The 144,179-nt window shown below is 37.6% G+C and overlaps 2 protein-coding genes across 2 annotated transcripts in view; one reads left to right on the top strand and one right to left on the bottom strand.

Annotated features, from left to right (window-relative positions):
* Positions 1-57,072, top strand: part of ICA1L (islet cell autoantigen 1 like) — a 72,577-nt gene extending 15,505 nt beyond the window's left edge. Inside the window, exons 2-13 of the mRNA XM_007190548.2 lie at positions 13,267-13,435; positions 15,816-15,888; positions 21,412-21,535; positions 22,698-22,896; positions 24,656-24,781; positions 26,556-26,654; positions 27,909-27,994; positions 31,608-31,651; positions 42,928-43,002; positions 45,916-46,170; positions 49,097-49,186; positions 53,817-57,072. Of these exons, the coding sequence (XP_007190610.2) occupies positions 13,274-13,435; positions 15,816-15,888; positions 21,412-21,535; positions 22,698-22,896; positions 24,656-24,781; positions 26,556-26,654; positions 27,909-27,994; positions 31,608-31,651; positions 42,928-43,002; positions 45,916-46,170; positions 49,097-49,186; positions 53,817-53,932 (1,449 nt within the window). The 5' untranslated portion in view covers positions 13,267-13,273 and the 3' untranslated portion in view covers positions 53,933-57,072. The remainder of the gene's footprint in view (positions 1-13,266; positions 13,436-15,815; positions 15,889-21,411; positions 21,536-22,697; positions 22,897-24,655; positions 24,782-26,555; positions 26,655-27,908; positions 27,995-31,607; positions 31,652-42,927; positions 43,003-45,915; positions 46,171-49,096; positions 49,187-53,816) is intronic.
* Positions 57,073-60,711: 3,639 nt separating this feature from the next.
* FAM117B (family with sequence similarity 117 member B) lies at positions 60,712-143,757 on the bottom strand. The gene is made up of 8 exons (XM_057551901.1): positions 143,036-143,757; positions 99,929-100,080; positions 91,014-91,106; positions 89,794-89,907; positions 74,678-74,821; positions 72,833-73,058; positions 70,534-70,654; positions 60,712-64,662 (listed from the first exon to the last, which is right to left on the bottom strand). Exons 1-8 carry the CDS (start codon positions 143,631-143,633, stop codon positions 64,344-64,346), a joined length of 1,767 nt encoding a protein of 588 aa, XP_057407884.1. The 5' UTR covers positions 143,634-143,757; the 3' UTR covers positions 60,712-64,343.
* Positions 143,758-144,179: the final 422 nt, after the last annotated feature.

Here is a 144,179-nt window from a genome sequence, read left to right as displayed (position 1 = left end):
ATTCTTTCAAAAAGATAAAATATTTTCTTCTCTAGTTGACTTCCTCTTCTCTAATATATTGTTTATATTTTGAATGGTGTTATTGATTTTCATCAACATTTTTCAAGTCTTATTTTCTTTTTTTTTTTAACATCTTTATTGGAGTATAATTGCTTTACAATGGTGTGTTAGTTTCTGCTTGATTTATTTATTTAAGTATAGTCCCTTTACAATATTGTGTTAACTTCAGATTAGTTTCAGCATAGTGATTCGGTATTTTTGTAGCTTATATTCCATTATAGGTTATTACAAGATTAATAGGTTTAATTCCTTGTGCTATACAGTAAATCCTTGTTGCTTATCTATTTTCTATATAGTAGTTTGTATCCATGAATCCCATACCCCTAATTTGTCCCTCTCCCCCTTCCCTCTCCCCTTTGGTAACGAGAAGTTTGTTTTCTATGTTTGTAAGTCTATTTCTGTTTTTTTTTTTTTTTTTTTTTTAAATGTAAAGTCTGCAGGGCGTATATAGGTGTTCAACTTTTTTCCAGATTTTATGTTTTTGGTGTTTTGTAAAAAATTTTTATTTATTATTTATTTATTATGTTTATTTTTGGCTGTGTTGGGTCTTCGTTTTTGTGTGAGGGCTTTCTCCAGTTGCGGCGAGTGGGGGCCACTCTTCATCGCGGTGCGCGGGCCTGTCACTATCGCGGCCTCTCTTGTTGCGGAGCAGAGGCTCCAGACGCTCAGGCTCAGCAGTTGTGGCTCACGGGCCCAGTTGCTCCGCGGCACGCGGGATCTTCCCAGACCAGGGCTCGAACCCGTGTCCCCTGCATTGGCAGGCAGATTCTCAACCACTGCGCCACCAGGGAAGCCCTCTATTTCTGTTTTGTATATACTATCATTTGTATTTTTTTTTAGATTCCACATATAAATGATATTGTATAGTATTTGTCTTTGTCTGACTTATTTCATTAAGCATAATATTCTCTAGGTCTATCCACGTTGTTGCAAATGGCAATAAATGGCAGTATTTCATTTTTCTTTATGGCTGAGTAATATTCCATTGTGTATATGTGTGTGTGTGTATCACATCTTCTTAACTCAGTCATCTGTTGATGAGCACTTGGGTTGCATCCATGTCTTGGCTATTGTAAATAGTGCTGCTGTGAACATTGGGGTGCATGTATCTTTTTGAATTAGTGTTTTTGCTTTTTCTGGACATATACCCAAGAGTGGAATTGCTGGATCATATGGTAGTTCAGTTTTTAGCTTTCTAAGGAACCTCCATACTGTTTTCTGTAATGACTGCACTGATTTGCATTCCCACCAAAAGTGTACGAGGGTTCCCTATTCTCCACATCCTCTCCAAAATTTATTTGTAGTTTTTTGATGGTAACCATTCTGACTGGTGTGAGGTGACACATCATTGTGGTTTTGATTTCCATTTCTATAATAATTAGCAATGTTGAGCATCTTTTCATGTGCCTGTTACCTATCTGTATGTCTTCTTTGGAAAAATGTCTATTCAGGTATTCTGCCCATTTTTTGATTGGATTGTTTAGTTTTTTTGATATTGAGTTGTATGAGCCGTTTGTATATTTTGGATGTTAACCCCTTGTTGGTCGCATCATTTGCAAATATTTTCTCTCATTCCACAGGTGGTCTTTTTGTTTTGTTGATGGTTTCCTTTGCTGTGCAAAAGCTTTTAATTATCTAATAATCTATTTTTTTTAATTAAAAAATTTTTTTTAACATCTTTGTTGGAGTATAAGTGCTTTACAATCATGTGTTAGTTGCTGCTGTATAACAAAGTGAATCAGCTATATGTATACATATATCCCCTTATCTCCTCCCTCTTGTGTCTCCCTCCCACCCTCCCTATCCCACCCCTCTAGGTGGTCACAAAGCACCGAGCTGATCTCCCTGTGCTATGTGGCTGCTTCCCATTAGCTATCAATTTTACATTTGGTAGTGTATATATGTCCATGCCACTCTCCCACTTCATCCCAGCTTACCCTTCCCCCTCTGCGTGTCCTCAAGTCCATTCTCTACGTCTGCATCTTTATTCCTGTCCTGCCCCGAGGTTCTTCAGAAACTTTTTTTTTTTTTTAAGATTCCACATATATGTGTTAGCATACGGTATTTGTTTTTCTCTTTCTGACTTACTTCACTCTGTATGACAGACTCTAGGTCCATCCACCTCACTACAAATAACTCAATTTAATAATCTATTTTAAATGTTACTCATATGTCCTTTATGAAATGATATGACTAAAGTGGTATACGTAAATTAATTATATCTCTAGAGTAAATTCATAATATGTCAGTCTAAAAAGTAAATAACAATCCTGAAGCATATCATTTTTTGAAAAAAATAACATCTAATTTGTTTTTTTATGTAACCTCTTCTTTATAGACTAAAATTATGCAGATTAATAAAAGTATATACTACTTATAAAAAATAAATTTTATTGTAACTAGAAATTCAAACACAGTTTGCAGTATCGACTTTCTGTTTTGTTAATGACCTTTTTCTGTTTTCATTCTTATAAGCAACATTCTTTTTTATGTACCTAACTAGTTCTTGGAAACCTTTAGGTTTTTGGAAGCAGGTTACCTGAAAATTAGGAAACTAATATTGTATGTTTCAGTTAACTCACTATGAGACAGTGGATAACTTTAATCATAGTTTCCTCACCTTCAAAATGCAAAAGAACACTGCTTTTGGAGTCAAAGTCTTGGATGTGTGCTAAGTATCAATATGTTCTTAATGTATGTGTATCCTTGAGAAAGTTCTCTTAATTTCACAATGCCTCAGTGATCTCCTTTACAAAACTGGAATAATAAAATCTGCCATTTCTAGTTGTCAGGGTTGTCATGAAGATTGAAGGAGATAAAATGTATGAAAATGTTTTTAAAATTGTCAACAGTTCTACAAGTACAATGATTACTATTTTAGTCAGTAGTAATACCAAGATTATCGGGAACTTTTAAATATCTTAAGCCCCCTCTAAGACTTTATCTTTTACATAATTTTGAAGTATTTTTGAAAAACAGTTAAGCTCTAGTCATGTTATAAGAATATTAGGTGGACATTGTATCCTCTCTGTGGGCAACTTACTTTCTTAGTATGGGATTTTGGGGTGTATGATTGAATGGCTGTAAGTAATTGCCATATTCTTTCTGTTTTAGATAAAGACAGGTCTGCATTTAATTTTCTCATTCAGTGTCTTATGGATGTTATGATTGCAGTGTCAAGTGTAGCACCCAGAACAAAGCTGGCATTTAATATGTGTATGAAACTGACTTCCTTATTGGGACTCTTTGGAAATTTCAGCTAATTATAGTTCTGCCTACTTCTATTGTCTCAGAGTATTTGTAAATTTCAACTGCCCTAGTCCTGTTCTAGTCTCTCAGTAACCAAACCCACATTTGGCTAAACAACAGTTAAGCTCACCTATCTGAAAGGATTTGTATTTATAACCTGATGCAATTCTAGTCTAATATTACATCTGGTACTTTATAAAATATATCCTTTAGGAAAGTTCGAGGGGCAGATTCTCAATCTGTGACTTAAAAGTTTGTCTTTCATATCAGTAGCCCCTAATAATTCCAGTAGGCTTCAGTTTGTCTGCATCTGTACAAGGGGACATACAAATGACCCTGTAACATAAACTACTCATTGATTTGCCAGAGCCAAAAACTATTCCTGAATTAATGGACAATTGATGAAAGATTAGTCAGGCAGTACCTTTAAAAATTACATATATGGGGCTTCCCTGGTGGCGCAGTGGTTAAGAATCCGCCTGCCAATTCAGGGGACACGGGTTCGAGCCCTGGTCGGGGAAGATCCCACGTGCCGTGGAGCAACTAGGCCCGTGCGCCACAACTACTGAGCCTGCACTCTAGAGCCTGTGTGCTGCAACTACTGAGCCTGTGTGCCACAACTAATGAAGCCCGTGCGCCTAGAGCCCGTGCTCCGCAACAAGAGAAGCCACCGCAATGAGAAGCCCGCACACCGCAACAAAGAGTAGCCCCCGCTCGCCGCAACTAGAGAAAGCCTGCGCGCAGCAACAAAAACCCAACACAGCCAAAAATAGATAGATTAAATAAATAAATTTATTTTTTAAAAATTACATATATGATAATATAGTATATATATGTGTATACATATGAACAAAGAATAAACATTAGCTTAAAGAGACTTATGACTCTTCAGACTAGGCTTTGAGAACCATGATCTAGATCAGAGGTCTGTAAACTTTTTCTGTAAAAGACCATGATAGTCAATAATTTTGGCTGTGTAGGCCATGCAGTCTGCTGGATCTACTCAACTCCGCTGCTGTAGCAAGAAGGCAGCTAAGGACTAATTTGCCGGAGGACCACAGTGTTTGCCCATCAGCCTAGATCCCTGAAATACAGTGGAGATGGGATCTTGCTTAGGCACATCATTTGCCCACAAAGCACTTTCTTCTGAGGTGAGTTGTTTGAGTTCCTTTTTTTAGGTTGAACCATATGAAATTGCTGATTTTGTAGGTCAAAAATGATCTAATGTTGGCAGTTTCATATTGGTCAATCAAAGACAAAAAGCTATTTTACTTATAAAAACTGTTTAATCAGCACACAGTCTTTATTGCTATTGCTCTGGTGAATGATTTTATGGCAAATGAGGATAAATGACACTTTAATCCCTTTATAGCAGTCTTGTTGGGTGATGGAGTTAATATAAGCTTTTCACTCTAACTCTATATCGAATAAATTTTCTCCGTGTAATTGCTTTATATTCTCTCAGTTATGATTAAGATTTTTGAAATTCTGTTATTGGTCTCTCATTTTATGGAAGTCTCCATCCCTTTTGAACTAGATAAAAGAAATAGAAAGTTGAACTAGGTAACCTCTAAGGTTCTTTTCAGTTTCTTTCAACTATGGGATTTAAGTATCTATTATATATAGAACATATCTCTCATTAACCTATTATTCTTTTTAATTTTTTTAATAAATTTATTTATTTATTTATTTATTTTTGGCTGCGTTGGGTCTTCATTGCTGTGCGCGGGCCCTCTATGGTTGCTGCGAGCGGGGGCTACTCTTCATTGCGGTGCGCGGGCTTCTCCTTGGCGGTGGCTTCTTGTTGCGGAGCACAGGCTCTAGGCACGTGGGCTTCAGTAGTTGTGGCATGCGGGCTCAGTAGTTGTGGCTCGCGGGCTCTAGAGCGCAGGCTCAGCAGTTGTGGCGAACGGGCCCAGTTGCTCTGCGGCATGTGTGATCTTCCCAGACCAGGGCTCGAACCCGCATCCACTGCATTGGCAGGCAGATTCTTAACCACTGCGCCACCAGGGAAGCCCTAACCTATTATTCTTATTATGGTTAATCCATAGCACAATACTAAGAACCTAGTGCAAATTTGATTCACCTTACTCAAACCTCCAAATTTTACCACCTTTCTGCTTTCTTTCTTGAAGTTCTCCTGTGTTCTCACTGCCTAACTATCTTAATATAGTTAGCTCCCAAATCACCATTTCCAATCTAAAAATTAAAATGAAAAAGTATAAAATAATATGCTTCTTAACTGCCAACAATTTCTGTTCTAAGTGCTCTACATGTATTTTCTCTTTTGATTCTTATAGCAGTCTATTTACTTCATTATTCCTATTTTTACCGATGAGAAAACTAAGGGTCAGAAAGATTAATGTAACTTGCACAATGTCCCACGGCTAGTAAATAGTGGAGTTGTTGACGTCAAACCTAGGCAGTATGACTGGAGATCCACGCTTGAAACAACCTTTGCCACTACAGTTTTAATTGGTTGTTAGATATTTCTGTAAAGTCAGATGTCCCTTATCATTTCAAATTCAAAATTTCACACATCAAATGCATAGTGTTCCCACTTAGATAGCTTCTTCTAATTGCCCTGATTTTTCAGGGGCAAAACTTGAATCATTATTAACAAGTTCTATAGATTCTTCCTTCAAATATATTCTTATGCTAATGTCCTTGGTCCAGACTCCTATTAGATTGTATCTGGAATATGGAAAGATTTTCTAAACTCTCTGTTTAGTCTTTCTGCTGCTCAAAAACCTTCACTGGCTCCACGTTACCTATTAGGCTGTAGAGATAAGAATCCGCCTGCCAACACAGGGGACACGGGTTTGATCCCTGGTCCAGGAAGATCCCACATGCTGCGGAGCAGCTAAGCCCGTACACCACAGCTACTGAGCCAGCGCTCTAGAGCCCGCAAGCCACAACTACTGGAGCCCGCAAGCCACAACTACTGAAGCCCGCGCGCCTAGAGCCAGTGCTCCACAACAAGAGAAGCCACCACAATGAGAAGCCCGCACACCGCAGCAAAGAGTAGCCCCCGCTCGCTGCAACTAGAGAAAGCCCACGCGCAGCAACGAAAACCCAACGCAGCCAATAAATAAATAAATAAATGTTCCTTTAAAAAAAAAAAAGAAAGAAAATTCATAGCTTGGGAGCCAGAGTAATCAGGAATACTACATTAATATTAAACAGCAACCTTGTCTAGTGTATTTTCTTAATTACATCAAACGGTGATGTATTTAGTCAAAAGTCTTCACAGATTATTTTTCTCAAGGGGATTTCAGTGCTTCAGTTTGCACATTACCGTCAGTCTGTTTTGCTTGTTTCTCAGTGATGTCATAGTAACGAGATGTTATAAGTAAAGTGAGTATAGAACTACCTCTAAAGAGAATATTGATTTGTTATATTTTAATATTTGTATTCCATATCCAAGAGATAGCTACAAATACAAATTTAAATATTATATAATGCAAAAATGAGTAAAGTGTTCCATGTGGTGACAGTGTTCAAGTAAAAAAAATATTGTACTCTTTCTAGAAATAAAGGAGATTATGGACTTCCCTGGCAGTCCAGTGGTTAAGACTCTGTGCTCCCACTACAGGGGGCACAGTTTCAATCCCTGGTCGGGGAACTAAGATCCTGCATGCCGTGCGACACGGCAAAAAAAAAAAAAAGAAGAAAGGAGATTTCTAGTTAAGATGGCATGGTAAGTTCTGCTCCAAATTCATAGTAATCATAAAAAAAACAAACCCCAGAAAGTTTATCTTGGCTAGATAATAAGATAAACATGGACTAGAAACAAAATAGAAAGACAAAGAGGTGAGTGGACTGAAACAGACATCTTGAGCTCTCAGTATAGAAGTAGGTCCTGGCTTCTGGGAGTTCAGGTTCTGCAGGTTGGTAGAAATTAAAAGTGTTTCACATGCAATGCTCCTTCAACACCCTGAATAGATCAGTAGTATTTCAGATACCACTATATCAGGGTCCCTAAAATATCAGTATATGACACTGTGAAAGTAGCAACCCTGAAGGTGAAGTGGAGGCAACTAGATTATAGATCTAGTGATCTATAATCACTAGATAAGGAGGAATAACCAGAGAGAGGAAGAAGGAAAAGTAAAGATTTTATACTCAAAATAAGCTTACAGAATTCAACCAACAAAATCAATATTTGGAAAATGAATTTACTCCAGTTAAAAAGTCTAAGAATTCTATATATTTAGGGTGCCAAAGAGAAAAATTATGGAATGATGTCATTAAAAAGGATAAGAAATTAGGAGAATATTAAGAAGAACCAATTAGAAAACTTGGAAATTAAAAAAGAAAGAAAGAAAGAGTCACTGGATTAAAAAAAAAAGAAACCTCAATAGGTATGATGAACTCTAGACTGAACAGAGTTGAAAAGAGAGTTCATAAATTGGAAGATTGTACTGAAGAACTTACCCAAAATATAGGACAGACAAACAGATATAAAAATGAGCCATTAAGGCATACAAAGAATAATACCCAATAGAAGATTCAGATAAAAAGAAGAAATTATGGCTGAAAAGGAATATTTGAAGGGATTACAGCTTGGAATTTTCTAGAACTGAAGGAAGACATGAACCTCCATAATGAAAATACACTCTACTTAAATACATCTTAGAGAACCTCAGGACATCACAGATAAAAACTCTTTTCTAAAAGATTCAAAGAGAAAAAAGAGGGACAGTAGGAGCCCAGACTTCTCATTGACTGCAATAGACAACCTAAAGTATTAGGGCTTCTATCCTCAAAGAGTTAAGGAACACTAAGGAATGTTATATAATGGAAACAACAAAACAGACACATACATAGCAACATACATAGAACTTAAAAACAAAGGACTGGGGACTTCCCTGATGGCCCAGTGGTTAAGACTCTGAGCTCCCAATGCAGGGGGCCCAGGTTCGATCCCTGGTCGGGAACTAGAGCCCACATGCTCCAACGAAGATCCTGCATGCTGCAACTAAGACCCGGCACAGCCAGATAAATAAATAAGTAAATAAATACTGAGTGAAAAAAAACAACAAAAAATCAGAAATGAAATCTACAGCACAGTATCATTTGTGTAGATTAGCATATGTACATAACAACACATTTTACAAGAACACATTCAAATAAAAAGGTACACATCAAACACATTAGAATGATTGTGATGAGAGATGGATATGAGGAAGAGGTTAAAAAGGAATGAATGTACAAGTAAATGAACAAACAAAAGAATGAGTTTTTACATGGACCAATAATGATAGCTTTAAAAAAAGGAAAATTGTTGCCAATCTATACTTTTATATACAATTAAACTATCATTTATGAGTGAAGGCAAAATAGAGTGTCATAGATAACAAAACTGAGAGAATTTCTACCCACTGGATTATTTAGGATTGACAGGATTTATTTAGGGTAAGACCTAAATAAATGGAGATACATACTATGTTCATGAAGTGGAAGACAATATTATTAAGATGCCAGTCCTTCACAGATTGATCTGTAGATTCAGTGCCATCCCAATCTAAATTCCAGAACTCTACAGCTCAATACTAAAAAAAAAGACAACCCAATTTAAAAGTGGGCAAAAGACTTACACAACAATGGAGGATATACAAAAGGCCAGTTGGCACGTGAAAAAGTGTTCATTATCAGTTGTCAGGAAAATACACATTAAAGCTGTAAGGAAATACCACTGCACAACTAGAATGGATAAAACTAAAAAGTCTGCCAACATTAAGTGTTATTGAGGTTGTGGAACAATTATAACTCTCATACATTGCTAATGGGAATGTAAAACAGCAATTTTTTATAAAGTGTACACCAATCCTTTGATAGAGAAGAATCCATTTCTAGGTTTTATCGAAGAGAAGTGAAGACATTTGTCCACAAAAGACTTGTATAGGCATATTCATAGCAGATTTATTTACAGTAGTTAAAGCATACTGTTAACACTCATACAATGGATTACTGTTCGGCGATAAAAAAGAACAAACTAGGAAAGGAAAAACTAAGGTGAAAAAAAATCAAAACATTTATTATTTATGGTAGGCTAGGCATTGGCTGGAAAGGGATACAAGAGAACTTTCTGGGGAGTTGGAAATGTTCTATACCATAATACCTATTTGTCAAAAGTATACAGCTCAAAATTGTACATTTCAATGTATATAAATATTATCAAAAAGAACCATATAATAACGATGATGATGATAATGATTATGGAGTAAGGTGGTAGGGAGTAGGTGAAGGTATAAATGACACAGAAATGAGAGAATATTGGGATGATTGAGCTATCATTTTATTGTTGTCTGCATATGTTAAACTATATATAACTTTTGAAGAAATTAAGGAAGAAAAATGTCTTATGTTTACCCAGACATTTACCAGTTCCAGTCATCTTCATTCTTTCCTATAGATAAATTACTGTTGTAATTTCCCTTCAGCCTATACAATTTGTTAGCATTTCTAAAAGTCCCCTGGCCATGAATTTTCTCAGTTTTTTATCTGAAAATGGCTTTATTTTGATTTCAGTTTTAAAGGACAGTTTCTGTAGAGAATTATGAGTTGATAGTTTTTCTTTCTTTCAATCAACACCTTAAATATGTCTTTCCATTGTAGTCTGGCTTTTGTTGTTTTTGTTGAGAGCTTGCATCTTATTTATATTTTTGTTCCCATTTGTGTAATATACCATTTTTCTCTGCTTTCAAGATAGATTTTCTCTTTATCTTTGAACTGAAGCAGTTGGTCTATGATGTGCCTATTTGTGGTTTTCCTTGTGTTTATCAGTCTGTAAGTTAATGTCATTTACAAAATTTAGGATGTTTTATTCAGATATTTTTCATTCCCCTTCTATTCCTCCTCTCCTTCGGGGTCTTTTTTCTTCTCTGTTCTTCAGATTAGGTAATTTTTATTTGATTCATCTTCAACTTCACTTCTTATATCTCCCATCTTCAGTTTATTCTTAAGAGTATCTAGTCAGTTTTTAATTGCATTTATTGAACTTTGCAACTTGAAACTTTCACTTGTTTTCTTTTGATATTTTCTGTCTATTCATTTATTGTGCACATATCCTACTTTAAGTCTTTTACATGTTTATAATAGCTGGTCTAAAGTGCTTGTCTGATAATTGTAATATCTGAGAAATTTTTGGAATCTATTTTATTGACTTTTTTTCATGGAGTATGGGTCACATTTTCCTATTTCTTTGCATGTCTAGTGTTTTTTGGTTGGATACTTGACTTTTTAAATGATGGATTTTAGAGACTCTGAAATCTGTTTTGCTTCTCTGAAAAATAATTTTTATTCTAGAAGGCAGTTAACTTGACTGAATTCAAATTCCAGACTCTGCCTCTGCTGTAGTGGTAGCAGTTGAAACCTTTACTTCAGTTTCTAGCTGCTGATTTTCTGCAAGGACCCCTAGGGTCCCCTCCTTCACCTCATGATTAGTTTAGTGAACAGCACAGGTCTTGGGAGCTGTTTGTGTACAGATTTCAGAGATCATCTCCTCTTTGGCTCCCTCCCTTCCATGATATTCTTCCTAAATTTCTGGTAGTTCTCCAGCCTTGAGCTCTGTCATCTGATGTCAAGCCAATAAGACTTGGCCTTCTACTCAACCTACCCCCAGTGGCAAGCAGATTTAGCAGTGCCAGCCACCAAAAAATGCAAATGTGCTAATCTCACCTTTTGCAGATTTACCCAGCCAGTCACTGTCCTCCCCCTTGCCAGGGAATGTGTGCTCTCTGCAGGCAGGATCGATTTCAGAGAGGGAAGGGAGGGCTAAGTTTATTGCTCTCAAATCCAATCAGATAAGTTACTCTTCCTTGCCTATGAAGGAGCTAGTGAGGGAGTGGAGAGAGGCCAGGAATATACTGTTCAAGCTACGTCAGCAAGTGAGTTGAGGTAGGGAAGAGATGTTCTCTTCTGATACTCCTAAGAAGTTTGTTCTCTTAACTGATTGGGCCTAAGCCTACGTCAGCTTAGTAGAAGAGAGCAGCAGTTTGTCATACAGTTGGACTGACCCTCATACTGATAACAGTCTGGAGGGGAAAACTAATTGAAAACCATCAAAAGCAACCAAAAGCAGACAGAAATTGGAGGGGAAAGATAAACTGCAAGTTTTCCAGCAAGACTTTGTGTCAGACGGTATAATGCTTACATCAAATCCATTACCCCCCTGTACTATCTTCTATCCCAAATTATGTCCAACCAAGTTACCAGCATAGCACATGAGAGGTTCTGCAGTTAAATGATGATTAATCTATACTGTCCAGGAATCCAGGAGGATATCCAAAGGAGAATATCCAGCAAATATCTGGAAGAGTGGCCACCTGGGGACTTTACATTTTGTCTTTGTTCTGTATAATGCTTTTTATTTAAACCTACTTTGTTTGATATTAATGTGGCTATCCCTGCTTTCATTTTCTTTCTACTATATTTACCTGGTATATCTCTTTTTATATAAATTTATTTTATTTATTTATTTTTGGCTGCACTGGGTCTTTGTTGCTGCATGCGGCCTTTCTCTAGTTGCAGCGAGCTAGGGCTACTCTTCGTTGCAGTGCGCAGGCTTCTCATTGCAGTGGCTTCTCTTGTTGCAGAGCACGGGTTCTAGGTGCGCGGGCTTCAGTAGTTGTGGCTTGCGGGTTCTAGAGCACAGGCTCAGTAGTTGTGGCACACGGGCTTAGTTGCTCCATGGCATGTGGGATCTTCCTGGACCAGGGATCGAACCCATGTCCCCTGCATTGGCAGGCATATTCTTAACCACTGAGCCACCAGGGAAGTCCCTACCTGGTATATCCTAACCCATAATTCTTTATCGTTTTGTTTTAAGTGGATCCCAAATAGCATATAATTGGATATACTATTTTATTTTTTATGATTTGAGATTCTTTGTATTTAAGAGGAAGTTTGCATTTATTATACTAATATAACTGTTCTTATTCCGTCATCTTAGTTTACACTATTTGTTATGTTGCCTTACTCCTGTTTTTCCAGTCTTCTTTTGCTTTTGCTAGTTTTTCTCGTTCTCTTGTTTTGCTCCTAATAACTTAGAAATTAGACATCCTATTTTTATTTGATTAGTAATTTCAAAATAAAAAGAAAGTGAACTTCTATTTCTTTACCAACATTAAGAATACATTGGTTATCTATTGATTCCCCTGGAAATGAGTCACAGATTTTAGAACCTCTCTTTGTTCCTACCTCCCACCATTTATTGGAATAGTCTGGGCTTTTAAAACTATTATTATTATTTCTTTTTTTTACATTTCATTAATCAACACTTTTCACATTTGCATTTCCTTAATGTAGCCATGTTAACCATGTTAAGAACAATTACTTAGACATTAATTTTTAAGTTTGCAAAAGATTACAATTTTCATCTCTATTTTATAACATATCTCCCTTATACTTAAGATCTTTATTTTTGTTAATTTATTGAATACTAAAGTATTTCTTTAAGTGATTTTTAAAGAGGAGTATATATCTGAATCTTTGCATATCTGAGGGTGTATATTAAATGTGTATTCTTCTGACATAGCAGTTAATCCGTAGGAAATTTTCCTAAGGAAATGATAGCAGGATGCAAAGATGTGTGTACAAGTTCATTTTTCAGTATTATTACAAAAGCAAAAATCAGAAACTAATAAGTGTCTACAAATAGAGATTGGTCAAACAAAATAAAATTATTTCCAGCCATTACTGCAAAATCATAACAGTTTTATCACTTTGTCACCTAATTAATGTATCATTAATCTTTTTGCCTGTTACTTGTGCAAGTTATAATTAAAACATAAATTTAGACCATACAAAGTAAACATTAGCATGTTTAGCTGTCAACATTAATATTCTATTTAGTATCTTTTTCGGTTTTTCAATTAGATTAAATATTGGCTAAATTGATATTTATTATTGAAAATATTTTTTAAGAAATTTAATTTTAGTTATTTCTTGTAGTCACTTCATGGATTTTTTTGGGCAACCCAGACCAGAAGATAACCAGTCAGTAGTCAGCAGAATGCAAAAGAAATACTGGAAAACCAAACAGGTCTTTATCAAAGCAACCGGGAAAAAGGAGGATGAGCACGTAGTGGCATCTGATGCTGAACTGGATGCTAAACTTGAGGTAAATTTTAGGATTCTGTGTACTGCATATAACTTGTTATTATCTAGGACGACTAGGAGGACTATGACAAGCTTTCATACTGAAGAACTTATCGGGATAAATGCAAAATTTGATAATAGAATAATTGTATCCTTTTGTCAGTCAGATCTTCTGGATAGGAGATCATAATTCTCACAGATTGAGGATTGGCAGAACTGGTGTTCATAAGTTAGATAAATCATGAACTAAGTAATTTCTCTGGCACAAGTATTATAATTTTTATGCTGTGTTAATGAATTAATTATATTTCTAATTGGGACCATATACTCATTATGTATCATGTCATAATATTTTGTACTATTTTATCTGAAGTCTATACCTCACCGAAATACATTAACTGAAATCAAATAGTGAGTGAGGATTTTACAAATTGGAGTTTTTGTTTCTATTATTAAGGGGTGGAGTTAATTGAAGTATGTCATAATGCATTTTTGGTTCTGTTTTTCATTTTAAATAAAAGGACTAATTACCAGGAAACAACTTTAAACATATATGTGTCTTACGCTTTTAAGTAATTAAGCTAATTAGAAGGAAGGTCTCATGTACATTAATGAAAAAGTCTAGATTTTTAAATGCAGATTTGCTAATTCCATGTACATATACTAATGTAACTTTTACAAACATTTCCAGGCAGGAGTTCTGTTATGCTTGGAATATAGTAAGCTGTTGGGATTCGTAAATATTCTTAAATATTTTTAAATAGAGGTCTAATTAAATAGGTCTTAATCTACTAAGTAATTTTATTCTACAGAAAATAAACTTTCGTAATTGCCCTAACAAATATGGAAATAGAAATTACTTCTATTTAACAGACTTTTACCTTTTGTGTTGAAAAGTATTCTTCTTAGGATTCAGTGACAAATGTGGAAAAAAAATGAAGGGACTTTATTATAAGTAATATGTTTTAGCACCAGGGGAACTCTTCACTGTTGCTACATATATTACCACAGATGTATATTTTTTTGTATTGTTTCACATCATTAGGTAATGTGTGGGTGACATTTTATATTCAGTGTAATTCTTGTCCATTAGACAAATATTTGGAATCAACCAAGAACTTTCTCCCACAATTGTACTAATTTTTTTAAGAATGAGAAATAGTTTCATTTCAAGTATACATACAAGTATGCATACTTAAATTATCATGTTGTACACTTTAAATATATTACAGTTTTGTTTGTCAAATTATACCTCACTAAAACTGAAAAAGATATTTTTATTATAACAGTAAAAAGCAATAGTATATAAATCTTTCAAGGACCCATGGGAAAAAAAATCATAATCACTTCATCATAACAGAACTATCATTTTTGTATTCTTTTCTAATCCCCTTCCATATGGATTTAAAACAGCTTTTTAAATTGCCAAATCCATATACCAAGTGTAATCCAAACATACTTAAACTTACGTGGAAAATTGATGGTTGCTCCTCCATTTAGATTTTAGTGTCTACTATCAATCTTCCTTTGGTCTGATCAAATGTCAAAGTAACAGCAAAACTACGTCAGAGATAGATCATTCAGGCTTAATGGTGATATTGGAAGTTCATTTGATAATCAAAGGATTAGGGCCTAATATACCACAGTGCCAAGGTCTTTTTGAACTAAAGTCTCATAGCAACTCTTCAGCGAAGGACTTTGTGAGTCTTCTTTAGGCTGCACCCTAAAACCCATGCTGGCTGGTTTCTCTGGGAAAACCCAAATGTATAGATATGTGTGAAGAGTTACCTCACGTGTATGTGTCCTGATCTCAAATTTTCACTTGCTTGCTTTGAAATGGAAGCCTACTGGATATTTTATTTTTTTGTCAGCTATTAGCAGCAGTGATAATGAAGGGATTAATATTCATGGAAAATTCTAAACAAAAATAATCCAAAAGTAATTTATTTTTGATGTTGTAACACATTATTTAATTTTTATGGTAAACTCACTGACCTGTTTTGCTTAGACCAATATTGGAGAAAAGTGAGACTCCGAGTTAGTTAATGTTTTCTAAGGCTATCTATACTCTTTTCATCTGTGGTAAGCAATGTTTGATGTAGTTTATATTAGATTTACCTTTTTGCTATTTAGATAGTTTGGAGCTGAGGGGAGGACAAATTCCACAGTTATAAATTTTTATTAGCTCCCATGTATTTATCACCATTTTTTCCAACCCTCATGGGGGAAATCTAAATGTGCTTTTTCTACACCTGAAATAAAACCAAAACTGAAGTATATCACAGTCAAAGAAAATAGACAACATACTTATAAGAAAATGTTTTGCCTTTGAAGTGCTTTTTAAGTATTTTATATTTGTTTATGGTTCTTTACATTGTCCTAATAAAATTTATATTTCAAAGGTTTTTCACTCCATTCAAGAGACATGCACTGAACTTCTGAAGATAGTTGAGAAATATCAGCTGAGACTCAATGGTATGAAATCATAGATATCTGATAATTCCCGTTTAAAATAAATATTCATTTGCATTTTTTTAAATGAAAGATTTAATGTAAAAATAGTAGTTTATTGAATTATTTTGTGGACAGTTTCTAATGACAAAAATGAGTATTTACAGTGACCTGTTCTCAAATCCCCCAGTGTCCTCAGTTCATCAAATCCTCTGACAGATTCATTTTGCCGAGTTTAGTTTTCCTTCCCAGAGTCTTTTTTTTTCTTTTAATTTTATTTATTTATTTTATTTATGGATGTGTTGGGTCTTCGTTTCTGTGCCAGGGCTTTCTCCAGCTGTGGCAAGCGGGGGCCACTCTTCATCACGGTGCGCGGGCCTCTGACTATCGCGGCCTCGTTGCGGAGCACAGGCTCCAGACGCGCAGGCTCAGTAATTGTGGCTCACGGGCCCAGTTGCTCCGCGGCATGTGGGATCTTCCCAGACCAGGGTTCGAACCCGTGTCCCCTGCATTGGCAGGCAGATTCTCAACCACTGCGCCACCAGGGAAGCCCCCTTCCCAGAGTCTTAAGTGGATTTGCTTCCATCATTTAAAAGCTCTCTTTCTCAGCCCCTACTTGCTCTAGCAGTTGCCATCCCATTCCTCTGCGCCTTTCACAGGGAATTTCGACATAATTATCTGTAGGCACAGTGTCCATTCCTTTCCTTCCACTTTCTCTCGTACTCACCCCAGTCAGGTTTTCACCTCCGCCACTCCACCAGACTGCTCTTGTCATAGTCATGAAGCAATAAATCCAGGGACCAATTCTCGGTCCGTGTCACATTATTTAACACAGTTGATTATCCGCCCCCTCCTTGAGACACTCTCTTCGCTTGGCTTCCAGGTACCACACGTCCCTGGATTTCTTTTTAAGGGTCATTCCTTCTCGGTATCCTGCCACTGCTGGAATCTCCTCTCTTCTATTTTTTATTTATTTATTTATTTATTTATTTTGGCTGTGTTGGGTCTTCGTTTCTGTGCGAGGGCTTTCTCCAGTTGCGGCGAGCGGGGGCCACTCTTCATCGCGGTGCGCGGGCCTCTCACTGTCGCGGCCTCTCCCGTTGCGGAGCACAGGCTCCAGACGCGTAGGCTCAGCAGTTGTGGCTCACGGGCTTAGTTGCTCCGTGGCATGTGGGATCTTCCCAGACTAGGGCTCGAACCCGCGTCCCCTGTATTGGCAGGCAGATTCTCAACCACTGCGCCACCCGGGAAGCCCTATTTTATTTTTAAATAAATTATTTTATTTTATTTATTGCTGTGTTGGGTCTTCGTTGCTGCCCGCGGGCTTTCTCTAGTTGCGGCGAGCAGGGGCTACTCTTCATTGCGGTGCCTGGGCTTCTCATTGAGGTGGCTTCTCTTGTTGCGGAGCACGGGCTCTAGGTGCGTGGGCTTCAGTAGTTGTGGCACACAGGCTCAGTAGTTGTGGTGCACGGGCTTAGTTGCTCCGCGGCATGTGGGATCTTCCTGGACCAGGGCTCGAACCCGTGTCCCCTGCATTGGCAGGTGGATTCTTAACCACTGTGCCACCAGGGAAGCCCTCTCCTCTCTTGACCTCTTCTGGTTGGAATTCAATCTTTGGATCTCTTCTCCTGCCTTAATTACGGTTCCCTACTGGACATGGCCACCTCTCTGATTCTGTTACTTCTCTAATCTCATCTCCTCTTGAGCCATGTTAATCTCCTTCACAGTAGGCATATCTGCATAGTAGGCTCCCAATCTTCTTTAGGTATATGGTCAAATGTCATCTTTTTAGTGAGTCCTTCCCTGACCCCCATATCTAAAATGAAATACCCCTCTTTCTCATAAGTCTGTCTACTTAACAATAGAACTTAACAGTATTCAACATTCTGTATATTTTATCTGTTGTTTTTCTTACCACCACTAGAATATGCTGTCCTTAAGGACAGGAATTTGTCTGTTTATTTCTGTGTCTCCTAGCCTAGAAACAATGTCTAGCATACAGTCCATACTTAATACATATTTGCTCAATGAATGGTTTTCTTGTGTAGCTGTGTAAATTGGTCTCAAAATTTTACAATCAAAGTTCATATATTGACCCATTAAAGCAAGAAATCCATTATAGCATGATAATTTTTGAGTGCCTGCCATGTGTAAAACTATGTCCTTTTCCCAAGGCAATAGTTGGAGAAACAACTTTTTGTAACAAAATAAGAGACAAGAATAGTGTGTAATTGAATTCAAGATAGTGATACAGACATACCTCTGAATTCTCTTGGAGTGAAAAATAACTGTGTATTAGAGTGATTGGTAAAGGCAACTCCATAGATGGGAATTAAGGTAAAACGTAAAAGGTTTATAGATGTTGAATATGTGGGAAGAAAGGGAATTGGAGTCAAGGAATAAGGTTAAAGAGTGGGAACAGTCTGCATGACAGAAGAGTTTGTAATTGGGACTAGTAGGGTGATACAAGAGCAAAGGAAGATTCGAGTCAGATTGCTAAGGACCTTAAATATTTTACCAAGTGGTAAAAAGCCATTGCAATCATTGGAGCAGGGGAGTCCTGTGACAGAAATGGAAAGGTAAAGAAACATTGGCAAGTTTGTGCATACTGCATTTTGTCCTGGAATCACCAGATCTTTTAGCATGCTGGTGGAGCATTTCAGGGTAAGGAAGAGATATACATATATAGATTTCATCATGTACTTTCTCTTCAAGATTGTGTATGACTGTGTGATTTCTTGAATACTGTTTTATTAATAGATCTTCTGTTGAGACTAACATCGGACAATTGCAGTAGATTCCTCCGGCACTATAAAGCTTTACGAGAATAACTTGGCTGGGGAAGAACACATAGGAGTAGGGCCTCTGTAGTTTCTGGCAGCAGGTCCCAACACAGAATTAGCACAGATTCAGCTTCATCTCCTCCCCTTTCTGCATTGATAAGGATGAGGCTCAATGATGGTTCATGTTCAATTGATATTTGTTAATGAGGTAGTCCAAGTTCTCAGAGAGCTTTCTGGATCATCTACAAGTTAATATTTTTTTTCTAGTAGTTTTCATTGAGGTATATTTTATGAAGTTCTGATTCAAAGGAAATGTGTAATCTGTACATCTTTGAAGTAATGAGAATATTAAATTAACCAGATTCCTCAAATCCAATCCACTCTTAATCAGGTTAGTTGTTCATAAAACAGCACACGGTTTTGTTAAAGATGATACTACAGAATGTGTAGACGCCCTCTCCCAAACACCATCGTGCTCTCCTAGGGCCTCCCTTGTAGGCACTACAGGGAGGACCAGGCGGGGGGGCAGCTAGCAAGTGAGAAGGCCTGAGTTCCCCTGCTGCCTCAGAGGTATTAAAAGGGACTTCCCTTTCAGTTTTTTTTTTTTTTAAAGGCATTTTATTTATTTATTTATGGCTGTGTTGGGTCTTCGTTTCTGTGCGAGAGCTTTCTCCAGTTGCGGCAAGCGGGGGCCACTCTTCATCGCGGTGCGCGGGCCTCTCACTATCACGGCCTCTCTTGTTGCGGAGCACAGGCTCCAGACGCGCAGGCTCAGTAGTTGTGGCTCACGGGCCTAGTTGCTCCGCGGCATGTGGGATCTTCCTAGACCAGGGCTCGAACCCGTGTCCCCTGCATTGGCAGGCAGACTCTCAACCACTGCGCCACCAGGGAAGCCCCCCTTTCAGTTTTTAACTTCAGTTTTTCCATCAGTAAACTAGGGTGAAATTAAGCATGACATTTGTCATGTTTTTCACTTTTTTTTATAGAATTCTTTTTTAATTTATTAATTAGTTGTTTTTGGCTGCATTGGCTCTTTGTTGCTGCGCACGGGCTTCCTCTAGTTGCGGCAAGTGGGAGGTACTCTTCGTTGCGGTGCACGGGCTTCTCATTGCAGTGACTTCTCTTGTTGTGGAGCACAGGCTCTAGGAACGCGGACTTCAGTAGTTGTGGCATGCAGGCTTCAGTAGTTGTGGCACATGGGCTCAGTAGTTGTGGCTCGCAGGCTCTAGAATGCAGGCTCAGTAGTTGTGGCTCGCAGGCTCTAGAACGCAGGCTCAGTAGTTGTGGTGCACAGGTTTAGTTGCTCTGCAGCATGTGGGATCTTCCCGGACCAGGGCTCGAACCCGTGTCCCCTGCATTGGCAGGTGGATTCTTAACCACTGCGCCACCAGGGAAGTCCTTGTTTTTCACTTTAAGCTCACAATTTGAACAACTTTATGGGCTTCCTCACCTGTTTGTCTTATTGTGATTAAAGGGTCATCTTCCGCTAGATCAGTGCTTCTAAAACTGTGGTGAAGGGCCATTTTCTGTCTTGTGTTTTACTTTCAATCTGTTATAAACTGACACTTTTGAAAATACAATAAAAATGAATTTTCAGAAAAATGAAATTAAAGAAGACATGCAAAATATAGGCACACTTTTTTATTATTAGACTCAATAGATATAAAACAGTCAAATTGGTAAAAGTTTCTAGATAGTTTCTTAGTTTTGATATTTGTCACAAGCTGGTAGCAAATGGTTCTGGACTGGTCTTGGACCATGGACCACACTTTGAGTAGTATTGTACTACATGACAACTTTAAGGGTTTTAGGAGCGAAATCGTGGACAGTTGTGGGTCTGAGATCCTGAGCATAGGAAAATGAAGCCAGGATGGGAGACAAGAATAAGTTAAGTTTAAATAGAAAGCCAGGGGCTTCCCTGGTGGTGCAGTGGTTAAGAATCTGACTGCCAGTGCAGGGGACACAGGTTTGAGCCCTGGTCCAGGAAGATCCCACATGCCGTGGAACAGCTAAGCCCATGCACCACAACTACTGAGCCTGTGCTCTCGAGCCCCCAAGCCACAACTACTGAAGCCCGTGTGCCTAGAGCCTGTGCTCCGCAACAAGAGAAGCCACTGCAATGAGAAGCCCGTGCACCACAACTACTGAGCCTGCGTTCTCGAGCCCGCGAGCCACAACTACTGAAGCCCATGTGCCTAGAGCCTGTGCTCCGCAACAAGAGAAGCCACTGCAATGAGAAGCCCGCACACTGCAATGAAGAGTAGCCCCCGCTTGACGCAACTAGAGAAAGCCTGCGCACAGCAACGAAGACCCAATGCAGCCAAAAATAAATAAATAAAATAAATAAATAAATAGAAAACCCCAAATACTTTGTAAGAGGCAATGATCCTAAAATGCATCTCTGCACGTTTGAAAATGCGTCATCTGTGGTTTTGTTTTATTTTATTATTTTGGATTTTTTTTTTTCACTAAAGATCAGTCTTCCCCGAAGTGAGGTCCATGGAGTCAGTGCATCAAAATCATCTGGAGTGCTTGTTTAAAAAAAAAAACAAAAACAGATCCTCAGACCTGTAAAATCAGAATCTCTGGAGATGAAGCCCAGGAATTTGCATTTTAAAAATAAGTGTCTCTCCTTCCACCCCCAAGTAATTCTTATGTATAGAGAATTATTGCTGTGAGAATTTTAGTCGTGTGTGTGTGTGTGTGTGTGTTTTAAACCAATGATGAAATGAAACAATGAACTATACTGTCATTTTTTCCCTAGTTATATCGGAGGAAGAAAACGAACTAGGGCTCTTTTTAAAGTTCCAAGCAGAACGGGATACAACACAGGCTGGCAAAATGATGGATGCCACTGGCAAGGCACTCTGTTCTTCAGCCAAGCAAAGGTTTATCATGGTTTTGCATCATCCTTAAATTTGTAGTCAGTATGACAGTTTTGATGTGTGTAGTTAAATTTGCATATTTGTAAAGGTTTCTCTTCATTCCAGTTGAGGGTTAAAAGAGAAGTATATTGCAGTATATAGTTGTTTTGATGCCTAACTCTTATTTATTTTGAACTTAAAATAATTATTTAAAAATTGACATTCACAGGCTGCTTAATTCCTAGAAATAGACTTTAGGCCTGTACTTAAATTTCTTAAGTGGTTTAATGTAACAGAGGCACAGAATGGCTAAAATTTAAATATATATATATTTCTTTTCACTTTTTGGATATTATACTATCTATGAGGACATTGGAACTTTTCCTCTTTTTAGGCAGAGGAAATTTTGTCTTCTTAATTATATACTTTGCATTCATTATTTTACAACTTTTTAACATAAAGATACCTGCTGCAAAGAATCTCCTACAATTACTAAATAAAGCCAAAATCTTTGCATTTTCTAGAGAAAAATAAAAATAGATTTTATTGGACCTGTAATGACGATATATAACTTAAGTGGCTTTATTCTGAAACACCATATTAGTGCAAAAGTCCACCTTTAAGGAGCTGACAAAGAGAAAGCCAATAAAAGCCCCTCTATTGCCACTAAGTCAAAAGCAGACCAGAGGAGCTGGGTTTGACTTGTGTTTCTTAAATCTTTTTTTCTCTTGTTCTTATCCTCAGCTGCTAAGAATTTTATCCTCATTCCTTCATCTAGCATTTTATCTGCTTTTCTATACCCAAGTTTTCTCTAAATTTGTCAAAAGAAAGGCTTTCTGCTTATAGGATTATGCTTTATAAATATAGGATCTCTTTACTCAAGGAATTCTTTTCTAAATGGCAGATTTACTTGGCAGATTGTTTATACATGGATAAACATCTAAAATGTTGCAAAAATCATATATTGATATTTCCTAAAACAAGAAAAGGGAGAGAGATAAACACATCTTTATTAACAGTTCAAAGTTAACTGTATGATCCTTATTTGCTTTCTGATTTTCTTAGGCATCTTAATAATTTCCTGTGTATAGACTCATCTTGATAGCAAGTTATGCTTTATGGTTGTTTTTGTTTTATTTTGCTTATGGGATGTACATGCCTCTTATTTTTACCTCTCTGCCATTAGATTGGCTCTGTATACTCCGCTGTCTCGTCTTAAGCAAGAAGTAGCAACATTCAGTGAAAGGGCAGTGTCTGATACCTTGATGACAGTTAATCGGATGGAGCAAGCGCGCACAGAATATAGGGGAGCTCTGCTGTGGATGAAAGACGTATCCCAGGAACTGGACCCAGACACCTTAAAGCAAATGGAAAAGTTCCGAAAAGTATGAAAATACATCCCTTTTTTATGTTTTCTTGAAGCTCTACAGAGTAATTTAATCAAGAGTATAAAACGTCGGACTATTTTTGGAAAATGTGTTATCTTATAAATTCTTGGTTGCTTGGAAATCTTCAGTTAACGTACAGAAGGTTGTCACACTTTTTTTTTTTTTTTACTCTTTGAGTGGCATAATAGATCTACCTTTTAAATGTTGCCTACCTGGACTTTTAGGAGTTGTTTGCAGGAGGAAAACAGTTCATTAGTCAGGAAAAAAACCTTTAGTAAAAACTCATGTAAAATGATTATTAATTATAAGTGAAGGTTATCAAATTTTTCATTCTGCCACAATACATAGTTTGACCACAAACTGTTAAAGCAATGACATGTGTGAACATATATTTTGCTAAGTAAACTCCTTATTATAAATTGTATTCCCTGAATTTTCCATACATGAATAGTAAAATTCACTCACTCCTTCATAAAGTGCCTATAATAAAAATCCATATTTATATTTAGTATTGATGGAGTCTTTTTACTAGCTGTTACAAGTTCTTTGCCTCAATGATTACTCCAACAGACCTGGGCAGTAGCTGGACACATGGCCTCAGGCAACCTGTTATTCTGTCCCCTTTATAATCCTTGACAATTAGAATACACTCCAAGGGAGTGGTTGCACAACATTGTCAATGCACTAGTGTCACTGAATTGTACAGTTTTAAAACGGTTAAGTATATGTTATGTGAATTTCACCTCAATTAAAAAAAAAAAGAATACAATCCACACCTCTCGTCTAGACCCAGCTAGCCCTGCACAGTCTGATCCCTGGTCCCTCTGCTGCCACATCTTGTACAGTACTTACTTTCTGTGCTCCAGCCCTTTATATGCTTGAGGAAGGAATTGGCTCTACCCTATTCCTTCCTGCTCTGAAAACACCTCCCACACCCAGGACTTTTGTCCTTCCTTTTCCCTGGGTCTAGAAGGCTCTCCTCAGGGTCTTAGCAGGGCCCGCTCATCATCTTCCTATCCCAGTTCACACATCACGCATGAACTCACCAAGGACTTCCCTGACCATCTAATCAAAAGTTGTCACCCATTTCTGTTGCATTTATATATTATCTTTGTGACTTGAGATTATGTTATATATTTATTTTCTTTTTTTCCTGGGCCTCCTCACTCAGGGATGGTGTGGAACATTGTTTGTTCACCACAGCATCCCAGTGCCTGGAACAGTGCCTGGCACATAATAGATACCTCATAAGTATTTGTCGAATGAATGAATGAGTATATTTAAAGTTGAGTATTCACACTACTTGGTGATAAATGACTCATTTGTAAGAAATATAATAAGCCTGTATTTAAGTTTATAAATATATCTATGATTCAGAATTATTATTAATGTTTCTCAACACTTTTACTATGTCCTCTTTCCATTTATTCTTCTACTCTTTCTTAGCTAAATATTATCCATCAGTAGTTTTGGATGTTTGTTTTTATTTGGAATCTGTTTGGTTTTTTTTTCTTAACTATGTACTTTCTATCTTTCATCACATAGTTTCTCAGCATAAAGATATCTGCTGGAAAAAATCTCCTACAGTTACTAAAAATAACCAAAATCTTTTCCATTAATTTTGAAATAATACAGGGAAAGGGAATTAGTCTTCTTTATTACAATTTCATGTGTCTGAAAACATGTATCATAAACCTGTGTGGTATATTTATTTCTGTATTATAAGCAATAATAATTAACACTTTTGTGGTTGCAGGTACAGATCCAAGTGAGAAATAGCAAAGCTTCTTTTGACAAGTTAAAGATGGATGTTTGTCAGAAAGTGGATTTACTTGGAGCTAGTCGCTGCAATATGTTGTCTCATTCACTCGCTACCTACCAGGTACCCACCTCCATGGTCAGCATGTCCTTGCAGTAAAGATGAGTGGTGAGATTCCTTTTTAAAAGTTGTCTAAAGGGTGCAAAAAAAACTGTATAATTGATCAGATTCCTTTGACCTTGCTGAAATTGACTTACTGAGTTATGACATTCAGAATCATGAATGGAAAAGACTTTTCCAGTCTTTTCAGACTGGAAAAGACCTTAGGGTCTTTCTTTGCCTACTCCCATAGCTTCACATTATTCCCCTTGGTATCCTAGGAGAGACAGACAGACACTTTACGGACTGTCTAGGGTTGAGGAGGGGAACGTGGAGAGGAGGCAGGATTCAAGGCCTATTAGCCTTGGTTCATTCAGAGCTACTCTATGTTAAACTAGTTCTACATACAGTTTCATTTGAAGCAAATATGCTGTGGCCCTGAACTGCGGAGCCTGCTCTCTGGAGCCCGTGAGCCACAAGTACTGAGCCCGAATGCCAGAGCTACTGAAGCCTGCATGCCTAGAGCCCATGCTCTGCAACACTTCTCTATCATTTTATGGATGAGGAAAGTGAGAATTAAATGGCAATGTTGGGCTTAAAAACTTAAGTTTTCTAATTCTAGGTCTTGTGTTCTTTTCATTCTGCCAAACTGCCATTCCACGCCACTTTAATCTCAGAAGTCTCATTTGTGCTTACTTTATTCCAAATCATACATAAATAGCATACAATGAGTAAGTTAGATATTAACAGGTAGCAGTTACTGATTTTATCAGGTATTTGTAAATGGCAGAATAGGAGAATACGTTTTTTTACATGAGAAAACAATAACAAACTAAAGGAAATGGATATTCGCTGCTGCTTTTAGGGAATCTGCCTCATTCAGTTCAGCACTGTGGAATTCAAGAAATCAAGAGAGGATGCGCTTGAAAATAAAAGCATGTGACAGGACTTCCCCGGTGGCCCAGTGGTTAAGACTCCGTGCTTCCACTGCAGGGAGAATTACTTGAGTTAGCTTGGTAACACATTTTTTTTTTTTAATTATTATTTATTTATTTTTGGCTGTGTTGGGTCTTCGTTTCTGTACGAGGGCTTTCTCTAGGTGCAGCAAGTGGGGGCCACTCTTCATCGCGGTGCGCGGGCCTCTCACTATCACGGCCTCTCCCGTTGCAGAGCACAGGCTCCAGACGCGCAGGCTCAGTAGTTGTGGCTCACGGGCCTAGTTGCTCCGCGGCATGTGGGATCTTCCCAGACCAGGGCTCGAACCCATGTCCCCTGCATTGACAGGCGGATTCTCAACCACTGCGCCACCAGGGAAGCCGATAACACATTTTTTTGAGAAGTCTTTCTTGAACTCTAAATGAAAGTCCAAATTTAGTGGTACAAATTATTTTACTGCAATTAATAAAGGTTTGTATTATATGCTTACCAACATAAAGATTTATACATATACTTCTAATGCAAATACGATATTTTGGTGCTTTTACCATTTTTCTTTTGGATTCCTCAGACGGTGTTCTAATCTGCCAGTTTCATTCTCTCGGCTGCAATTACTCTCTAGCTGGCTCCAGTGTACATTTCAGTGCTGTATACAGATAGGCACACATACATGCAGATACAATGCCAATTCTTATGGAGAATTACTGTTTACAGTGCTTGCTGGTTCCCCAAACTTGGAAATTGATTTTAGTTCCTACTTCTTATTATCTGACAACTATTCATCTACTATAGTGAGGAAAAATAGCACTGAAAAAAGAGGAGACGAAGGAGAACTGTAGTGTCACCTTTTCTTTTTCTGCAGAGGACACTGCTTGGATTCTGGGAGAAAACAGCTCGAATGATGTCCCAAATCCATGGGACCTGTATTGGCTTTCATCCATATGATTTTGTAGCTCTCAAGGTACATTTCTTTCAATGGTCTTTTCTTAGATTTATTACACTTCATTTGGATAATAATTTTGAAACTACTTTTTGCTAAGCCTAATTTCAACTTTACAAAACACTGGGAAACGTTTTTCTACACTCTTTCAGCCATTTTTCTGAAGTTCCCTGATTCCAGATTCTACCAGCAGCACTAAACAAATACATGGAAATACTGCTGGTGGGCTCAAGATATTATTAGTAGGGTGGGGGGAAGGGGGACTAAAAGAGAAAGTGAAAAGAAAATTAAAATACAAAAGAGAGAAAAGGTTATGGAAAGGAAAAACTTGAGAGGAACAAGTGATGGAAAGTGGTAATGTGTTTTCAAAAATGACCACATTACCCTCCTGACAATTTTAGGAGTTAAAGAAAAATCTCCTTGCTTTACTTTTACACTCATGTCATAGATGTGATTCATGATACAAAAATTATGCCAGTTTTGGTCATTATGTATGTGTGGTTGCCTCTGAAGAGACTACTGTATTAGGTCAGCTCTTTCTGTAACACCTACATGAAAATGTACCCTTCCTGTCAACCTTCTGTGCATATGGCTTATCCAGCAGAGATGCACTGTGTTAATCATTTCTTCCGTTCTGGTAAGCTAGGTTTCAGTACCTTTGAACTTATCATTCTGCTTTATTTTCAGTAGAGCTTGAAAATGTTGAGTGTGCCTAAGTTGAATGTGATATCTGTGATGGGTTCATATCCTGCAACTGTATATTACAGGGGCTTAGTATGGATTTTTAAGTCAGGTTCTGACATAGCATCTTCTGTTTTTGGTAGATGCCCTTGAATTCGTTTTATGTTGTTGTGTATGTGTTTTGTTTTTTACTTTTTCTATGTTAATGCTTTACTGTATAGCATACTGTGTATTTAGGGAAATTTAATATCCAATTTCTGCTCAGACTTGAAGTTGAAAATCTTTAGTTGTATTTAGAACGTTGCAGTACCGGCTGGCGACACAGTGTAAGTCTTCTTTTTCTTTGGCATATCACAGAGTGGTGAACCCTGTGGCTGGCCCATGGTGTGCGTAGTGGCTACAGGCTGCCAGGAGACAAAGGACACAGGGCTCGGGTCAAATTACATCAGCATACATCTCCCATATCTCACACTTTCTACTTCATAACTCTTCCTATTTTATATTGTTCTTTAGAATTTTTGTTCTCATTTTCGTTTGTGCAAAGAGAGCAACAGATTCTTTGCATCTACTTAACATTGAATTTCTTACCCTTAGCAACTACAAGACACTCCAATCAAGCTTACTGAAGACCACAAGGAAGAACGAATAGAAGACAGTTCTCTCCCGGAAAACCTCAATAAGTAAGCAGACAAAAGTTATAAATCATGTTATGGAAGTCCTGGATACCATTACCATTGTACCATATATTTGGAAAGAGTTGCTTCTTCTTTGGTTTACCGAATACTTATTTCTCTGTCATTTTTCCTGTTAACGTTAAACGTTTGTTTTGAAACCTACCACCCACCCTCCCCCATTTTTAACATGGCAGGCAAAGTTGATGATAGGAATACAGAACAGTTTGGGTGATAAACCCAAATTCTATAGTGTGGGAGACTGAGCCTTGTATTAAGAGCCTCTACCTAGTGAATCCCAGAAGGGGCAGCTTGCAAAAGAAAGGGACAGGTGCCAGCAGCTATGAGACAGAAGCTATGGAAAATCTGTCTCCAAAACAACACAGATGGGACTGGGATTGGTTACCTGAAAATGGAGGCTCTTGCTGTGCACATCTTTCACGTTGCCTCTTTCCTTCCCTTTAATTACATTTTACCTTTGTTTTCCTTTCAGAACTGCCACTTGTCATTTTAACCAGACTGCACTGAGTTTAATAGCGAACCCAGAAATAGGCCCAAACAATGACAACCATATATTGTTGAGTGGAAGGGGATCTGAAATATAAGTATTTCACCCTTTTCTCTAGGGGGAAATACAAATGTTTTTACTAACTTAGATATATAAATGTTTTAGTATATAGATTACACAATCAAATGTATAGATATGAATTAAATGTATTAACTTCGTTATACATTGACATTTAAAATTGTACATTAAGTATATTAAATTGGTAAATATTTCCGTTACCACATTTTATGAAAGTTTTATTCAGAATCTTCTCATACATCTTCAGCATTATGAAAGCTACCTTATTTTAAAACAATTTTATTTATTTATTTTATTTTTGGCTGCATTGGGTCTTCGTTGCTGCGCGCAGGCTTTCTCTAGCTGCATCGAGTGGGGGCTACGCTTTGTTGTGGTGTGCGAGCTTCTCATTGTGGTGGCTTCTCTTGTTGTGGAGCACAGGCTTTAGGCACGCGGGCTTCAGTAGTTGTGGCTTGGAGGCTCTAGAGCACAGGCTCAGTAGTTGTGGTGCACGGGCTTAGTTGCTCCTCGGCATGTGGGATCTTCCTAGACCAGGGATCGAACCCATTTCCCCTGCATTGGCAGGCGAATTCTTAACCACTGCGCCACCAGGGAAGTCCGAAAGCTACCTTTTGAGTTAACTAACAGATTCCAAAACACTTCATCTTCTCTTCCATTCAGAGTGTTTAAAACACCATCTATCTATTCTGTCGTTGGAAATTTCATCCCAAATCAAGGTATCTGCTCTGTAGGCTTATTTTTGTAGTATTTGCAAATAAATACTATATTGCTTTTTAAGTGTCTTTAAAGACTTTATTTTTTTTATTTTTTTTTATTTATGGCTGCGTTGAGTCTTTGTTGCTGTGCACAGGCTTTCTCTAGTTGTGGTGAATGGGGGCTACTCTTCACTGCAGTGCGTGGGCTTCTCATTGCGGTGGCTTCTCTTGCTGAGGAGCACAGGCTCTAGGCACACGGGCTTCAGTAGTTGTGGCACACAGGCTTAGTTGCTCTGCGGCATGTGGGATCTTCCCAGACCAGGGCTCGAGCCCGTGTCCCCTGCATTGGCAGGCGGATTCTTAACCACTGTGCCACCAGGGAAGTCCCAAAAGACTTATTTTAGGGGCTTCCCTGGTGGCGCAGTGGTTGAGAATCTGCCTGCCAATGCAGGGGACACGGGTTCGAGCCCTGGTCTGGGAAGATCCCACATGCCGCAGAGCAACTAGGCCCGTGAGCCACAATTACTGAGCCTGCGCGTCTGGAGCCTGTGCTCCGCAACAAGAGAGGCCGCGATAATGAGAGGCCCGCGCACCGCGATGAAGAGTGGCCCCCACTTGCCACAACTAGAGAAAGCCCTCGCACAGAAACGAAGACCCAACACAGCCATAAATAAATAAGTAAATAAATAAAAATTAAACTTAAAAAAAAAAAAAAGACTTATTTTAAAAAACCCTCCAATACTAGAGTTGTGAGGTTATACCCCAGGAATAATAACTAAATCTGGTTCAATTTCTTTATCTCATTTTTTTATTATTATACCAGATGGATGATATAAATTTCCAAAATTAGTATTGGTTTGGAATGTTTTAGGCCAATGTGCCTTCTTTTGTAAACATCACTTTGTTGTTCAAAATACAGTATTCCATTTTTTCTACAATTCTTCACTCCCTCTAGTTCCCAAGTATTCTTGAGCAAAATTTTTTTTTATACATCTTTATTGGAGTATAATTGCTTCACAATGCTGTGTTAGTTTCTGTTGTACAACAAAGTAAATCAGCCTTATGCATACATATATCCCCATATCCCCTCCCTCTTGAGCCTCCCTCCCACCCTCCCTATCCCACCCCTCTAGGTCTTTGCAAAGCACGGAGCTGATCTCCCTGTGCTATGCTGCTGCTTCCCACTAGCTATCTATTTTACATTTGGTAGGGTATATATGTCAATGCTATTCTCACTTTGCCCCAGCTTCCCTCCCCACCCCCGTGTCCTCAAGTCCATTCTCTATGTCTGCGTCTTTATTCCTGCCCTGCTGCTAGGTTCATCAGTACCATTTTTTTTAGATTCCATACATATGCATTAGCATATGGTATGTGTTTTTCTCTTTCTGACTTACTTCACTCTGTATGACAGACTCTAGGTCCATCCACCTCACTACAAATAACTCAATTTCATTTCTTTTTATGGCTGAGTAATATTCCATTGTATATATGTGCCACATCTTCTTTATCCATTCATCTGTCGATGGACACTTAGGTTGCTTCCATGTCCTGGCTATTGTAAATAGTGCTGCAGTGAACATTGTGGTACATGTCTCTTTTTGAATTATGGTTTTCTCAGGGTATATGCCCAGTAGTGGGATGAACAAAAAACCTTTTAATGCTTGAAAACTAAACTTCATACTTGATGGCGTTGGTGACAGATGTTCTCTGTGGTATAGTATTTAGCACAGCGTTTACCATGCTGAACGTGGTGCTTGGTGCTTCATCAATACTCAGTAAATATACATTGAAAGGATAAGAGGTGAAGGATTATTTTTACAGTCTGTGTAGCTCTAGAGAAGAAGATTTGTCTCAGACAGATTTTAGGAGATCTACCAGACAACTTTTTTTTTTTTTTTAAAGTGTTCTTTTTTTTAATTAATTAATTAATTTATTTATTTATTATTTTATTTATGGCTGTGTTGGTCTTTGTTTCTGTGCGAGGGCTTTCTCTAGTTGTGGTAAGCGGGGGCCACTCTTCATCGCGGTGCGCGGGCCTCTCACTATCGCGGCCTCTCGTTGCGGAGCACAGGCTCCAGACGCGCAGGCTCAGTAGTTGTGGCTCACGGGCTTAGTTGCTTCACGGCATGTGGGATCTTCCCAGACCAGGGCTCGAACCCATGTCCCCTGCATTGGCAGGCAGATTGTCAACCACTATGCCACCAGGGAAGCCCCAGACAACTATTTTATATGTCTCCTCAGTTAAAAAAAATTTTTTTTAAGCCACATAAAACTGTTTGTAGAGTATGAGTCCCAAATGTATTTTAACCAAAATCTTTGGATTTTTTTGTCTTTACTTTAGGTTAGTTTTGTCAGATGAGGCAGTGAGCTTGGGAAGTGAACCAGGTAAGATGGTAAATTCATTAAAATGTGAAATGATCACATTTAAATGTCAAAACAGTTTGTTACAGCCTTTGGGGGTTGTGTTAATATCCATTCAATTAAAAAATGTTAAGTCCCTTTATAAGTCTCTTCTGTACAAACTTGAGTTCGCCTTTTTTCCCAGCTTTATTGAGGAGCTGTAATTGACATGTAACACTGTAAGTTTAAGGTGCACAGTGTGATGATTTGGTATATGTTAGTATTGCAAAATGATTTTCACCATAAGATTAGTTAACACATCTATCATCTCACATAGTTACCATATTTATTTTGGGCATAAGAACATTTAAGATTTACTCTCTTAGCAATTGTTTTTAACTATAGTTACATGCTATATGTTAGATCCCCAGAACTTACTCATCTTATAACTGGAAGGTTGTACCCTTTGGCCAATCTCCCCATTTCCCGCATCCCCCAGGCCCTAGCAACCACCAGTCTACTCTCTGTCTCTAGGAGTTCGGCTTTTTTAGATCTCACATTTAAGTGAGATCATAGTGTCTTCCTCTGTCTGACTTATTTCACTTAACGTAATGCCCTCTTGAACAGCAATGAACCAGCGCGGCAATGAACATGAGGGTGCAGATACCACTTTGAGATAGTGATTTCATTTCCTTTGTATATAAACCCTGAAGTGGAATTGCTGGATCATATAGTAGTTCTATTTTTAATTTTTTGAGGAACCTCCATACTGTTTTTCATAATGGCTATACCAATTTAGACATTCCCACCAACAGTACACAAGGCTTCCTTTTTCTCCACATCACCACCAGCATTTATCTCCTGTCTTTTTTATAACAGCCATTCTAACAGGCATAGGTGATATTTCATTGTGGTTTTGATTTGTATTTGATTTCATTAGTACTGTTGAGCACCATTTCGTGTCCCTATTGGCCATTTATATGTCTTTGGTTGGAAAAATGTCTACTTTACCCATTTTAAAAATCAGATTATTGTTGGTTTTTTAAATATTGAGTTGTATGAGTGCATTATATATTTTAATATGAACGCCTTATCACATCTATGGTGTGCAGATATTTTACCTATTCTGCCAATTGCCTTTTCATTTTCTTGATCTTTTTTTTTTCCCCAGAGATTTTTAGTTTGATGTAGTCCCACTTGTTTATTTTTGCTTTTGTGTCTTGAGCTTTTTGTGTCATATACCAAAAATCATTGCCAATACCAGCGTCAAGGAGTTTTTTCTCTGTTTTTTATTCTAGGAGTTTTACAGATTCAGATTATTACATTTAAGTCTTTAATCCATTTTGAGTTAATTTTTGTGAGTGGTGTAAGATAAGAGTTTAATTTCATTCTTTTGCATGTGAATATCCAGTAAGTATAGCTACCCCTGCTCTCTTTTGCATTCCATTTGCATGGAATATGTTTTTCTATCCCTCCACTCTCAATCTTTGTGTATGTATCCTTAAAGCTAAAGTGAGTCTCTTGTAGGCAGCATGGATCTTGTTTTTTTTAATCCGTTCAGTGGGTAAAATGTCTTTTGATTGGAGAATTTAATCCATTTACATTTAATTATTGATAAGTAAGGATTTACTAATGCCATTTTGTTCATTGTTTTCTGACTGTTTTGTAGTTCCTTTGTTCCCTTATTCCTTTCTTGCTATCTTCCTTTGTGACTTGATGACTTTTTGTGGTGGTATGCTTTGATTCTTTTATCTTAACTTTTTATGTACCTATTACAGGGTTTTTTTGGTGATTACCATGAGGCTTATAATAAAATGTCTTATACTTATAACATTATTTTAGGCTGATAACAATTTAATTTGATAGCATACAGAAACTCTATACTTCTACTTCTCCTCCCCTCACATTTTAGGTTATTGATGTTACAGTTTACATGTCTTTTACATTGTGTGTCCAATAACAAATTATTATAGTTATTTTTAATATGTTTGTTTTTTAAATTTTAAACTGGAATTGAAAGTGATTTATGCACCACTGTTACAATATTACAGAATCTGACTATGACTATATATTTACCTTTACTGATGAGTTGTACACATTCATGCATTTTTACAAGGTTAATTGGCATCCTTTTATTTCAGCTTGTAAAGTGACATTTAGCATTTCTTATAAGGCAGGTCTAGTGGTAATGAACTTTCTCAACTTTTGTTTGTTTGAGAAAGTCTTTATCAGGTCTTCATTTCTGAAGGACAGCTCTGCTGATACAGTATTCTTCATTGATATTTTTTCTTTCCAATATTTTGGATATATCGTCCCACTCTCTCCTGGCCTGCAAAGTTTCTCCAGAGAAATCTGCTTATGGTTTTATAGGGTTTCCCTTGAATGTGACAAGTCACTTTTCTCTTGCTGCTTTCAAAATTCTGTCATTGACTTTAGACAGTTTAACTATAATGGGTCACAGTCTCTGGTTGGGTGAACTTGCTGCCCCTGCTCTCAGGTGGTGGAGGTGGTCAGGCTACTTGCCGGGCTCTGTGTTCAAGCAGTTCTGCTGGCTGGGCTCTGTGGTCAGGTGGTGCTGTGCTCTAGGGTCAGACAGTGTTACTAGCTGGGCTCTACAATCACCTCCAGTCAGGCAGGGTCACTGGCTGTGCTCCCTCACCAGGTGCTGCTGCTGCCTGGCCTCTGCATGCAGGTGGGGCTGCAGCAGGGCTTCACGATCTGATGCAGCCTCAGCCTGTACTTTGCAATCAGGCAGAGCCACAGGCCGAGTTTCATAACTGGGCAGGACTATCGCTGTGCTCGGCTTTTGGGCAAGGTCGCTGGCCAGACTTCCTGGTAGGGTGGGGCCTCATACTGTACCCCACAGTTGGGGGGTGTCATTGACTGGGCTCCCTGCCTAAGTGAGACTGCAGGATGTGCCCAGCAACTGGGCATAGACGTAGGCTGGGCTCTGCTGCCAGGCAGGGCTATAGACTGGGGTGTGCTGCTGGGCAGTACTGTGAGCTGGGCTGGGAGGCTCCCCAGGGTCCCTTTTAGGGCATCCTGGTCAGGTGGGCTGGGGCCATGCTCCCCTGTTGGGTGGGGCTGCTGACTTGCTTCCCTGCCTGGGCAGGCAGTAGGATATGCTCTGCAGCTGCCCCGGATCTCAGTCCAGGCTTCCTGGTCAGGCAGAACTGGAGGCTCTGCTCAGCAATGAGTTAGCTTTCAAGCAGTACCTAATTAGAGGGTCCAGTTGTCTTCTTTAGGGAATTCTGGTCTTCTCTAAGATAGGTGCTTTTAGTGTAGATATTCATTTCACAGGGTTGTATGATTGTTTCAAAATTATCCTCATATTTAAATTCGTGTTCTTATTTTTTTTCGTGTTCTTATTTTTTAATAAATATATATTATATGTACAGTCAACATATATATGAATTACTCTAGCTTTGGAGCCAGAAAAATCTGGGTTTGAGTGCTGGCTTTTTTTTTAAAACAAGTCATTTATGCCTCTTTCATTTTTCTTATCTGAAAAATGAGTCATACACTCCTGCCTTGCAGGACATTAGGGCTAGATATATTTATCAACTATATAGCACACAGTAGGTGTCCAATAAATGTGATAGGTATTTTTAAGCATACACATAAATACAGACCATATTGATAAAAGAAACTAAGAAACTATAATAATCATGAGCTCATATATCTAACATACCTTCAGACTTACGTTCCAAAGATTAGCTAATTTTGCATGTATAATCCTGTACCTAAGTAGAGAATATTTTTTTAACAGTCATAAATGAAATATAATGGACATTGTTGTAGTTTCACTATCCATCTATAGTATTATTTTGTCTTTTAAAGCCTGCTGTATCAGCAGTTATATCCCTTTTCTTATTGAAGTATAGTTTATGTACAATATTATATGTTACAGTGTACAGCATAGTGATTCACAATTTTTAAAGGTTATGCTCCATTTATATTGGGTTGGCCAAAAAGTTCTTTTGGGGTTTTCCATAACATCTTATGGAAAAACCCAAATGAACTTTTTGGCCAACCCACCAATTATTATAAAATATTGGTTATATTCTGTGTGTTATACAATATATCCTTATAGCTTATTTTATATGTAATAGTTTGTACCTTTTAACCTCATACCCCAAAATTGCACTTCCCTCTTCCCTCTCCCTACTGGTAACTACTAGTTGGTTCTCTGTATCTGTGTGCCTGGGGTTTTTTTGTTATGTTCACTAGTTTGTTGTATTTTTTAGATTCCACATATAAGTGACATCATAGTATTTGTCTTTCTCTGTCTGACTTATTTCACTTAGCATAATACCCTCCAAGTCCATCCACATTGCTGCCAATGGCAAAAATAAACTCAAAATGGATTAAAGACCTAAATGTAAGGCTGGAAACCATAAAAGTCCTAGAGGAAAACATATGCAGAACACTCTCTGACATAAATCATAGCAATATTTTTTTGGATTCATCTCCTAAAGCAAGGGAAATAAAAGCAAAAATAAACGCATGGGACCTAATCAAACTTAAAAGCTTTTGCACAGCAAAGGAAACCATCAACAAAATGAAAAGGCAACCTATGCAATAGGAGAAACAATTTGCAAATGATGTGACTGATAAGGGGTTGTTATCCAAAATACATAAACAGCTCATACAACTCAACATCAAAAAAACAACCTAATTAAAAAATGGGGGGCTTCCCTGGTGGCGCAGTGGTTGAGAATCTGCCTGCTAATGCAGGGGACACGGGTTCGAGCCCTGGTCTGGGAAGATCCCACATGCCACGGAGCAACTGGGCCCGTGAGCCACAGCTACTGAGCCTGCGCGTCTGGAGCCTGTGCCCCGCAACGGGAGGGGCCGCGATAGTGAAAGGCCCGCGCACCGCGATGAAGAGCGGTCCCCGCACCGCGATGAAGAGTGGCCCCCACTTGCCGTAACCAGAGAAAGCCCTCGCACGAACCGAAGACCCAACACAGCCAAAAATAAATAAATAAATAAATAAAGTAGCTATAAAAAAAAAAAAAAAAAAAATTTGAACTTTAAAAAAAAAAAAAAAATGGGCAGAAGACCTGAATAGACATCTTTCCGAAGAAGACATACAGATGGCCAACAGGAACATGAAAATATGCTCAGCATTGTTAATCATCAGAAAAATGCAAATTAAAACCATAATGAGATACCACCTCACACCTGTCAGAATGGCTATCATCAAAAAGACCACAAGTAACAAATGTTGGTGAGAATATGGAGAAAAGGGAACCCTCGTACACTGCTGGTGGGAATGTAAATTGGTGCAGCCACTGTGGAAAAAAGTATAGAGGTTTCTCCAAAAACTAAAAATAAGACTGCCATATGACCCAGCAATTCCACTCCTGGGTATGTATGCAAAAAAACCCCCAAAACAGTTATTCAAAAAGATACATGCATTTCAATGTTCATAGCAGCATTACTTACAATTGCCAAGATGTGGAAGCAACCTAAATGTCCATCAATAGATGAATGGATAAAGAAGATGTAGTGTATATGTACTCAGTCATAAAAAATAATGAAAATTTGCCATTTGCAACAACATGGATGGACTTGGAGGGTATTCTGCTAAGTGAAATAAGTCAGAGAAAGACAAATACTGTATGATGTCGCTTATATGTGGAATCTAAAAAATACAACACACTAGTGAACATAACAAAAAACCCCCAGGCACACAGATATAGAGAACCAACTAGTAGTTACCAGTGGGGAGAAGGAGGAGGGGAGGGGAAAAATAGGGCTAAAGGATTAAGAGGTACAAACTACTGTGTATAAAATAAATAAGCTACAAGTATATATTGTACAACACAGGAAATATAGTCAACATTTTATAATAATTATAAATGGAGCATAACCTTTAAAAATTATGAGCCACTATGTTGTACACTTGTAACATATAATATTGTACATCAACTATATTGCAATAAAATTCTTTTTTTTTTTTAATTTTATTTATTTATTTTTGGCTGTGTTGGGTCTTCATTTCTGTGCGAGGGCTTTCTCTAGTTGCGGCAAGTGGGGGCCACTCCTCATCGCGGTGCGCGGGCCTCTCACTATCGCGGCCTCTCTTGTTGTGGAGCACGGACTCCAGACACGCAGGCTCAGTAATTGTGGCTCACGGGCCTAGTTGCTCCGTGGCACGTGGGATCCTCCCAGACCAGGGCTGGAACCCGTGTCCCCTGCATTGGCAGGCAGACTCTCAACCACTGCACCACTAGGGAAGCCCTAAAATTCTTTTTTAATTAAAAATGGTCCTAATAATAGTTGAAGATGTAAAAATCTTGGATTTTGTTTTTTTTTTTTAATTCTTTTTTTTTTTTTTGCCACACTGCATGGCATGAGGAATCTTAGTTCCCCAACCAGGGATCAAACCCTGGCCCCGGCAGTGAAAATGCCAAGTCCTAACTCCTGGTCCACCAGGGAATTCCCTATCTTGGATTTTTTTTTTTTTTTTTTTTGGTCTCTGTCTATACTGGGTTGCAAATTAGGTAGAGATGTGGGAAACAGACTCTAAGAAACTGGCTCCTAGTGTAGTAATAGGGCATAATTTATCTCAATATAGGCCCAAAACTTAGAGATAATTTTTTTAAAAAATAATGTTTGCCTATGGGTTTTTTGTTTGTATGTTTGATTTTTTAATGTTGAACATTAAACATTAGAAAAATATGCTGTCTTTTAAGTACATGTGTTTGATCTTTCCCTTCATATGAAATCACTACTGTAAATGAGAAATGTGGAGATGCTGCTCACAGCTATGCACAGCTCTCAGAAGAACAAAGCAGCCTTTGAATTAACATACGTACAACATACCCTGTTAGGAACAGGGATTTGAGCCAGGCTGTCTGGTTTGAACCTGCGCTCCACTGTTAAGTAATTGTGTGACCTTGAGCAAGTTACTCGACTTCTTGCCTTGCTAGTGCCTCATCTGCGAGGTGGGGATGCCTTGGTCATGGCACTACCCGGCAGGGTTTTTTTGAGGATCTCCATGGTAACGTGCGCCAAGCCCTGAGAAGAGCACCAGGGACTCAGCAAGCTCTGTAGCCACATTAGCTGTTACTAGTTTCCAGGTCCCCACACCTTGCAGTATAGGATATGGAAGTTTGGCACAAAAATTGCATCAACTTCACAGTTTTGCTAAGTGTCAGCTCGTCTTAGAGCATCTGTCCAGGGCCTGTGCTAGGCCCAGGGAACACAGAGATGACCAGCTCCACTCCTCCACCAGGAAATCCTGAGTCTGATACAGGCATGAGCAAATAAACCAGTAGAAGGCAGCATGGGGAATATTACACATGTGTTATTAACTTGAAAAATTATAATCCTCAAGGAATAACCTCAAGTAATAATGTATTGCTCAGTGTATTTGTTTTCTATTGCTATGTAATAAATTATCACAGATTTGAAAAAAAAGCACAACATATCCAATCATTTATTCATTCATTCAACATAAAATGAATACCTGTTGTGTCAGAGACGTGGAGAGCAGGCAGAACAAAATATAGTTGACCCTTGAACAACGCAGGGGTTAGGGACACCACCCACCTCCCCACCCCTACCCCTCTCGCCCCCGAGCAGTCGAAAACCCACATGTAACTGTTGACTCTGCCAAAATTTAGCTACTAATAGCCTACTGTTGAATGGAAGCCTCACTGATAACAATCAGTTAACACGTATTTTGCATGTTATATGTATTGTATACTGTATTCTTACAATAAAGCTAGAGAAAAAAGAAAGTTATTAAGAAAATTATAAGGAAGAGACTTCCCTGGTGGAGCAGTGGTTAAGAATCCGCCTGCCAATGCAGGGGACACGGGTTCGAGCCCTGGTCCGGGAAGATCCCACATGCCACGGAGCAACTAAGCCTGTGTGCCACAACTACTGAGCCCTCATGCTGCAACTACTGAAGCCTGTGCACCTAGAGCCCGTGCTCCACAACAAGAGAAGCCACCGCAATGAGAAGCCCGTGCACCGTAACAAAGGGTAGCCCCCGCTCGCTGCCACTAGCGAAAGCCCACAAGCAGCAATGAAGACCCAATGCAGCCAAAAATAAATAAAAATTTTAAAAAAAGAAAATTATAAGGAAGATAAAATACCTTTACAGACTGCGCTGTATTTATGAATACCATACATTTACATTGTTTACAAGATGAATCATCTATCAGTACCTACATCAATATTGTCTTACATAATATAAAACACTGTAGATATTATATGTATTACTAACACTAGACATCAAAAATAAAAAGATAATGTGAAAAAGAAATTCATATTTATTTACAGGTGTAACGATTCATGCGTCTGTAACAAAGAAGCAGCAATACGATTGCATTATGGTAGCCTAGTGTAACTGCTAGACTGTTTGGATGCCTTCCATGTTGACTCAGGGGCTCTGGATGGCCAGGGGCATTGTCCAATTTCAAAAGAACTTTAGAAGTCAGTCCCTTCCTGGCAAGGAACTTCCTGACTTCAGGGACAAAGCATCAGTGAAACCGATTCAGAAAAAGAGTTCATGGTCCAGTCCTTCTTGTACAACCAGAAGACTGGCAGCTGGTGTTTACCTTTTCCCTTCAAGGCTTGGGGGTTAGCAGCTTTGTAGATGAGGGCAGTCCTGATCATGCACCTGACTGCATTTGCACAAAACAGAAGAGTTAGCCTGTCCCTTCCTGCCTTAAGTCCTGGTGCTCACTCCTCTTCCTTATTAATAAATGTCCCTAGTGGCATTTTTTTGCCAGAATAGGACAGTTTTGTCTGTATTAAAAACCTGTTCAGGCAAATATCCTTTCATATCAATGATTTTCTTAATGTCATCTGGGAACTCGTCTGCTGTATCTTTTTCAACACAGTTTCTCCTGTTATCTTGACCTTTTTTAAGCCAAACCTCTTTTTAAAATTATCAAACCATCCTTTACTGTCATTGAATTCTCCAGCATTAGATCCGTCACCTTCCTTTTGCTTTAGATTGTCATATAATGACTTTGCTTTTTCTCAAATCATATTAGTCTATAGTTATGCCTTTCTCATAGCAATCCTGCACCCACATAAAAGCTGCATTTTTAATACGAGATAAAAAGGTACTTTACCAAACATGCGAGGTTTTTGCACCTGCTGGCATAGCTGCAGTGATGGCTTCATGAATTTCCTTTTGTTTTTTTACAATGGTCCTTACCCTGGATTCATTTATCTTGAAATGGGCAACTGCAGCTGCATACCTCAATCTATGGTACATACCAAGCATTTCAACATTTTCTTGTAATTTTCTGTGCTTCTTGGAAGCACTTCCAGCATCACTAGTGGCACTTCCTATGGGTCCCATGGTGTTATTCAGAGTTTACAGTATTACGGTAAACATGAAAAATACGTTAAGACTTGAGAGATCAGTTTTTACTGTGATACACAATTTATTGGAGAAAGGAAATGGTTGTGTGGCAATGATTAGTGTCATTTTTTAAAATTATTTATTTATTTATTTATATTTATTTATGGCTGTGTTGGGTCTTCGTTTCTGTGCGAGGGCTTCCTCTAGTTGCGGCAAGCGGGGGCCACTCTTCATCGCGGTGCGCGGACCTCTCACTATCGCGGCCTCTCTTGTTGCGGAGCACAGGCTCCAGACGAGCAGGCTCAGTAGTTGTGGCTCACGGGCCTAGTTGCTCCGCGGCATGTGGGATCTTCCCAGACCAGGGCTCGAACCTGTGTCCCCTGCATTGGCAGGCAGATTCTCAACCACTGCGCCAGGGAAGCCCGATTAGTGTCATTTTAAGCTGATACTCCCAACACTTGAACTCACTGCAGTAGCAACCGGAGGTGGCTATGAAATTACTACAGTTAATTTTATGTAGTTATGATTTAATTACTGCATCTTTACGTTTATTTACATTTCTCTCAGCTGCAAATTGTGCCATATCAATGTTTGTGTGCATAAGTTTTGATAAATTTTAACTTTTTATAATAGATTTGTGTGTATTTTATGGTAGTAAATGATAAAAATAGACTAGTATGTACATATATTTTATGCATTCATGACATACCTAACTTTTTCTTAATGATTTTGATATTTCTTGACTGTGAGGTTCTTCTGTGAGTTTTTTCAAATTGTCACAAATCTCCAAAACTTTTTCCAGTGTATTTATTGAAAAAAATCCACATATAAGTGGACCTGTGCAACTTCAAACCCTTATTGTTAGGGTCAGCTGTATAAAATAGCCTTTCGGAGACTATAGAATGAGAACAAATCCACCAGGGAAGGAATAGGCTTTGGAATGTGAAAACTTTATTTAATTGAGGTATAATTGACATATAACATTGTATTAGTTTCAGGTGTACAACATGATGATTGGCTATATGTATATATTGCAAAATGACCACCACAGTAAGTCCTAGTTAACATCCATCCTCATACACAGTTACAAATTTTTTCTTGTGATGAAAACTTTTAAGATTTACTGTCTAAGCAACTTTCAGATATGCACTACAGTATTAACTATAGTCGACATGCTGTACATTACATCGTCATGACTTATTTATTTTATAACTGGAAGTTTTGTGCCTTTTGACTCCCTCCGCTCATTTTGCCTCCACCCCTGCCTCTGCCTCTGGCCTCCAGCACTGTTCTCTACGTCTGTGAGCTCGGGTTTGTGTGTTCTTTAGATACCACATATAAGTGAGATGGTACAGTATTTGTCTTTCTCTGACTTATTTCACTTAGCATAATGCCCTCAAAGTCCATCCATGTCATTGCAGATGGTAAGATCTCATTCTTTTTTTTATGGCTGAATAATATTCTATTGTATATGTGAACCACATTTTCTTTATCCATTCACCCATCGATGGACACTTAGGTTGTTTCCATATCTTGACTATTGTAAATAATGCTGCAATGAACATGGGGGTGCATTTAACTTTTTGAAATAGTGTTTTCATTTTTTTTGGATAAATACCCAGAAGTGGCATTGTTGAATTATATGGTAGTCTATTTTTAATTTTTTTGAGGAACCTCCATATTGTTTTCCATAGCCACTGCACCAATTTACATGGAATATGAAAACTTTTAACTTTCAAGAGGGCATAGATATAACAGAGGACCTGAATACCTGTGGGTATTACAAATTTATTTGTGTATATATATAGTGTTATATATATACATATGTGGTTTTTATATATGGTTCTTTAAATTTTTAGATGTATGTATTATAATCTGATTTGGTCAATTGAACAGTTTGGTCACATTATCATAAAATACTATAGTAAATAAGCATGCTAAATTTCTTCTTGTTCAACTTATCTTTTATGTGCTTTTTTTTCAGCAACTGAAGATCACAAGGAAAAACATTCTGGAATAAGAGAATTTGGAGCACCTCAGTTTTCTAACTCTGAAAATGGTAAATTATAATTTCACTGTATATATGGATAATTTATTATTTAAAATTCTTTAGTTTTTATTTAATATTTATTTATGTAACATGAAAATCTGTATAGGTCTCTACCCAGGAATGCAATCCTATACTTCTACTTTGTAGCGCATGCCAATGGAAATTATATTTAATTGCTTATTCTGTATGTTTCAGCCCTGTGGAATGTACCTCTGTAACTGTGAGGACATGTGGCACTGTGTTTATCTTACTATCTCATGTGTCTCTACCATCCAGTAATGTAGGCACTACCTACAATGTAAATACTACCTTGAATGTCTCTGCCAAGCATTGCAAACATTTTCTCCTAGTTTGTCTTTTGACTTTTCCTATAGTTGTTTCTTGCCATGAAAAAATTTTAAACATTTTATGTAGTCAACTTTATTAATCTTTTATTTTATTGGATCTGGTTTTTGTCATATGCAAAACCCAGGTTAGAGGAGTTCGTTTATGTTTTCTTCTAGTATTTGTATAGTTTTATTTTTTATATTTAGATCTCCAATTCATTTGGAGTTTATTCATGAATATAGCGTTAACAATGGATTAAATGTTATCTTTTTGCAAATGGCTATCCTTTATATTATTTTTTTAAATGCCATGTGTGCCCCAGTAATTTGAGATAACTTCCAATCATATGCTAGATTTCTATACGTATTTGAGTCTATTTCTGGACTTTCATAGAAACTTTTTTGTGTGTTTTTGTATCTGGTGGGACTAGTATCTTCCTCTTCATTATTTTCTTAACTATTCTTGCATGTTTATTTTTCAATATGAATTTTATATCAAATTGTCTAGCTCCATAAAAAAGCTCATTGATAGTTTTATTGTGATCACATTAAATATGAAAACTGACAGCTTGCTGATGTCAAGACATCCTAAGCAGAAACAAAGGGCATCTTTCTATTAAAGTTTACTTGTCTATCATTCAGATATAGTTTTTTCTTATAGGTTTTGAACATTTCTTGTTAAGTTTATTTCTGAATATTTTATTTCTTTTATTGCCATTATAAATGACATTTTCTTTCCATTTTATCTTTTAACTGGTTATTATTTTGTGTATTGATATAATTTTTGCATGTTAACCATATATCCTGCTACCTTGCTGACCTTGCTTATACTTTGAGTTAGTTTTATCATTGATTTTCTGGAACGTTCCAGGTATACCATCATGTCTTCTGCAAATAGAGATAGTCCTGTTTTTTCTTTATCAATTCTTGTGACTGTAATTAATTTCTTTTGTTTAATTGCATTGGTCACTACCACCAGAACAATGTGAAATAGTATTGTTCCTGATCTTAGTGTCAATGCCTGTACTGTTTCTGAATCAATTAAGATGCTAGCTTTTGGACTGAGGTATATATTTTACAGCGTTAAGGAAGTAGCCATACATTCCTGTTTTCTCAAGAGTTTTTATTAGAAATGATTGTTGAATTTTGCCAACAGGTTTTTCAGCATCTATGCCCTGTGAAAACATCTAGGCCTGTGATTTTTTGTGTTTTCTTCTCTGTGGAAATTGATCTGTTTAAGCTTTCTATCTGTACTGGGACCAATTTTAGTAAATTATATTTTTCTCAGAAATTATTCATTTTGTCTAGGTTTTCTAATTTATTTACATAGAGTTGTATAAAATCTCTTGATTTCTTAACAGCTTTATCAAGGTATAATTTAAGTACCATAAAATTCACCCATTGTAAGTATAAAATTCAATGACTTTTAGTAAATTTATAGAGTTGTGCAACCATCACAATTGACTATTAGACTATTCCCATTACTCCCCAAATTCTCTCATGCTTGTTTGCAATTAATCCTTCTCCCACTCCCCCACTCCCACCAGGCTAGAGCGAATTTTCATCTGGCTGAATTGAGAAGTGGGTGGAAGAGAGTGGTTCTTAGTTCAAGTACAATAGTCTTTCATTCATTCTAAATTTTAATAGATTTTCTTGAGTAAATGTTTCTTCACTTGGTGTGTGTCCTTGGAACAACTTCCAGAGACTTTAAATGGTTGTTTTTAAATTCATTTTCACCAGTTACTTAAAACTGATGTGCGGGTCCCTAGACCTCATCATTCTATCATGCTGGAAGCCCCTTTCATTTTTATTGATAATGATAAATATTTATTAATGATAAATATTTTATTGATATTTAGGGTCATGATTTTTCATGTTAGTTGTTATTTAAATACCCCATGGATTATGATATGAAATGTCTTCTTTATCATTTTTCAGAAATTCCATTACCCTTCCAACCAAGAATTGTTTAATAGAAGGTATTAAAAATGTGCAAGTGGAAGAGATTTTTATTTCTGATTTCATTAAAAAAGTTGTCTCATTTTATTGCATTATAATCAGAGCATGTTGTTTGTAATATTTCTATTTTAAGAAACTGATTTGTGTGTGTGCCTTAGTTATAATTAATTTCTGTGAATTTTCAGTGTGTGCCTGAGAAAAAGGTACATTTTCTATTAGGGTTTGCTTGTATTAAAAAATAACTACCGTGTTTTTTTATGCTGTTTAGATCTTTTATATCTTTACTTTTGTCCTCTTGGCCTGTTTTTTTACTGAGAGTGGTATATTAAAGTCTCCTGTTTTTAATTTCAGTTTCTCCTTGCATTTCCTGTTTCTGTCTTACATAGATGGTTGCTTAATTATTTTATACATAAATATTCATAACTATTAATATTTTCATTGTGAAATGTGGTCATTTTGATCTATAGCCTACCTAATTAGAAATTATTTTCACATAAACTCCTCATCAGTTTAATTGTTCATTAAAAATTATGTTAATAAAGTATGAGAACAGTGAAACAAACTTGATTTGCCCTATATGCTACTCTCATTTCCTCAAAAAGAAAAAAAAAATTCTGTTTTTATGTTCACTCAACAGTTGCAAAAGATGTACCAGTAGATTCATTGGAAGACGATTTTGAGAAGGAATTCTCATTTCTGAACAGCCTCCTAAGTCCTGGTTGTTGGAGTGCTAGTGAATTTTCCCAGGAATGCCAGGCTGTCTTTGGGAGCCCCAAGGCCAGTCTCACATCCCAGGAGCCTTCTGGGGGATCTGAGCCTCTTGCTCACTCCTCACGATTCCTTCCTTCACAACTCTTTGACCTTGGCCTTCGTGCTGCTGGAGCTTTCAACAGTAAGTGTCTGTGCAACATCTGGATACCCTTGAACTGTTGTATCTTTGTGAAGCAAAAGTATGTGCCTGTGGATGCTGAAATCAACAAGGAGATTGAGTTAGCTTCTGTACTACTGGATAAAATCTGCAGTCACACCAGTCAACGGGAAAAATAACAAATATCATTGGAGTCTGTCAACGAGAGTGAAATAAGGGCTGCTTTCCTGCCACCTCCACTAAACCCCACATTTTTTCATTGACTTTCCCAGGTGTCTTCTCTACATAGAAAATCAGTGTCTTGTTTAAAACTCTTGACCTGCTAATTACCCCTGCCTAGGGCAGGTGATACTGTTTCTTCCACCTAGCAAAACTTGGTGTGTTCTCTTCCTATGGGCTCAGAGTTAACGAGAGCAAAAGGAATAGGTCTGTAGCTGGTTCCACAGCAGCCTTCAGGGCAAGGCAGCGGGAATGGAGGACTGTGGTGGAAAGCTGGGAGCAGGAAAGGGTCACCTGCTTTGTTTATATGTCAAGGACTCTCTCCACTCACCTGCTGTTCCACCATCCTGTGTCCAACCCAACACCTTGGGAATCATTTTGCTCCCCACTTCCATATTGGTTCCAAAGTCCTGTCAATTCTGTTTCTAAAATGTGTCTCAAATTTCCCACTCCTCCTCCTCTGCCATTTAGAACCTCATTTGGTTTCCTGGGTTACTGTGACTCCTCCTAATAGGTCTCCCAAACCCCAATTCATCCTCCGTGTTTCCTCCAAAGTTCTCTCTCTAAGAAGCAGATTGAGATGTCAGCACCCTGCTTACATTTTTCAAAAATAAAGCACCATTGGCCCCAGGGTCAAACCTGCCAGTGCCTGCATTTCCACCCTTATCTCCTACCTTATTTCAAAATACCTGCCATTTTCGGTAACCGTACTGTTTCCAGACCCTTCTGAGGCATCTTTGCTCATGCCCCTCTTTGGCTATAATGTTCCGTAATAGAGCGTGGACTTGGGCCCAAATATTAGGTTCCCATCCAGTGTTTCCTCCACCACACCAGCCTTGAGGACTCCCTCAGTACTGCCAAGTGGAAGTGCTGTTTCCCTCCTCTGGCCTCCTGCAGTGCTTTATCGGTTTTCATGGCTGCAATCATAGTTTTTTTTTAATATAGATTTTATTTTTGTTTATTTTTGGCTGCATTGGGTCTTCGTTGCTGCGCGCGGGCTTTCTCTAGTTGCGTCGAGCGGGGGCTACTCTTCATTGCGGTGTGCAGGCTTCTCATTGCAGAGGCTTCTCTTGTTGTGGAGCATGGGCTCTAGGCGTGCGGGCTGCAGTAGCTGTGGCACGCGGGCTCAGTAGTTGTAGCGCATGGGCTTAGTTGCTCCGCGGCATGTGGGATCTTTCCGGACCAGGGCTCGAACCGGTGTCCCCTGTGTTGGCAGGCGGATTCTTAACCACTGCGCCACCAGGGAAGTCCTGCAATCATAGTTTATCCTGCCTTATATCCCTGTCTTTCAGCCTCACAGCACCTCACGGTGTCTTAATGCATTGTACTTTGTATTAAAATACTTATGTTCATACTTTATCTGCAAGACCATCATGCTTTATCCAATCTTCAAGCACCTCAAGGGCATATCTGTGGGGTGATTTATCTTGGTGCTTTCTATGACAGCAGCATAAAAGTTAGCTCAATAAATAAAATAAATATCAGTTAAATAATTACTCAGTAAGAATTGGTTAAATAACCTAAAAGTAAGAATGGACTGTACTATTTGATAACGAGTCCCCGTCTAGGATAATTCAGATGTTTTGCTTGTGGTAAAATTTTAGACAACAGTTATTCTCGTGTGGCATATCAATGGCCCAATAGTTATAAAGATTTACAAACTGATTCACTCTCTGCTATGAACTCCTGCTCTTTCTCCTTCACTTGCCACATCGCTAGCAGCATGGACTCCTCTCTTATTTTCTGGCAGTACAATATCAACAGGATTTCTGCACTACTCAGAACGTCTGTCCTGGTTCCTGCCTGCAGGCTGACGGGATATTCCCACATGATAGCCAAGGCAATTAGTCCTTGTGTTTGAGTGTCTTGCTGAGTCATCAGGCAGTTTAAACTGTTAAACTGCTCCCAGCACAGGACTCTTCCTACTTCACTAGTCTCTCCTTTATGTCTACCTCTTTTTCTCCTGTGATGTAGATCAGGAAGGTGAGCTGCCCTGAGAGTTTAAAGATCTATGTTCTAGGAGCCTCAAGTAGGAACTTGGGCCTCAGATGATCTCTACTATACAAGGAAGGTAGTAGGCCAGATAATCTAAGTTCCTTTCTAGTGCTGTGTTTTAATTATAGCATAAATAAGTTTTCATGTTACAGCAGACATTGCCCTGCGTTACTAGTATTCATAATGATACTTTTTAAGGAGTATATCATATTTCGTCACATTTGTCCACCATAATCCACTTAATTCCTTCCTTATTGTTTCTACTTTTTCATGTTATAGATAATGCTGCAATAAACAAAATCATGCACGTACTTTTTCCTTCAGTTAAATTATTTCCTTAAGATACATTTCTAGGAATGGGATTACCAAGTCAAAGGGTATAAACCTATTCATAGGTTTCAGGATTCTAATTGTCATGTTTATTTCCTCTCATCCTGACTCCTTAAAGCTTCTCTTTCTACACCTTATCCATTTGCCATTGTTTTAAAGAAAAAAAGCTTGTATATTTATTTCAGAACCACTTTGCAAAATGTAAGAAAGTCTAACTCTAGCTGGGACTAAACTTAGATGATTTGAATAAAATTCATAATAGCAGATATATGTCTTATACTGTAGAATATTACCCTGGTAGAAAGATTGGAGGACTTTTATTAGATATTTTTTCCCTTTTCTTGTTTTGCTGATGCTACTTTCTATTTGATTAATAATGGATAATTCATTATTTCTCTTTCCCCAGGCTGGGCCTCCCAAGGGGGATTAGAACTTCCTCTTTCACACATTGATAACCAGTCAGTGCCTTCACAGAGTCCAAAGAAATTAACAAAATGTAAGTTATTTACTTATATTATCATAAGTAATATGACATCATATTAACAATCAGTCAAATTCAGGTAAATTTAGAAAAGGACCATGTTACAGTCTTCACCTCATATTGTCCAGAAAAGTACTTTGTTAATAATGAATTAAAATGAAAGCTGTATCTAGCTATCCCTCACTGTGGAAAGAATTGAACAGAAATTGTGAGCTGCCATAGTAAACTAAATTCTGTACCTTAATCCTTTATATTTTGTGTTAAGGTTTGTTGATAATGGATAATACCATTAGGGATAGAAGATGCTCTGTTTACAGAATGCCTATTGACAAAGAATGCACCCAGGGTCTTAGCATAGGGCCTGGTACGTAGTAATTGCTAATATATATTGAGTACTTACTATATATATTTTTTAAATTTATTTATTTTTGGTTGTGTTGGGTCTTCGTTGCTGCGCCCGGGTTTTTTCTAGTTGCAGTGAGCGGGGGCTACTCTTCATTGTGGTGTGTGGGCTTCTCATTGCAGTGGCTTCTCTTGTTGCGGAGCACGGGCTCTAGGAATACTTACTATATTTTGTCTGCAGAGCTGGTCCATGTTGTAATTACCATGTAGGATATACATAGAAAATTGACACATTCTCCGTCTTGCAGGATCTTAGATACATATTAATCTTAGTCACTGATGCTGATTTAACTTTTTAATTGGACATAATTTCAGACATATAGAAATATTTCATAAATGAAAATGGCACAAAGAACACCTGTATATCCTTTACTGAGATTCACCTATAGTTAGTATTTTACCCCGTTTGCTTTATGCAGGCTTGTGTGTGTGTGTAATGCGTGTGTTATTTTATCTGAACCACTTGAGGGTAAGTTACATACACCATGACCCTTTACCCCTTAATGCTGCAGTTTGTGTTTCCTAAGAATAGGTATATTCTCTTGCACAACCACAGTATGGCTGTTAATATGAACGTAGTCCTTTTCTATGATCTGCCACATATGTGTATTCCATTCTCGTGAGCTGACTCCATAATGCCCTTTATAGCACTGTCCCCCTCTGGGACAGCGAGTCTAGGGTCATGTATTGTATTCAGTTGCCATGTCCCTTTAGTCTCTTTTAATCTGAAACATTCCCACAGCTCTTCTTTGATTTCTGGGCATTTTAAAAGAATAGAGTCCCTCTGCTCCACTGTTTTTGTTTTTAATAGAATGCTCCTTATTTCAGTTTTATTTGAGGTCTCCTTATAATTAAATTTAGGTTGTTCGTTATCCTGAGTATCTAGTCAGGTTATCCTGACTAGAATACACATAGGTGATGCTCCTTTCTCAGGGTTTCACATCTCAAAGTTGTCCCTCTCTCCCTCATGGGTGTTGTTAATGTTGACCACTCTATCAAGGTGTTGTCCAGTTTTTCTCCTATACAATTACTATTTTATTTGATCCTCCCTTGCAATTACTAAGCAGTCTGTGGGGAGACACTTGGCGACCTTGTACACGTCCTGCTCTTTGTCAGAATTTCCACATAGATTTAGCATCCATTGTTGCTTTTTGCCTGATTCAGTCTTTATTGTGATGGATGAAAAGTGATGATTTTTCCAACCCTAGCACTCCCTCCACATTTTTTTATTGTAAAAACACATAACAAAATTTACCATCTTAACTATTTTTAAGTGTACAGTTCAGTAATGTTAAGTATATGCACATTGCTGTGAAACGGATCTCCAGAACTTTTCATCTTGCAAATCTGAAACTCTACACCCATTAAACACTAAGTCCCCATTCTCTCTCCCCAGCCCTGGTAACCACCATTTTACTTTCTGTTTCTATGAATTTGACTACTTTAGATACCTCATATAAGTGGAATGTATTTGTCTTTTTGTAACTGACTTATTGCACTTAGCATAATGTCCTCAAAGTTCATCCAGGTTGTAGCATGTGACAGGATTTCCTTTCTTTTTAAAGTTGAATAATATTTCATTGTATGGATATACCACATTTTGTTTATCCATTCATCCATTAATCACATTTTTAAAACATTCTTATTGACATATAATTCACATGCTATACAATTGGCTCCTTCCACCAGCCCTCAATACCCTGCTGTAAACAAAAAAAACCTCTCTTCTTCCCCATTTACGTATTTGTCAGAATGGATTCGTATTTTTTCGATGGTTTATAATCACTACTGTACTTAATTATTTTGGTGCTCAAATTGCCCCTGTGTTGACCAGTGGGAGTCCTTTCAGGCTGACTTCTGAATCCTTGTGGTATCAATATTTTAAAATTTTCAAATAATTTTAGTCCTACAGAAAGGCTTGCAAAAATACAAAATATTCCTATATATTTTCACCTAGATTTCACCATGTTTGCCTTAGTCTCTCTCTACGTGTGAGTGTAATATGTATGTAATTTCTTCTGATCTGAAATTATTCTGAGACTAAGTAGCAGGCATAATGCCCCTTCACCCCTAAATACTTCAGCATCTGTTTCCTAAAAACAAGGACATTCTTTCACATAATCACAATTCAGTGATCAAAATCAGAAATTAACATTGCCATACTGCTATTATCTAATCTATAGACCTTATTCATATCTTGTCAATTGTCCCACTAATGTATTTTGTAATAAAAGAGAAAAAGATTTTTTTCCTAGTCCAGGATCCAAACCAGGATCACACATTGTATTTAGTTGTCAAGTCTCTTTAGTTTCTTAATCTGGAAAAGTTCCTCAATCTTTGTCTTTCATCGTCTTGGTTTTTTTGTGGTGTACAGGCCATTTGTTTTATAGAATATTCCTTGAGTTGGGTTTATCTGATGTTGTCTCATAATTAGATTCATGTTATGCATTTTGGCAAGACTAGCAGCACAGGAACGATGTTGTGTGTTCTTCATAAACCGTATCAGGAGGCACATGATGTCTATTTTGTCCTATTGCTTATAATGTTAACTCTGATCACTTGGTTAAGGTGGTGCCTGCCAGGTTTATTCACTATCAAATTACTATTATATTTTTCCCTTTGTAATTAATAATTATCATGTGGAAAAATATTTTGCAACTGTGTGAATGGCTTATTTCTGAGTATCAAAGTTGCACCCGCTAATTTAGCATTCATTGATAATTCCTGCACGAATCGTCTATTGCGGTGGCTGTTGCCAAATGGCGGTCTTCCATCTCCTCTCCCCTCCGCCTTTATTAGTTACATTCTACTATATGGAAAAGCTTTGTCTTGTCCCTCATTTTTTACTTATTTGTTGGTATGTATCATTGTGGACTCCTGGAACCCTATTTTAATTCTTCCTAATGCTTTGGGATAAATCAATTGGGGAATCCATCAATTCCAAGCAAATCACAGATTCACAGCAGCCAATTCTGAATACAGCCATCCCTTAGGGATTCAGACTATCCGTAATTATAGTTTTCTCTTCGTAAACTCAGTAAACTGAATTGTGCTAAATCATTAAAAATAGAGACTATAAAGTGAGTAAATTTCAGAACTGAACACGAAAAGGCTGAGGTATTGGGAAAGCTGCTATTTGCCTATAATCCTTTGCTGTACAGTAGAAACTAACACAACATTGTAAAGCAATTATACTCCAATAAAAATTTAAAAAATAATAAATTATATGATCATTACTTTACAGATGAGGAAGCAAGGGCCCCTGAAGTTAAATGACTTGCCCATTATTACTTATTAGTAGCTAGTATACCCAGGACTCAAAGCCAGAACTTGTGTGGGTATCACCGGCACTACCTTGGGGTTCCCAGAAGCAGAACTGGACACACAATGCAGGCTTTCACTCTGTCCTGATCCCTGAGGCTTGGGGTCCCCACAGCCCAAACTCTTGTGATCTGTGGAAAGTGGTAACCATGACTGATTGTAAGAGAGGGTTGCCTTAGACGCTTCTGAGCAGGACTGCCTTCCATCCTTTGCCCACTGCGTCCCTGGTCTCATATGTAGGTCTTTAGATTGTCCCCTGGCTCTCAGCCCTGCTTTCTGGACCCCCTGGCCTTCAAGAGCCTAGCTTTCTGAGATGACCCACTGTCTGTGCCACTGTACACAGTTTTTTACTAGTCCCAGCCTTCAGCATAGATGTGTATCCTTGACTATCTGCCACACAACTTGTAGACTATTGATGTATGCAATTTTCCAGTCAGGTAACAGGAAGTCATATCTGAGACATAACCCACTCCATAATATATTTATCAAAAATTTTAAAGTACACATGGAAATGTGATAGGATTAGGGGATTTTTCCCCCCTATGTCTACTATTTTAATATTACTTTTATAATAAATATAGATTTTAAATACTAAGTTTACAAGTGTAATGTTCCTACTTTGTAGGAACAAAGGTTAAATTTTGAACCTTATCTGAGAGCCTTCTACTACTTCCTGCCTTTTCACTTTTAATCAAGTCCTTTCTCAGAGCAACATGCAATTACTTAAATAGCCTCAGCAAAGCATGAGGTTATCTGCATTAGCTTTTTAAACTTATCCTCAAGGAGACGTAATTGGTGTTTATTCTTGTCAGCTGTCTTAACTTTGTTTCAAAAGAAGCATCTACTTTAAAATCATAAAAGTGGTGCAATAATGTAATTTTAAAAATCTGAGACTCTAATGTGTTTTTTTCTTTTTTAATAGCTCCCAACAGTGGTAACCAAGACATGTCAGCCTGGTTCAATCTATTTGCAGACTTGGATCCGCTTTCAAACCCAGATGCTATTGGACACTCAGATGATGAACTTCTTAATGCTTGACTGAAGTTATGATGCCACTTCAATGGCCTTGAGACACCAATTTTGCAACTTATTGCCTTTGTGGAAAGGAGTTTATGTTGTCACCTACATACGAAAACCTTGTGTTTGCAAGGTTAGACAGATGGAAAGGACCACGTTTTAATACATTAAGTATCTCTTTAATATCTTGGATTTACAGCTGTTGCTAATATATGGAAAATACTAGAAACTATTGAGTCTGAAATACATACCAAAAGTTAGTTCAAAAATAACAGCTAGGAATAATTATCAATAGGAGTTGTGTTTATCTGTTTGGAAAGCCTTTTATATATAAGATGCCTTGCTGGCTGTGAGAATTCTGTATCTAGAGAAAGGAAGGACAGCATGTAAACTGGGTTGTGATTTGGGGTTGGTTTTTAAATAAAACGGTGGCAGGGGGAATTCTCTGTTGTGGAAAATAGCACTAGAACCAGACCAGTTTTTTCTTTAGTTAGAAAGGTAGAATAAGATTTGAGAACTCAATTTGCTTCAGTGAAATCACAGAGAAACTTGGTGCTTGTTTTCTCCACTTGGAGGCTAAAATGTAATATTCCTTAGTTTTTTTCCTTCATACAAAATCATGGACACCCCCCGATTTCATTATTGAATTTTCTTGGGGAAGTAGCAGGATGATTTATTTGCTAAGACGTCCATCCTCTGCATAAACAGAAAAATCTCTCTTCCCATTTCATAAACCACAAGAATGTCCATCCTATGGTACTTCAGACATTGTCCATGTGTCTTCAGGCCTGATTGTTCACACATTGCTACTACAATGTACTGTACTCATATGCTTCCTAAAAGAAAACGAGGGGAGGATACTCCCTGAGCAACTGGCAGTAGTATTCCTGAAATGACCCAGAAACTTCTATCTGAATGAGGGAAAAAAATTCTAATTAACTTACCCTCGTACAGATTTGCAATACTTATTACCCAACATTTCTTGACATGATTTAACCCAGAAAGCTTTCTGGCAAAGTTACAGAAAGCTCTATACCATCAGTAAGGGAGTGTTTTTCCACTTTTCTGTGGGCGACATCATCTGAGGCTCTATTTGATTACTACAGACAAACATACCCTTAAAAGCTTTAGAGTCTAAGTATTGGAAGGAAGGCTATTTAATGAAGTTAGCATAAGCTAATGAAAACATAGCCACTGTATACACACAGTCACTCAGCTTCCTGTTTTTTCCCATCCACCCTTTAGTTCTGAGGCAGTTCACCAGGTGTCTTGTTTCATTGTCCAGTCCATTGCATCTGCATAAGAAAACATTTTAACTAAGACTTTCACAGTAGTTTTCATTGTATTCCTAGTTCTAAACAGGCTTAATTATTATTTAGAAGAGAACTGCTTGTAATCTCTTGAGTCTCTGTATAAAGAAAAACATTTTTTAGGAATGGACTAGGGCAGGTAAAATGCAGCCCACTTCCCATCCACAACAGTCTGGCCTAACTACAATCTGAACTACTCACAAGCTATTTAGAAAACCACAACTATGGTCAAGTAGTGTGTAGGCTGGAAAGACCTTATCTGAGGGTCAGAAACATGGACTTAAGAAAAGGTTATGTAAATCCTTCCTTAAAATATTTTCACACGCTTATTTCTTTACTTGGTTAACCATTAAGAAGCATTTTGTAACTCTCCCTTTTTATTCAGTTTAATGCCCCAGAATGCAATACTGTCTTTGTTCCGCCAAAATTCAATCACCAGGGGTTATAATTATGAATCACAATCTAAATTCTATACCCATGGCTGCTCTGTGCTTTCAACTTTGAAGTACCTCAGAAAATGTTAATTTTATGTCTTGCGTTTTTGCCATTTTTCTTTCATTTTCACTAATGCATTAGTTCAAAAATATTTGTATGGCTTCCTCACATGCATGCAGAGCAGTCGTTATTTCATGTAAACAAAGACACTCAACCCAGAGGAAAATCACTAGTCTCTCCAGGCCCAAATCCCAGACTATGAATGTGAAGGGGATACTAACCCCAATTTTCCAAGAGCAAAGGTTATCAAAAAATAGAAGCATACAAGGATTTTTATTCTTCAGTTCTTAATTTCTCTAACATTTTCGCTTTCAACAGAGTATGTAGTTGCTCGTTTAGCCTCAAAGCAACATTAACTGCCTTAGCAAGTCTAGTTATAACTTCAGCAAGTCTGACTGCATTTTTGAAGTGCACATTTAAAACTTTGCTATTAAAATGAAGGTAACTATTCACATTTTCTCAAGATTATTCGAAGCTCAGTCTTTAATTTAAGGTCCAGAAACAGAAATTTGGCTATATTACACCTAAAATAGGTATAATAGGAAACCTAAAATAAGAGACAAGCTAAAATAAGAAACCAAGCACATATTCAGTAGGGAATGACAGGATAAACACAGAACAGAAAGGTGATCAGCTGCTTCCTGGTTAAATCTAGAATAACCATTCAGTAAGAAGTATATTAATTAACCTTAACCAAGGGTGGGCTGAGAACAACTCTTTCAAATGGATGGATGCTTTTTATATTAAATGGGGGGAAATATCTATGTTATACTTTTTAATACCAAATAAGAATGCATTTAAACTTAGAAGAGCCCCAGAAGAACTAAAAATTTGCCTAATCTTTCTTCAACCACTTTATAAGAGAGGCAGAAATACCAGGGCAGATTAAGATCAAATTGGTATAACTTTGTATTTTTTGAAATCTTTCATTGATTGTAAAACATAACTCTGATATGATTAGAAACAAACTGTATTTTAACAAAACAGGTTTCAGTATTTGCACAATGAAAAAGTGTTTGTATTTCAACTATGTATATTTCACATAAACTATCTTTATAGACCATCTGGAAATGTAGAGGTCTTACAGCATATGAACAAAGGAAGTTTGAATGTGCTATTTTTCTGAGCCTCTTTTAATAAAGATTACAAGATGGCATAAAACAAAGTTTATTTGCTAAAGTGTTCAATACAAATCCAGTTACTGTTTCTCTATTCAAAAACTTGGGTTTTACCTCAGGACCATAGTAATAAGAAGGTAGTTTGAATGATACAGATACCACAGAATGAAAATAAAACCAGGGCAATTAATATCTTTGTGAGACTGATTCTTTCTAATTTACTTCATGCAGGAGGGACTTTGTAAGATATGGGAAATAACACAATGTGTATTCTTTGTGTAAATACTCTCAGTAACAACATACAAACAAATAGCAGAATTTTGAGCCTAGAAGCAATGACCAGTGAAATATAAGCCATAACATTTAACCTGATTTGTTGAAGGGAGGAATAAAAAGCAAGGCAGGATTGATTGATCCAGTTATTTCTACCTTCCATAGCACTGGCAGAGCCCTGCATTTCCTTACCTCGAGCAATGAAGCAGACCCAGAATCTTGGGATACAGACATTAAACTAGGAAGGAAATACAAACTTTAAAATATTAACTAATTCAGCAGTATTGAAAGTAATGCATTTAAAACACAACAGTAAGGTATTTAAATATAGCAAAGAAAACCTACAGAACAGGATAGGAAGAAAAACGTTTGTTCGTTAGGATGGGTCACATCCATAAGCCCAACATAAAATTTCTTCCATGTTTTATGTGCCATTTAAAAGAAGACTATAGAGTTCAGCAAGAACTGTCCTTGGCATCTGAAGACATGGTTCTCTACTCAGTGGTGTAAATAAACCATTCAATGTCCAAAAATAAGTACAACCTGGAGATAAAGGTCTGAGTGGTGTTATCAGGTAAGATTTTGAAGGGCATGTTTTTACATGAAAGAAAAAAGAGTTGTTTTCTTTATCCCATTTCAAAGTAATACTCTCATTTAAAAGTCTGTAAAAGTAGACGACAAAGAAATGATCCACCAACCTACCAAACAGGAATAACTACTGTGAATATTATATATGAACTAAATTGTGATCCTAGGTCAGGGGTTCCCAACCCCCTGCTGTTAGGAACCGGGCCACACAGCAGGAAGTGAGCGGCGGGCGGGCCAGCGAGCCAGCGAAGCTTCATGTGCTGCTCCCCTTCGCTTGAATTACCGCCTGAACCCCCTCCCCGCTCCGGTCCGTGGAAAAACTGTCTTCCACGAAACCGGTCCCTGGTGCCAAAAAGGTTGGGGACCCCTGATCTAGGTGATTTCATTTGATTGTCTGTCTGAAATGGGCATACCAAGTAACTGAGGTTAAAAAATTACTTTCGTTAAGTCTTTACCTCAAAAAGTCAGTTAAAAAAAAAAAAAACCACCAAAAATGTGAAGTTGCTACTTTCTGCCTCTCTAACAGACGTGCTCCCCAAATTAAAGAAAGTATTTCTTTTGAATTTCTGCAGCTATAGCAACATTAAAACCCAGAGCTTGAGGATTTGTGTCACTACCTACCTTGGTCAGGAAGTGGTGTCAAACCAGGTTACTTTCTTTTCGCCCTCTGAACCAAGCTGCCAGCAGTTGAAGCAATGAAGAAGACCAAAAAGAACAAACAAGGCTACGACCCAAGGGCACATAATCTGCGACGATACCAAACACCTATATTTTATTAATGTCACTGTTACAGGAGAAGTAGCAGTAAGTCTGAGTTCTAGAGTCAGAATTGGTTCAAAGCCAGATTTTGACACTTCCCAGATGTATGACCATGGATAAATTACTTAATCTAATTCCAATTTTGCAATTTATAAGACCGTAACTAGCAGTACCTGGCTTCACAGGGTTAATGGAAGCACCAAGCCTGGCACTTGGAAAGCTATCAGTAAGTGTTACCTATTTTCATTATGATTTCAGCTCAACATCCTTGACTATATTATACTTTACAAGGTAAAATGAATTTTATGGGATCATTTTCCATGACCAACAATTTGTGGCTTTCCTAAGGGATGAATAAACTTACCTAACAAAACAGAAAGGAGATGATAACATGTGTTTGCTTCAAGGTTTTAAAGTTATTTTCACACTCACTAGCCATTTAACTGACAGCACTGTCATCAGCATTTCCTAATATCACATAAGAAAACTAAGGTTCAAAGAGGTGACTTCTTTGCCTAAGATCCCATGACTATTAAGCTGCAGAGCCAGAAGTAGTACCCAAATTGTGGCTTTTCCTGCAACTCCTCTGAATCATCCCAATGATCTCAAAAAATAACTGCTTAAGGCATGGAACTGAGATGAATGGTCATACTCCTGGGTTTCTGGCCATCAGAGCTCCATGACAGTCTTCTCTAAAACAACACAATGATTAAGCATGACTCATCCATGCTACTGTATAAAATCAAAGAGTATATGGAGATAAATTCTCAGTTTGAGAACTGCTGAAAAGACAAGAATTTTTAAAAATAAAACCAGCAATTTGGAGATGCTTAGTAAAGAGAAGTAGAAACAATGTCTTTAAAGACTCCAGTATCTGTGTTAAGATACTAGACCAACCCCAAAACACATATACAGAAGTTGTATCTACAACAGTATTTTTCAAATCATTTTGATTACAACCCACAGTACGAAATATATTTTACTTTACAACCTAGTGTACATATGTATCCCTATGGCTAGCAAAAGCTTTACATACAAATACTATTTCCCTGATGTCTTCAATATACTTTTGTTTCCTGTTCTGCTTCATTAAAAAAAAATGTTGGCTGGACCCATTTAATTCATGTCAAGACCCAAACAGTTTGAAAAACACAACCAAAGAGCAACAAAGGCTATCTGTGTTATCATACCATGTTCTAGTAGAGGTTTAAAATATTTAAAAAACAAACATAATCTTAGCAAGGGAAAAAAATGATATTGATATACATCGGCAGGGAACTCCTAGGAAGAGGATACTATTTCACACCCAACCACTTAAAAGCAACTTTCAGTTGCCTTTAAGGAAAGCAACTGAAAGGTCTACAATGATCTTTAAAGGAAAGGATCATTACAGACCTAAAAACTTTTGGGGGGAGCGGGTATATTTAATACTAATGGATCAAAGCAAAAAAAAAAAAAATCAAATAAATGGGGGAAGATGGGAACACCCAACGTGAGATCTAAATTTGCTCCTCTCAACCTCTTTAAAGGTGGAAGGAAAAGACTGAGAGAAAAAAAAATGGGAGAAAATGTTACGCCAATTTGAGAGATTCTCTTTGCGTTTGCTGCTGTGTTTAATTATAATGTTATATATATATAATCTCCAAATTCTGGTTAACTTTTACCCCCAGAAATAATTTTTAGAATTTCTTGCAAAGTAATTTGGTGACCACTTTTTATGACAGGCAGCTGTGGTGACACTTTTATATCACTTAAAAGATGACCCTGCTTTCTAAATGATTATACTGCACGCAGACTTCATACAGATTAAACCCTTCAGCCTAAACAACTGTCTTCCATTTGTAAACCACCGACACAAAGGAAGCAGCAAGAATGAATTACCAAAACAGGAAAAAACTCCTCTATCTGTACTTTAGAATGAAATTAAGTGACTGCCCCCAGCTAAATCTCTAACAACCTGTAAAGTACTGAATTACCTATAAACAGGTACGCCTTTCAGTATGCTTGCTTATATTTTAACATTTGCTTATTAGTACTTACCACAAAGATCAGGTGCTTTCAGTTCAAGAGCAAGTTAAGGAGGTAGCAAGGAAGTAAGGAAGTAACAACTGGCAATATTATATATCCTGCTACCTAACACAAATTCATCTTTCTATCTGTGAAAAAGAACGTACTAAAGTTATTTCAAGCTAGAAATGTCTGAAAAGAAAGAAGTTTGAATTTGAGGCAATATTCATAAAAGTACACAGAAAAAGACTCAAGAAGGACAGACTTTATTTTTAACATAAAAGTTCTATTTTCTTGTGAGGCAGCAACAAGTGTTCAGGTACAGGGAATACGTAAGTACACAGTAACAATATTTATCACCACTGGAAATGCTGTTTTTTGGGAGAATTTTGTTAGAAAAACGAAACTTTAAAAATTGCATTTTAAAAAGATTTACACAGCTTCAACAGAGATGAAAAATAAAGACTTTTAAAAAACATAAATTATATTCTTCAACAGGATTGTACAAACAAAATATTGTTCAGGGCTGCTCTGCTTATCATTAATTTAGGCAGAGTAAAACTTAAACCTTAAAGTGCGAAGTTAAGTGTTTTAGCTTTCTTAATGCAAATTCAGCACGTCCACTGGTCTGGTCTTGAGACATTGAAATTCTAAGTATTAAGGAATGAATCTTTAGAATAGTAAATTCAGTAGTGACGATTTTTCTTTTATTTCCTTTAACAAAAGAAAAATCTGACAACCCACTCTTAATCTTGGACATAACAGAAAGCTATAAATTCTATTTTTTAAATACCTTCTTCCAGTAAAAGCCAACCATTAAAAAGAAAGAAAAAAAAAAAGCCTTCCTTGTTGCCAGTTATTCCACAGTTAGCAATAGCACCTTCTAAAACTCTGATTTGGCTTGTCACAAATATAAGAAATATTTTAAACAAAATGAAGACTCTAGTTAAAAAATAATTTTGGCATCCATGCTCACCATATTAATCAAAGAAGAAAAACAGGTATTTTTAAAGCATAATTGCTCACAAAAGCCATGACAAGTAATACAGACTTGGTCATGATCAGAAACCGTAAATTCATGTTATCACCGCAAGGAAAAAACCGTTTAAGAGTAAAAATAACTTAACACTGACAAAGTTCATAACCAGAGAATAGCTTTCTTTTGCTGAAATATACAAGCCACCTATTTCTTTCTTTTACCGCAATGGAAGTAAATTTATTTAAATTTTTTAAAAATTTAAATTATATTCCCATTGAAGCTATTCTAATTTATTTACCTTCTGTACAGTTTTCTACAGAATAACAAGGTAGTTATGGAATGTAATTTTAGAAAACAATATTATGCATTCTATTGAGAGTAGACCCATTTTTAAAAAAAGTCAACCACCTGTGAACCAAGGTTACATAAAGCCGAGTAGACTATGGCCAAAATTTTTTCAAGACTGCATAAAGCTCAGATACTTAAAAATTAGCCCTTTGGCACTGGCAGTTAAGTGTTTTTTATACCTTGTACCTTCCCCCCCTCCTCAAATCTCAGGCTCTATTTCTCCCAAACATGAGGACTATGTTTAGTTGCCATATAATTCATTTACCTGCAAATTCACATTCTCCTTACAACCAAACATTAAAAGTTCCACCTATGAGACTGTGAATAATACCATCTTAAACTTGTTCTCCCATTCTGATTGTAAATTACTTTAGTTTAAGGATATATGAAACTCTACAGAAAGATGTGAGTTAGATAAACATGCACAACAGAGTAAGAGGAAAAACTGTTTACAAAGTGGCATTGTAGTTGTAAAACACCCTTGTGACATGTACAGATGGAAAGGGAAGTAAGTGTAAGGCAAGGAAAAGAACATAGATTTAACAGAATTCAGGTCATCCAAAAACTGATTTTGGATTTTTTTGAAACCTTATTTTTTAACTTCCTACCATCGATACCAACTCACCTGATTTCAGCTTTACCTTTCTTTTGTACTTCTGACAGAGCAGTTCTCAGTGGTGAAATGGTAAATAAAGTTAGAGGCAATGAATCAAGGTTCTCAAAGAACCTACTGACCAGAACATTTAGACTTTGAATAACTTAGCTTTTCCTGATTTAGAAGCCACAATGTACTAATTTCAGGAAAATTAGTTTTGGACAGAAGGAGTACCAAAATTCATCGATGCCACCAACTGAAACCTGACAGACTTATTCAAATGTTTGAGTTTATCTAATTTGCCTAAATACATCTCTGTTTTCAACTTAACAGGGCAAAATTTTTAATTACTTAGATGTTTTAAAGGTACATGAGTATAAGAAGTCCTTTCAGAAGATTTATTGCTACCACTAGCTTTTCTTTGATGGGATATATCTGGACAAACTGACATATTAACCTTCTAAACTATATCCCTTTTACAAGTATTTGTTTTCTCCCTATAATATAATATGTATAGGAACATTAAATTATTGCATCATAAGGTAGTTTATGAAGATCTTAGAAGGATGCTTTCTATCAACACTGTTTGCTATAACTTTTTAAAAAGAGCTGCTCCTTAATTTCACTACCACATACCCAGACATGAAATACTGCTGTCATGTGATACTGGCAGTGATTGTATTAGGATGAGCCTAAATCCAAAACCGTATGGATTCTTCAAAGGTTCCTGTTCTTTACGCTCCAAAGCTCTCCTTGCCTGTTTTCCCCACCATGTGGAATGTTGGAGGGAAAACTAGCAAAACCTATAGGCAACATATCTCAGTGCCAACCACCATGAAGGAAACGTCAGTCGCAAGATTCTGTGACTAAGGATTGCTATTCAACGGATTACACTCCTGGCAAACTACTAACCCTGACCAAATCCACAAGACAACAACATCACAAAAGCAAAGGAGGAAATCCATGCACAGCCATTTTAGGATCTCTTGGGGCTATGATACAGTGACGGTTAAAGGTAGAACGACACCTGTGGGAAAGAAAGGAGATCATGTGATAAATATTGAGCAGAAAACCCAAGGGGCTCCTTACTCCTAGCTAGCAGTCGACACGGGGTAGTTTCCTTTTGGCTCACTGATTTTTAAACCAAGTTCCAATGATGGGTGAGAACATATTAAAGCACTTGTCTCCAGATTATAATTTTTCTGACCACATGGTGAAATGTGTACAGGAGTAGTGAGGAAAACAGCAGTTTTACAAGTATTTCACCCAAAGCACAAACTTCTGACATCAAAAAACATAAATCACGTAATGTACTAATATTGCTTTTTTATCTCTTTTATATATACTTGTTCAATGCATTTACCTATCAATTCTTGTTTGGGAGAAGAACACAGTCATGAGATTAAGATTGCTAGGAAAATGTCAACAATCCCTTTGGTCCCAAAGCTGAAAACAGCTGAGAAAAGCACACATCTAGAAAGGGAAACAAGAAACAGAGGCCAAAGAATCGTCTGAACATCCTGTTTGCTATGTTTTCAGAAAACGTAACATTGGTATTATAAAATAGTCATTTTCATATAAAAGATGGTTCTTGCAGCATCATTCACGTCTCCCTTCAAGAATCACGTTTGCAGGGATCAGTTTTTTATTTGTTTTTTCAAAGAAGTCTAATTTGAAAGCAAAAAACAATGTGATATCAGCCCTCCAAAAGGAAAGAATGAAACCTTTTTCTTCTTTCAACCGGTGCTTTAAGAAAAAGCAGGCTAAGCACTGAGGGCTGGCCTTCAGGAGTGAGCAGAGCCATCAGCGGGGCTGCTTTCTTCCAGAAGCCGCTGGGTGACGCGTCAGCGTGGAAATGCTGGAGCACATCACGGCCAACTGGGAGCGCACGATGCCATCGCTGCCAAGGGATGGAGGAGATTCTCAGTTGCCCAGAACAGTGGCCTCACAGCACTGGGGCCTATCCTTCAGCTTCCTCAATGGGTTCTGGTGGTGGGAGGAGAGAGGCTGGTGGCGGGACTGTACTCGTTCCTCGAGAGACTCGGTCTTGCTCTGTGTTTGTAGACAGGGAGGCCACAGCGATAGGCTGCAGAAGAGTGGTTGTCATGCCAGTGGTGACTGTCAGACTGTGGCCAGAGCCCTTGAGGGTAAGATCTGGTGTGGGGAGGAGTGGCTTAAGGATGCTGACGAGGCAGAAAGCAGAGCCGCTTTTAGGAATGAAATTCACCTTGTTTTTGTCAGGGCAGTAAAAGGCCGGGATTTCGTGAAGTTGTTTTGGCCTAGACATAGAATAAACAACCCAATACTTTTAAGTCACAGAACATCAGAAGTTCTTTTCTTTAAAAAAAAAAAAAAAAAAAAGTAGTAACTTACAGACACAAAAAAGGAAAACAAAACTCAAGCTATGTCCAAAGCTTCAAATGCTACTGACCAAGGACACATGATTCAAATTATTTATCTCAATGCTGGAAGGACACCAGATTTTGTTGCTGCTTTCAGTTCCCTGGCGAGCCCCGGGCACCACATAGGATGCTCAGACATCTAAGTGAAGATCTAAGATAGCCAATCTGAATAAAGAATTTCCTAAAGCAAAAGATATTCTAGCTGTTTAAAGACAAAAATATGTTCCACTATGATTTTTCCAAAGTCTGCACTATTTTGAAGGGAAAAGGCAAGGAAATTACTGACATACATTGTCTATCTTTTACTGAGTTCCACCACTGCGTGACTAAACTTCAGTGGGCATGAGTTCTCCAAGTGCCCTTAAAAATCTCTTTGAAACAATTCTGAGTTAATAGCCATGATGGTTTTCTGAATAACGTAACATAAATGTAAAATCAAAATAAAACTAATGACAGTCCTCTGTTCTGAAAGTTTTTATTGAAGCCAAATCCTTCCCTGTCCCTAGTTGCTCCTGCAAATTAACCCAAAGAGCTGCAAAAGGATACAAGTGTTAATGGTATTCCCTGAAAATATAAAAAATTAAACTGTTAAAGTAACATGGAAGTGACACAAAATTAAAAAGAAATTCAAGTGGAAGAACCTAAATAAATCAAGATTCAGGTGGGAAAAGGTAATACGATATGACAAAAGTATGGTTCTCATCTCTCCTAATGAAATGAAAAAAAAAAAAAAAAAATCCAAATGTGCCAAGTCTGCACTAGATTCTGGAGACCCAAAGGCGAGATGATCTATAAGGAGATAAACATGCAGTTCTTGGGAAGAGGAAGGTACTGGGGACAGACTGTATTTCAATATCATTAGTCTCCTTTATAATCTTTTAATTTGTTTTTAAAACATTATTCAGAGAAGCTATGAATTACTTCAAAGGATCCATAAGCTTTACTGGGCTGCCAGAGGTGCCCATAGCACAAAAAAGCTTGAGAACGCCCGCAAGCGGGACTGACAGATGTGATAAAAATGGTTTGTAAAAGGTTTAGAGGTAGAACAAGGGAAACACAGGGAACACAGAGAAAGAGTGGGGGAGTTTGGTAGGAAGGTAGCTTCTAGAGGAAGTAACATCTGAACTGGGTTTTAAAGAATGAATAAACAACAGACCTGGGGAGTAGGTGCAAAAAAAAAAAAAAAAGTTCCAAGTACAACATTTTTGGGTGGGCATATTTTGCTTTGGGTGGGTATATTTTATTAATAGTGAATACTACCCATGGATAGCTTTGGCAAGTATAATAATTTAAGAAGAAAAAAATTACATTGTTTAAATTTGTTTTTCTTGTGTATTGTTCTTTCTTAGATACAATGGAAACTTATTACTTGAGTACATCTAGGGCCACATGTGTATTTGGATATATTATGATAAGAAGCGCACACACCCCTCTGTTTTTACTGACAGCATGGATTTCAATTCCTTAAAGAAGATAGGAAGTTGAGATTATGTTTCTTTTTTTTAAAATAAATTTATTTATTCATTTATTTATTTTTGGCTGTGCTGGGTCTGTTGCTGAGCGCGGGCTTCTCACTGTGGTGGCTTCTCTTGCTGCAGAGCACAGGCTCTAGGCGTGCGGGCTTCAGTAGTTGTGGCACATGGGCTCAGTAGTTGTGGCTCACAGGCTCTAGAGCGCAGGCTCAGTAGTTGTGGCGCACAGGCTTAGCTGCTCCGCGGCATGTGGGATCTTCCTGGACCAGGGCTCGAACCCGTGTCCCCTGCACTGGAAGGGGGATTCTTAACCAGGGCGCCACCAGGGAAGTCCAAGATTATGTTTCTATAATTAAATAATGCTTGTATTTTCTTTTGAAGAATTATTAAAGATAGCTTTCATTCTTATATTAGGAAAAAAAGGGCTAATTCAATTTTTATAACCTCCTCCAAATGAGGCCTAGGTTTTTAATTAATTTATTTATTGTTTGAGGTTATCTTATTAAAAAGATAAAATTGTCTTAAAAATCACTTAAGACACATGGCTGCTAATGGATCTTGAAGATGAAACCACACATTTCTGAGATACAAACTTCTGACTTTGACATTTTTTAATGACAGAATCTAAAATCAGTTTAACTTCCTTTCTGCTTTCATGAAAACAGACTTATGACAGATCTCACACAAAATAACGTAAACAATAACAACTTGTCTAACTGGCACCCAGATCAAGAAAACAGAACACTAACAATAAAAAAAAAAAAAAAAAGCATCACCACCCCCCTCCAGTCATGACCCCAACCCACCAAAAGGAATCATTTTTCACTCCATTTAACTTTGAGGAGCAGATTCTCCAAGAAACTCGTTATCCACCCCTGGGGTGTATGACCAGTATTATACTTATGCTACTAGAAGCTGCAGGTACTAATACTACTTCAAAGTTTTCTTCAATTTAAGAACCATACATATCAAAAAACCAAAACACACACACACACAGAAACCCTCAGAACTAGTTTAAATATTTTACTTTTTCCTTAAGAAGTTATTCCAAAAGGATTGTATCTCAAAATAAATATAACTGCTTGCTAGCTGACTTTCTGAGAAACAGATGGTCAGGATGGATAATTATTATAGGTATTTTCATACTGATGTGAGGAATTCTTTGGTATTTTTTTTAAAGGCTTATGTATTTTCTTTTTAAATTCAGGAATAAATTAGTAGCTAAGAAATGGTGATTCCAAATTACTTATAATGGGAGGGAGGGAAAGAAAGGAAGAAAAGAAGGGGTTATGTCATATTTTTTTAAAAATCTCTATACTGCAAAGAGGCCAAAATATCTAGGAATCTAAGGTAACTAAGGTCAAGGAGTTCATTAATTGGGATCAGGAAACAGCATATGTGACTTCATTAAAAAGGACTTGCTGGGACTTCCCTGGTGGTCCAGTGGTAAAGAATCCTCCTTCCAATGCAGGGGACGCTGGTTCAATCCCTGGTCGGGGAACTAAGATCCCACATGCCGTGGGGCAACTAAGCCCGCGTGCCGCAAACTACTGAGCCCGCGTGCTCCGGAGCCCCCACTCCACAACTAGAAACAAGCCCTCGCGCCACAAGGAAAGATCCCACATGCCACAATGAAGATCCCGCATGCCACAACTAAGACCCGACGCAGCCAAAAATAAATAAAATAAAATAAAAAGTAAATAAAAGACTATGCCTCTGGTGCCACATTAGCTATTAAAAAAAAAAAAAAAAAGGACTTGCTAAGTGCAACAGGCATGGCTATGGTGACTTGCTAAGTGCAACAGGCATGGCTATGGTGACTTGCTAAGTGCAACAGGCATGGCTATGGTGACTTGCTAAGTGCAACAGGCATGGCTATGGTGACTTGCTAAGTGCAACAGGCATGGCTATGGTCTGTGCTGTATCAAAAAAAAAAAAAAAGAAATGCAAAATCTGGTCTTGCCCTTTTTGGTCCCAAATCCAGCTACCTATTTTCTTTCAGGTAAATAAGCATACATTTCTAAAAACCAGAGATCAACCTCTCACTGACTCCAACCCCTGGTTCAGGTCAGAGTTATTACCTTTAAACCAAAATTAAGACTTGGAGAGAAAAGTATACTCTAAAGAATGATTAAGCTAAAATTTAAAAATTAGGACCAATAATCTACTCTTACTTTAATGCTAGTGCATCCAGTTTTGCTCTAATTATGACATAACTGGGGCAAAAAGGAACCAATTTTTTAGACTTTGAGTAACTTGTTTTATTGATAGAAGGTTAAAATCACCTCTAAGAAATCCACTGTTGGGTTACTGCTGTTAATTTCTTTTTGGAATATAATTAAGATATTTAAAAATGAATAGATTTCCATGAGCTACACATCCTTTACATCAGTAAAATTTATAATAAACTATGTGCATTTAAAAAAGACTAGGTTTACCTTCTAATAACGGATGGCCGTGCCATAAAACATTTTACACGTCAGGGTTTACCTTACGTTTCTTTGTCTGTCTACCCATCCACACACACACCCTGTCCTTTCTTCCTTCCCTTTACAAACAAATGACACAGTTGTAGGTATATAGTTCAGATATTGAGAAATTTTCCAAACGTAACAGTCTAAGGCAGATACCACAGGACACCAACCCACACAACCAATATTCACTCAAAGTCATTTACACAGAAATTCAAACTGCTTTTTCAGTCCATCAGCCCCTTCTCTGCACTTAGGCACATCTGAATTACCAATACGTCAATCAAAGATCGCAACTCCATAAGGTTCCAGGTGGACCATTTGATTTTTCCTTGAAAGAATGACTCCGTTTCTGAAGAACTCTCATGAAAAGGTCTAAGCCAGCATTTTCAAGTCAAGCATAAAAATCCTATGAGGTTTGTTAAAGATGCATAATCTAGGTCTTACCTACGTCCATATTTTTACTCATTAGGCCTGGGATGGGACCTGGGAATCTGCAGTTTTAACTAATAAGCCAGATGATTACGACGCAGGGAGTCTGTGAAACACATGTGGAGAAATACTGCTTAAACTCTCTGGTACCAGTCAAGTTGTTAGACTTACATGGTGAAAAAAATAAGCAGTTGCTAAAACGGAGTTTTCAATTACTGTCAGAAAAGCAGACAGGAGACTGACAGCTGGGGTCTCCTAGTAGAGGAGGTGAAGGGATTAAAAAAAACAATGCTCTTTGTGTGGCAAAATTATTCAGAATTTAGCTTAAAGGAAGCACTGACAGAAGGGGCACAGAGAGGAACAAAAGGATGCCATATTTTAAAAGGATGCTAAGATGTTCATGATGGAAGAAAAAGATACATTACGTGATTCAGACAAGGCTGGACAATCTCCACATTGCAGTTTTGGTTTCACACTGAGAAAAAGCCAGAGGATGGCTCTTAGACTTGCAGCGATAGTGAGATTGGAAGGTGAGGTTTATATAAGTACCATCATCCTCTCCCCAAATAATGTTCATCAGCTAATTTGCTCAGTTTTATACATACCTGCAACCCTGCAGCCACCACTTACAAAGCTACTGAAAACACAAAGTTGCAAAACTTGCTGAGCAGACTCTGAGTCTAAAACTAAGAGTACCTGACTAGAGTACTAGCCAACAGAAATATATGAGCACAGAAGATCGCATACCAAGGGTACCAGACACCGTTTAAAATTCTACTTCTTCCGTGATCTTCATCACAGGTAAATGTTTCTGCAAAGTAATAGGATTCTCTTCCCCATCTTGGCAGGAAAATATTTTTTTTAATTGTTTAGAGAACTGGAGACTAAAAGTAGTTAAAAACTGGAGGGAATTTGATCCTTGAAAGAAGGAAACCCACCCTGCATTGAGATCCGTGGTCTACCTTGAATAAATACAATGCTAAATTCAATGTGTGGAGCTGACTGTTTACAGGTTCAAAACTAACCACGGGTGATACGTTGGAGACAACTGAGGAAATGTGAATAACAACCGGATATTAGTTCATATTAAGCATAACTGTAATTTTCTTTGGTATGACAATGGTATTGTGGTTATGTAGGAGTGGTTACTTTTACTGTGGTTACTTTTAGGAAATGAATATTAAACTGTATTTGAGGTTAAATGTCATGTCTGCAACTTACTTTCAAACAGTTCAGCAAAAACTAAGCAAACTGTTAACTATAGGATCTAGTGGTGGATCTATGGGTGTGGTCACTGTACTGTTCTTCAGCCTATTTGAAAATTCTCATAATAAAAGTTTTTTGGGGGGGTAGGGATGGTGGGGGATACTTACGAGCATTCCTCAAAGACTTTGACCCTCTCACAGCCCTCAGGAGGTTCCCTTTTGAACATGTAACTGTTGTTCGGTTTTGGTGAGGTTGCATATTTGGGCAAAGGAGAGTTGTTCCCATTATCTGCAAGAAACAACATGCTGGATTACTGAGAAACACTAGCACGTACGTGCAGAGTCATACTGTATTGGATTGTTCTTGGCCTCCCCCTACACCATGAACTACCTGAGGGTAAGGAATAGTGCTTCATTCATCCACATCACCCCACTATCTAACACAATTCCTGGTAAAGAGGAGATAATGTTTGTTAAATAAATGCATAAACAAGGAAGAGATCTTTATTTTTCTTCTATTTACCATCACGACAGCCTAGGTAGGTTATTATTTAACCTACCATCACTTACTTACTCCTCAGCACTGAACACTGATCTACGTTGCTGCCGTATTCCTATTCCGTACACGGCATATGGGCTCAAATGCCACTTCCATTCTTCCCAGGACAAGTAACTGAAATGGTTCTTCACTGGCTGCTTATCATTCACTCTTGGTCTGCCCCTCAGAATCTCTCTATTTGATTTCTCTGCTCCTCTGGTCACAATCTCTGCTCCAGGTAGTCAGATCCATATGCACACTATATGCTGAAGACTTTCTTTTGCCTACAAACTTCTCTATACCTAAGAGGTCCTTCTCCATACACTTTCCAAAACCTCCTTCAAAGTCTGGCTCAAAGATTTTGAAATCTTTCTAAATGAACCTTACCAAAGGGAACACTTCTTGACTCTGGTATTCCTGTCCAGTGCTGATGTCCTCAGTTTCTATTATATTAACTTGAAATTCTAGACATGTTCCCTAAGTGTCCTATATGTAGAGTCTGACTGTGCCAACTAAACTACAATTCCTTGCTGGCGTTGGCACTGTAGCCCCTTCTCATAAAAGAAATCAGAGGAGCTAACCAGTCACTAGTCTCCTAAAGTCAAATACAGCAGGACACAAAACTTACGTTGTTCCTATATGTTATTGAAGTAAAAGTAGAAAGTATGGGAAATCAAGGGACAGATTATAATAGCCATGGTTTAATTTGTGAGGAGAGGGGTACATCTGATTGAGCACTAAGTACCAGGGGCTGCATTCACTATCCCTTTCAATCTTCACAATAAGTATCAGAAGTAATTATGCCGACTCCTGACAAGAAACACATGGCCCAATCAAAGGATTTAGTTCAGTGGGTGTCAAACTTCTGTGCACGTGAATCACCTGGGGGCACCAAAAATGCCTAGTGCCTGTGTCCTGTCCCCAGGGGTTGTGATTTAATTGGTCTGGGGTGTTGGTCTGGAATAGCCATGTTTTATTTAACCTAGAAGATGACAAAAAAGGGTCCAAATAATAAAATTTTACAACTGCCCACTGTCTGAAGTGACTTCTTCAGAAAATCTTATGTCCTCTGTACTTGCTACAGTCTAAGTACTTTAGGTGACTGGCAGTAATGACCAGCTGTCATTGGACATGGAACATTTCAGGACATTCAACACATTGCAAGTAGAAAGTTCTAAATGAATGACTACTAAACTGAGCTGTAGAATTTATTTAATAATAAATATCTTATTATTGCTCTCAAGTTCATGTAATAATAACTAGAATTAGGCTGAAAAAACACTGCCCTGATACAGAGAGATGAAAGGCCCTATTTGTTTTAAAAAGTAAGACTATTATTAGTAACTAATATGCAAAGTGCTATGTCTCCAATTACTTTCTGAGTCGGGCAAGCGGTTTAATACTATAAGTAGCCCACCACCACCACCTTTTACTCCAGGCTTGCCTGGAATACTCATCTTGCATTGATATAAATCAGCTTAATTCTTGTTAGAAATATCACAAATATAGATCCTAAAACACACTACTGTAACTTGAAGGTTCCACATTCAATTAAAAAGTAGTAAGATTGTAAAAACATGACAACTAAGGTGATAGAGAACAAATGCTTATCAGGACAAATGTTTATCTCATTTATACCAAAAAGAATGTCTCTCACTAATAAGGAGCTTGTATTAGTAAGTGCAAAAAAGGAATTAAAAGGAACAAACAAAAGCCCATAAACCTACCCAACTAGACCATCACCTGAGCACCACAGTGAAACCTACTGTTTTGTACTCCAATTTTTTTAAATCTATGTTTTGAACACATCTCAAAGTAATTATCTTAGTAGCCCTAAGTGTGTGTGCTCTGCTAGAAAATGAACAGAATGCACGATACAACAGGTGGTATTCACTTATCATCTGGTAGCAAACTCCTCCTGCACTGTACCTTTATCCCTGGGATCAACAAGCAGGTCATCAGCCGAACAAGGGCTCTCCTCGCTCCGCTCGTTGGAGATGGTGAGGAAGGACGTGGGGGACACAGACTGGGAGCGGCTGCTGCTGTTGCTGCCCCGCTCCGCCCCGCCGGGGGTCTGCGTGTCGATGCTGCGTGTGCTGCTGCTTCTCTGCACCAGGGGCGGAGGTGCGCGATGGCCGTCGGGAATGTCTTGTGGCTGTTATGAAATTTTAAAAACATAAGTATTTTTGTCATTGATTTTGCATATAACCTATGCACATCCTCCTGTATCCTTTAAATCATCTCTAGATTTCTTATATACCCTAATACAATGCAAATGCTATGTTAAATAGCTGCTGGTGTGTGGCAAATTCAAGTTTTGGATTTTGGAACTCTTTGGATTTTTTTTTTTTTTTTTTTTTTAATTTTTTGGCCATGCCGCATGGCCTATGGGATCTTACTTCCCTGACCAGGGATTGAACCTGTGCCCCCTGCAGTGGAAGCACGGAGTCTTAACCACTAAGACCGCCAGGGAAGTCCCTGGCATTGATTTTGAAATGCACCTAACGTCACCCTTCCCCTGTTGTTCCAGAAGACTCAAAAGTCAGAAACCCTCTCCTTATCAGGCCTCGCGAGAAAGAAGCCTCTGTGTTGATCCGTGGGGACACCCCTGTCTCATCTGTCCCCCGCTGGACACTGAGCGGCAGAACAGAGCCTCTGTATTCCCAGGGTCTGGCACATGAGTGGTCAGTGCTTGCTGAAGGATGAACTGCACTGAATTACTTATCATGTGCTATTATTTTTAAAATTATAAAAACAGGCCATTATAAAAGAGGAGAAATCTAGGTGCAACTCTAGGTTCCACATTAGAAGAAAAGGTTATCCACTGTGTAAACTAGTCATACTTGATGACAGGCCCTGCTACTTTCTCCCCCTGCCCACTTCCCTCCAAGAACAGGGTTTTCAAAGAAACCTTCCTAAGTGAGAGAAAGCTTAATCACAGCAGTGCTAATTATACAGGGAAATCAAGGAGAACACTCCGAGGGAAGCTTGTGTGACTCACTCCGCAGGGAAACCAGCTCCCTGTATATCTTTGGTACATTTACCTTTATTGCATCAAAGAAAGTTTCCCCATCATGCAGTGGAGGAGGGAAGGAGGAGAGGGTGTGGGCAGTTGCATTTTCTCTAAGCTAAACCAACCTGTAATCTTAAGGGAGAGAATCTTAGGCGTCAATAAAACACTACTTTAAACTCCCCAATTCCTCTTTCACTGAAGAATGAAAGCTTAAATATATTGTTACATGGTTTTAAATATAAACAGGAAATTTTATCACTGTCTTATATATGAACCACTCTTACGCGTGTCATAGTTAATAGAATACACATTCTTATGTGTATTATAGGTAAGCAGAACTGTGCTTCGATGATATAGTCAACCAAACAGTAACTAACATAAGCAAGAGGTAAGATTCATACTTTAGAAAGTATTCCATGTCATATCCCTCCCTCCCCAACAAACTCGTAAGCTAAACTTCTGTTAAATAGAGTTATAGCCAATAAGAAGCATATCACCTGTCTAGGGGTTTTTAAATACAGAAAAACAAAAAATAGCTTCTGTTCAAGGATCCAAATTTAAGTCACATCAGTTGTCTCTATGAGATGCAAAGAAATGAAAACTTTTCATTCACTTGCAAAGGTCAAAGTTTTTCAAAAGAGAAAATTTTCATTCTCTACAAGGAAGAAACCCATGTAAATATGGAAACCAAAACTGTGAATTTTCTTAATAATTAGAAAAGTTAATGTATAAGAATGATTTTAAGATACAAGAGTACTTACTATAAGTTGTTCTTCCTTTTCCCCAGTCTCTTTAATTATTATTTCAATCTCCTGATTCAATCCTTCCACACTATTCCGGAATCGGGAGCCTGCTGATTTGGTGATGGGAATTACTGGAATAAGTGCACTCTTTGGAACAGGAGCCTTAAGAAAAAGTGGTGGAGGGGGGAGAAGATACACTTAATACTACCTTTAAGTTCTCTAGATGGAAGCATACTTCCATTTGACATGGTTAACTCTAAAATAAATCAAAATAAAATTTATAGGCCTCACAAAAACTGTGAATAACCAAACCTGCTCCTTGGTATACATGAAATATAATTTAAAGCCAAAACCCCAGACAATCAAGGGAGAATTTCAGAAGTTTATTCACACCTATGAGAGACTATAAAGGGAATAGAGATAAAGGAAAATACTAAAAGAATGTTAACCTCAGATATTCTTTTATAACAGAGTTCAGGTTTCAGAACATAACTTTAAAGTCCTCTAGTGCCATAATTATCTATATTCCAGGAAATAAACGACAAAAAGTAATTTATCAAAAAGAAAAAAAAAAAAGAAAAAATATTTTGGTGGAAAAATAAAATTACTTCCAAAGTCCATACATAGTCGCAAGATTACAGAATAACTTCCCTGTGAAATTTATTTTTATTGTCATTGTAATGATTTTAATATGTTTTGTTCCAAAGCCTATCTCTAATTTTTTTTAAAAAAATTTCCCACTGGCACAGTATTACTTTTGAAAAGAAATATCTGATTATATTACAGGATGTCACTTGGTTTCCTGACAAACACTCAAAATAAAATATGAAACAAGAATTGTGAGGTATCTGCCAAAGTTCATAGCACAGTGTGCCAGAAGATCATCTTGTATTGTGCTGCTGTCTGGTAAAGAAATGTGATTATTCCATCCTTCATTTAGGGAGGTTTCTTTGGAAAACCTCTCTCTAAGAGAAAAGTGGAGGCAAGGAAACAAAGGTAGTAACAGGGCCTCTAATCAGTTACCACTAGTTTCATTTGATAACCTTGTTGTCTGACACACAACTTAATGTTAAACCTGTATTTCTCCTTTTTTATTCCTGCACATCATTGTAATTAAAAAAAAAAAGAGAGAGAGAGAGAGAGAAAAAAGCACAACACAATCCTGGGAAACCAAAGCAAGACATTTGTGAGAAAAAAAGTCAAAGGGAAATCAAAGGGAAAGCTTCAATATGGAGTGCTGAGGCAGCACTTCTTCATTGCTTAGTTATGTTGGGCCCCGAGTCTCACCTTCCTCACGTGTAATATGAGAACACCGCACTCCACCTCAGAGAGTGGTTTTGAGAACGAAACGAGAGGACAGGGGTGCAGTGCCTGGCCCAGAACGGATGGATCCTCAGTAAACAACAGCTACAATTTTTATTTTGTGTTTTCCCTATTATGTATTTGTGTTTTCCCTATTTTATTCTTGTCTTTTCACAAATTTTTTCAAGTACTATTTTCTTCTACATATGGAATCTTCTAACTTTCCTGCTTTTCAATCCTTCTGTTCCCCAGTCTTCTCCCCACACCCTCAAGCTTCTCATATTACTTATTTCCTTTTCACTTCCATCTCTTCTTTCTGTCCCATCTTCTAGTCTCAATATCCACTATCAAAGGAAGGAATATGAAAAATCTTAAATTTAGATATTCTATAGGTGTTTTATAGAGAAAATTTAAATAATTAAATTTTTTTCAAGTCCACATCTTTGAGTCATTCTCTACATGCTAGATCTTTGGGGCACTGATATACCATTTCCAAAATTGTTTGCTGAGGAAATCTTTGCCATGTCAACATGTCTATTCTCTTGGTCTACTTCCTTTTCTCTGAAAACTTGTCCTGGTTAGACCCCTTCAGATTCCGTAAGTGATAACAACTCTCCACCCAACTTGGCAGGTGGCTAAAGCACAACAGCATCACAGATCAAGTACTGGTTGGAAAATAAAACCTGAACTCAATGACACTCTATACTTAACAAAATTTAAATTTCACATAACCTCGCATCAGCTAAACTGTAAATTCCAAGTAACAAAGAGTGGCCTATAAGAACAACGAGATTTTTAAAAGGTGAATGGGAGAATTATTTTGCAAATTTACAGACAGAAAATCATGGGAGTAAAACTTGATTAAAACTATTCATATAGGTCTTCAAAGGTTTAGCTCTCATATTTCTTTTGATTCCCTCTTTCTTCAAGTAAAAACATAAATACCGCCTATATGGGAAAAGAATCTGAAAAAAAAAGAGTGGATATATGTATACGTATAACTGATTCACTTTGCTGTACACCTGAAACTAACACAACAGTGTAAATCAACTATACTCCAATAAAAATTTTAAAAAAACCAAAACACAAATACCATGTTCAGGGGAAAAAAAGCAACTAATTTCTCAACATTTTCTGTTCTACCTATTGGAACTAAGTCTGATCTATCCCAAATATTTCACAAAAGTGGAGTTAAAGAACACTATTCCTTTATCTCTGAAAGTTTATCTGACCAAAAGCCAATATATACATATGCAACACACACACACATTTATATTTCACACACAAAAAAAGACTATTCTTCCAAAATGTCTAGAGTAAAAAGCTATACTTGGGTAGAGGAATCGCAGGTGATATATTTTTCTTTTAGATTATTTTTCTACAACCAACCTGAGAGGAGAAACTATGTCTTACTCATCTCTTTATTGCCACTGCCTAACAGAATCTAGAACAGACATGATGCTTATTCGACAAGGCTGGTGTTATGAATTGAATATCTGTATCCCCCTAAAATTCACATATTGAAGCCCTAACCCCCAGTGTGGCTATATTTGGAGATGGGGGCTGTAAGGAAGTAATTAAGGTTAAATGAGGTCATAAGAATGGGGCCCTGATCCAACAGAATTGGTGTCCTTGTAAGAAAAGACACAGGAGAGCTCACTCACTTGTGCTCTCCTTCCTCTCCCCCTCCACACACACGCACCAAGGAAAGGCCATCTGAGCACATGAGAGGGCAGCCATCTGCAGCCCAAGGGGACATCTCACACCAGACACTAACCCTGCTGGCACCTTGATCTTGGACATCCAGTCTCCAGAGCCATGAGAAAATTAATTTGTGTTGTTTAAGCCACTTGAGCTTATGGTATTTCACTATGGTAGCCCAAGCTGACTGATACACTCACTCTTAGTTTTAGCCTTCATTTTTAGTTTTCAACAGTCTAAAGAGATACTTAAACATAATCCTGAGATACAGTAGCTTGAGAGAACTTGAATATGGCCATAAAAACTTTACTCTGAGACACTATTTTTAACTGGCATTGTTTTTTTATTGCAAAAGTAATAAGTATTCACTGAAGAAAGAAAAATAAATGGGATTGTTACTAATTTGATAAATATCCTTCTATCTAGCCCTTTTCTTCTGTGCATAGACACTTTTAACCAGAAATAGATTGTAACTTGTCCTTTGTAACTTATTTTTTTACTTCCTATTTCCCTAATTTTACTTCCTAATTCCCTAATTCCTATTTCTTTCTATGCTTTAAAACTCTTATTTACCAAATCATTTTTATAGCTGCATAGTATTTCATTGTATAAGTGTATGAAGAAGTCAGTGTCCTGTTATTGGCCAAAGAGTTTCCAATTTTTCACTATTCAAAAAAAAATACTGGCAATTCCCTGGCGGTCCAGTGGTTAGGACTCTGCACTTTCACTGCCGATGGCTTGGGTTCAATCCCTGGTCAGGGAACTAAGATTTCGCAAGCTACGCGGCCCAGCCAAAAATAAAAGAAAAAAAAATGCTGCCATAAACATCCTCTTAGATGAGTATCTGCACACATATGTAAATGCTTCCTTAGTATACAATCCTGGAAGGACTAATGGCTCAAAATGCAAGAAAGATTTTCAGGATTTTGATTCATATTGCCAAACTGAACAACAAAATATTTTTACTCCTTACAATATCTGCACCTCCACGTTCATTACCGCATTTATAATATTTACAATAACTATGACATGGAAACAACCTATGTGTCTGTTGATGAATGAATAGAAATGTGGTACACACATAAACGATGAAATATTATTCAGCCATAAAAGAAATCCTGCCATTTGCGACAACATGGATGGACCTTGAGAGCATTATGCTAAGTGAAATAAGTCAGACAGACAAATACTGTTATGTTCTCACTTATGTGAGGAATCTAAAAAAAACCCCACAAACTCAAAAAATAAATTAAAATTTTTTTTAAATAAAAATAAAAATAAACCAAACTCATAGAAACAGAAGTAGACTGGTGGTTGCCAGGGGCAGATGGGTGGAGGAAATGGGTAAAGACAGTTAAGAATACAAACTTCCAATTACAAGATGAATATGTTCTGGGGATCTAATGTACAACATGGTGACTATAGTTAACAACACAGTTTTATATACTTGGAAGTTGCTAAGAGAGTAGATCTTAAAAGTTCTCACCAGAAAAGAAAAAACAGGTAACTACATGAGGTGATGGGTGTCTTAACTAATCTTACTGTGGTAATAATTTCACAATATATACATATACCAAGTCGTCACATTGTATATCTTAAATACTCAATGTTATATGTCAATTATATTTCTATAAAGCTGGGGAAAAACGAAAAGAATGATAAACGATTTCTTCAAAATTGTTTTTAAAAAAAACTTTTGCCCTATGAACGACACTGTCAAAAGAATGAAATACTAATTCAGACTGGGAAAAAATATTTGTAACTCACATAGTCAACAAAGGACTTGTATTCAGAATATATAAAGATCTCTCAAAACTCAGTAATAAGAAAACAAGCAGCCTGATTTAAAAATGGGCAAAATATTTGAACGTACACTTCACCAAACATGATATACAGATGGCAAATAGCCATATGAAAAGATGTTCACTAGGGTAATGCAAATTAATATCAAGATGCAATGTCACTACACATCTATCTGAATGGCTAAAATAAAAAATACTGACAATACCAAGTGCTGATGAGAAAGCAGAGCAAATGAGATTCTCATACACTGCTGCTGGGAATGCACAATGGTACAACCATTCTGGAAAAGTTTTACAGTTTCTATTAAGTTCAAGATACAATTACTATATGAACAAGCAATCCCATTTCTGAGCATTTTCCCTAGAAAAATGAAAATTTATGTTTATGCAAAATTCTGCAAGGGAATGATTATAGCAATTCTCTTCATAATCTCCAAAAACTCCTCAGCAATAAAAGGGAGCAAACTATTGATATACACAACTTGGATAAATCACAAAGGCACTATTGCTGAGTAAAAGAAGACAGTCTCAAAAGATTACATACTGTACGATTCCATTCATAGGACATTCTCAAAAAGATTTAACACTAGAGTGATGGAGAACAAATCAGTGATTACAGAGGTTAACGAGGGGTGTGTGTGTATAAAGGGATAGCATGAGGAAATTTGGGGGGAGTGGTGGTGATGGAATTATTCTCACACAATATCCTGTGTCACAGTATCCTGACTGTGGTGGATGGTTACATGAATCTATACATGTATTAAAATTCATGTAGCTGTATGCCAACCCCCCAAAAAAGTCAGTTTTACTATATGATCATTGACAAACAAAAGGAAAAGTTACTAGCTAACAGAATCATTCTGGATCATGTTCTTTCTGTCTAATATTGTCTCCTTAGGTCTTTGCCTAGAGAGAGCTATATGCTGAAATGGATGAAAGGTGGGAAAAATATCTTTTAAAAAGCAGTCCACAGGGCTTCCCTGGTGGCGCAGTGGTTGAGAGTCTGCCTGCCAATGCAGGGGACACGGGTTCGAGCCCTGGTCTAGGAAGATCCCACATGCTGCGGAGCAACTAGGCCCGTGCGCCACAACTACTGAGCCTGCGCGTCTGGAGCTTGTGCTCCACAACAAGAGAGGCCGCGCCAGTGAAAGGCCCGCGCACCGCGATGAAGAGTGGCCCCCGCTCGCCGCAACTAGAGAAAGCCCTCACACAGAAACGAAGACCCAACACAGCCAAAAATAAATAAATAAATAAATAAAAATTAAAAAAAAAAAAAAAGCAGTCCACAAATGACTTAGGGACCCCTCGAAAGTCAGGTATGTCCCTTTTAGGTGAGGTCAACTGAGTACTGACCAGCCCTGTCAGCTGCCTTTCAAACACCCTATTCTTCAATCCTTCCATCTTAGTGCTACAAAGCCAGTAACTTCCCTTGCTTCCCGAAAGCCTCATCAGCAAGCCAGCACTGGTTCACCCTGTGACAGAACTGTGATAAGGACAGGACAGGAAGAGGAAGGCAAACAGCAAAGGCCACTACTCCGTTCCATTCTTGTAATAACTTGCATTCTCCATCCTCTGCCCTACTCTCATTCCAAGGTCTTCACTTTCCTACTTTTAACTTCAGTGAAATAATGCCTAAGAGAGTCATTGAAACTGGTTATTTCTCATTGGTCTTTTATATCACTAAGACCTGTCACTAACACCTTGAAGGAAAAAAAAATTGTTTTTAACCTATTCTTACCCTCTTGTTTCCTTAGCAACAGAAGTAAAATCCCAAAGTATAATCTAACAAAAGGCTTAAAAAAAAAACCCTCTCCAATTAGATATGTACTTGCTGCAGGGATAAGAGTGGGAGGGTAGAGCTAAGAATATGTTTTGGTTCATGATGGGTCAAGGAGGGAAAGAAACCTTTCTTAAAGTAGTGGCAATAGAAAATAGAAAATAGTGAGGTGACAGGAAACTGATTCAGACTAAAGCACCTAGGGGTTAAAAGAAACCCACAGCTCACTAATCTGCAGTGGAGGGCACATTAGAACATTTTTGTCAGGCAGTCATCCTTCCTGTGCCTGGACTCTTCCTGTGTCAGGAAACAATGAGGAGACAGGGAACTGGTACAGACTAAGAAAGATCTCAGGAGTTATTAGTATATATACTACAAATAGAACTTTTACTTTTTTTTTTATACTGAGTGAAAGGTACTCAATTCTAAACTTAATTTTCTCTCCTAAATGTCACAAAACAACATAAATAATGGCTTGCTTTGGATGCCATTTTCAGGCTGCACTTGGTTTGTAACTGTTAAGTTACAGAAATGAGGAAGGAGAAGGCTAGAAGGGGAAGATGACCTGTCAAGGTTTCCACAAAATGTTGACCATCCTGGATTTTAGAATCATAAAGATCTGTCAGTAAGCTTGCTAAGAACAGAAAGCTTAAGTTTCCTGGGTGTCATGTTGAGAAATGCACATAAGAGGAACCCACCAGTATAGTAACTAACTGTACATCTTGTTACTGCCTTTCCAGGCAGCTACAGAAGTCATAACCTACTCAATTGGTAAGAAGTTTTTCTCAAATGTAATCTAAATAGCAGCAAGTATTTATCAACAGTTTAATCTATTTAAGGCAAAAGAAAGAAAGGAAGGAAAAGAAAGAAAGAAAGAAAATGGCCACTTCCCTAAGGTCAACACACCATTTTAGATAAATGAAGCAAAAGGTTCAACTGTAATTCATTTAACTAGCAAATAGCTATATGATTAGAAGAAAAAAAATCTACCCAAGCTGCCGGGGAAAGATTTTCTTCATTAAGCATACTGTTATTGTTCCAGAAATAAAAGATAATAATAGGCCTTTGATTTTACTCCTTACATAAACTATATTCTAAAATATCTAAAAATAACAAAAATGATTATACTTTAACTTTTATGCTTCATTTCAAGGGCTCTTAAGGAATTTTATGTGTGTGTATATAATTTATTTTTCCCATATCCACACAGCTTTCTGTAATAAAATCTACATTTCTAAATATAAATCAGTATATGCAAATATAAGTGGGTTATCATATTAACTGAGAGGTCATCCTTAGATAGCTCTGAAAGGTTAAAAATCTTTCAATGTACTAAGGCAAAATCTACCTCTCCTAAGATCTATACTTTGGAAACAACAAGGATCTCCTATTTTCTCAATTTTTGATTCTTTCTCTTCAAATCAGAATGTTTTCCACTCAATTAAGATTTCAATTAGGTGAATCACTGTTTTAAAGGTTTTTTTCTATTTACATTCTCCATATATCTATATACATTACAGCTTAAAGATCAAATTCTGCATCAAAGCTGAGAAGTAACCAACAAAGAAAGAACCCCAAGAGAAGGGTTGGATAATCCTGAATCTTCATTAGAGGTCAATCTACATTATAACTTACATATCTGTTTCAAAGTGTGGGGATAAGACTGTGGTATGACACAGAGAGTCAGGAAAGATGGGAAGAACACCTACTGAAGCAGTAGCTGAGCAGGAAAAACAAATATACAGTTAAATTTTCAAAGGAAGAAGAATGTGCCTTGATAGGCAAGTAGGATGGAAAAGGTGTGTTCAGCAATTCACCAGAGATCTATGAGAGAAATATGAGCCAGAAACCCTAATATAACAACAGGGAGGTCAAAACTGATGTTTAGAATGGTTTTAAAAAATTAGAAAGCACTGGAAAAAAAGCTTTCCTATCTTAAGGGCTTTTGTAGAGGGCCTCCATGTGGCCTTGATTCCTCCTGTCCTGTCAGCATTACTTTATTTCTGTCCTCCAGCAATCACTGTCCTTTCATCTGATATCCCCCTCTTAGCTCTTCTAAGCTACAACTATACTCTATAATAAAGGTCACAGCTGAAGCACCTACTCTTGATTTCTAAGTAGCAAAATCTTAAAACTTTCAAGAACAGCAATCATGTCCTGGACTGGCATACAAAGATTTTATTGCAGAGCAGCAATTTTCTCTTTAAAGTGCAACGCCCCTCTCACTCTTCAGATGAAAATAGGTTTTTATCCCTTTCTACCTCACTATCCCTTTGCTCTCAAACCCTCCTAAGCTACTACAAAACTACAGTGTCCCAGCCCAGATGAAGAAATAAGAAAATCCTATGGGAGGGCTTTCTTGCTTGAGGCTATAACAACCAGAAACACCTGCATGATTTTTAAATTCTCACTCCTAAATTAGTTTATGCAACTGTGAAGATGCTGCATCTCCCGCTCCTCTGTTTACTAATATCTGACTCTAATCATCAATCAAACAATCCTGAAATGTATTAGTTACATATTCTAATGAGAATATTTCTTGAAATACTCCTTAAAAATACGATACCGTAAGTATCCGAGGGCTCTGTCAATTTTGGAAACCACTGACATGTGAAAAGATTCTCTCTCTCCTAAGAAACTTGGCAGCATTTATTCTTCATAACAAATAGTTCCCCACCCCCCAAATTTCCAGGGAAAGAACCACTCAAAAAGGTATGTGAGAATTCTTTTCTAACTGCAAATATCCATTGTAAGCCCAAGAAAAAGATCTTTTGTTAACCAGTGGTTATAGACTATGAGCTAGCTATAAGCAGAGCAATACTGTCCTTGATCATTAAGGGATACTAAAGGAATTTCCCAATAATCTTCTCCAAACAAAAAAAAACTCCAAACCAAAAAACTGTAATAACTTGGAAAGTCTATGAAGAGAAAAGTTAAAGAGCCCCCCAAATATTCAAACTTCTCAACCAAATAATGGAAAATCTACCCCTAGGAAAGTATAAATATATAAAAAGCTTTAAGCACACAGGAACTGGACCCAACTAAATAGCCAAAATTAGGGAAATGCTCTACAGAATCTGAAACATTAAAAATGTTCCTGAAGCATGTGTAATAACATTTTTCCACATTAAGTAAATTTTTTAAAATATATAAAGTCTAACATATGGTAGGATCTCAACAAGGAATGAGAAAGGAAAAAGAAGAAAAAACGTAAGGAATAGCTGTCTTTAAAGAGAGACTCTGGATGATGTTTTTCCTATTTGATTTTTAAAAAAATTACAGCTTGACTGAGACATAATCTTTTTATTTGACTTTTTTAGTTTCTGAAATTTTTGTAATAAGCATGTAAATATTTTTATGATAATAAAAGCTTTAGAAAATAACTTCAATATGAAATTGGCAGAGAAACCTAGTGAAAAATCCAACTGGAAGCGACCTAAGATCTACTGAACAGTTATTATGGGTCAAGAATTGCATTAACTGTTTTATAACATTCTATCGCATTTAAGCCTCAGTATAACACACTAACAGGTAATACTATAACGCAGAGAACCCGAGGAACTTCATACAGCCAACAAGCAGCAGGGCTCAGTTGTAAACTAAACAGTCTGATCTCAGGGCACCTGTGCTCATCCTCTAGCTACATGACCTCCCAGGTTACTTTTGGATTCTTTGCTAGCATCTAATCTATTATTTCCAGACAATTATATTTGTATTTTATCTATTTATATTTTATGTTGGTTGGTAGATTTTTTTGCAGCAGCTTAGTGAAAAATAATTCACAATACCATACAACTTACTCGTTTAAAGTGTACAACTTTTGCTTCTGAATGGTTATTGAACAGAGTTGTACAACCATCACCACAATTGATCTTAGAATCACCAAAAATAAGTCCCTCACCCATTAGCAGTCACTCTCTATTTCCCCCCAACCTTCCCAGCTCTAGGCAACCACCAATCTACAACCTGGCTCTATGGGTTTGCTTATTCTGGACATTTCATGTAAGTGAAATCATATAATATGTGTTCTTTTGTGTCTGGCTTCTTTCACTTAGCATAATGTTTTCAAAGTTCACCCATATGGTAGCATGTACCAGTACTCCATTCCTTTTTATGACTGAATAATATTCCATTGTATGGATATACTGCATTTTATTTATCCATTCATTGGTTGATGGACATTTGGGTTGTTTCCAAATTTTGGCTACTGTGAGCCATGCTGCTATGAACATTTGTGTCCAAGTTTTTATGTAAACGTATGTTTTCAATTCTCTTGGGTACATACCTTGGAGAGGAAGTGCTGGGTTATACAGTAACTCTATGTTTGTTTGTTTTTTTAAAATTATTAATTATTTATTTATTTTTGGTTGCATTGGGTCTTCATTGCTGCACGGGCTTTCTCTGGTTGTGGCGAGTGGGGGCTACTCTTCACTGCGATGCACGGGCCTCTCACTGCAGTGGCCTCTCTCGTGTGCCACACGGGCTCTAGGCGCATGGGCTTCAGTAGTTGTAGCACTCAGCCTCAGTAGTTGTGGCTCGCAGCCTCTAGAGCACAGGCTCAGTAGTTGTGGAGCACGGGCTTAGCTGCTCCGCAGCATGTGGGATCTTCCCGGACCAGGGATCGAACCCGTGTCCCCTGCATTGGCAGGCGGATTCTTAACCACTGTGACACCAGGGAAGCCCCCTGTAACTCTGTGTTTATTTAGGCTTTTGAGGAACTGCCAGGATGTTTTCCAAAATGGCTACACCGTTTTACATTCCTATCAGCAATATGTAAGGGTTCCAATTTCTCCACATCCTTACTAACACTTGTTATCTGTCTTTTTAGTTTTAGCTGTCCTAGTGGGTATGAAATAGTATCTCACTGGAATGTGTATGCATTTCCCTACTGACAAATAATGCTAAGTACCTTTTTCACATACTTATTGGCTATCTGTACATCTTCCTTGGAGAACTCTCTATTTAGATCCTTTGCCCATTTTTAAATTGGGCTGTTTGTCTTTTCATTATTGAGTTGCAAGAGTTCTTTATATATTTTAGATACAAGTGCTTTATCAGATATATGATTTATATATATTTTTGCCCATTTTGTGGGATGTCTTTTCACTTTTTTGATGGTGTCCTTTGATGCACAAAAGTTTTTAATTTTGATAAAGTCCAATTTATGCACTTTTTCTATTGCGCCTCGTGGTTTTGGTGTCATATTTAACAAACCACTGCCTAATCCTATGTCACATTTATGCCTATGTTTTCATATAAGAGCTTTTAGTTTCAGCTCTTATATTTAGGTCTTTGACCATTTTGAGTTACTTTTGTACATGATGTGAGGAAGGTAGATATATTTTTTAAATCATGTTTTTTTTTTTTTTAATTATTTATTTATTTATTTATGGCTGTGTTGGGTCTTCGTTTCTGTGCGAGGGCCTTCTCCAGTTGTGGCAAGTGGGGGCCACTCTTCATCGCGGTGCGCGGGGCTCCCACCGTCGCAGCCTCTCTCGTTGCGGAGCACAGGCTCCAGACGCGCAGGCTCAGTAATTGTGGCTCACGGGCCCAGTTGCTCCGCGGCATGTGGGATCTTCCCAGACCAGGGCTCGAACCCGTGTGCCCTGCATTAGCAGGCAGATTCTCAACCACTGCGCCACCAGGGAAGCCCTTAAATCATGTTTTAAAGGCTAGAATTGGCCTTATCTTTTACTCCTATGTCTCCATCATTCCCATCTCATCAACCATCAGCTAACAAAGTTTAAAAACTCAGACTCTGAAGTCAAATGCCTAGATTAGAATCCCAGTTCTGGCTCATATGACCTTGAACAAGATACTTGATCTCTCTGGGCCTTAATTCCTTGCCTGTAAATTGGGGATAATAACAATCTCCAAATCAAAGATGAGGATTAAATGCTAATAATATATACAAAAGCTGAGTAGAGTGCGTCCCATATTGTAAGCACTTAATAGACTTCAATTATTAATTATTAGTTTCTAAATATCACTCAGGTTTGTCCACTCTCTCCAGCTCCACAACTTCTACCTTACTTTAGTTCACACCATCATTTCTTACATGGATTATAAATCTGTTCTCAAATGGTTTCCTGCCTCTAATCTTGTCCTCTTCCAAATTCATTCTCTACTCTGAACCCATAATGATCATGACAAAATGTGTATCTGTTCACCTATCAACCCTCTGAATTGCAGAAAATAGTTCTCTGGTGTCTCTAGGACAAAGTCCAAATTTCTTAACAACTGAGACATGAAGACTTTCAGGTCTGGCTACTATTTACCTCTCTAGCCTAATCTCTTACTACCACCCCTACCTGAAGCCGTGATTTCTTATACGTCTAGAAAATTGGTTAAATTCTACTTAATCTTCAGGGACCACTTAGACACCATTTTCTCTAGAAGACCTTCTAGATGGCTCATAGCCAGTCCAAGGATAAATATCCCTTCTATAGCACTCTGAACACTCCCTGATCAACACACTCAATACACTGTGTAAAAATTAACTGTTTACTTACATCTATTTGAGACTTGGTGGGGGGAAAGCCCCAATATTTCATTTATCACTGCATCCCCTAATAAGTACTACAGGATGAGTTATATGGCAACATTTAATATATGTTGTGTGGATGGAGGAATGGCCTCAAAGCACACGTATCTCAAACTGGTACTTTCTCCACTAGAGAGAGAACCCACTAAACAAAGCCACACCCATGACTTACTGAATGATATTTTCATGTTCACAGTCTCAAAGTTTCAATTAAATATGAATACTACTACCATAGCTATCATGATGCATACGTGCCTGATCTCTGATTGGCTATTAACACTAAAGCAAGTCAAGTAGTCAAAACGTTTGTTGTGTCAAGTGTACAAAAGTCAAGCTACATGAATTTATTTTTCAAGTTACTATATTTTCTAGTCCTCACCTTCTCCACGAGACATTTTAGAATTAGACAAAAATGAAGTTCATGCAAACTTCAATAATCTGTATGAAGCAAATTCAACTTGCAAGGGAAAAAAAGAAGAAAATTTTGGATAATTTTATTGCTTTAATTGCTAATTTTATTGCAACTTTAAAAAAAAAATCACTTCAGGAAGTTATAAACTGCTAAAACCCGTAACTTAATTCAATAAAACTCAACCTTGACCTCTCTTCTACTTGGAGTAAAAATATGGATTGGAAATAAGAATTGGACTTATCTCTTAGAAACACATCTAAATTATTTATGGATGAATTAGAGGAAGTGGAAGGTTGGCAAATTCACCTGTAAAACCATGTGGGTCTGTAGCCTTTGAGAGTGAGCGGAATAATTAGTATTCTAACTTTGACAATTATTAATCTATTCAAATTTTTCATTTCTTGTTTTGTCAATTTTGCATTTTCTATTTCTCCAAATATAAATGCAGTTTGTTTAGGTTTTTAAATGCATTAATGTATATTCATATTTTATAACTAAAAATGCCTTATATATGGAAAAAAGCTATTGGAAACTACAATCAAACTATAAATTTGTGAAATCAAATTTGACCCATGCATCAATATTTTAAGACACAATTAATTTGAAAAAAATATATACCTCTACCCATACTTTCTCTTGAAAACAATCCACATACACTTGACAATCATCAGAAGCTATCAACCTGTAAGTGGGGCTGGCAAACTATTTCTTGCTCTCTCCTTGCTAAGGGACCCCATCTAATTTCAATTCAGTTAAAGAGAAATGCTCTGTGAGTGAGCCATCAGGAGCAATTCATAGAGTTCAATTAAAGAATCAAAGCAGTTAAAGATTTTCCCTACTAAAAGACCTTATGCTCCAGGTATCATCATTATCCTCTATCTTCACGTGAGGAAACTGAGACTTAGAACAGGTTACTTATCCAGGGTCTGGTTCCACAGCCAATGATTATCTCTATTATTCTGCCTCCAACATACTAAACTGATAGAGACAAAAATATAGTAAACCAAAATATGTAACTAGCTATAATGCCTAGAAGTCATATCACAGATTACTACAGGAAAATATCATTTGGTCAACTTAACATTCTGTTTTTTTTTTTTTTTTTAAAGAGGTAAATTTGTTTTTTTGTTTTTTTGTTTTTAAACTTTGGGTTTATTTATTTATTTATTTATTTATGGCTGTGTTGGGTCTTTGTTTCTGTGCGAGGGCTTTCTCTAGTTGTGGCAAGTGGGGGCCACTCTTCTTCGCGGTGCGCAGGCCTCTCATTATCGCGGCCTCTCTTGTTGCGGAGCACAGGCTCCAGACGCGCAGGCTCAGTAATTGTGGCTCACGGGCCTAGTTGCTCCGCGGCATGTGGGATCTTCCCAGACCAGGGCTCGAACCCATGTCCCCTGCATTGGCAGGCAGATCCTCAACCACTGCGCCACCAGGGAAGCCCCATTCTGTTTTTTTTAAATGAAGGCTGTGATTCAGTATTTAATCACTGTTTCAAATATGTTTTAGACATGTTTATCCTAAACAGTTACCTATGAAATAACATATCACCAGGAAAACAACAAATCCCTTGTCTGGATTTTATGGTATCTGTGCTCCTACCTGACACTGGTTAATAGCTGCATGGTTGCCATGGAATGGAGACTGTCTTTCTTTATCTCGATGATGCCGACTGCTGTGTTTACTTCTCTGCAATTGCTGGCGTAATTTTGCAATCTGAAAAAGGGAAAAATAACAAGTATGTCAGAGTGTTTTCCACATTACATAAAACATACTCATGCTTAATAAGAACCAGTAAAATTCATCCTTAATAAATCTCTTGAGTTTTTAAACCATCCCACAAAAATCTGATTTATTGTAAAAAAAAATTTATATATATATACACACACACATCTGTATATGCATAAATGTATATCTTTCTTTCAAAGAAAAAATTATGTTCCAACACTATTCTGAGCCTTTAAGCTTCCCAAGTACTAAACAAATGAAATTTTTAGCATTTAGAATAAATTATATTATACATTATAGCTTTCACAAAGAATTCAAAAATAATGATAAGTATTCTCTCATTTCACTTACGAGTCACATTTTATTTAGAATTAGATTTCTTTAACAAACACCTAACCTTCAACAGCTCCAAAAAGTAAACAGTATTATTTAAAAATCAACTCAAGCTCCCCAGGCTCTGGGAGGCTCCTGGAGATGTGCTGTCCACTGAGCATAATCAAATTATGAATAAACATAATAAACATCAACTCTGTTAAAAAAAAAAAAAATCAACTCAAGCCATGAAATGCATTCAGATACCAGTCTTTAAATAACAAATACAATTTCAATCAATATCCTATATTATTCTTTGACTGAATTTTTCTGTTTTATTGCTACATTATGTATAAAATGCAAATGTCCTAATTACAGGCACAAAAAATGGTAATCATAGCATAGGGCCATAATCAACTTGGTTATACTGGGTTACTGAAATTCAGAAATACTACCACTGTATATAGAAATAGTAAGTGTGAATTTGTTGTATCACTGCAATCTTATACATTCGATATTTATATTAACAGCTATGGACTCTCATTAAAAATAAAGAAAAACACATAATCAAGTAAGTTATGTGTACATTTCCCCATTCAAATCTTCATTCAACATAATAACTGTTTTTCTGTTATTTCTCAAGTAAACAAAACCACCAAAACAAAACAAAAAATTAAAAAAACAATGGAAATTGACAAATCTTTGCTGCTCACAACTTCAAGGAACTAGTCAACGAAGGGATCAAATTTCCACACCCACTTCCTTGGAACCATTTCTCTGACCTCCTTAAGTTGATCAGTGCTGCCCCACGACGCTGAACGCTTGTGAGACCCTTTCTTCTTTTCAGAGTACTCTTCAGCCCATGCACTCTCTGTCTATAATGGGAAAAAGAAGGAAGAGGTTTTAATAAAACAATTAATCATTTAACAATAATGAATGCTACATTTGCGACAACACAGATGGACCCTGAGGGTATTATGTTAAATGAAGTCAGAGAAAGACAAATACCATATGATCTCACATGTGGAAACTAAAAAAACAAACAAACAAACAAACTCATAGAAAAAGAAATCAGATTTGTGGTTACCAGAGCTGTGGGTCAGCAGAGGGGGAATAGGATGAAGGTGGTCAAAAGGTACAAACTTCCACTGAAAGATAAATAAGTACTGGGGATGTAATGTACAACCCAGTGGCTATAGTTAACACTTGCTTTTATCGTACATCTGAAAGTAGCTAAGAGAGTAGATCCTAAAAGTTCTCATCACAAGGAAAAAAAAAAAGTTTTTTGGTAACTCTATGAGGTGATGGATGTTAACTAAGCTTACTGTGGTGATCATTTTGCAATATATGTATGTCAAGTCATTATGCTGCATACCTTAAACTTATATAGTGCTATATATCAGTTATATCTCAATAAACCTGAGAACATTTTCCCTTTCTAAAAAAAAGGTATCCCATATTTTTCTATTACAAAATACATTCCTATTACAGAAAAATTAGATATTAGAAAATATTTTAAACAACAAATTACCCATAATTTTTACTACCAGTTACTTAATTGCAATATTTTAGCCTATTTCTTTCATTTCTCTAATAAAAATTAGTTATTATTATATAATTATAAGCATAGCATTTTTTGAACAAATGCATACTAATAATAGCTAACATTTCTGTGATCTTACTATGTGCTAGGCACTGTGTTTTATGAAAGTACAGTGAAAGGTCTTCACTGTATTATCTGATTTAATACATACAAAAAGTTCTACAAGTTCTGCAGAAAAGGAAGTTGTGACAATGAGGTTAGATAAGTTGCCTAAGGTCTCACAGCCGGGAAGTGGCAAAGCCAAAGATATAAACCTAAGACTCCAGAGTTCATAATCTTAACCTCTAAATTTTGTCTTTTCTTGCTTTAAATATCTGCAGAGTACAGCCTCAAAAATGTTAAATTCTTAGTGGTTACACAAAATCCAGAACTTAAAAACACTGTATCAGAAAAAAATATTATTCTTGGCATATGAAAATACGCTCAACCTCACCCCATAGTAAGAGAAATGCAAGTTAAAACTTCACTGAGACTGGGCAATTTGATCACATACACCCTCCTCCATTGTTGGTGGAATGTAAAATTAGTACAGCCTTTATGGAAGGCAACTGCTGTCAAAGTTACAAATGCACATACTGTTTGACACAACCACCCATATTTTGGTAATTTATACTGCAGATGTACAAATTTACACCTTTATGTACAAAATGACATATATTATTCCCTATAGCACTGATTTTATACAAGATTAGAAAAATGTAAATAGAGGATTGGCCAAATAAATTATGGCTTACCTTTGCAACAGAATAATACACAGCTATAAAAATGGATAAGGAAATCTACACTGTACTAATACAAAATAATCTCCACGAGATACTGTTAAATGAAAAACTAAAGGCTCGGACTTCCCTGGTGGCACAGTGGTTAAGAATCCGCCTGCCAATGCAGGGTACACGGGTTCGAGCCCTGGTCTGGAAAGATGCCACATGCCACGGAGCAACTAAGCCCGTGTGCCACAACTACTGAGCCTGTGCTCTAGAGACCACGAGCCACAACTACTGAGCCCGCGTGCCACAACTACTGAAGCCCACGCACCTAGAGCCCATGCTCTGCAACAGGAGACGCCACCGCAATGAGAAGCCTGCACACCCCAACCAAGAGTAGCCCCTGCTAGTAGCAACTAGAGAAAGCCTGCGCACAGCAATGAAGACCCAACACAGCCAAAAATATGTGTAAATGTAAATAAATAAAATTTTAAAATACTATTTTAAAAAAAGACAGAAAAACTCAAGGCTCGGTACAGTATGTATAGCAACTACCTTTATATATAGGAGTGCTATAAAGAATATACACACGTGTAAAGTACATCTGGAAGAATATACATGGTAACAAAAGAAACTGATATCAGTGGCTGCCTCATGAGAAGAAGATAACTCTCAAGTTTTGTACTTTTATGAATGAATGTATAGCCTATTCAAAACAATACCTCTTTATATATAAGATGGAAAAAAACTTTTAAGGGGAAATTTTTCTATATGGATAGAATGGTGTCCTTAAGTGAAAACAAAGTTGCAGAAGAATGTATACAATATGCTATCTTGTGTTTAAGGAAAAAAAAATCACCTTTCTGGGGGGCAACCTCCAGGGAAATAACTGATTTAGGCAAGGATCATCAATGGACACTAAAACCATTAAGTGAAAGGTTACTAGGGAACAGCATATTCACATGGTACAAAAAAAGTATTCTATAGTTACTTGCTAATTCAAAAAGAATAAAATATCTCCTTTACAAATATGTAGTATAATTCATAAAATAAGATAAAATAACAATGTTTTTAAGACCAAAAGAAAGTATGAGATGAACTGTGCTAAATTAAAAGGAAGTGGGCTTCCTGGTGGCGCGGTGGTTAAGAATCCGCCTGCCAATGCAGGGGACATGGATTCGAGCCCTGGTCTGGTAAGATCCTTCATGCTGCGGAGCAACTAAGCCCGTGTGCCACAACTACTGAGCCTGCACTCTAGAGCCTGTGAGCCACAACTACTGAGCCTGCGTGCCACAACTACTGAAGCCCGCATGCCTAGAGCCCGTGCTCCGCAACAAGAGAAGCCACCACAGTGAGAAGCCCGCTCACCACAACGAAGAGTAGCCCCCAATCACTGCAACTAGAGAAAGCCCGCGCACAGCAACGAAGACCCGATGCAGCTAAAAATAAATATAATTAATTAATTAATTAATTAAAAAGAACTAAGAGAAAGCAAGTACAATGCATGAATCTCAGACTGGATCCCGGTGAAAGGAAGAAAGGAAGGAAGGGATCTTGGGTAAACTTTAACATGAACTGGATTTGGGTGTTACATGATATTATGTAATTATTAATTTTCCTAGGTGAGCTAATGCTACTGTGATTATACAGGAAATATCCTTATTCTTAGAAGATATATGCTGAAAGATTTAGGGATAAAGTGTCATGACATCTGCAACACACTTTCAGAAAGCAGAGAAACACACACATAAAAATACAAAGATTGATAAAGCAAATATGGCTATGTTTAAAACTGTTGAATCTAATGACAGCTGTCATACCCTTCCAATTTTTTGGTATGTTGAACATCTAATTAGTAAAAAGTTAAAAGGGGGAAAAAAACCCAGAATCTTAAGTCATATCAATTGACGTTTTATAAAATCCACTTAGGACAATTTCATAAAGAAATACTTCTATCAAAAAGTATTAGACCTTTAATCCATTTTGAGTTTATTTTTGTGTATGGAGTTAGAGAACATTCCAATTTCATTATTTTACATGTAGCTGTCCAGTTTTCCCAGCACCACTTATTGAAGAGACTGTCTTCTCTTCATTGTATATTCTTGCCTCCTTTGTCATAGATTAGTTGACCATAGCTGCGTGGGTTTATCTCTGGACTTTCTATCCTGTTCCATTGATCTATATTTCTGTTTTTGTGCCAGTACCATACTGTCTTGATGACTGTAGCTTTGTAATATAGTCTGAAGTCAGGGAGCCTGATTCCTCCAGCTCCATTTTTCTTTCTCAATATTGCTTTGGCTATTCGGCATCTTTTGTGCTTCTATACAAATTGCAAAATTTTGTTCTAATTCTGTGAAAAAATGCTATTGGTAATTTGATAGGGAATGCATTGAATCTGTAGATTACTTTGGGTAGTACAGTCATTTTGACAATATTGATTCTTCCAATCCAAGAACATGGTACATCTCTCCACCTGTCTGTGTCATCTTTGATTTCTTTCATCAGTATCTTATAATTTTCTGAGTAGAAGTCTTTCACCTCCTTAGGTAGGTTTATTCCTAGGTATTTTATTCTTTTTGATGTGATGGTAAATGGGATTGTTTCCTTAATTTCTCTTTCTGATCTTTCATTGTTAGTGTATAGGAATGCAAGAGATTTCTGTGTATTAATGTTATATCCTGCAACTTTACCAAATTCATAGATGTAAGACCAGATACTATAACACTCTTAGAGGAAAACATAGGCAGAACACTCTCTGACATAAATCGAAGCAAGATCTTTTTTGATCCACCTCCTAATGTGAAAATAAAAACAAAAATGGGACCTAATGAAACTTCAAAGCTTCTGCACAGCAAAGGAAACCATAAACAAAACAAAAAGACAACCCACAGAATGGGAGAAAATATTTGCAAATGAAGTGACTGACAAGGGATTAATCTCCAAAACACACAAACAGCTCATGCAGCTCAATATCCAAAAAAAAAAAAAAAAAAAAAAAAGGAAACCCCATCTAAAAATGGGCAGAAGACCTAAATAGACATTTCTCCAAAGAAGACATACAGATGGCCAAGAGGCACATGAAAAGATTCTCAATATCACTAATTATCAGAGAAATGCAAACCAAAACTATAATGAGGTATCACTTCACACCAGTCAGAATGGCCATCATCAAGAAATCAACAAACAGTAAATGCTGGAGAGGGTGTGGAGAAAAGGGAACCCTCCTACATTGTTGGTGGGAATGTAAATTGGTACAGCCACTATGGAGAACATAATGGAGGTTCCTTAAAAGACTAAAAATAGAGCTACCATATGATTCAGCAAAACCAATCCTGGGCATATATCTGGAGAAAACCATAATTCGAAAAGATACATGTACCCCAGTGTTCACTGCAGCATATAAGCACTATTTACAATAGCCAGGATATGGAAGCAACCTAAATGTCCATCAACAGAGGAATGGACAAAGAAGATGTGATACATATATGCAATGGAATATTACTCAGCCATAAAAAAGAATGAAATAATGCCATGTGCACCGACACAGATGGACCTAGAGATTGTCATACTGAGCGAAGTAAGTCAGACAGAGGAAGACAAATATCATATGATATCGCTTATATATGGAATCTAAAAAAATGGTGCAAACAAATCTACTTACAAAACAGAAACAGAGTCACAGATGTAGAAAACAAACTTATGGTTACCAAGGGGCATGGGGGGGAGGAATAAATTGGGAGATTGGGATTGACATATGCACACTACTATACACAAAACAGATAACTAATAAGAACCTACTATATAGCACAGGGAACTCTACTCAGTACTCTGTAATGACCTATATGGGAATAGAATCTAAAAAAGAGTGGATATATGTATATGTATAACTGAGTCACACTGCTGTACAGCAGAAACACATTAAAAATCAACTATACTCCAATAAAAATTAATTTAAAAAATAAAAATAAAAATGGTTAAAGAAAAAAGTATTAGACCAACAAATAAATGCAGGAAGAATGACAATAGAGTTAGAAAATCATCATTTGGAAGTACTACAGTAATTGTTGATTCAAGCAAGAATCATCAACGAATGCCAAAACCAATGCATGAAAGCTTGTTGGGGAACAGGATATTTACAGTCTCAAATATTTCCCCACAGACTATGTATATACAGTTACAAAGAGAATCTGGTGGGTCAAGCTTAACATTACTGACATCGGGCACCTCTTGATGCACATGCACAGAGAGGAACACACAACACATATAGTACTCCTGCCAAAAATGTTATTACTGAATCTAATAGTTTAAAAAACAGATAAACCCAGGCTGAGAAGATTCAACAAAAATACTAGCTTGCACCCTTAAAAATATCAATGTCATGAAAGACAAAGAAAAGCTGAGAAACTGTTCCAGTTTAAAGGATTCTAAAGAAACATGATATCTAAATGCCACATGTGCTCCTTCACTGGGTCCTAGCTTATGCGAGAAACTGCTACAGATAACATCATCGGGGAAACTGAAAAAAAATGTGTCTATGTATCACATATTAAATAGTAGCATTGTATCAATGTTAAATCTCCTGAATTTGATAATTACTTTGGTAATATTTTTTAAGTCTTTGTTCATATACATCCTGAAGTATTTGGAGAAGAGTCAGAATTTCTGTAAATTATTAACAATTAGCAAATAATAACAACTGTAATAATAACAATTATATATACACAAAGAAAACAAAATATGCAAAAATGTTTATTGGTAAACATAGGTGAGGCGTATAGGGTGTTCAATCTACTACTCTTGGGACTCTTCTATAAACTTGGGACTTTTTTCCCCAATAAAAAGTTTTTAAAAATTAGAGAAATTACTAAAGATATTAATTTTAAGTATAAAAATTCAAGGAAAAATATAGATTTAAGAACAAATTAAAGATGAGAACAAGAATATTAGATGGTAAGGTAAAAATAAGCATAAAGAGCAAAAGACAGCTTGGTTAATTTCAGTGATAAGATGTTCAGGCAGGAAAAAATACTCGGCAAAATCATTAATTTTACTTAAACTCCTAATTCAAAAGATAATTGCTTTCTTTGTTCAACTAAGAAGCTGTGCCTTTATTATAAGACACTCAGGTATTAATAAAAAGTAAAATTGAGTTTTAATTAAGCATGTTTCAATTTTGTTCAATTTTACATTGTATACTGGAAAGCTATTATGCATCTTCTAATGTATCAGGCACTAGACTAGGTACTGCAGTTAGAGAGTTTTTACTCTCAAAGAATTTTTTCTAGGACAGAAGGAATAAATAGCCAATTATGATATGTGATGACTGAGGTTCCCTAAGAAAGGCACCTAATCCAACCTGGAAGGACAGGGAAAGCAGGTAGGCAAGGTTCTATGGGATCGGGGGAGGCTGCTGTAAGCATCAGAGTGTAAGCTGTCCAGGCAAATGGTGGGAAAGCGTTCCAAACAAAAGAAAAAACAGGAACACCAGTCAAATGGTAGCCAGAGCTAGGTCACAGCAACTTGCTGAAAAGACTTACTGAACTGCTTCTACAGATCAAGGGGCTCCCAATGGCTTATTAGAATGTATATTCTTACTGGTAAGACAAAATATCTCAACCCACTGAACCCGAAACTGCAGAGCAAAGAAAGAGGGTTGCAGAAATGTTCAAGGAAATGCACCCATACTAATTTAAACATGACCTGTGGATTAAGCAGAAAGCAAGTAGAGACTGTATTCATTTCCTTTTTTTTTTTTAATTTTATATTAGAGCATAACTGATTAACAATGTTGTGTTAGTTTTTAATTTTATATTGGAGCATAGCTGATTAACAATGTTGTGTACAGCAAAGTGATTCAGTTATACATATACATGTACCTAGTCTTTTTCAAATTCTACTGTACAGCACAGGGAATGCTGCTCAATATTCTGTAATAACCAAAGTGGGAAAATAACTTGTATTCATTTTCTATACAATGTGCCCTAATCTCAGCAAGGTTACAGATTTTGAAAAAATGCAGAGTTCTACAGAACTCTTCGGTTTAAAAAGTCACAATTTCAGAAAAGATTCATTACTTTTAATGAGTACAGACTCTGCATTTTCATTTCCGTAGTTGCAACTGGAGTATAACCCTCAAGGTAATTTTGAATCCCAAGCATCTACCCCAACAATGGGGCTCAGTTTCAAGAGTATCAGAACAGAAAACAAACTAAGTCCACCAGGAACATCTGGAATTCTAGAAACCAGTATGTAAATCCAAAAAACACTGCAAAGTGTATTTACTTGGTCTTGTAAAAGGATATTCTCCCACAAAGTGCTGAGATCAAGCAACCATCAGTGATGTAAATTTGAAGTCTAAATCAAGATGTACCTTAGCTGATTTTCAACTATCAGTATAAAGAATCTTTTAACTCTTTAAATGATTTTCTTTCTTCACTAGCCATAAAGCTTTAACTGTTCTGCTCATTCAATCCTTTGCAAATATTCCTTGAGTGTTTATTCCATCAGGTACAGTACTAAGTCCTGAGGATGAAAATATAGAAATGAACAAGCCAGACACAGTTCCTGCCTTCATGGGAGCACCATCTAATGAATATGAGAAACATTAAATAAATGACTAGACAAATATTTAATTAATTATAATTGTACTAATTTGCTATGACAGAAACTACACCTAACTGAGACGCATCATCAACTGGCTCTATGATTTTGGACTTTAGTTTCCTGATCTGTAAGACTAGGAGGTACATCAAATGATCTCTTAAGATTTTTTTAATTAAAACTTTTTATAAATTTAAAAGTACAAAACTTTGCTTCCAGAGTCCCTTTGTCACGATATTTACATTTACAGACTCTACCAGCAATAGAATATAATCCCCATCTTGCAACACATGAAGATTTTTGGGCACAAAAATATAAGGTTGGATGGAAACTAAAGTAATCTTTACTGTAACAGATTTTTAAGTCCAAATTCCGTATATTAAATATATTGTGATGTTCTGAACTGACTATAAAGAGTAAGTGGGAGGGGAATTCCCTGCCGCCCCAGTGGTTAGGACTCTGCACTTTCACTGTCGGGGCCCAGGTTTGATCCCCGGTCGGGGAACTAAGCCACAGGCAAAAAAAAAAAAGAAAAGTATGTGCATATATTATCTGTATGTATCGGAATTACTTTGGGTACTGTTTAAAATGCACATTCCCAAGCCTCAACCAAAACCTACTAGAGAATATCTGAAGGTCAAGCCTGGGGATCTGCACTCTTGATAAGCTTCCCACATAATGCTAATACACACTAATATTTTACGAATTTGAGCACAGAGTAGAACAAATAATATTATGAGAAGTGGTTTCAGAGTGAAACACTTCAAGATAAGAACTGTAATAACCCTACCTGTGTGGCCTTGTCCCGCATGCAAGGAGCAGCTTGCCCATGACCGTCACGAGGCCAGTGCCCTGCAAGGTACGGAGCAGCAAGTGTATCCAGGGAGGAGGTACGGCGGATGATGCTAGAGGGGCTGGAGGAAGGCGGTCTTGCTTTGTCACCTAGAATTAAGACAAATACATTTATTTTAAAAATAGATTAGGAAGGAAACAAAGTAGAAACTATGTAGAGCTTCTCTAACTTAAATACAAAAAGTGAGTAATAAAAAGAATAAGCTATTGATTCACACAAACTTCGATGAATCTCCAGAGAATTATACTGAGTAAAAATAGTCAATCTCAAATGGTTACCTGCTGTATGATTTCATTTGTACAACATTTTTGAAATGAGGAACTTTTAGAAATGGAAGAAAGATCAGTGGTTGCCAGGGGTCCACTAATAAGATAGGGGAGGGAAGGTGAAGTGGCAGGAGAGAAGTAGGTGTTATAAAAGGGCAACATGTGGGACCCTGGTGATAGGGAACTATTCAGTATCTTCACTGTGGTGGTGAATATACAAACATACAAATGAGATTAAGCAGTATAGAATTCAACACACACAAATAAGTACAAGTAAAACTGAAGAAATCTGAATAAGAGCAGTGGATTGTACAATGTCAAAATACTATAGAGTTCTACAAAATGTTATCACTGGAGAAAAAAGGGCAAAGCGTACAAAAGATCTCCGCGTTATTTCTTACAACTACAATTATCTCTACAAAAAAAAAAAATAGAAAATAAGACAAATGTATATCTATCCATTTAAAAAATGTTCATCTTGGTTTTAAGATTAAGTAGGTATAATATGTAAAATACTCATTTATCATTATACCACCTATACTCAAAAGGATATAAGGCAGCTAAGATAAAGTTACAGGTAAAATTCCATTTTAATTAGCACTGTAAGGCACATATCTTAATTTTTGTTACAATAAATAGACTGTAAGAAACCATACTAACCAGCCTATAGGAGCTATACTTAAAGCCACATATGCAAATATATTTTCCATTTCAAGCTACAGGATATGTATTTAGATATAAGCCAAAACTAAAAACAAAACAAAACAAAACAAAAAAAACTAGAGGTAATGGGAAGTTAGAGGTGATGTATAAAAAAACAGTCTCATATCTCCATTTTTTTCTTTTGGAAGGGAGAAGGCGATAGGCTTAGCTAATTTATGCTTTAAAAATTAAAAAATTAAGGGACTTCCCTGGCGGTCCAGTGGTTAAGACTCCGTGCTTCCACTGCAGGGGGCATGGGTTCAATCCCTGGTTGGGGAACTAAGATCCCACATGCCGTGTGGCTCAGCCAAAATAATAATAATAATAATAATATAATAATAATAAATTAAAATAAAAAATTAAGGGGTTTAAAAATATCAAACAAATATATGCGTGAGTAGGATTATATTATAATATTATCACTCTAGCTCTATATGATAACAAACACCTTGTTCTTCTTAAGGCCATATATGAAAACAGTTTAAGACACCTCTCTTCTACTTACATTATTTCTTAATAAGGGTCTTATATAGTTATAAGTATAAAAGTTCAGTTGCTGGTTATGTGACCCAAATAACAAAAGATTCAATTCCGCCAAGATAATACTTTTAGCAGCTGTGTTGCTGATAATCATAAAAGTTGTTTCACAAGATGTGCCTCAGATACATAATTTGTTTTCAAAATTGCACAACTATTTCACTACAACAATGCCTAATTGTTTGAAATGCTAATCATCTCTGCATACAGTCTTCCTCTTATAGTTAAACACAAAATAAATACAATACATACCCATAAGTTCAAGGAAGCATGTACCCACATTATTAACTGTGACAAGTGAAAAGCAATAAATATACATGTTCACGATTTTTCCTCTAACTAAAAAATTAATCTCTACTGTGATAGTCAGAAGAAGATTGTTCTTGGCCACAAAAAAAAAAAAAAAAAGGCACACACACTATGTAAACTGGTGTATATTCATTAAAATCAAATTGTTAAAAGCTGTCTGACACTTTTCTTCCCTGACTATAACATTGCTTCAGTCACCCACCAGTGCACTGATCAAATAGATCTTACTAACAGGTCTGATTCCATTTTCAAGATTTTAAATTATCCAAGTGCTGACTTTTCAACCAGGCCTCCTAAGACCATTAGATTTTCTATAACAAAATGGAGAACAGAAAAGTTATACATGGTCACATGTAAAAATACTAAACATTTTCTCTTTTGAACTCCCTTCTTTTAGACATTTTTAAGGGTCTGTGAGCCAGCGCTAAGCCCTAGAAATTGAAAAGATTAAGTTACAGCCTGCCATAAAGAACACAGAGTCTACATCTAGCTTGTCATCATTCCATTTCAATCCAAGTTCTCAAAATTGACAAGATTTGGTGCCTAATTATGAGGGAGTTTAAGGGAAGGGAGGGAGCCTCAAAGAGTCAAAGATGACTCAAAGAATCCCAACCTACATGAACAAAGGCTGTATTTACAAGGAAGTCCAGAGGAAGAAACTCTCTGACAGCTAACAAGATCCTTCATGATCTGGCTTCTCCAGCCTTCCTTTCTTGCCTGCACTGCCTCAAATCCCGATCACGCTAAACGGACTTGCAGTTCCCAACATGTGCCAGACCGTGCATGCCTACAGGCTTTTGCCTCTGCCTACATAATCCTCATATCCCTTTCCTCGGTTTGGCTAATTCATGCTTAATCTTTCAAACTTCAGTCTGGATGTCTGAACTGAAATTGAAAATTCAGTTCAAATGTTTCCTCTGGAAAATCTTCCTTGAACAGCCACTCAAACCCAAGAAACACATCAACATCTGGGTCAAAAGGCCTCCTGTGTGCTGCCATAGCACGGTTCACTGAAATGGTCTCTTGACTGTCCCAGTGCTCTAGGAGACAGTGAGATTTTGAAGGGCAGGAATTTTACTTCCCCCCGCAATCGAATGATTAAAATAATACCTGACATATATGAAGAGAAGAGAATGACTTCTAATGTTTCTATCAGCAACTGCAGGTGCATGCAATAAATTCAGATACTCTTTTGTTAACCCAAAGTAAATCAACAAAAACTAATACTACATGGTATCACTTATCTGTATAATCTTTTTTCAAAAATCAAACTCATAGAAACAGAGAGTAGGAAAAATGATTGCCAGGGGTATGGGGAAAACAGGGAAAGGCTGATGAAAGGGTGTAAAGTTTCAGCTATAAGATGAATAAATAAGGTCTGAGGTGTAAATGTATAACATGGTGACTACAGTTGGTAACACTATATTATATAAGTGAAATCTGCTAAGAGAGTAGAACTTAAATGTTCTCTCACACAAACAAAAAAAGATAGATATGTGCGGTGATGGATGTGTTAATGAACTAGATGGGAGAAATCTTTTCACAGTGCTTACATATATTAAATCCTTATGAGGTATGCTTTATATATCTTACAATTTTATTTATCAATTATACCTAAACAAAGCTGAGAAAAAGTAAATCAAAACAAAAGAAGTTCAAACTTGACTTTGTTCTTTAAAAATCAAGTCTTAAAAGAAGTTAGCGGGGCTTCCCTGGTGGCGCAGTGGTTGAGAATCTGCCTGCTAATGCAGGGGACACGGGTTCGAGCCCTGGTCTGGGAGGATCCCACATGCCGCGGAGCGGCTGGGCCCGTGAGCCACAATTGCTGAGCCTGCGCGTCTGGAGCCTGTGCCCCGCGACGGGAGGGGCCGCGATAGGGAAAGGCCCGCGCACCGCGATGAAGAGCGGTCCCCGCACCGCGATGAAGAGTGGCCCCCGCTTGCCGCAGCTGGAGAAAGCCCTCGCACGAACCGAAGACCCAACACAGCCAAAAATAAATAAATAAATAAATAAGAAAATCCTTTAAAAAAAAAAAAAAAAAAAGAAGTTAGCTACAGCTGGGTGTGGCATTAAAAATTTCAGTCAATGCCCTGGGCTCTGGAGTTCAGAACTCCCCAACTATCTGCACCAGTTCAGCTAGTTCCTGGGTAACTTCAATGGCAGTAGTAGAGCATCTCAAACCATGGCCCTTAGGTATTACATTACAAAGGTTCTACAGACCTTGTTAGATTTAGGTATTTGCAGAACTTGATCAGGTACTGGCTTAAAAGCTATATTTCTTGCTATCCACAAAGTCATTTAACAAGCAGAAGGGATAAACTAGACATATGCATTTGTTCGGAAAGGGGAAAAAATCTTTCCTTCTTCATGTATAAAAAATGATAAATACTTAGTATAAAGAAAACTAACAGTATTTAAAAAAACACACACACACAAAATCCCAATAGGCCACCACTCAAGAGATAACCATTTTAATGAGTATTTATTTTCCAGAAATCTGTCTACACTTACACAGACGTACAATTTTATATAAATGAGGTCCCATTAGGCATGCTATTACTTATTGTTGAGAAAGAAAAAGGGCATGTCGAGGACCTATTGCCACTGTAATAAATATGAATCTACAATACATCACCATTTTAAAAAATTTATTTTATTTCTTTATTTATTTTGGCTGCGTTGGGTCTTCGTTGCTGCACGCCAGCTTTCTCTAGTTGCGGCGAGCGGGGTCTACTCTTTGTTGCGGTGCTCGGGCTTTTCATTGGCAGTGGCTTCTCTTGTTGAAGAGCACGGGCTCTAGGCGTGCGGGCTTCAGTAGCTGTGGCACGTGGGCTCAGTAGTTGTAGCTCGCGGGCTCTAGAGCGCAGGCTCAGTAGCTGTGCCTCATGGGCTTAGTTGCTCCGTGGCATGTGGGATCTTCCCGGACCAGGGCTCGAACCCATGTCCCCTGCACTGGAAGGTGGATTCCTAACCACTGCACCACTAGGGAAGTCCCCACATCACCATTTTTAATAGCTGAATAGTATCCTATTAAATGGATACATCATAACTTAATCCCATATTGATGGACATTTTCAGTGGCAGATATATATCCTTTTATGTTTACTTAATTATCTCAATTTTTTTTCCCAAAAGGATGTAGTTTATTCACATTCTGGCAAAAACATTTCAGGAACAAAATAAGTGGGTAAAAAGAAGAGCCAACTGGCAGACCACACACCCCCGCAGCCTGCCAGCTTCCTGTCATTTCCACATCAAATCTCTCTGAGGCATGTGAATCAGAACTTCTGGGGTCTTAGCTCTTCACAGGACACTTTTTGGATTTTTTGTTAAGCCTAAAAGACAGTAGTCCGTCTCCATTCTTGTTCTTTGGAATTTTTCAGTCTTAAAGGAAACTCAAATTGGGGCACCTTTCTCTCATGTTAAAATATTCCAATCACACAAATATTACGAAGATAGCACCTCTTTGAACTGAGAGAGGGGGCTGCTGACAAATGGGGGTAGCAGAGAATTCTGAAAAACCGCAGTAGTAAGAGAAAAGCTGAGCTGTTTTCTTCATGTGTCTCTGATACCCACATGTGGTAGCTCCTCCATCCTCGGCAGCTGACAGGCCTGCCTCCCAGCCTCCTCAACCTTCACCACTTGATGTCTCGGCTGTTAGCAGGATGCTCTGGGCCCTGGTATGTGGTATGCAGGGCTTCCTGGACTCGGGGGGCAGTGAGTACCATCCAGCCACTCCTGGTACAGCTCCTGCACGTGGGCACTGGTCTCCGGGAGCCACACGGGGATGTCAGCGTGGATACCCTTCATCTTCTGCAGCAGGGCCTTGTCTGTGCGCCCACCCTCAGTCTGGGCTTGACCTCTGTCGTTAAGGCATCCCCCGGCACAGGCAAGGACCTCCACAAAGTGGAATGGGAACTTGCCCTTCTTAATTATCTCTTTATGAAAAAATTTCTAGACATCAAATTTTATATCCAAGGATATATACACATTAAAATTTTAAGTACTGCCAAATTGCCTTCCACCAGAAAGGATTTTGCCCTCACAAGAATACTCATTTGCCCACATTCTGAAGTATTTTTTTAATATATATATATATATGTATATATATATATATTTTTTTGGCTGTGTTGGGTCTGTTGCTGTGCATGGGGCTTTCTCTAGTTGCAGCAAGCGGGGACTACTCTTCATTGCAGTGTGCAGGCTTCTCACTGAGGTGGCTTCTCTTGTTGTGGAGCACGGGCTCTAGGCACGCGGGCTCAGTAGTGTGGCATTGGCAGGCAGATTCGTAACCACTGCGCCACCAGGGAAGCCCCCTCTGAAGTATATTTTGTCAATTTTTTCCAATCTTCCCAAAGATTAAAAATATCATTTTATTTGCATTTCAATTATTGACTTCTATAATATTAATTTTACTGGCAATTTATATTTCTTTTATACATTACTAGTATTTTTAAAATATTAATCATAATCTTTTTTCCTAATCTTAAAGAGATCTTTCCTTCTGATGAAGAAAATCTTTTTGGCTGTGCTGTGTGGCTTGCAGGAGGGATCTTAGTTCCCCCACCAGGGATTGAACTCAGGCCCTCTGCAGTGAAAGCAGCAGTGAAAGCACAGAGTCCCAGCCACTGGACCACCAGGGAATTCCCAAGAAACATTTAAATTGAGGGAGATTCCTTTGATTTCATTTTAGCTTCCTTTTCTTTTATTAAATTCTAGTAAAATTCAACGTAGCTGATTTTTATCTTAATTAGCACACACAGTATGATTAAATTCTTATAAAAGTATATGCCTATTCATCCACTGTCTAAACTTCCTCCTCCTACACACACACTTAAAATGTCTCTGGAAAGAAATATAAAAAACTGATGACAACGGCTACCTCCAGAAAGGGGAACTGGATGGCTGGCAGACAAAGAGGTACAAGGGAGATATTTCACTGTCTTTCTAATTATACCTTTTAAATTTTACATGTGAACTTATTACCTATATTTTAAAAACTCATATTCTTTGATTCAACAACTCTCTATCTAGGCATGTAAATAGAATAATTAAATGTGGAAAAGGGCTTTAAATTCAAAGACATTCATAACATTTGCAATAGTAAATACCATAAATCATATGTCCAAAATTGGAGGTTAAGGAAACGGATGGAAAATTTATAATGGAATATTAAAGATATTAAAAACTATGTTTTGAAATGATAAACTTACATGACAACTTATTTATAATCTATTAAGGGAAATGTAGGAAAAAAGTATGTGTTTCCATAATTTATTTCTAACTTCGTATCTTCTTCGGTTATTTCCATGTTTCTTCTTCAGTTAACTTTTCAATTAAGTTTTCAATGAAACATTAACAGGTAACATAATGAATAACTGTTGCACACACAGTAGTACCAAATTAATAAATTAACCTTAATAAGAACTAAATGATTAATTTAATCAAACTGATTTCCTATAGACATGGTAACAAAAAAAGGTCTAGGCATTTAAAAATCTAATTTACAATAGCCAGGACATGGAAGCAACCTACATGTTCATCGACAGAGGAATGGATAAAGAAGATGTGGCACATATATACAATGGAATATACTCAGCCATAAAAAAGAATGAAATAATGCCATTTTTAGCAACATGGATGGACCTAGAGATTGTCATACTGAGTGAAGTAAGGCAGACACAGAAAAGACAAATACCATATGATATTGCTTGTATGTGGAATCTTAAAAAAGTGTACAAATGAACTTATCTACAAAACAGAAATAGAGTTACAGATGTAGAAAACAAAATTATGGTTACTGGGGGTAAGGGGGGGAGAGGGATAAATTGGAAGATTGGGATTGACATATACACACTAGTATATATAAAATAGATAACTAATAGGGACCTACTGTATAACACAGGGAACTCTACTCAATACTCTGTAATGGCCTATATGGGAAAAAGAATCTAAAAAAGAGTGGATATATGTATACGTATAACTGAGTCACTTTGCTGTACAGCAGAAACTAACACAACATTAAAAATCAACTACATGCCAACAAAATTTTTTTAAAAAATCTATTTAGCAATTATTCTTTTGTTAAACATGAGGTTTAATTTACATAAAATGAAATTAACCCTTTTTTAGTGTACAATTTTGAAGAGTTTTGAAAAATAAATAGCCATTTAATCACCATCACAATCAAGATCTAGAATATTGCCATTACCCTAAAATGATTCCTCATGCCCCTTTGATGTCAACCTCTCCACCCTTGGGCCGAGGTAAACTCTGACCTGCTCTCTTGTCAGAGGTAAGTTTTGCCTTTTTTAAAATGTCATATAAATGTAATCATATAGTATATACTCTTTTGTGTCTGACTTCTTTCACTCAGTACAATGCCTGTGAGATTCATCTTTTTGTGTATTAGCAGTTCATTCCTTTCTACTATTGCTGAAGAGTACTTCATTGAATGGAAATACATGATGGTTACTTTTATGTCAACTTGACCGGGCCATGGGGTGCCCAGATAGGTGGTTAAACATTATTCTGGGTGTGTCTGGGAGGGTGTTTCTGGATGAGACTAATATTTGAATTGCTGGACTAAGTAAAGCAGATTGCCCTCCCCAACATGTATAAGCCTCATCCAATCCACAGGAGACCTGAATAGAAAAAGGCTGGGTAAGGGAAAATCTGCTCTCTCCCTGCATGACTGCCTTCAAGCCAGGACACTGGTCTTCTGCCTTCAGACTCGGACTCAGACTCAGACTCAGCATCAGTTCTCCTGGTTCTCAGGCCTTTGGACTCAGACTGGAAGTATACCACTGACACTTCTGGGTTTCCAGCTTGCAGGCTGCGGATGGTGGTACTTCTCAACCTCCATAACCACGTGAGCCAATTCCTTATAATAAATTCCTATCTATCTATCTATCTATCTATCTATCTGTCTACCTACCTATCTATCTAATGTGTCAATAGGATGTAAATATATATTGATATATATATGATATATACAATATATACTGTATATCCTATCAGTTATGTTTCTCTGGAGAACCCAGACAAATGCAATATACTACAATAGCCTGTTGATGGACATTCTTCCTGTGTTTCACTATTAAAAATAAAGCATTCCTGGACAAGTCTTTTTGTTGATATATGTTTCCATTTCTCTTGGAGAAATAGTGGAAATGCTGGGTCAAAGGATAGTAGGGTCTCACTTTTTATTTCACTGCCAAAATGTTTTCCAAACTGGTTGTACCATTTTACATTCCAACCAAGAGTACGTAAGAGTTGCAGTTACTCACACCCTCATCAACATTTAGTATTGTGAGGTTTTTTCCATTTTAGTTATTCTAGTAAATGTGTAAAGGTATCTCACTGTGGCTTTAATTTACATTTCTCCAATGACTAATGAGATTGAGCACTTTTAAGTGCTTTTTGGCCGTTCATATGTCTTCTTTGGTGAGGTGTCTGATCAAATCCATTGTCCCTTTTTAAATTTGGTGATTTATCTCAAACTGGACTCATGTATTCTGGATGCAAGTCCTTTGTCAAATATATGTATGTGAGCATTTGTGCCTAGTCTGAGGTGTGTTTCAATTTTAATAATATTTTCTGAAAAGCAATTTTTAATTTCAATATTATACAATTTATCAACTACTTCTGTTAATAGTTTGTGTGTTAATAGTTCTTTGTGTCTTAAGAAATCTTTGCCTACCTCAAGATCAAGAAGATTTGCTCCTATGTTTTCTTCTAGACATTTACCAATTTTAGCTTTCAAATTTAGATCTTTGATCCATTTAGATTTCATTTTTGTGTATAGTTTGAGGAAAGGGCCAAAGATTATACCCTCTACCATCTGTTTCAGAACCATCTGTTGAACCTTTACTGAAATGTGTGGGCTACTTCTAGATGTTCTGTTCTACTGACCTCTCTGTTCACAGGCACATAGTATAAGCTTGCCAACTGTAATTATTATTTTTCACTATTGTTTTGACTATTTGCGTTTCATCATAAATTTTAGGTCTTTGCATTTTCATGTAAATTTTAGGTTTAATAGTAAAAAAATATATTTATACATATTTTTTCGTATAAATTTTAGGACCAGAATGGCAGTTATGAGAGCTGAATCCTTGGTTTGTTCTGATTTTACGAGTGTAAGATGTTAGCTGTAGGCTTACATTACATTATACATTTATATATAATATAATAAAGCTGTCTTTTGTTCCAAAGTTCTCTTCTAGTCCTAGTTTCCTGAGAGTTTTTAACAGGAAAAGATGGTGAATTTTGTCAAATACATGTTCTGCATAAACTGAGATAATCATGGTTTTCCTTCTTTGCTCTTAGATAACAGGCTGAAATACAGCTGATTCTCATTCCTCATGGTAGTTATGTTCTATAAAGTTGTCGAGAACTCTGAAACAACTGCTCCTAGGAGAAATACAGGGTTAGACCCCTGCAAGCCTCTGATCACATTTTCATCAACCAATCAATACATAAACTTGTTTTATGTTTGTTTCTGTTTAAAGACACCTTATTTAATATATATGACTGATTCATTAACACTGAAATCATGGCCAACAGCACTGTAATTCAGGCCTGAACAAAATTTATCTAATGTATATTTTCTCCGTAAGACACGTAATCGTTTTCTTGTGTTTAGGAACACTAGACAGCACTTCAGCACTACAGTTGGAAGCCATTTTAAAGAAAAAAATCAACAAAAGGAAAAAATGAGAAAAATATGGCACTAAGTAGACTGTGAAAAGGGTACTTGTTTACAGTATGAGAGCTGAAAGAAGGCAGAGTGCTTTGTTCGACCCCACTTGAGAATGTAAACATTGGGCCACTCAAACTTCTCATGAATGTCTGTGAATGACTGCACAAATATCGTGAGTTTTGATTTTGGAATTACAAATAAATTTTCACTAGTGGGAAAATTTTCAAATATGGATTTGCAAATAATAAGGATTGACTGTATATTGCTAGGTTTGGGGTTTTTTTTTTTTACTGCTAAACCAAACTTGTACATTTGGCAGAAATTCCACTTAGTCATGTTCTATCGTCGTTATATTTACATTTATATTGCTGGATTCAACTTGCTGTATTTTGTTAAAGAGTTTTGTATTTGTATTCATGAAGGATATTGTCATGTACTTTTCTTACAATGTCTTTGTATGGCTTTGGCATTGGGGTAATAATACCTCATGAAATGAGTTGGGAAATGTTATCTTCTATTTTCTGGAAATGTTTAAGGGCAGTTAGTATTATTTATTTCTTAACAGTTTGATAGAATTCACCGTTGAAGCCACCTGGACTAGAATTTTCTTTATGAGAAGGTTTTAAATTATGAATTCAATTTCTTTAATAAATATAGGGATAAAGGGACATTCAGATTTTCTATTTTATCTTGTGTCAGCTTTGGTGGTCTCTTTTAAGGAATTTGTCTACTTCCTCTAAGTTGTTGAATTTACTGGCATAAAGTCCACAATGATCCTTTACTATGCTTTTAATTTATACAGTATCTATAGTAATATCTCTGCTTTCATTCCTGGCATTGGTAATTTGTATATTTTTTTCCTTTAATCAATTTAACTAAAGGCTTATCATTTTTATTTATCTTTTCAAAGAACCAGATTTTGATTTCACTGATTTCCTCTATTTAGCAGTTTTCTAAATTCACTGATCTCTGCTCTTATCTTTATTTCCTTCCTTCTACTTACCTTGGGTTTAATTTGCTCATCTTATTCTACCTTTTTAAAGTAGAAGCTTAGAAAATTATTGACTTTGGACTTTTCTTCCTTTCTAATATAAAGCATCTTTCAAAGCTATACATTTCCCTTAGCTATAGCCCCCAAAATTTATGGTGTGTTTTCATTACCACTCAGTTCAAAATATTTTTGAATTTCTCTTGTGATTCTTTGCCCCTTGGATTATTTAGAAATGTTTTTTCAATTTCCAAATGTTTTAGAGAGTTTCCACATATCTTTCTGTTATTGATTTCTAATTTCACTCTCTTTTGATAAGAGAACATATTCTATATGATTTCATTCCTATTAAAGTTAATAAGACTTATTTTATGTCTCAGCATATGGTTTATCTTAGTGAATGTTCCATGTGCAGTGGAAAAGAATGTGTACTATGCTGTTGCTGAGTGCTCTAAAAATGCAAATTAGGTTATATTTGTTGATAATGTTGCTTAAGTCTTCTAAATGCTTACTAATTTTCTGTCTACCTGTACTATTAGTTCTGGGAAAGGAATGTTGACCTCCATTTCATGAATTTTGAAGCTTACTAATGAAAGCATACTCTTAGAATATACCTTCTTGATGAATTGACCCCCTTGTCATTATGAAATGTCCCTTTTCCCCTTATTTTTAAGTCTACTTTAAATAGTAATCAGTACTGCAGCTTTCTTATGTTCAGTTTTGTACAGTGCATGTTTTTCCATCATTTTACTTTTAACCTACCTGTTTCTTTATAGTCTTTAGCCCACATATTTGGATCTTGCTCTTTGCTAAATCCAGTCTGACAATCTGCATTTTTATTAAAGTGCTTAGACCACTTAATATTGATATAGTCATACCAATCTACCATCCTGCTATTTTCTATTTGTCCCACCTGTTTTATGTTCTTTTTCCCTCTTTTCCTAAATAATTTTGGCTTGAGGATTTTTAGTGACTCATATACTCTATTGATACATTAGCTATACTTCTTTTACTTTTTGCTTGGTTGCTCTAGGGTTTCACAAAGTGCATCTTATCACAGTCTACCTTCAAATAAAATTATATCACTTTACATATAACATAAGACCCTTAGGACTGCGATGTTTTCATTGCTGCCTCCTGTCCTTTGAGCTACTGCTGTCACATATTTTATGTATACATTTAATATTAATATATGTTGTTACTATTTAGCTTTAAGCAATTATCTTCTAAATAAAGCAAATGATGACAAAAAAGTCTTTTATTTACTCATTTACTATCTCTGGTGTTCTTTATTCCCTTGTGTAAATCCAAGTTTTTATCTGTTATCATCTTCCTTCCACATGAAGAACTGCCTTTAATATTTCTTGTAGTTCAAATTTGTTGCCAAAGAATTCTCTCAGATTTTGATGTGTAAAAAAGTATTTGCCCTTCATTTTGAGGGATATTTTTGCCGGGTATAAAATTCTATCTGGGTTTACAGTTTTATCTTTTAGTACTTTAACGATGTCATTCCATTATGTTCTGTAATATATTATTGATATTTCAAGCAAGAAATCTGCTATCATTTTTTGTTCATCTGTAATAAAATACTTTTTTCTAGCTGCTTTAAAATTTTTTTTTTCTCTAACTCTGGTTTTCAGCCATTTAACTATGATGTGCCTTAGTATGGTCGTCTTTGTGTTTATTCTGCTTGAAATTATTGAACCTCTTGGATCGGTAAGTTTACAGTATTTATAAAGATAGGAAATTTTTCAGTCACTATCACTTAAAGTTTTTTTTTTTTTGGCCCTCCCCCTTCTTCTGGGAGTAGAATTACACCCACACTGTCTCCTAGATCACAAAAGTTCTGTACAGTTTTTTTTTTCAGTTGTTCTTTCCTCTGTGTTTAATTTTTGGGTAGTTTCTTGCTATATCTTCAAGTTCATTGATCTTTTCTTCATCAGATAAGAAACTGCTGTTATCTCCTGTTAATCACAATCAGTGAATTTTTCATTTATTGTGTTTCTCATCTCTGCAAATTCCATTCAGTTTTTAATATTTTCATTTTCTTCTCATTACATTCATATTTTCTTTTAAATCTCTGAGCATTCTGAGCATATTTATAATGCCCATTTAAAAGTTTTTGTCTGCTAAGTCCATCATCTTTGTTATTCTCAGCCTGTTTTCGCTGCCTTAAGTTCTCCTGGTGTTCACATTTTCCTGATTCTAGTAATTTTGTATTGCATGCTGTACACAGTGTTATACATTTAAGTGTCTGGATTTTGTTATTTTCTTTTAAAGATTGTTGAGCTTTGTTTTGAAAGTCAGTTAAGTAATTTGTGGATCAGCTTGATCTTTGAAGTTTGCTATAAGTTTTAGGACAGATTGGGGGTAGACATTACTTCAGGCTAGTTTAGTCCTACTACTAAAGCATGGACATTTGGGGGTCTCCACTGAACATACTGGATGGTCAAAAAAGGTCTCACCACTCTGGTCAGTGCTTGAGCAACTCCCCACCTCTAGAAATTTCTCAACTTGTGGCTCCTCAGGCAACCCCTGCCCAGCTTCAGAGAGTTCCATTCTATATACACACATTCTACACACTTTTTTAGCAAAGGCTAAAGGAAACCCCTATGCAGATTTCTAGCTTTTTTCTACTGAGCTTCCTCTTCTCTGAAACTCTGTGCAGCAATTTTCAGCCACTTCAACCTCTCTGAACTACAGTCTCTATCTCCCCAATTAAACAAGACACCATGCCCTGAGAGACCCCCTGCCTGCACCATGATCTGAAATGTGTCTTTTAGCAGAAATCCAGGGCAATTATAGCACTCACCTTACCTGTTTCCTTTTTCTTAGGAATCACATTCCCACATTGCCTGTTGTCCAATATCTAAAAATAGCTATTTGATATCCTGTGTCCAATTTTCTAATTGTTTACCATAAGAGGTTAAGTTCAGAAACTGTTTCTCCTCATGGCAAGAAGTAGAAGTCATTTCATGTCCAAGTAATCAAACTTTAAACTCAAGTGATTCCTGGTGTATCATCCAGGACTATAAACAAATCTTTTGCTTAGCAAGTTGTTTTATGCATGGAACAGTTTTTGATGCATATAGAATTACATAAATAATGAGGAAAAAATGAAAATGAAAAATAATAAAGAAAAAATGAAAAACCTAAATAAAACTAGCAATTGTTGAGCAATTAATATATATCAGGCATTGTGCTAATTGCTACCATGTATTACCTCATTTAAACTATACAATAATGCTCTGAGATAGAGATACTCAATTCACTGATTCAATAAATCTTTATTAAGCACCCGTTATGAGCCCAGACTCTTCTAGGTACTGGTGATATAGTAGTGAACACAAAAGTCAAAATGCACAATCTTTAGGAGTTTATTATTAATCCCATCCTCTAGATGAGGAAACTGAGGTTTAGAAAAGTTAAGTAACTTACTACCATTACACAGTAAGAGCCAGAGCCAAGACGTGAGTGTAGATCTCTTTAAAACTAGACTGGCAGTCCCTCCAATCAGGAAACTTGCACAACCCTCTTAGATAGCTTCATCCACCAGAGAGCAGATAGCAGAAGCAAGAAGAACTACAATCCTACAGCCTGTGGAACAGAAACCACATTCACAGAAAGACAGACAAGATGAAAAGGCAGAGGGCTATGTACCAGATGAAGGAACAAGATAAAACCCCAGATAAACAACTAAACGAATGGGAGATAGGCAACCTTCCAGAAAAAGAATTCAGAATAATGATAGTGAAGATGATCCAGGACCTCGGAAAAAGAATGGAGGATAAGGTCGAGAAAATGCAAGATACGTTTAACAAAGACCTAGAGGAATTAAAGAACAAACAAACAGAGATGAACAATACAATAACTGAAATGAAAACTACACTAGAAGGAATCAATAGCAGAATAACTGAGGCAGAAGAACGGATAAGTAACCTGGAAGACAGAATGGTGGAATTCACTGCTGTGGAACAGAATAAAGAAAAAAGAATGAAAAGAAATGAAGACAGCCTAAGAGACCTCTGGGACAACATTAAACGCAACAACATTCACATTATAGGGGTCCCAGAAGGAGAAGAGAGAGAGAAAGCACCCAAGAAAATATTTGAAGAGATTATAGTTGAAAACTTCCCTAACACGGGAAAGGAAATAGCCACCCAAGTCCAGGAAGCACAGAGAGTCCCATACAGGATAAACCCAAGGAGAAACACGCCAAGACATACAGTAATCAAACTGGCAAAAATTAAAGACAAAGAAAAATTATTGAAAGCAGCAAGGGAAAAAGGACAAGTAACATACAAGGGAACTCCCATAAGGTTAACAGCTGATTTCTCAGCAGAAACTCTACAAGCCAGAAGGGAGTGGCATGACATACTTAAAGTGATGAAAGGGAAGAACCTACAACCAAGATTACTCTACCCTGCAAGGATCTCATTCAGATTCGATGGAGAAATCAAAAGCTTTACAGACAAGCAAAAGCTAAGAGAATTCAGCACCACCAAACCAGCTCTACAACAAATGCTAAAGGAACTTCTCTAAGTGGGAAACACAAGAGAAGAAAAGGACCTACAAAAACAAACCTAGAACAATTAAGAAAATGGTCATAGGAACATACATATCGATAATTACCTTAAACGCAAATGGATTAAATGCTCCAACCAAAAGACACAGGCTTGCTGTGTGGGTACAAAAACAAGACCCATCTATATGCTGTCTACAAGAGACCCACTTCAGACCTAGGGACACATACAGACTGAAAGTGAGGGGATGGAAAAAGATATTACACGCAAATGGAAATCAAAAGAAAGCTGGAATAGCAATACTCATATCAGATAAAATACTTTAAAATAAAGAATGTTATAAGAGACAAGGAAGGACACTACATAATGATGAAGGGATCAACCCAAGAAGAAGATATAACAAATATAAATATATATGCACCCAACATAGGAGCACCTAATACATAAGACAACTTCTAACAGCTATAAAAGAGGAAATCCACAGTAACACAATAATAGTGGGGGACTTTAACACCTCACTTACACCAATGGACAGATCATCCAAAATGAAAATAAATAAGGAAACAGAAGCTTTAAATGACACAATAGACCAGAGAGATTTAATTGATATTTATAGGACATTCCATCCAAAAACAGCAGATTACACTTTCTTCTCAAGTGCACACAGAACATTCTCCAGGATAGATCACATCTTGGGTCACAAATCAAGCCTCAGTAAATTTAAGAAAATTGAAATCATATCAAGCATCTTTTCTGACCATAATGCTATGAGATTAGAAATGAATTACAGGGAAAAAAACGTAAAAAACACAAACACATGGAGGCTAAACAATATGTTACTAAATAACCAAGAGATCACTGAAGAAATCAAAGAGGAAATCAAAAAATACCTAGAGACAAATGACAATGAAAACACGACAATCCAAAACCTATGGGATGCAGCAAAAGCAGTTCTAAGAGGGAAGTTTATAGTTATACAAGCCTACCTCAAGAAACAAGAAAAATCTCAAATAAACAATCTAACCTTAAACCTAAAGGAACTAGAGAAAGAACAAACAAAATCCAAAGTTAGCAGAAGGAAAGAAATCATAAAGATCAGAGCAGAAATAAATGAAATAGAAACAAAGAAAACAATAGCACAGATCAATAAAACTAAAAGCTGGTTCTTTGAGAAGATAAACAAAATTGATAAATCATTAGCCAGACTCATCAAGAAAAAGAGGGAGAGGACTCAAATCAATAAAATTAGAAATGAAAACGGAGAAGTTACAATGGACACCACAGAAATACAAAGCATCCTAAGAGACTACTACAAGCAACTCTATGCCAATAATAAAATGGACAACCTGGAAGAAATGGACAAATTCTTAGAAAGGTATAACCTTCCAAGACTGAACCAGGAAGAAACAGAAAATATGAACAGACCAATCACAAGCAATGAAATTGAAATTGTGATTAAAAATCTTCCAACAAACAAAAGTCCAGGACCAGATGGCTTCACAGGTGCATTCTATCAAACATTTAGAGAAGAGCTAATATCCATCCTTCTCAAACTCTTCCAAGAAACTGCAGAGGAAGGAACACTCCCAAACTCATTCTATGAAGCCACCATCACCCTGATACCTAAACCAGACAAAGATACCACATAAAAAGAAAATTACAGACCAATATCACTGATGAATATAGATGCAAAAATCCTCAACAAAATACTAGCAAACAGAATCCAACAAAACATTAAAAGGATCATACACCATGATCAAGAGGGATTTATCCCAGGGATGCAAGGATTCTTCAATATATGTAAACCAATCAATGTAATAAACCATATTAACAAATTGAAGAATAAAAACCATATGATCATCTCAATTGACGCAGAAAAAGCTTTTGACAAAATTCAACACCCATTTATGATAAAAACTCTCCAGAAAGTGGGCATAGAGGGAACCTACCTCAACATAATAAAGCTCATATACGAAAAAAAAAAAAAAAAACTAGACTGTGAGCAAGAGCTAAACTATCACACTGAAAGGTATCTCACAGAATTCACAGCCTAGTGAGAAATAAAGATAAGTACATACAACATAGTAGATAAATACTAGACGATAGGACCTAATCAAACGTATAAGCTTTTGCACAGCAAAGGAAACCATAAGCAAAACAAAAAGATAACCTATGGACTGGGAGAAAATATTTGCAAACAATGTGACTGACAAGGGCTTAATTTCCAAAATATACAAACAGCTCATACAAACTCAACAACCAAAATTAAAAAAAAAAAAAACCTTAATCACAAAATGGACAGAAGACCTAAATAGATATTTCTTCTAAGAAGACATACAGATGGCCAAAAGGTACATGAAAAGATGCTCAACAACGCTAATTATTAGAGAAATGCAAATCAAAGTACAATGAGGTATCACCTCACACTGGTCAGAATGACCATCATTAAAAAGTCTACAAATAACAAACACTGGAGAGGGTGTGGAGAAAAGGGAACGCTCCTACACTGTTGGTGAGAACGAAAATTGGTGCAGTCACTATGGAAAACAGTATGGAGATTCATTAAAAAACTAAAATAGAGTTACTATATGATCCAGCAATCCCACTCCCGAGCACATATCCAGAGAAAACTATGATTTGAAAGATACATGCACCCCAATGTTCATAGCAGCACTACTTAAAATAGCTAAGACATGGAAGCAACCTAAACGTCCATCAAAAGATGAATGGGTAAAGAAGATGTGGTATATATACACAATACTACTACTACTCAGCCATAAAAAAGAATGAAATAATGTCATTTGCAGCAACATGGATGGACCTAGAGATTATCATACTAAGTGAAGTCAGAAAGAGAAAGACAAATACCATATGGTATCACTTATATGTGAAATCTAAAATATCACACAAATGAACTTATTCACAAAACAGAAACAGACCCATAGACACAGAAAACAAACTTACAGTTACCAAAGGGGAGAGGAGGTGGGGGAGGGATAAATTAGGAGTTTGGGATTAGATACAAACTACTATATATAAAATAGATAAGCAACAAAGTCCTGTTGTACAGCACAGGAAACTATATTCAATATCCTGTAATAAACGATAATGGAAAAGAATATGAAAATATATATACACATATAGATATATGTGTAACTGAATCACTTTGCTGTACACCAGAAACGAACACATTGTAAATCAAATATTACTTCAATTAAAAAAAAAAAAAAAACGAGAAGAGTGGTAGGTCCACAGTGTTAAGAGGTCACAGGGCACCTCACACATTTTGCTGTAAGCAGCACAAAGAAACCTGTTGGCACCTTCAACACTTTGCTTAGAAATCTCCTTAGCGAGATCACCCAGTTCATTAGGCACAGTTCCTACTTTCCACACTACTAATGTCAAGAGTGTTGCTAAGTTTCTGTCTCAACATAACAAGGATCCGCCTTCCTCCAGTTTCAACAATACCTTTCTCATTTCCTTTTGAGCCCTCACCTACAGCTTCCTCAAAGTCCAAATTTATAGTCTGTTCAAGGCAATTTCTCCATCATCATCGACAAAATTTTCCAACCTCCACCCACTGCCTGGTTCCAAAGTCACTCCCACATTTTTACATATTTGTTATGGCAGCACCCACTTGGAGGTACCAAAATCTGCCAGATAAGCCATTAAGTTTTAAAGTAATTTGTTAACACAACAAACATTATCTCACAGGTTCTGTGGGTCAGAAATCTAGCTGTGATTTTAACTGGGTGTCTCTGACTCAGGGTCTCTCACAAGGATGCAATCAAGGCATCAGCTGGGGCTGCAGTTACCAAGGCTCAAGTAGAGGAGGATCTGCTTCCAAGCTCATTCATACAGCTAAGAGCAGAGCTCAGGTCCTTGCTGGATACTGTTAGCAAGAGACATCAAGTTTCTTGCCACTTGAGCCTCCCTATAGGACTACTAAAATATAGCAAGTTGCTACCCCAACAAACAGATCACGTGAGTGAGGAAGAGCAAGGTGCAAATGAAAATCTTTTGGTAACCTAATCTCAGAAGTGACATCCCATCACTTTTGCTGTATTCTTTTGTTAGAATTGAGTTACTAGGTCCAGCTCACACTCAAGGTGAGGATATTATACAAGGGCAGGAAAACGAAGAAGTAGGACCAACTGGGAGCCACCTCAGAGGCTGCCTACCTACAAGAGGTCTTACCTATAAGAGATCTGACCATGGTACTAGTGATCACAAATTAGGATACCCAAGGGGAGAGGAAACATCTAGAAGAGCAGAGGTTTTGTGAAAAAGGTGGCATTTGATCCAACTCTTAAAAATGGGAATTTGATAGTAATGGAACAAGGAAATGACATGCCAAAAGAACAAAAAAGAATGGTGAAATACAGCTCTAGGACCTAAATGTACATTATAATGGCTGAAACAAAAGGACCAAGCAACATGACCATGAATTGACCAGAGAAGGTCTTGAATGCTCTGCCAAGTATTTTATCCTGAAGGCAATAAGGGAAATGACACAATCAGATTTGCATTTTAGAAGAAATTTTTTGACAGCAGTATGGATGTAAAAGAAACTGAGTCAGGAAGACCTATCAAGTGACTATTGCAATAATCCAAGTAAGCAAGGCAACCAGAATCAACAAACATGAAATATTTCAGAGCTACTCAAGAGGTCAGCAGTACTGGGTCCTCTTAGGGGTGTCTATGTGTGCTGTGTTCATGTTGAAGGGAGGGGGACCAAAAGTGCAGCAGAATGGATAGAGTTCGGAGTTTGCAACTATACATATTCTGTTCAAATCCAACTCCATCCGTTGTACTGCCAACTGGTTAAGCTCCTTAACTGTTCTAAACCTCTCTTAGTGCACCTGTAAAATAAATAGGATTGTTATGAGGACTAAGTGAGAATGTTTATGTACAGAGCCCAGACACAGTAAATATCATCTAGCATTATGATGACTTCCCCAAGTTTCAGGCTTAGGCAACCAGGATATAATTCAGTTTCGAACTCACTGAGTTTGATACAGCTGTAGGATATTAAATTGAGACTTAATAGACAGTTTTACACTCTAGTGTGTGCATAAGAATGTATCTAGAGTTCTGTGCCAGAAGCAGAAATTTAGAAGTGATCTGTGTATAAACAGGTTAAAGCCATTGATGCATAAACAATTGATGAAGCATAAGAGAAGTGGGTACTGAATGGAATCTTAGGAAACAAGAACATTTCAGGGTGTTGCAAAGAGAAATTTGGGGAAAAGGCTGCCTCTGGATTGCTATGAGGACCAAATAGAAAAAAAATACATAAAACACCTAGCATGTAGAGGACACTGTACTCCCTTTCAAGAGCCATGTCAGTAAAGTCAACAGGCAGAAGTCACACCATATAGTCTGAAGCATGAATAGGAAGTGAGAAGTTAGACATGACTCTTTAAAGAAGCTTCCTCATGAAGGAATAGAAAGTAAAAGCTTTAAGAAATGGAGTAGAAGGTATAATTGGTCTTTAATTCATCACCCTAAAGCAGGCACTAGCAACTTTTTTACACTAAATTCAAGTCCAAACCAAACAGTAAGAGGAAATGCTTTGTACTGAAGCAAGGACTTAGCCCTCCAGCATTCACAACATCAGCCAGCTGTAACCAAAGTTCATGCTACCGTAGTTCATAAGCATGCCAAGGCTCCTTTCTGGGCTTCCACTGCAGTCTTATACATTTCTTGCAAACAATTTTTTTAAAAAACTAAAATAAACAGATCCTTTTGTAACCAATAAACACTTGTTAATATCAGTCTTCAAAGAGCGACAATAAAGGACTAAAATACAAAAAGCAAACAGAACTTAAGTTTTACTCAGCCATAAAAAAGAACAAAATAATGCCATTTGCAGCAACATGGATGGACCTAGAGACTGTCATACTGAATGAAGTAAGTCAGACACAGGAAGACAAATATATGATATCACTTATATGTGGAATCTAAAAAAAGAGGGTACAAATGAACTTATTTACAAAACAGAAGTAGAGTCATGGATGTAGGAAATAAACTTATGGTTACCAGGGGATAAGGGCGGGGGGTAGGGATTAATTGGGAGATTGGGATTGACATATATACACTACTATATATAAAATAGATAACTGGGCTTCCTGGTGGTGCAGTGGTTAAGAATACGCCTGCCAATGCAGGGAACATGGGTTCGAGCCCTGGTCCTGGAAGATTCCACATGCCGCAGAGCAACTAAGCCTATGCGCCACAACTACTGAGCCTGTGCTCTAGAGCCCTTGAGCCACAACTACTGAGCCCGTGTGCTGCAACTACTGAAGCCCACGTGCCTAGAGCCCGTGCTCTACAACAAGAGAAGCCACCGCAATGAGAAGCCCGTGCACTGCAACGAAGAGTAGACCCCGCTCACAACTAGAGAAAGCTCACAAGCAGCAGCGAAGACCCAACGCACCCAAAAATAAATGAATAAATAAATAAATAAATAATTTTTAAAAATAAAAATAAAAAAAATAAAATAGATAACTAATGAGAACCTGCTGTATAGCACAGGAAACTCTACTCAATACTCTGTGACAGCCTATATGGGAACAGAATCCAAACAAAAAAAAAAGTGCATATATGTATGTGTATAACTGACTCACTTTGCTGTACACCTGAAACTAACACAACACTGTAAATCAACTATACTCCATAAAAATTTTTTTTAAAAAGAATTTAAGTTTCATATTTCAAAAGGTACTTGGAATTTTAATACCAATCAGTATATACATGTTTTATTTGTTAACATCCACACCATTAGCTTCAATTCTCTATCCCTTGCTTAAGACATTACTTTAGAACTGCCTGCCATATATGTCTAAAGAGGTGAGCTACAAAGCAATTCTAAACCTATCATTTCTATTACCTTCTCTATTCATCCTTTTGTGTTTTGCCTACCTTCTATGGCATTCACTCAATAAACATTTATTGAATATCTATTACAGAGAAAGGTCCCTGCTATTGGAAAACTTATATTCTAATAGGGAAAGTGAGACCATAAAACCAACATATGTTAGGTGCTAATAATAGGGAAAAAGTAGGGCAAAGGAGCCGGGGAGCGAGCTGTATGAGGGTGCCACTTTATACAGAAGTTAGGGAAGGCCTTTCTGGCCGGGTGACATTTGGCTAGGGACCTTGAACAGACACAGGAGACAGGAAAGAGTATCTGTGGAGTGACCCAGCTGGAGAAAAGAGCAACTTCTGAAAAAGCCCTGAGGTAGAAGCCCTACTGGACTCCCAAAATCACTTAACCTTTTCCTCTCCTGTAAACTCTCTCAAACAAAAACTTTAAGATTCACCAGGACAATACCTTTCTCATCACTCCTTCCTTTCCATACCCATTTCTACTGTTCTAATTTCAGGTTTCATCACTTCTTGCTTTGACAACTGCATCAATCTAGTCTGCCTTCAGCTTCTCCCTCCCACCATCCCATCCTACACTCTGCTACCATTTGTTCATGTAGAATAAATCAGCCACTGGAACAACCCTTTTGAAAACTTATATACCAAGTGGTGCCAAAACTTTAGTTAAAGAGGAAATTAAGAAATTCTGCTGCAATTCTTTGCTGGATACCAAATTAATGTTAAGGTAAGAATCTTCAATTTTGTGAATAACTAAATAACTGCTCTTTATTTTTACTGTTTGTGATGTATCCATCAATAAAGGAAACAGTAGTTAATTGCATATGCTCAATATACAATTAAGGAAGAAAATGTGATTTATGGGTCTCAGAGACCACCATTAAAATAAATGAAATCTTGACAGCTGAGTGAAAATTCTTCATTGCCAAATGGGTCAAAGACAGTGCCTCCCTTCTAGTTAAGCTGCAGCCATGTAACTGGTTCTGGCCATGCACTATGACTGAAGTGACATGTTCAAAGCTGACAATAAGAAGCTTTCTCCTATCCACATAGTGGACAGAAAGTACTCTGGGACAGTGGAATTTCAGCTTGGGTCTCTGAGTCATTGTTTGGAGGAAAGCTCTGCCAGAAAGCCACCAAAGCTACACTGGCCATGATAAACCTTTGTTAAGTCACTAAAATTTCTGGGCTGTATTTCAGCAGACACTATTAACTATCATAATGTAGAGCAAATGAACTGAACTGGGGTGGGAGGTAAGTGTAGGTACTTATGTTGTTCTAGCCCTACATGGGAATTTTGGTGAAAAATCAAAGGAAAAACTCACCTATTTTGAAGATATACAATATCTCTCACCATTTATAGCTGAATCTATCAATGCACTACCTATATCCATTCACGGCCACTATGGAGAGCACTTGCAGTTTCTATGGACAGCTCTCTGGACAGTTCTCAAGCATCTGTTCCTCTCTGCCTAAGAGCTTTCTCTAACTGAAGGAGCACACTCAACTAGGCAGCAGGCCAAGCAGGAAGTGGCTAGAAGTTAACATCCCTAAAACCTTCAACCACTGAGGGACAAGAGGTGGTGGATAAATACCCCAGCTTCCTTATCCCCTCAATGAGACAATCCTGAGGTATGTTCTACATGATCTATCAGAAGTGCTTAGCAGGACTGAGTTCCAGTTGCCCGTTGTGGTATTCTCCTTATTAATGCATTCTTATTGGCTCTTGTCCCTTCCCTGTCTCTTCACTACTTCCTCAACATCCCTTCCTAGAATCAACCAAACAAGTCCTTGTTGCTGGATCTTCTTATGGAGAAACCCAAACTAAAACACCATGCAACATTAACTTTCAAAACTATGTCTTTATAATCTAGAAGACTACAACTCTCCTGTCAATATGGCAAATTATATGGGAAGCAATACATTAAATTATTAAATTATTTGTCTGGCTCTTCACATATCAAACTGAAGATCACAATTACCTTAGATTTAGAAACGAGGAGAAAGACCAACATTTTTAAGTTTTCAAAATTAGTAAAGCTTTGGCATATGTGGTAAGTTTACTTGAAGCACTGAATACAAGAAATCAAACTTCAAAATGCAAACACCAAGGAAGAGCTACTATCTTTGCCTGTCTTTATACATCCCTTCCCTTCTTTTGGTAACAGACTGGTTCCTGAATACTGTGTGTAAATGACCCAGGCTTAGTTAATAACAATATCTCATCCTTCTGGGTGCAATAACTGATTCTAGAATGGGCACACAACCTAACACAGTCCTTCCCTGGAATTTTTCCAGCTGGAGTTGGTGGGGGAAAAGCCCTCTTGCCTCATGGATCTTGCAGATGAAAATAAAGTCTGTAATGGTCTCCGGCCTTGTTACCTGCTATGTAGAACAAGTCCCTGACTAGAAAGAATGCTCCTTGAGGACACAGACTTAAGTTTGTCTTATTTCATCACTTGTTTCTCCAGCAACTAAAAGCATGTCTAGCACGTAATAGGTATTCAATAAAGGCCTACTGATTTGAGACAGAAGGACAGAATGAAGCTAACACATAGACACAAATGAAAAATTAAAGGATTTTGAGAATCTATCCTGAAAGCATTTCATCCTTGGACAGACCTATCCAAGCTCTTGGTTATTCAGAATTTCACCAATTCAAATGTCATTCTACTTAGTTTAAGCTGGGTTGTCATTTACAACCCAAGAGTCTAGAAAAACCCTACCTCAAGCAAACAAAGGAAAAATCCAAAAACCAGATAAATCAAATCGGTGCTTTAATAATTCTTCATTTTTGACCCAATAAAACACTCAAAAATAAGGATTTCAAAGAAAAAAAGCAATACTCAACTGGTATTTTTTCTGAAGGATGATTTAAAGAAATACTTTCACAATGACATGTCTGAAAATTCCATTTCAAACAATGTGAGGAACATTTCTTTAGTTACGTTCCCTCTTGGCCAAAATATCTCCGAGGATAGTTTTTATAATTTAAGCTTGACTCAGTTAACAAAATAATTTTGAAAAAACAATCTGGAGGGGACTTCCCTGGTGGCGCAGTGGTTAAGAATCCACCTGCCAATGCAGGGGACACGGGTTCGAGCCCTGGTCCGGGAAGATCCCACATGCTGTGGAGCAACTAAGTCCATGCGCCACAACTACTGAGCCTGAGCTCTAGAGCCCGCGAGCCACAACTATCGAGCCCACGTGCCCTAGAGCTCGTGCGCTGCAACTACTGAGCCCACATGCCACAAGTACTGAAGCCTGCACACCTAGAGTGTGCTCTGTGCTCTGCAACAAGAGAAGCCACTGTAATGAGAAGCCCACACTCAGCAACAAAGAGCAGCAACAAGAGAAGGCACTTCATCGAAGAGTAGCCCCTGCTCACCAGAACTAGAGAAGGCCCGTGTGCTGCAATGAAGACCCAACGTGGCCAAAATTAAATTAAAAAAAAAAAGATGTTCCTTTTGGGGTGATGAAAATGTCCTGCAATTATATAATGGTTATGGCTGCATAACTTTCTATATGCTAAAACAAAAACAAAAACAAAAACAACAGTCTGGAGAATTTCAGGGGGAAATGGCTTCTAGTTTACTGCCCGTAAAAAATAAGCAAACTTTATCCTCTCTTGATAAGTTATTTTACAAAGCTCATATTTTTTATTGTACTTCTGGCAATAAAATCAGGTTTCCATAAATAAAAAAAAACTCAGATTCCATACTATGTGGGATTGGCAAGCCTACTGGCAAGTAAGCAGACCCATGTACACTGATATTACATGATTGATATAGAAAACTATGTGTTTTTTAGGAATTAAAATTTTTTTGGGCTTCCCTGGTGGCGCAGTGGTTGAGAATCTGCCTGCTAATGCAGGGGACACGGGTTCGAGCCCTGGTCTGGGAAGATCCCACATGCCACGGAGCAGCTGGGCCCATGAGCCACAACTACTGAGCCTGCGCGTCTGGAGCCTGTGCCCTGCAACGGGAGGGGCCGCGATAGTGAAAGGCCCGCGCACCGCGATGAAGAGCGGTCCCCGCACTGCGATGAAGAGTGGCCCCCACTTGCCGTAACCAGAGAAAGCCCTCGCACGAACCGAAGACCCAACACAGCCAAAAAATAAATAAATAAATAAATAAAGTAGCTATAAAATTAAAAAAAAAAAAATTTTTTTTTCCCCTAGAATCACCACTGCTCTATTTTTTAAACTATGTTTGCTTTGAAATTTCTAACAACATCACAGCATAATATTTGTGTTTACCAAATCAAGATGTGAGTTTAAAAGGCTGAAAAATATTTCTACTTAAAATGCCCTTTTTTCCAACCTGTTCTAACCAATTTTCCCAGATCACTCCATCCACTGATTTATCAGTGCATTTATTCTCTATCCTTCCCTTAAGACTAAAGGCAATCCTATACTAGGCAGTCTTAAAGGCTCTACTAGATACTCCTCCAACTAGAAGCAAGAAGGGAGGAACATCTAGTATATACTGTGCTTTATTTTTGTGTTCTTTCAAGCCATCCAGCTTTGTATAATACCTATTCATAATAGGTACTCAGTGTTGGCAAAATATGTAAGTAATATTACATAATACTGTGACAAGACTTAAAAAACAGGCCTCAAAACCAAATATCCATTAGTTGAAATCCCACACTTAGTAACTCTTTAAAACACTACATTACTTAACTTCCTGGGCCTGAGTATCCTCATTTATGAAATGGGAACAAATACAGCCTAATTTTGAGGCATGCATCCAATGCATGGTGCATGAATTCAAGTATTACTTCCTTTCCTTTCTCTTTGCTGATACAGAAAAATAATGAAAATCAGATCCAAAATTCACTGCTCTATACTACACATTATAACATTCTTTTAAATAAATCCTTATGTCAGAAGAGAATTACTATTACTAATCTCTCTTTAGAAAGATAAAACAGAATTTTTTTTAAAATTGTGCTTCCTAAATGTTTACATTCTAGATAAACCAAAGTTTATGCGTGTAGGGTAGTTCTGCCCACTGATGTGACAGGTGCTTCTCAAGAAAAGTTTTAGAACCTAGTTGTTTTGACCAGGCATATGTATGCTGCTTTGATAGTGATTTTACTTCTAACATTACTACTATCCTCCTTACTATTATTCTATTACCTTATCCACTATCCTGTGGTTGAGCCATGCTAGATGTCCACTTCACTACATATCCGTTATCTCCTCACCAGCCACTATTCCAAACACTAATCAAAGTGGACCTTGGAACAAAGAAAATTACCTAAGTCAAAGAAAATGCATAATGATGAAAGGGTCAATTCCGAAAAGACATAATTCTTAAATGTCCCGCACATTAAAAACAAAAACAGGGACTTCCCTGGTGGTGCAGTGGTTAAGAATCTGCCTGCCAGTGCAGGGGACACAGGTTCGAGCCCTGGTCCGGGAAGATCCCACATGCCACGGAGCAAATAAGTCCATGCGCCACAACTACTGAGCCTGAGCTCTAGAGCCTGCGAGCCACGACTACTGAAGCCCAAGTGCCTAGAGCCTGTGCTCCTCAACAAGAGAAGGCACTGCAACGAAGAGTAGCCCCCCGCTCACAGCAACTAGAGAAAGCCCATGCACAGCAACGAAGACCCAAAGCAGCCAAAAAAAAAGATAAATAAATCAATTTATATAAAACAAACAAAAACTTCAAAATACACAAAGCAAAAGCTAACAGGAATGAAAGAATAACCCACTCTTATATTTGGAGAATTCAACACTCCTCTCTCAGTAATTGATAAAACAGATAGAGAATCAGCAAGAATATAGAAGACCTAAAAACCACTATCAATCAAATTTATCTAACTGACATTTATGGAACTCTCCACCCAACAACAGCAGAATACACAAGGGCACATGAAACATTTGTCAGGGTAGCCCATATCCAGGGATTAACCTTAACAAATTTAAAAGAAATGAACTCACAGAAAGTATGTTCTCTGACATATCAAACTAAAAATCAATAAAAGAAAGCTATCTGGAAACACTCAAATACTTAGAAATTGAACAAAATCCTTCTAAATAACCACAAGTCAAAGAAGAAGACTCCGGGAAACTAGAAAATATCTTGAATGAATTAAAATGAAAATAAAACACATTAAATTTTGTGGGATGAAGCTAAACAACTGCTTAGAGAAAAATATACAGCATTAAATGCTTCTATTAGAAAAGGTCAAATCAATAATTTAAACTTCTGTCCAAGAAACTAGAAAAAGAGCAAACTAAACTCAAAGCAAGTGGAACAAAGAAAATAATAGACAGGAACAGCAATCAATGAAACAAAAATACAACAATGTAAATTAAACCAAAAGCTGATTCTGGGATAAGATGTATAAAAATCATAAACCTCTAGTCAGACTAAGGAAAATAGTGAAGACACAAATTTCCAATATCAGGAATACAAATCCCCAAATATTCTTCAACTGGTGAATGAATAAACAAACTGGAGTACCGCTATATTATGGAATACTACTCAGAAATAAAAGTAGTGAACTACTGATACATGCAATAACATGAATGAATCTCAAATGCATTATGCTAAGCAACTGGAGCCAGACTAAAGAGGCTAAGTTCTGTACACTTACATGATATTCTGAAAAAGTAAAACTTACAGGAACCAAAAACAAATCAGTGGTGGCTATGGCCTAGCAACCCCTGAGGGGAATGACTTTAAAAAGCATGAGAAAACTTTATGGGTGATAGAAATGTTCTATACCTTGATGGTGGTTGTGATTATACAACTGTGTTCTTTGTCAAAATTCATACAACAGTATATCGTAAGAATGTCTATATATGTAGAACTGAGTCACTCTGCTGCACAGCAGAGACTGGCACAGCACTGTAAATCAACTATACTTCAATTAAAAATAAAACAAAAATTTAAAAGAAACCAGTATATTGAAAAGGATGAATTTTAGTGTATGTAAATTATACCTGAATAAACCTGACACCCCACACACCTGCCCAAATGAGGCAAACCTTTTAAAAACAGTAAGAGCTAAAAAAGTTAATTACATCCTCAGTGAGTAAAATGGTGAGTCAAAAGATACAAACAGAATTAACATACGTCACATAAACAGTGAACAAGCATTTAAAAAGAATACTCAGGAATAACCTGGCAGTCCAGTGGTTAAGACTAGGTGCTTTCACTGCCGTGGCCCAGGTTCAACCCTGGTCAGCGAACTAAGATCCCACAAGCCACACAGCGTGGCCAAAAAAATAAAATAAAATAAATAAAAAGAATATTCAACCCTCTTATTAATAACAGCTATTATTTCTTATTAAATAGTATTTCATGGCTACTATATGAGGTAATTAAATATATTATCTTAAATACTCTCTACGACCCCAGGAAATATGTAAGGAAATACAAATGAAAACAATGATGTACTCTGTCATACACACTCAATTGATAAAACTAAAGAAAAGGTATGAAGTCTAATTGTGACAAGCCTTCACAGCCATCCATTCATTCATTTGAACAATGTTTTTTTTGGGGTCTCATTTAAATCTTGCATTTTACCCCAACTGAGGGGAGACAGTGACAGATTTAATTACAAGGGAGGTACTGGGTAGGCCATACATATGGGGGGGGGGAGTTTAATTGGTAGGGAGATTGTCCACAGATGTGGGTCCTAATTCTTCCTTATAGAATGAAGACATCTCTGAAGTCGGATAAAAGCATTCCTGTGACACTAAATCTATTTCCAGGAGTAGACTTTCCAGGAATTCCTAGGGATAGCATTAATGGCAACTGCTTTCTAGAGAAGTGAAGAATGTCTATCCTACAAGTCACCTAGCAATTCCTGACTGCACACAAAGCACTCAGAATCACGACAAGAGTCCCACAGGGCCATATCAGGCTTTTGCACTCAAGTACTACTCTTCTTAGTAATACTATATATTTTCTTATTTTTATTATTAACCCTTGACTCTTACAAAAATCCATATTGTCTCTCTAATTCTGAAGTCCATAAGGTCAGGACGTCTTCTCAATGCCTTTTGAGTTGCTCTGCACAGAGTGAGCATGGGTTCTAAAATAATGTAAACAGACATCACTTATCCTTACCTTTAAAAATATCAGTATACATGCACAATGGAAAAACATAATTAATGCAAAATGGTTTTCCAGAAAATACCAGATAGATCTCAGTAAATCCCAGTAGAACAGCAAGTAAAATAACAATTACAAAATTTTTTTTTTAAGATTTTTTTGATGTGGACCATTTTTAAAGTTTTTATTGAATTTCTTACAATATTGCTTCTGTTTTGTTTTGGTTTTCTGGCCTCAAGGCATGTGGGATCTTAGCTCCCTGACCAGGGATCGAACCTGCACCCCCTGCATTGGAAGGCGAAGTCTTAACCACTGGACTGCCAGGGAAGTCCCCAACAATCACAAAATTTTAAGTATAGTAAGTTGGAAGGGTATATACAGGGAGAAAAAAAAAAGACTTTTTTTTATCTTCCAAGTTTTCCATATTATTATTATTTGTTACTTTTGAAGTGTTAAAAATTTTAGTGCATTATGCCCCAAGAGTCCATGGCCTACTATGTACGCATATGGAATATAACAGCAATTATGAAACCAGTTAATAACAACAACATTATTAACTCAACCACCCAGGTAGGTTCAAAATCTCAGCCATAATTATGCTCTCTCATCTTCCTCACCCCTCAAATCTAATCAGTTAACAAGTCTTATCAATTCTTTGCTTCTCAAATAATCCTTTTTTCATTCACACTACAACCACCCTATTTCACACAAAGAAATTAAGTGTGGTGAAAATGAGAATCAAGATAAAAGATGTTTTTTCTTATTCTTAATTGCTTTAAAAGATAATTAACCATCTAAAGTAAAAAGAGTAACAATGCACTGTGGAATTTATAACAGAAAAGCAAAATACTGGACAACAGCACAAAAGATGGGAGGTGGGAAATGGAAGTATGTTAATATAAGGTTCTAACGTGAACTATTAGATAACACAGATACAGAACATTTCCATCACTGCAGGAAGTTCTTTTGGAAAGCGCTGCTGTAGCACAACCACCAAGAGTATAATGAAAAAAGGTGTAACTGATAACTAATAGTAGAGGTAAAATGAAATATAAAAAATAATCCAACAGAAGACAGGAAAAAAGAAACAGGATCTTGGAATTAAAGTCTGAACTGATATCAACTCCTGAAATATATTTTACAATAGAAAGAAAAATGTACATCTTTGACCAAGAAATTCATTTCTAAGAATTTATCCTACAGATAAGCTCATTTATAAGTGCACAAAGAAGTATAAATAAGAATGTTCAACACAGGACCATTTAACAGCAAAAGACTAGAAATGATGTAAATAACAAGATAGAAGCCTGATGAAATAACATATGATCCATAATATACCTATATGTAAAGTCACATGTGCATACATTTGTATGCACATAGAATAAATGTGGAATAATACAAAAGAAACAGCTAACTGGATTTCTCTGAGAAGAACGAATTTAAGGCAAGTACAGGGAGAGTGCTTATTGTATTTTCTTTTACCACTTATAATTTTTATCATGTGCATATATTACCTTCATAGAAAGAAAGAAAGAAAGAAAGAGATAAAGAAAGAAAGAAAAGGAAAGAAAGAAAGAAAGGAGGAAGGGAGGAAGGAAGGAAAAAGAAAGAAAGAAAGAAAGAAAGGAAGAAAGAAAGAAAGAAAGGAAGGAAGAAAGAGAGGGAGAGAGGGAGGGAGGGCAGGAAGAAAGGGAGGCAGGGGAAGGGGAGGAAAAGAGGGGAAGGAAGGAAAGAGGAATACATGCTGGTAGGTAAACTGTAAAACATACAATTCCAGAATCAGCTCCTTGGGGGCAAGAACTCCCCCCAAAATTTAAATTTACTTCCGAAAGAATTTTACACTAGCTCATAAAGAAGCATAGGTCAATTAAAAATGCTATATAGATTTTTATTTTGGAATAAACTATAGATAATTTCACCTTGACTGCATGTTAGCTTTATAAGAAACAGTAGCAAAGACTTCCTATTAAAATAATACTGGGGCTTCCCTGGTAGCACAGTGGTTAAGAATCCGCCTGCCAATGCAGGGGACATGGGTTCGAGCCCTGATCCGGGAAGATCCCACATGCTGTGGAGCAACTAAGCCCGTGCGCCACAGCTCTGAGCCTGTGCTCTAGAGGCCGCGAGCCACAACTACTGAAGCCCGCGCGCCTAGAGCCCATGCTCCGCAACGAGAAGCCACCGCAATGAGAAGCCTGCACACCGCAATGAAGAGTAGCCCTCACTCACTGCAACTAGACAGAGCCCGCGCACAGCAAAGAAGACCCAACACAGCCAAAAATAATAAAATAAATTTAAAATAATACTGAAGGAATAAAAACGTGTAACTCACAAGGACAACAGACAGGAAATGAGGCAACAGCAGAAAAGAGGTTTCAACGAAGGTTTGAAAGCAGATGTCTAAGTGGTACCAGTCTAAATGCAGTCCGATTATAAACTCAAATTAAGATTTCCTGATCTGCCCTGATACAAGTTCCAGATTTCTGTGGAAAGAAAAGTATCCTGTCATTCACAGGAAAGCAATGAATAACTTGCTGCATTTTCAACTTCTTATATGAATAAACAAACTTTTTGTTTAACAAGCATCAAGAGCTAGGAAAGAAAGGTTTCATTTCATTTGAAAACGAAATGTGGGTGTGCTCATTTCAAGTTCAACTCAGAACTGACTATATGTACAGAAAACACAAACACACAACCCAAGAACACGTTTTACCTTAAAGAGATAAATTTCTTAAATATCAATTTTTATGTACAGAGTACAAATGAGGTCAAGAAATCAACATATGTGCACAATAATTCTGCTAAACCTATATTTGAGACACGGCAAGTTACTCAAGGAAATTTTTCAAACTCTTAAACAATGGCTTATCGCTTTAGTAGCTTTACTGTACAACCTTGCCAATAAATTTTCACACTGTAAAAAAATAACTTTACTAACTTTATTTAAATTAAATCTACTGAGCCTACCTTTAGAAAAGTTAAATCCCAATTGGCTTAAGCCAATTATTTAATCACAACGTACTGTGGTTGCCTTATGAGTTATAAAAGAAAATCTATGAACAGGAATTAATTTCAAGAAAGGTAAGCTAAGCTTAACTATGTTTCTGTCCAAGAAGGGTAGAGGTGAAAACTATACAAAATGAATAAGCGTATAAATTGGCCAAATAAAAAGATCCACAGAGAAATCAGTCTGTACTCAGAATAGCACTATTACTTTATCATTATATCTCAACTTACTGATCACTAATGCAGGGGTTCCCTGAGAAATGGAAATTATTCCAAGGGTTTCTCCAGAGCAAAAAGATTGGGAGAAACTGCGTGAGAGAGACTAACTAGACAGGCTCTGTATTTAAGGACACAAGACATATCCTCAGGCCTGATATTGTAGGACTCTACCCAGGGAAAACTGGCCCAAGAGAAGGGAAAAAAACTACATTTGAGAGACCTAGCATCATTGTTCTACTTTAAGATCCTCCAGTCTACCAGCCTGACCCAGACAGACTGAAAACCTAATCAGCAATTTTGTGTCTTATTTAAATATTAACAGAAAACTAAGGAAAGGTTCCAACATGAAAGACAAAGCTCAAGACAAAAAGGGCTCTGAGGACAATGCAGAAGGCAAAAGAAAACTTTGAGGGTATTTATACCTTTTATAAATATTTTGAGAAGACACTGACAAGACAAGGAATAATTTAGAAGATACTGAGAAGAAAAAGCAAGGTTAAGTTCTCTTGAAAAATGAAAATATTACAGCTAAAATTTAAAAATCAATTAAAATGAGAAAATAAATCTGCTAGAAAGAACAAAAAGATACAGAGATGGAAACTAGGACAGAAATAAGAAAACTGTAGGTGAATCCAAGAGGTTCTATATAGCAGTGGTTCCAAAAATATAAAACAAAGATAACAGAAAGGAGAAATGATAGAAGAAAATTTCCCAGAAACAAAGAGTCTCGAGTTTGAAAAATTCCACAGAGTAACTAGCACTCTGAATGGGGAAAAAACAAAAACAGAAAAAAAACACCCTACACCAAGGCAATCATTTCAGAATGGTGGTAATACTTCCATAAAACAAACAACGTACACACACAAACACACACACACACACATATTACCCACAAAGGACTAAGAATCAGAATGGCATCAGACTTCTCAAAGCAATTCTACAACCGAAAAGATGAAGTCCTTTCAACCTTCAGTAGAAAAATTATTTTCAACCTAGAATTCTATACCCAGTTAAACCATTAAGTGCAAAGACAGATATGTACAGACGTTCAAGGTCTTAAAAAACTTTGGAGGTTATGCTCCAGTAAAACAAGTTCCAGAGATCAGGGTGTCCAAAACAGGAGAGGTGAAGGAGTTCCCAGAGAAGTTCCAAGGCAATAGCTATGCTACAGACCTAGAAATCAATGTGAGCCAGTTTGGAATAGCAGGATAGAAGATTCCAGAAAGGCTATCTTCAAGGAAAAAAGTAAAACTGACAAAATACCTGATGCGTTTCAAATACTTAAAGTTTGTTATCAAAAGTTTGGGGATGAATTAGTCGTAGGTACATAGAAAATGAAGCAAACAAAAAGCTTTTTCAATTTCAAGGAGCTTAAGTTATAAAGAAAGGAAATATAATTGTAGCATACCACAAGGTTCTGCTGTAAACAGTATTTACATAGTCAAAATAATTTAAACATTAATAATAACTTAACCAAGAGTGCTGTAACTACAATGCAAGGATTGGAAAGGACGGCAATAAGGGATCTAAATTTACATTTTTCCAAAGTAGGAAGTCATTATATAATACATAAAACTGAAAAAAGAAATCCTGAAGCAGGGGCTTCCCTGATGGTGCAGTGGTTAAGAATCCACCTGCCAATGCAGGGGACACAGGTTCAAGCCCTGGTCTGGGAAGATTCCACATGCCGCGGAGCAACTCAGCCTGTGTGCCACAACTACTGAGCCTGTGCTCTAGAGCCCGCGAGCCACAACTACTGAAGCCCACATGCCTAGAGCCCGTGCTCCGCAACAAGAGAAGCCACCGCAATGAGAAGCCCGCACACCGCAACAAAGAGTAGCCCCCGCTCGCCGCAACTAGAGAAAGTCCGCACACAGCAACAAAGACCCAACGCAGCCAAAAATTAATTAATTAATTAATTTTTAAAAAGGAAATCCTGAATCAGTATCAGTATGTTATTTAGAAATATGTAGGTAAACACCAGAGGAAACCACTAAGAGGTGAAAGTGGCTGTCTCTAGGGGGCAAGAAGTGGGAGTGGAGAGAGATGTGGCAGGGAAACACTTTATTTGATTATACATTTAGTGCCATGTGACATTTTAAATTATATACATGTACTTTGATAAAAATAGAATTTAAATTTTAAAATACAGTATTTGACAAACATGCTATTTCTTCAAGTAGTTTAGAGATGGAAGTAGCTTACTTTCTCAATTCCCCTCTTGTCTATTGCTGAGTTATCTTAACCCACCCTTACCTCCTCTCCATCCTCAGAGAAAGACGTGTCCTTAGTTGTTTCTGAGATTTCCTGACTACACCATGTGCTGGATTCCACTGCCTCTCACATTTTCCATAACCTTGCTCCATCTATTATTTCCATCTCTTGAACCTGCAATCGTTCATTCTCCTGTGAATCCTTTCCCCAAACCTATAAAACATGCTGAAGTTTTCCCCATCCTATAAACAAATGAACTTAGCTCAATTCTTCATCCTGTTTTGTCACATTCCTTCCTTACAGTGACATATGGGTAATTTACACTCCATAAGAGTAATTTAGGGACCTCCCTGGCGGTCCAGTGGTTAAGACTTCACCTTCTAATGCAGGGGGTGTGGGTTCAATCCCTGGTCGTGGAGCTAAGATCCCACATGCCTCGTGCCAAAAAACCAAAGCATAACACAGAAGCAGTATTGTAACAAATTCAATAAAGACTTTAAAAATGATCCACATCAAAAAAAAAAATCTTAAAAAAAAAAAGAGTAATTTATAATCATTACCTCTACTTCCTCACCCACCACTTTAATCTGATTTGTGCCCCCAACATGCTACTCAAAGGTCAGCAATGGGACCGAAATGCCAAATTCAAAAGTCTATTCTCCAGGCTCAGCATACTTGTTATCTTCAGAGAATCTGAAAATCTTTACCATCTCCTCCTTGAAATCCAAATCTTTCTTTTGGCTTTCTCAACACTATTCTACCACCACATTCTCAGGCTTATTCATGGACTTTTCTTTCTACCCTTAAAATTCTGTTTTCTCCCAGAGTTGTATCCTCAGCATTCTCCTATCATCTTATCCATCCTAGTGATTAGTCATTTCAAGTATCGCCCACGTGCAAATGCTTAGCATAAAGTATGGGTTAAACGAATGTTTACTGAGCCGAAATAAATGAGCGCCAATTTTCTGCCTCCAATCTGTATCCCTAAGTTCTAAAACTATACTTGCCACAATTTAGAAAATTATCTGGATGTCCTGAGAGCACAAACTAAGTATGTCCAGAAATGGACTCATTTTTCTCTTCCCAAACCAGCATTCCTCACTGTGTCGCTTATCTCAATTAAGATAAGCAACTATTATCCTCAACTCCTCCTTTCTCAATCTCTACATCCAACAGGTTGCTGTACTGAATCCAAGTCTCCTCAGTCTCTTCTATCCTTGCCATTCCCACTGCAATTAGCACTTAAATTCATGTGCTCAATGCCTTTGTGAGTTACTATCCTACAGTCTTCTCCATGTCAAATTCATAGCCTATTCATTCTAAATATTTATCAACACTATGCATTCTAAGAATGTAAATACCACTAATATAACAAATTAACTTTTAATGTCTCAACCCTTGGATGATGAGGATGATAAAAATGATGTGAAAAAAGCTAATATCAAGAGATTCCTTCCTACACCCACAAAGAGATTACAAAGATTTTATCCTTCTAACAATCCTCTATTGTAAAATATTAATAGTTGACCCTTAACAACAAGGGGTTAAGGCCACCGACTCTCTGCATAGTAGAAAATCCGCATATAACTTTAGATTCGGCCATCTGGTCCCACAGTTCCACATGTGCAGATTCAACCAACTTCAGATCATATATATCGTAGTACTATTTATTTTTTAAAAATCCACATCTAAGTGGACCAGGGCAATTCAAACCTGCTTTGTTCAAGGGTCAGCTGTACTATTAGTCAGCGTCCCCATTTTACAGGTGAAGTGAATTTGCCTAAAGTTAAATAGCTACTACTAAGTAAGCAGTAATGCCAAGATTTAAACTCTGACAATCTGGCTCCAGAGGTATTATCCATAGGATACATTCAAATTCATATATTCTACTCAAGGCCATTCTGAAAACTTACCTTTCTACTCTCTTTCTCGACTGCTTGCTTTCTTTTCTCCCCAACATCCTATACTCTACATTTTAAGACACAGGACTGAATATGATATGTATATTTTCACACCTCTATGATCCAGCTGTAAAGTTCTGTTCCTCTCTTTCCAACCCAAAGCAAAAGCCATCTCCTCTGACAGAACTTCTATACCCACTCCCCACAGAATTACTCACTTCTCTGTGAGCCCAAAGTACTCATATTATATACTTATGAACCTATCTTACATGGCTGGTTTGTGAGTCTCTGGAGTTCTCTCTTTTACGTTCTTCAATCAAAGCTTACAGAATTGAACTTAATTCAATACAAACTCTACTAGCCAAGACGCTGAATTAATAGTAAGGTCCTACTTGCCTCAACTTCAGTGTTTGTAAAATACAAATATTATAAACCAAAAGGATTCCCCTGAAAGTGTGAAGTTACCAGCAATCCTTCAAATGTTAGAGAAACACCTAATTCTTAAAGTTGTGTACTTCACAAAGTACTAGAAAGCAGAAGTCTAAGATGCTGCAAATTTGAAGTTCCGTTATACTACTTCCTGATTATTAGTCCAGAGAAATCCACCTCTTGTTGCTGCTCTTGCCACACCCCACCTCAATAAACAACCAAATTCATACACAACATAATGCATCCAAAGTAAGGGGGAAATTAGCAAAGATACAACTTGCTATCTACCTATCAGCCAGCCACACTGAAAAACTAACTTTTATACATACTGTACTAATGCCCTTTTCTCTAATGAGGAGTTTTCAAACTCTTTCCCTTCAGTGCTTCTAGTGACTGTTTTTCAAATTTAGAGTTCAGCAAAATCAAAGGGGTGGGGTGGGGGGTACTTTCAAGGTCTGGAGTAGGGTCTGGGAACTTGCATTTTTAACAAAGACCCTGAGTGAATCTGGTACAGACAAGGCACAGACCACACTCTGAGAAACAGTTCTGGATGTTCTCTGCAACTTGAAATTTCATACAACCACGAAAACTAAGCCTACACTGGCAATTTATGTTATATCCACTAAAACTAGAAGCAAAACTAGTATGATACACAATAGCTAACTTTTATACTGAGGTACTGTGCTGAGTATTTTTCAATTTTCTTTCATTTAATCCTGAGCACCATATGAAGTAAATATCATCATCACCTTACAAATGAGAAAGTTAAGGGTTAGGAAGTTAATCGCTTCCCCACATCACATGGCTTCTAAGTGGTGGATCACGGTATTAAAACCCAGAATGTCTACCCAAAGCCTATGCTCCTATCCTATTTATGCCACCTATTTGTAATATATCTATTTGACACTGTATAGAGTAAGACAAAGTCAGGTAAAAGGAGGGAAGACATAAAAACTTCGTCTTCTTCACCATTTTATCTACAGTTAACACCGTTGCCTAGTTACCTTTTCTAAGCACATCTCAGTTCCTAACGACAAACCACTTCGCCGTGGAGATGGCAGGCACTGAAGGTGGGAAGTTTAAAATACCTGTCAGGAATGGGTGCTTGGATTACCTTATACTGAATACTCTGCCGTTTACCACCTATGTAATCTTAGGCAGGCTCCCTGTGCTCCGTTACGAAATGGGATGATAATCCTATTTTAATATATAACATACGTAAAGCACCCAGCACATTGAAGATAAAACGTATTGCCCCCCTCCACCTTTTATTCTATTTACTAACATTTCTAAATGCCACTTATTTTCACTGGGCTTGAAACTACTTCCAAAAAGTAATAAATCAAGTGAAGGAAGTTCTCTATTAGCTAATGATTAGCTGCAACTGGGTAGGGAGCTGACTAAAAATCCTGAGATCTTCAAATAGGGGACTTTCAGACTGGATTCCTAACAAAGATTAGGGCATCCAATTCATCCTATAGACACCTAGAAGCTGACAGCCTGATCCAGATGGACCCTGGAATCTGAATCACATGAGGTTTACTTTGTAAGGTAGGCCCTTGTCCTCTACCAATAAGGATGTCTACATTTCATTGAGGCTGCAAACTGGCGGTAATCTCCTTCAATCAAAAAGGGAGTCTCGGGCTTCCCTGGTGGCACAGTGGTTAAGAATCCGCCTGCCAGTACAGGGGACACAGGTTTGAGGCCTGGTCCGGGAAGATTCCACATGCCGCGGAGCAACTCAGCCCGTACATGACAACTACCGAGCCTGCGCTCTAGAGCCCACTAGCCACAACTACTGAGCCCATGTGCCACAACTACAGAAGCCCGCATGCCTAGAGCCCATGCTCCGCAACAAGAGAATCCACTGCAATGAGAAGCCTGCGCACGGCAACAAAGAGTAGCCCCCGCTCACCGCAACTAGAGAAAGCCCGCGTGCAGCAATGAAGACCCTACGTAGCCAAAAATAAATACTTAAAATAAATATTTTTAAAAAGAATGTTTTAAATTTAAAAAAGGGAGTCTCTGCTGTACACCTGAAACTTTGTAAATCAACTATACTTCAGTTAAAAAATAAGAAAAAAAATTTTTTTAATTTTTAAAAGGGAGTCTCATAATTAAAAAGATTCTCCTTTTCTTCCAGATTGAGTCTGAGAAAAACAGCAAATGGTCTAGTTTGTGCTATGAAGACAAAATCAGAAAATATTTGTCCCAGTCAGTCTGCATGGAAGTTCACTAGAGTGAAACAAAAACACATTCCTGGGAAAGAAGCTATCAGACATTCACTTCAGTATAACTTAGTAACAGGCAGTATCCCTTTTCACACCTAGGTGAAAGTGCTGCACTGGAGAAAAAAAAGAGTTTTTATTTTTCTGGGGTTTTTTTGGTGGGGGGAGTGAGAGGGCTAATGAGAAGGGTCAATTTTACAGCATGAATACTCTATGGAATTACAGATCTGAGGGAAAGAAGCTTTGGAAAACATGAAGAGTGGGCACAGGAGGAGCCCGAGATCCCGGCAAATAAAGCCCTTCTAGCGATGAGAAGAAGAGAGCACCTTCCTCCACACACTGCTAATACTTAACCCGGCTTTCATCAGGTTGCTCCTTCTTTAAAGGTCAAATAGTTGAGAGGGTAGCCAGATTCTGTTATCAGACTGGGGTCACCACCTCCTTCCTCCATCTTAACTGGCCACTTAAGTAGCTCTCCTTCCCTTCCACCTGCCACACAATGTCAGCTCCAGAAGGTTGAAGGCAAACTGAAGCAATTATGTCCACCAGATACCTCTAAGAGTTGCTTCAAAACCTAAACACATATATCACTTTGGTATGTTATGTATTTCCCAGGTTCTATCTTACACATCAAGCTACCTCCTTGATAAAATGTAAAAGACATGGTTTTGGAGTACCTAATATCCACTCCACCACTTGTTACTTCACCTCTCCAAAACCTCTTGTGAGAGTTAAAATGAGATCCTGTAGGTAAATCATCCACCATAAGTAGGAGCTCTGTAAGCAACAGCTATTATTTGAGGAAGAGGGGGTTCTTTTAACAAAGTTTAAAAAAAGCATTTTGCATTTTCAGAAGGTTTAAAACAGTACTCTTGTTCTAGTCAGAAAACACTACTGATCATTCTTCAGGGCAATTCTCTCCCCAGAAAATATCCATTGTCTAAAATCTTTGATAAAATAAACAGTAGAAAAGACTCATCCCATTCCCTGCATTTCTGAATGAACCCTTGAAACCACTTCATCTGTTCTATTTGGTTAGGAAGTACTGTACTAAGTTTCCTGAAATATCCAGCCATTCTGCCTAAAGATTCTAACAGAAATTCCCGAGACAGGGAAAGACAAAGGTATACGTTGGCAGTATTAATACGTAAGCTAAAAACCACACATTTCTCTTTTCAGTGGATTCTAACAGGAAGGCAATCAGATGATAAATGTTTTCTCTTTCCATTTCCACAATATGAAGTTCTCTTTTGAGTTCCTCTTTATGAATGACTCCCAAGGAACCCAAGAGCTCCATTCAGGACTTGCCCCCAAAAAGCTCCCAAGTCTAGAGAAAAACAATTTTTAGGTCCCTAAAATAGTAACAAGGAGACAAATCTTGGATCTTTTTTTTTTTTTAAATAGTTTTCATCCTAAACACAAAATCAGTGTAACAGACATACACCAGAGCCTCATACAAAGCCCATAAACCTCCCAAAGGAATCTTGCTTAACTTACTTCTCACTTCTTGCTACCCACTTAGCAAATCTCAGTAAATGCTAACATGCTCCGAGCCTCATGTCTCTTCAGGGACCCAACCAAACCTGCTATGCTAGTGCACTCAGATCCCCCAAATCTGAAACTGTTCTGTGTAAGAGAAATACTTAGCAGCAGGATGTGCTATACTAACATTACCCATGTCACTGAAGTGACAAACCACTCTTAGCCTCACCCCCAAGGGAGGGTAAGCAGTAACCAGCGGGCGGCCAGAAACCCAGGTTTATCATTAACACATCAGGCCAAGCACAAGGTTAGTGGCTGCACCTCCAGGGACTGGCACCAACGCAGGGCGGACTGAGGCATGAATGAGACGGCCGGGGAGGGAGCGGTGCAGGGGGCGCGGGGATGGCCCGGACAAGGCTGGGCCGCACCTCCCGGGCCCCGCCCCGGCCCCGCCCCCCGGCCACTCCGGCTCCGCGGCAGCGCCGCAGTCCCTGCGCGGTAGCGGCGCGCGCCCGGGATCCCTTCCCGCCGTCGCGTTCCCCTCTTCGTGCGGCTCCCAGCACGTACCTGCTTTGCAAAGAGGGGCGCTCGGGCTCCTCCTCTCTGGGGAGCTTCGGCTCTGCTCCGGGGACCTCCTCCGGTGCCGGACGCGGGCTGCGGGTGGGGCCGCGCTCACCTCGCCAGTCCACAGGTGGGTGGGCGACGAGGAAGGCGACGACACGGTGCCCAGCAGCGGCGGCGGGGGCTGCGGCCGTGGGGGGCTCCCGCGGGCCCCGGGCGCGGCGCCGCGCGTGGGGCTGGTGCCTCGCGTGGACGTCGAGGACGCGCCCGTCTGCGTGGCCACCGTGGGGCTGGTGCGCGCGGCCGCACTCCCGCCGCCCCGCGTGGGGCTTGTGCTGCGCGAGGCGGTGCGCGGGGCCCCGCTGCTGCCGCCGCCGCCCGAGGGGCCTGAGGCGCCACCACAGCAGCCGCCGTTGTTGCCGCCGCCGCCGCCGTTGCTCCGCGTGGGGCTGCCATGTTGCTGCTGCTGCTGCTTCAGCTGGAACGGAACCGTCGCCCTCATGGGCTGCAGGCGGCTCCCGGATCCCCCGGCCGTGGCGACCGCACCGCCCCCGAGGGAGCCGGCCGGCGTGGGGGACCCATTGCGCCTCACCCGCTGGGACATGGTCCCCCCCCTCCCCGGTGACTGGGCGAGACGTGGGGTTTTGTTGTTGTTGGGTTGCAGGGGGAGGATTCTCGAGACCGGATAGAAGGCCCCCGCGACCGGGTGACGAAGCCGGAGTCCGGGGTGCGGGGGGCGCCCGGGCCGCGACCGGCAGCAACGAGGTGGTGCAGCCGCCGCCGCCGCTGCCGCTCCTCCTCATCAACAATAGTGTCTCCTCCACTGCCCCCGCCCCCCGCGAGCGCCCATTGGTGCAGCGTCAGCCGCGCTCGAGCCGCTCCACCGCGCCCATTGGCTGCGAGCAGCTCGGGTCCCGGGCCCCCGGGGCCTTAGAGAGCCTGGGTTTGCGAGGAGACCGTCTGCTCTTTAAAGAGAAAGAGACCCGCCCCCCCGGGGGGAGGAGGAGCGGAGGAAACAGGCTGAGTGTATGTGTAGGGTGCGCGCGCGCGTGTGAGTGTACACGTGAGTGTACACGCGTACGCGCGCGCCTGGCCACGCGCATCTTCCCCTTCCCACTGGGGGGAGCCCTGGGGACTCAGATTCTGGAAT

The sequence above is a fragment of the Balaenoptera acutorostrata genome, chromosome 8 (assembly GCF_949987535.1).
Source record: "Balaenoptera acutorostrata chromosome 8, mBalAcu1.1, whole genome shotgun sequence".
NCBI lineage: Eukaryota > Metazoa > Chordata > Mammalia > Artiodactyla > Balaenopteridae > Balaenoptera > Balaenoptera acutorostrata.
Note: the sequence above shows the minus strand (reverse complement) of the source record. Positions and strands in the feature narration are given on the sequence as shown.

Bases quoted from the DNA above. Each gene is read 5' to 3' on its own strand.
- FAM117B (XM_057551901.1), bottom strand. From the start codon at position 143,633: ATGTCCCAGCGGGTGAGGCGCAATGGGTCCCCCACGCCGGCCGGCTCC. The intron at 91,107-99,928 runs GTAGGGTTATTA...TTCCCATTATAG, and splicing joins TGCGGGACAAGGCCACACAG to ACAGAGAGTGCATGGGCTGA. The intron at 73,059-74,677 runs GTAAGTACTCTT...ATTTCATAACAG, and splicing joins AAAAGGAAGAACAACTTATA to CCACAAGACATTCCCGACGG.